General features: G+C 38.2%; 1 protein-coding gene across 9 annotated transcripts; it reads left to right on the forward strand.

The window, feature by feature from the left end:
* The first annotated feature begins 10,934 nt into the window (after window positions 1-10,934).
* On the forward strand, window positions 10,935-102,846 carry COBLL1 (cordon-bleu WH2 repeat protein like 1). Of its 9 annotated transcripts, none has more exons than XM_074873339.1 (13): window positions 10,935-11,126; window positions 60,425-60,604; window positions 66,300-66,501; window positions 67,436-67,664; window positions 70,214-70,308; window positions 70,433-70,672; window positions 79,377-79,521; window positions 84,678-84,750; window positions 90,211-90,474; window positions 93,003-93,088; window positions 94,459-96,083; window positions 96,716-96,898; window positions 101,323-102,846. In XM_074873339.1, exons 2-13 carry the CDS (start codon window positions 60,513-60,515, stop codon window positions 101,407-101,409), a joined length of 3,321 nt encoding a protein of 1,106 aa, XP_074729440.1. In that variant the 5' UTR covers window positions 10,935-11,126; window positions 60,425-60,512; the 3' UTR covers window positions 101,410-102,846. The 9 variants fall into 9 exon arrangements, with proteins under 9 accessions (XP_074729440.1, XP_074729441.1, XP_074729438.1 ...); XM_074873340.1 differs by lacking the exon at window positions 10,935-11,126 and adding an exon at window positions 11,430-11,562; XM_074873337.1 differs by lacking the exon at window positions 10,935-11,126 and adding an exon at window positions 11,633-12,074.
* The last annotated feature ends 19,419 nt before the right edge of the window (window positions 102,847-122,265 follow it).

Consider the following 122,265-nt stretch of genomic DNA (forward strand, 5'->3'; position numbering starts at 1 on the left):
TTCATGTACTGCAGATTAAACACGAGTACTATTCAAGCAGGATCTGCTGGTGAAGTAGATCCTGAAGCAGATAAGGAGTGAGATTTCTATCAGAAGTGGGAAAAGGCATTAATACCCCATTCCTTTACCACCAGTTCCATGGTGGCAATCATAAAAAATTTAACAGATTAGATTATAACTCCACTATTCCCAATGTTTTCACATGCCTACCAAGTAAAGCTGAGGCCTGACTTCAGAGATGTTGGGTTGACTTTTACAATTCAGTAAAATTGCTGTGTTTTTTCATTGCACAAGGTGAAACCATTAATAATCTCTGGAAAGTATGTTTGGTCTTGATGAGACTTCTCACATAAAAATGATAAACTATATGCAAAAGCTAAAACATATACTACAATCAGATCCTGAGGTTTTCCTGTCATTTTCGGCATGCTTTTTTTCATACCTTGCTTTTACCATCTACTAATTTTCTCCTTCAATAAATTAAATCCTTTCTGTTAATCTGTAACTGAAGTAGACTGTTTGCAAACGAAATGCTACAGCTCTAATCAGATTGCTCTCTACTATGGCATTTTGCAATGTGTGATACTCACTGGTATCTGGTGCAACCAGGAGAGATCTCTGGAAAGGCAGCTTTGCTGGATAAACACAAGGAGTAAACTGTGTTGCATGGAAGGATTTAAGAAATGGTATTTCACTTTCTTCTTCACAGCATCAGGTTAAAGTTGTCAAGGCTTAAGCACATTACAGATTCCTGGTGTTCTCTGTCATATCATACTGAACTTGGATACCTTTTCTGTGCTGTACTCTTGTTTTTTACCTGGATGATATTTGACTGGCACAGTCATCAGAGAAAGCTTCCAGATTTTAGTCTTTTCTTAAGGAACTGTATACAGCTTAGATTCCTGTTTGTAAGAGTTAGCTGCACATAATTGCTGCAGCTCTTAAGAGAAGATTCTCTTCACAGTGACTGCGATAATGAATTCTGAACACTGCCCTCACTATCTCCCCAATGTTCAATTTTGCTGAAGATTGCGAAGTGTTTCTTTTCTTATCATAGGCCCCAGACGTCTAGGATTCTTTCACAGAAGTAACTTTCAGAATATATCTCATGATTTATTTTGGAGTTAAGAGAGAAACTCAGTTAAAACTAGAAAAATGGACATCTGTAAGGATAGAACTTCAATATATTACAAAAATGTTGCTTGGAAATCTGCCTCCTAGCTTTTTTTCTCCTTCAGCACTGTGGTTCAAATCTTTCTCTGAACTTAGAGAAAACTGTGTAATGTGTTCAAATATTACATTGAAAGAGCCGTCAGTTAAGGATGATCTTTGCAATGATCAGTAATTGTTATTGGTACCTAGTAAACTAGAGTTTACTTTTTGTCAGCTACACATTTATTCTGTAATTGATAATTTTTATCATAAGAAGGATTAAAAATCTGTTATTTTATTGAAAAACATGGGTGAAAGTAATTTCATTTTATATTCAGTAATTCTAACCAAAGATTGCAGTAGTCTAGATAATTAGAAATTTAGTTGTCCCTGCCATTTCAGTTTGAAAGTCCTAAATTCAGATTGATTCACATTCACTACCTTTCAGGTTTACGTAGGAATGATAGCTGCCTGATGAAGCTGCATCACTTTGCTTCTGTTCTTTTCATACATTAAGACAGTAACAAATCTGATTTCCTGACTCAGGCTTAGGCAGTTGATCATAGTCATCGGAGCGCAGACCTTGAAGAGTACTGGCATTAAAGTCTCTTACTCTTGACTAAGGATGAAATCGTGAGAAAATTCTTACTGCACTTTTCTTTATGCACTCTGAATTTTTGTTCCTCAATGGCATGTGAAGTGGAAAAAAGGTGGTTTGAAAAAGTAAAAAAAACCAAAAAAAGGAATTGTTTATTTGCTAGAAATGATGACAAATAGTTATACAGTCTAGCCTAATAGTCACTCTGATCTAGAGAGGACAGAGTGAGTTGGGGATTAAAGCCTCAGTATGCAAAGTTAACCATCTGTCCAGCACAAGATCATTGTTTTTACTTGTGCCATGAATCTGTTCCTGTACCTTCATGTTCCTTAACCGTGTAGTCTGGCCTTGCCATTTTTACCTCTTAGTTGTCTTCCTCTCCTCTCAGTTTTCTTATTTTATGCTGCAAAATGTCATGTTTCTTTTTAACATTAATAATCACTGTCTATGTTTTAAAACAATTTCCTTCTGCCCTCACAGGAATCTTATCTCCTGAGCCATTGCGCAGATTTACGTCCCTGTTCTTTTTCATTCACTTTAAATGTTTCAAAAATTTTCTGCCCTTGGGCCAAGGATTTTCTAAGGTGCATCTTGAATTACTTAAAACAGGTTATGCAGCAGGGTTCTGTCTGTAAAATCGAAACAAGAGTTAGTTCACTTGAAAAACGGTTGTGTGACTCAACCCAAATTGATATCATGTTGACCAGAGTCTACAGCTGCTTATTTCTCAAATGCAGTTTCATAAGTAGTAAAATAAAAAAGAACACAAACCATTTAGGGTGACTCTTTGTTTCGCCTTATTTTCTCCTCCTTCTGCATCTGGGCAGCTCAACCCTCTTTCAATCTTTTCTCTGTAACAGTTTGGCCTAAATAGACTCTGATGCATTTAATTAGCATATACATGTTTATCTTTGTGAATCTTAGCCTGGAATGAAGCCCAAGAACTTGTATTTGACTATAATGGGCTGACTTTTAAGGTTCAGCCAGGTCAATAAGCATTTCATACACTGCTAGGGAGAGATAAAACATCTCCTTGTCCCAGTGCTGTCACTTTCACACACACTGGCCTCAGAGCTGTTAATAAGGCCATTCAGCATCACCACTTTACATAGAGCCTCTAAAGTCAATACCCAAGAAAGCCATTCAGCAGAGCTGTAATTTACCTTCTAACACCACCAAACTGCCTTTACCAGCTCTTTGAATGCCTAATGATTGAAAGGTGTGGTGCATTACAATGTAAAAAATAAGACTGAAGGCAAAATCCTGAAATAATTACAGTAGGTTCAAAGAAACCACAGACATCTATAGCACTCCTTTAACTTTATTAAAAAATGAGGCCTTTCTCTTTTAAAGTTAGACTTCCAAATATATCTAAAGAACGTCAGAACATGAGAATGGCCTCTATGTCAGACCGAATGTCTTATCTAGCCTGGTATCCTGTCTCAGACAATGTCCAAAAATGAATGTTGAGGGAACACTATAAATGAAGGGAAAGCATATATACTTCCACAAATATTCCTATCGTCAGGCAGTCTGTGGTTCAGGAACTTCCTGAGCCATAGATGGTTCTTTGTATTTAATAACTCTTGATGGATTTCTTTCCCACTGACTTGCCCAGTCTTCTCCAGGAAGAGATAGGGGAGATAAAACTGATGCTCTTTTAATTTTCTAACCTTTATTTCTGGGAAAAACATTGGCCCCATTCCACAAAGTCAGAAATAGCTGCATTGCTGTTATAGCAGCTGAGTGGCCTATGGCTCCAGTATAGAATGATGATGGCAATTTCACATCTTCTGGCATAAAGTGTGACACTGGAGCTAGACATTGGTCATGGAGTGGGACTGACTGATGCATTCAAAATCTTTTTGCTGTATTTAGACGGTTTTTTCTCTTCAAAGGAAAAGGTTAAAAATACCTTTAATGAGCTACTTAAAAGTTGAATCTTCAGATCTTTTAATCATGCAGTTGTATTGCTATGCATAAAACATTGCACAGTCTTCTAAATCTGGCCTAATGCCCAAGTCAAATTGGTTGAGCTAGGGGCATTTCTGTTGCTGGTTCCATATGGAGCATTTAAAGCTCTAGCCTACCTAGCTTGTTTGTTGTTTTTCTTTTAACTTTATTTTAAATGAAAATATCTTCACAATTTCATGCAACATTAGTCTCCGATTAGTACACAGTACTTAACTAGAGTGAATTAATAGACGTTAACGTACAGTAAAAAGCAACGTAAACTGCTGCATGTATACATAGTAATTAGCATGTGAGAATTCTAAGCATCACTATATTTGGTTTTATGCCATAGTAAACAGAACAAAACCAAACTAGGTTGTTAAGCCTTTTTTTCCCTCCTGACTGTATAAGATGCAAATGAAACTTTCCAAACCGTGCCATACTCAGTGGATACTAAGCAGTGACTTCAGCAGTTTGGAGGGAAGGAAGAATGAAATAACAGCAGCTCTGATGCCAGGAAGAGTGCTTTCCCTGGTGTATAGACACAATCCCTCCATTAAAAAATTGGGAAAACTAGTGATAGAAAATGCTCCATACATTTCTTAAATAAAATTAAACTTAGCTAAAATTTAACTGCTTAAATTAGAAGCATTTCAAAATGCTGAATATATACACTGTAGCTTAGTAAATCAATAGCAAATAGGTATGCATACAAGTCATATTTTTATACAACACACTCAGACAGCTTTCTCAGTCTGTTGCCATGGGCTTATTGTTATGTGTGAGACTGCTGCTTAATTACCATTTTTTGTTTACAGGGCAGATACAGTGATATCTATACTGGTGCATACTTACCAGAGAATATACTTGTACTACCCTTGAGCTATCCTGTCCTGTGTACTGCTGCTAAACATAGCCACAGAGATAAAGAATTTTGCTTCTACATTCTCCAGGAAACCTGGCTCTGAAAATTAGTTGTTAGCCCATGCTGAGCTTCATGCAGCTGCTAGTTTCAAACTGTCTTTGACACGTCTGCACAAGTTGTGTTGACTCTACATAGATGCTTACTAATGAGGTAATTCTGTAAGGAGACACTGGCAATCTGCAGAAAAGAAACAGTCAAAGCTGGGCTTTGAAATTACTTTAAATTATTTATGAAAACTCTTAAACTGAGATCAGTAATAATTTTCAGCTGAAGACCTCAAAGAATTTCTGCAGCTGATGTTTCATCTCCCCCTGATGAGGCAAATACTAGACATAAAGCCACATTCAGCTGTAATACACAGCCTTGAGCTCCCATTTGTGTTCATTCTTGCTTCTTAGAATCATAGCGATAAGTGATATACTTGGAAAATGTGTTTGAAAAGGTTGTGGGAATTATCACAGTTGGTAAACTCTGCCAGGTACTCCGACTGAAACCTTTTTGTAAGTACCTGTTCATTACTTTTATTCAAATGTTTATTGGAAAAAAAGTCCGGCTTTCTAAAAGTTTAGAGCACTAATAATTTCTGGATCTATGAAGCAGCATATGTACCTACAGTGTGGCTTAAATAGAACTTGGTGCATTGTTGTATTCTTGAAACTGCCACCATTCGAAGGTGGGATGAACCTCTTTTGACAAATAGACAATAGACTTCTCCAGGTCCCTAGAATTTACCATATGCAGATGTGACTGGAATTATCTTGGATCTGTCTGTGCTGAACATCTCAGTGCTATCTTGTGTTTAAAATAGACATGATAAATACTCCCCTTTGGAGCTCTGTTGTGGGGTCCATTCCAGCAGTAGGTCCCTAAAGCATACCTGGATAAGTGTGCTGCACACAGAACAGCGTCTATTTCTTGTTAGCATTCCAGAGGAAGAGTGCCTCTTCCCTGTCTCCCCATTTGTTCAGTTATCTAATCAGAGCATGCAGTTCATAACATCCAACTTAAGTATTTAACTCCCTCTCCATGCTTCAAACGTATCTTAAACATATGGCACTAGATTCCACCTAAATGTATGTAGTGCCTCAGAGGATGTACTGAAAGCGTGAGCCCTGTAAAGTTACCCTGGCTAGTTCTGAGTGAGCTAGCTGAAGTATCAAGAGATACAAATTTGTGCAGCATAAAGCTTCTCCTGGGCTTACATGTATTGCTTTCACAACGCAGTACAACCATAGCAATATAGCTTTCAGGACCTAAGAGAACTACTCTACCAATAGCTTAGCTATTGCTACATTTTCTGCATCTCCATTGAAGAAATTCCCAAATCTCTTTTGGATCTAAGTGTTATTTTTCTAATAGAAAAAGGATATGTTTCTTGTAGTGTTATTGTATGATACAGCAAGACATAAGCTAATGCATTACTGATCACTTGAACAAATATTATGAATGTATTTTTTTTCAAAGGTGTTTTTCTTCATAAATATTTTTTACTGTTTAGACTTTACAGACTTCAGTGTTGAGGATGTTTTCAGGGCATATTTTCCTAGTTATGTATGAACTATATGAATTTGTAAATTTAGTGCATGATAGCAATTCAGTGAACTTGCAGTTTCTTCTAAATCCTAGGTAAGCTTAACATTTAAATTCATTCTCATCTATCCTTCATTGCAACTACTGTGGTTAACATGATTTGAAAGCATTATACAAAGCTGTTTTAAAAAATAATTAACATTGCAACAGGATACTTCAGGGCATATGTGATTCTATATCTTAAATCACTCACTACTCCGCATCATCTGAGGCTTTCTAATATTACTGAAGTGCAAAGTTATTCCACATGAGAACCTCACTAATTGTTATTTAATGCATTCCCAAAAATACTGTTCAACAAACAAAATAACTTACAAATCATGACATGTAATGTGGTAAAACATTCACCTTGATGATCCAAAGGCAAAAATAAAACACTAGCAGAGTAAAAACATCACGTAGCAATGGGAATGCATCACAGTATCATGGTAATCTTAAATATGACGCAAAAAAGACAATGTATCTCTAAGAAAGTAAATGCCTGCAATGTACACATGAGGAGCAAAATATAGTTGGGACAGTATTAAAGAAAGAAATTATTTTTTGATCTAATCCTGCATTTACTATTATATGTGGTAGCAACTATTGGGAAAACCCTCATAAAAGGCAAAAATTACTTAGTTCTATACCTGACAGTGTTTAGGGTACCTTTTTGTAGTCTTTGTAGTTCATTTATCAGGCCAAAGCATTAAAGAGACAACTGCATTGCATACAACTTAGAATAACGTGATCCGTCTCCTTCCCAGGGTGAAACCTGTCTTTGTGTAGATGGCCAGCATAGATATGACTTACATATAAATTATTAACATATAGCATTAAACACAAAGACTAAACGGTACTATCTGTGTAACCCTGTTTAGGTTAGCAGTGTCTGTGATGCTTTAGTTACTGTAATAGACTCCATTGCAAAGCAGTACACCAGTACAAACTCACCTGTAGGGTAATTTTAATATTACTTTGGATCACATAGATAGCACAGTTCTAACTTGAACTATTTTCTACTTTTTCCTTGTGTAAGAGGAGAGAAATCATTGTTTTATATATTCCATTGCACTTCAACAATCAACTGGTCCAAGTGGTCAGGCAGTTGGACTAGGTGATCATCATAGGTCCCTCCCAACTGAACTACTCTATTCTAATTAGAAAAAATCAGGAGCCCTACTATACACTGAATATAAATCCATCAACATATTGCATAGGATGTCTTTATGCTCAGATGTTTATCAAATCCATGTATCAGTGCCCTACTTGGTAAATCTCAGATGCAGATTTTGAGCCTACTCATGTTAAAACCGATTTTATAATTTTCTGTGTACTTAAAAATATAGCATCCACCCAGGCAGATGCCTTTTATTATTGTCATCCAATTTGCTTTAAGATCATCTGCTGATGAGAGTAGAGAATGCAACTAGTTGTGATATAAAGTAGTGCTCTCCCAGTTGTGCTGTTAACTAGCTGTGATTTTAGCAAATTGCATAATCTCCGGGCAGCGAGGTTATTTAACGTGAGAAATAGAAATAATAATTTTAATTTCTTTATGGTGGTAACATTTTACTATTTAGAAATGCTCCCTGAGCTCCTTAGAGAAAAGGTGTTAACAAAATGCTTACTGTTCCTCTTGTGTATTTATAGATGAGGTGTGTATAGTGTTTTTCAATTAAATGCGCAGTTTAGATGGGCACAAAAACCTGTCCCTGTGCCTACAGCAATACTTTCAGTGGCTATATGCATGTGTGTGCATGCTTCCCAAAACCTCACCCACATGCTGGAATGCAAACACAGAAAAGGCAACTGTTCAACAGGATGCGATGTAAACTGATTGCCTGCTCTGAAGAAAAAAATTACATACAGATTTAGTTTTCATTTAAACAAAATTTAGAGTCATATAATAATTCCTTGTTTTATCCTATACTACAAGGGTAAAAACCTGATTTTTATCATGTCTGCTCTACTGGCAGAATAGAACAGCTCAGCTTTCTAATATATTTTAATGATGCATCATAAAATTAATTTAACAAGGAAAACACCCTTCAATTCCATATTCTATTTCACACCTACTTTGCACAATATTATTCAAAACAACTACTGTGTGATACAGTATGATTTTCTATGTACAGAACTACATTAAGAGAGCATTCAGGTTACATCCTTAAATCACGAAATGCCACTAATATGCTGTTATATATGAATAAATTTAAAAAGAAAGACTTTGTAAACAGGCAACAGTGAAAAATATCGTAAGACTCCTGTGGTTTGTTTAACACTTCTAATAGCTTTCACCACAGGCAATAATGGGCATACCTGTTTGAAAATCATACGGTCTATTAGGTTTCTACAGCATCTTTCATCCCAAAATATTTGTATTCCACATTTCTGGCAACCTCTTGAACAGAGGAGAGCAACCACCAGCACTATCCTACTGTGTGGGTAGAGGCATGGAGATTTTTCCAAAGCCATCTAGGACAACTCCTGACTGTTATGAAAAATGCCATGGGATGTTACTGCTTTTTCAGAACAGGCAGGATTTTGTTTTTAGTAATTTAACTTGTATGAAAAACCCATGCTTAGTAAGGTGGCTGGCACTTCATGTCTCCACCTAAGGTAGAGGTTCTCCTTCAAATAGCAGTTGGAATTAACAGTTCTCACAACAAGCATAACTTGAAGGTTATGCTAACTGTAAGCAGAACGGGGTATTAATCTGCAAACATTTGTACTGAATATACAATGGTACCAAGTACATTCACTGAGTGCAGCGGGTGGCGGGTTGTCACGTGGATTAATGCCTCCAGCTAATGATTGTTTTACCTCAAACCATAGACAAAGGATGACATTATTGCAACTGTGCAATTAATAACCTGCCACTTTGTTAACTGCTACAATGATATCTTCACAGATAAGCTTGAAGAAACTAGGGAACTTTTCTTTAAATGTTCTTTCTTTGCACTATTCAATAGGAGAGACATCAATAGTGTATTAATACCCCATTTACTCGATATTCCCTCTTGCAGCCTTCTGTTTATTGTGTATGAGAGTTACATTTGCTTTATATGAGCAACATTTTGAGTTCAGGACAAAGATGTGAACTTTTTAAAAATAAAAGCGTAAGAAAAGAGAGTTTGACTCTGTCATCATCTTACGAAACTTGAACACAGAACTGATTTTCTATTTTTAAAAACCAAAGTGCCATAGGAGTCTAGAATTTGTTTTTAAAATCTGAGATCCCTATGACAAATGGTATTTCATAAACCCCACTATTTTAAGTGTAGTCATCATAAAACTCACTGCAGAACATGGCCTGCAGGCACTCAAGTTTAGAGCCTACAGTGTTTCTAGGGATCAGCATTTCAGACATGTTTAGTTAACAACCGAGATTTGAATAAGACTAGAGGAAGTGTAAGAAGATAAGCATAACCTCTCTCCTCTTAAGTGTGATTGGCATTATTCGGTTAACTGCTTTTTTAGATAATTCCCCAATCTCTATTGGAAATTGCCACCAATAACTTTTTTTAGGTCATTTCCCTGATGTCACTTTTCTCCCTGGCACTGCTGAGTTTCTGTGGTTACCCCATGTGAGCTATTCCATAGACTGCAATCTTCATGGCATTAGTACTTGCCAAAAGAATTAGACTATGGCATATAGTGATTTTCAAATGAGATTTTGAAGAGAATGGTACAACAGTACCTTGTCTGTTAGTGATCTAGCAAAGTTTATGAGAAGGGATGACAACATCACACCAAATTATGTAATTATTCTAACTAATATACAATCAACTACGATGGTCTTCAGTTCAGTTGGAACAGCACTGTAGTGTTGAATCATTCACACCTTGGGAGTTTCATTACCATTTAGAAGATGCAGTCACTTCATAGTTTTGACCAAGAAGTACCGGGTTGGAAACATGAAGTTCTTTAGTACTTAAACTGAGGCTGCAGTCTGAATGCAGAAAGTTACCCTGCCCTTACTGTAGGAACAGTCAACATACAAAGAAATTATTTGTCAACCTTCATCCTAACCTAGGAAGTGGCCAAACTGTTTGAGGAGCGTGAGAAAAGAAAGCGGACTGCCAAAAGAGAAAAAGGGTCAGAGACTTACAGAAGGTCTTTAGTGGGGTTGTTCTTGAGATTCTTCTTACTGATCAATTTGTTGAACACCGTCTCTTTGAAAACTGAACCATGGAAAATCCATCTGACTCATCAGTGATTAATTTTTTGGTTTAAGAAATGTACACTGATTAACGGGGCGTGCCTGATAATGGCATGTGGTTATTCAGGGTGTGAACAACCTCTAGGGTCTGACAAAACAGGCAGCTTCAGGGTTATTTAATCTATTGAGGAAGGAGAAAATGAAAGCAGAAAATGTTTATTGAAGAAGCACAGTACAAATGAGAAGGGCATACAGGGAGAAGCAAAATGTTGTTATAGGATCTGTATTATACTATATACAGTATTATGCTAGACAATGTCCATATTAGGAATAATATTAAAATAGCATGGTCAATTATAACAATATCTGGGCAATTATTTTTGCCCAGATATGTAATCTCAGAACTAGTCAGAAAAAGGGCATTTATGCTAGAATGCAGTGTTCTACTTTTTCCGTGTGGGGAAAAAAAAAAAAAAGGTGTAAACGCTTTGTCCGTTGGCTGTTTTCCAACTTCTGTTAAGCACTGGCCAAAATATTACCTGCATAAAGGGTTGGATGTTACTGTGCAGCATCATGTCCCGACCCCCCGGCGCGGCTGGGGAGGTGCTCCGTGCTGACACGGGCGAGTAGCGCGGTCCTGCCAGGTCTGCTCACCGGGTACTGGCCAGGGAGCAGCCGGTCACACAGAAAAGGCTCCAGTGCCGTCATGCTCAAAGCGCAAAGCGAAGACCGTGCCCGAAACCGCTCCTAACACCGGCACTCAGGTACCGGCGGCACGGGTGGGTCCCGCTGCAGCCGGCGCGGGGCCGCGGGGGGCAGCGGCGCGGAACCTGCCCCGCACACGCCCGGCCCTGGGCGGCGGGCGCAGGGCGAGCGGCCTCCGGGCCCCGGGCAGGGCGCTGGGCCGGGGGGCGCTGGGTTCCCACCGCGGGGCCTGGCCGCCGCCCTCGCCCCGGGCGCCCCGCCCGGCTCTCCCCACCTGCGGGGGCTTCGCCCCGCGCCCTGGTGGCTGGAATGGGGAAGGGCTGAGCCCGAGGCGGCCGCCGGGACACTTTGCTCGGGGAGAGGAAAATTCCAGCCGAGAGGAGCGGAGCGGCCCTGCCCTGCCCCCGCTGGCCGCTGACAGCCCGCGGCCGGGGCCGGGGCCGGGGCCGAGCGGAGTCCCCGCAGCGGCCGGGCTGCCACTGGAGGGGGAGACGGGTGCGTGGGGGCGGCCGGCAGCGAGAGGGAGGGAGGGAGGGAGGGAGGAGCTGGGACGGGAACAGGGAGTCTCTGTTTCTCCGCGGGTGCCGGAGCGGGGAACACTCCGCGTTTCAAGTTTCTCGCCGCGAAGTGGGTTGTTTTGCTTTTGTGTTCTTTGGTTTGTTTGTTTTGTTTTGTTTTTTCCACCTCCGCGCAAGGTGTGGTCAGCGAGCGGCCGGCCCGGCGCAGGCAGCCCCGCGCAGCCCTGTCCGTGGCTGCCGCCGCCGCCCCGGGAAGACGCCCCATGGCCGCGCTGTAAACAGCGGGGAATGCCCGGGCTCGGGGGCTCGGCGGCGCCAGAGCGGGGCCATCTTCCTCCGCCTGTCCCGAGCAGGTGAGGTGGGAGCCGAGACGAGGCGAGGCGGGTCCCCGCGGCTGCGCCCGCCCTGCCACCGAGAGCCGCCCTCCGCTCCCTCAGCCGCCGGCATGGACGGCCGCGCTCAGCCGGCGGCCGCCGCACCGCCCTCGGGGTAAGCACTGCTCGCCCCGCCGGTGGGAGGCGCGGGCGCCCCCCGGAGTCCGCGGGGCAGCCGGCGGGGAGCCGCGGTCACGCCGGGCCGGGTGCGGGGCGGGGGAGGCTGGTGCTGTGCGCGCCCGGCTGTGAGGTGCAGCGTCTCGGGGGGAACCGGGGGCGAGAGGCGGCTCCCCAGCGTTGGGGGGCGGGTGCGTGCGCCCCGTCCCGCGGCGGCCGGGGCGAGGCGGAAGCTGCGGCGGCCGCGCCGAGCCGGGAGCGGGGAGGCGGAGGCAGCGGGAGCGGCGCGACCGTTAAACGGCTGCGGCGGGAGCGGGCGGGCCGAGCGCCGCCTCCCGCGCCCCGACGGCAGCGGGGCTGGCTGCCCTGGCTGGAAGCGGGCTCTGCGGCGGGACAAGCGCGCCGGGTCGGCGGTACCCGGCTGAGCAGCGGCGTGTCCCTGGGGGCTGCCGCACCAGCCCTCGCCCCTGCCCGGGGGCATTTCGGCGGGGACGGGCCGTGGGCTGCCGGCGTCGCCGCCGGGCGGCCAGGAGCCGCCTGTGCGGTACCCGTCGGGCTCGGCCCGTCGGGGAAATCGCCGTAACGCGGAGGGGACCGGCCCGCCCTCCCGTCAGGTGTGCGCGGGGCGGCGGGGGGGCCTCTGCCTGGGAGGGGGGGTGGCGGTGTGGGAGAGCTGGGCCCTTCCCGGGGCCTTGGAAACTGCCCGCCTTGGAAGAGGGAGAAAAAATAAACAAGCAGCGTCTGTTGGAAGAAGGGAAAGGGTGGGTGTGTTTGCTTTTACAGGTTAGGCTCCTCCGACAAATTGCTTATAGTCTGTCAGAAAGTGTAACTTTAAAGAATGTGTTTTTAAATTTAAGTAAAACTTCCCCACTTACAGCTCAGGAGCAGGAGGACTTCCCGTTGAGTTAAGCAGTCAGGTGTGTTTGAAGACAATTAATTCAGTCAGTAACTTCAGTAGGAACTTGAGGGTTTCAAAATACTGGCAAGACTGCTGGAGTTATCTGTAAATAGAAGGGACAAAACACATGGTGAGCGTATTTTTTTAACACCAAGACTTTCTTGAAGCTTCTGTATTATATGCAAAAATGGATTAATTGGATTTCTGACCAAGTGAATGCAGGATGAACAGCTGCAGCTGATGGTAACTTACTCTAGTATTTGCAGTAGCAATCAGATCAGTTTCAAGTCATGTCTGTAGTGAATATGGAAGACTCGTAGAGGAGGGGTATTTATTCACTTAGGGCCTTGTGGCAATTCCACGTTTACATATGGCGATTGAGAAATGAAGTTTGTGGTGTTAGTCAATGTAGAAGGTATAATTACAGTATAGATAATTATTGCATTTTTAAGACTTTGGGTGCGTAAGCACAGTTGAAAGGATTGAGCATAGGATAATAGAGCACGTAACCAGGTTAGGAAGTGACTAAAACAGTATGTCTTGAAGGGCCTCAGTTTTACTTGTGGGCAGGAACATGAAAACAAGCAAAAAGGCACAATTAAAATGTTGGTTATTCTGACAGTTTCTCTAGGCCTGTTGCCTGCCATAAAGCAGTTGGTTATACTGAATTTTGGCTGCTGCTTGTCTTATCTAAGTCAGGAAAAGTAGTCTGTTCCCTTAATGTGACTTCAAGCATCTGTCAGCATTCACATCTCAGTTTTGAAAAAGATGTAGCTAACAGCAGTGCTCATTTGCGTTAGCCCTGCGGATATATTTTCAGGCCTTTTATCAGCTGTTCCCATGTAATTTGGTACTTAGGAAATAAATTTACCATTCTTTTCTTGTTACAACAAGAGTTCTTTATTGGCAGTCTTAATTACTTCCTGAAGATGGTCTCATTTGCTCATTCAAACAGTGGATTTGAGGAAAAAAATCTGGATATACCAGCAAAAGTGGCAACTCCCAGTTTACTGAAAATGATCCACAGATACTGCTTACTATTCAAAAATGTACTGCAGTTCTCTCTCTGACACGATAGGAAAAATTGTGCAATCTGGGAAGAATTTCAGTTGAAATAGCAATTTTCTTTAAATGTATTACCAAATGATGTGATACTGCATTCTATCTCTTCTTAACTTGTCTAGCCAGGTGGAGAACATTGTTAATCTGCAGCTGAAAATTGTTTACCAGCAAATGGGTTCTTAAATCACTGTTTGAAGTTATGCAGTGTAATTACTGATAACTCTTCACAGCTTAGAAAGTCTATTTATACTAACTGCCAAGAAGGCTAGAGGCGTTAAAGGTGTTTTGTGAGTTTTCAAGCCTATTTAGCCTTGGAACTTCTCTATAATTTAATCATCAGTGACTCTTCAATATAGAATTTTGTTATCAGTTCTATGGGGATAAGCTTCAGGAAAGGATTCTGTAATTATATCCGGGAAGACATCTTTTTTGCATGCAGGGGTAGGCTTTTCTATTGAAGAATTGTTTATTAAAACCAGTTGTGGATAAAAATGTGTGCTTGAATTTGGGAAAAATAAGCCAATTTATTCTCGTTGTACAATCAAGTTAAATCAGTAAAGATTTTTAAAAAACAGCCTATGCTGGATTTTTTTTTTTTTTTTAATACTATGAATAGAAGGTGTGCCCAGTAACTGGCTGGAAATTTTTGGAATACAGTGAATAGAAGGTGTGCCCAGTAACTGGCTGGACATGACACATAGTTTCTTCTGGTAGCAGAAGAAACTTGGCTGGACCTACTTTTAAGGCATTTTATAGCTCATCTGTCTTGCCCTGAGTCTATCGTGCCTTGAGTCTGAGCAGTGTTCATGACAGGGTGTTCCTGCCAGGCCAGTTGACACAGTCTGCTCCTGTTTATCACAGAGCTGAATTGGTTTTATGTATTGGATGCATTACAGGATGGTAGGAAAATGTGTGTTTTAATACTTAAAAAAAAAAAAAAAAAGCGGCTGTGGTTGGTATCCCATCTCTTGAATGCAGTTTTCCTGCTGTTGCTGGATAGCAAATCCAGTACCCTGGAGTAAATCAAGTTTTACATTACCAAGTAGATTTCGCTAGGTGACATAGGCTTTTACCATGAAGAACTGTATGTACTGTAGTTTAATATGCTGTTAAAATATTGGAGCAAATGGGATTTTGGTAAATGCAAGATTGATTTCCTATGAAATATTAGAATGCACATTGAGGTCCACTTTTAATTCAGTTCTAATCAGGTTCTGAGAATTTTACATTATTCCATTTGTTCCCTTAAATCATATTTAAAGCTATATTCTTACTTTCAAAATAATAGTTCTGACCTGCTTTACCTAAGCAAACCCCCTTTGTTTTGTCATTTTCTTTTTGTGTGTCTAATGAAAACATGCTTAGGAGATACAGCTGCTCTCCAGGGGCTGAAAATAGAGATGGTTGTATCTCAGAGGAGGGGAAGAGCCAAACTGAGTTTTGGTTAACTTACTGCCAGGAACACTCCTCACATGTGTCTTCATGCTCCTGTTCCCTTGCTTGGCCTAGTGAATATATTTGAAAAGTTTAATAAGAAGAACAGGAGAAAAGTCTTTTTCCCATGGTTAGGTCTGTCTCAGGAAGTGAGAGATGTTTTCAGAAAGAACACGAAATTTAGCTTTTCTCTTGTGTGTGTAACCGTTGAGTTGTTATCAAATCATTTCAATCAGATTATGGATCTCTGGAGACATCAGCTGTGGCTCAGTGTTGAAAAGTGTCTGGCATTAAGCTTAGAATGCTGTTTTGAGCTCTCTTCCTCTCTTTCAAGTTGTCAGTTGAGTCAGTTCACAACATAGCCACACGTTTGTTCAAGTATAAATGAAAGTTCTCCCTGTTGTGACATGTGGGATGGGACAGAAAGTGTAGCAATAGCTTCAAAACAAGCATTCTATTGCCAAGCCACAGCAGCAGGTGGGGGAGGTGTGTCTGAGTTTGCTCAGTTTGGTGAAATTTAGGTCAGGGCTGAAACTACGTTTTTATCTTGCAATGGATTAGCTGTTGCTATTGCTCTGTATACTACTTCATTGTATACACATTTTTATGAATAAATGCAAGACTGTTTGTACTTATGCTACTAAATGGTAGCACTGTCTAGGATCAGAAGTTAGGCTGTCACGAGTCTAACAAGTAGTCCAATATTAGATGTGCTTTATCTCTTAGACCAAGAACTTCAAGATAAATAGTTAGCTCATTTTTTTTTCTCACCCCCATGACCCTGATGAAGATCAACTAATTGAGCAATAATGAAATGGAAAGAACTTTGAGAATTTGTGATCATAGAGTTCGTTGGATATTTGAAATGACGAGTTAGCTACTTTGTGGGTGGATGCCCTTCATGAGCCACTTGAATGCTAATCATTCCAGGGGGTAATTTGCCAACTGTGTTCTGAATATACACCTAATAGTTCTTGAGGTGATTATGTTTTCTTTTTAATGTATCTACCTTAACCAAGGCAGTGTGAAAATAGTTGTATGACACAGTGGTGCCATGAACTGAATGTTTGTCAAGTCTGAAGTCATAGCTGGGTGCTTATGGAGGAGTCAGTGGTAATGTTCACTGTTGGAGTATGTTGCTGTGGGAATGAGATCAAGGAAACATTAGGGGGTTGAGGAATGTGGATACTAGAGTGAAAAAATGTGTGGGAGGGTAATACACAAATAGAGAAATCAGCAGAGTTACTTCAGAGCTTTGTCCAAGTGTGGTGGTGTCCTGTGAAACGGAAAAGCGAGAGCTAGTTAGGTATCAAAAGCATGTGAGGGGAAAAAGTGCTTGAGACAGGAAGGTGGGTTTCAGTGTTATTTTAGGATAGGTTCTTTTCTTGCTATTGTTAGTGGATTTTTTGGGTGAACTTTAAGGGAGATTACAGTGTTTATGTAAAAAATGACCTTCAGGTTTATGTTGAGTAGATGCATCTATGTTGGGTGGAAGAAGGAAAGATCCCACTGTAGGCGACCAAAAGCTTAGATTCCAGAGGAAACTGAAGATCTTTACGGGATTCCTGTCATCTGACAGATAAATTAACTCACCAGGAATATTTAAAAGTCACAAACAGTTTCTTCTGTAATCTGGCAACATCTAAATAGGTCTCCTTTCATGAAGTCCAGTACTGCTTCTGACTTTCTTGACTGTAGATTGGAAGAAAGTTTTCAAGCATGCAAGTTTTTCTAGCTTGACTGCTGTTATTTCTAGCTGCCACTGTTGTAGTTTCATATGTGCTGGGGAGCAGCAGATGCCAAATTATCCAGCCAGACATTGGAGTTGTAACAATGTTAGCCTGCTCAACTAAATTATTTTTTTTTCTAGAAATTAACAAGTCAACATGATGACTTGCTCTGCTAATGGAATGCCAGGTGTCTTTTATGGCTGCTTGCAAGTTAAAACAGATCTGATTGTGTGCTTTCTTTTCACCTGGCTCTCACTTGCTTCCCCAACAGCTGACCTGCTACTCTGACTTAAGTTCACATAGCTACCTGCTGTTTGAGGAAGAGTTGCTCTTTACTGTATTTGCTGTCCCTATGTACTACCCTAAAACTCAGAGAGTTGACGTCAGGGCATTAGAGGATGACAGGAAGCCAAAATGTTGGCTCCTAGGTTCCTGTAGAGTTCTGTGGCAATGCCCAGTGTTAACACAATGAAGAGAAAGCTCGGACTGTGCAGCATTCGACAATGGAGAATTCAAGGGGGAAAACCACCGCTGCTGTTTTGAGCTGTAACAAGCAATTGAAAACTTGAGGTTTTACCTGTATTCTCTCTTAAGGTAAGGTCCCACGATTAAAAATGCAACTCTTTGTATGAAAGTAAACTTACGCATTTACTAACTGGGGTTCCAGTAGATGCGTTCTGACTTAATATCTGCATAGTGATGGATTAGTGGATAAAAGTGCGTTTTTTTCATAGTTTAAGAAACATTTTTTTTATGCATCAGAATACCATGGGAATCTTTATAGAATTGAGAGTTCATGGATTTGCTTTTTATTTGCTAGAAGGCTATCCAGTTCAGAAGGGGCATGTACGCTTACGTGTATCTTTTGGTGTTTCTAAGGATGGGTCCCTAATCTATCTATGAAATGCCTCCCTGGGGAGTTTGCATATACGTCAACTGTGCTGCAAGACTAGGGTTGTCAGGATTACTATTTTCAGTTAAAGAAAATAGAGCACATGACTATTTTTAGCTAGGCATAAGCTTTCTTTTGTGAGAAAGCACTGGTTTTGTTGGAAGCTTTAGTTCTACAGAGGTTTCCATTGAAGAAATAGCTTCCAAGCTGTACTTTCTTAGCTGCATTTTAAAAATGCTTTCTGCACATTTCTTTGAATTTTATTTCTGTTCTGGAAATGTAGCTACTTGGTTTGGAAAACATAGATCAATCTTATTTAAAAACAGACAAATAAACAAACTTCCGCTTCTCCCCAAACAGTGCAAACAATTTCTCTATGATAAACAAGAAATGCTGTGAGCTTGAGTTTTTCTCAAATGCCAACAATGGTACAGTTTTTGTTCTTTGCCCTGCATTTCTCATACAAAGTGATACTGTCTTAATTAAAAAAACTCCACTACTCTCTTAAAATAACAGCATTAGAAACATGGGTATTTTTCTTTAAAATCAAATCTCTTTCAATTTAATATTCCTGAATATCGATTTATTATTTTGAAAACCTTGTTCTTTTCATGGGCCTTGGTTTCCTGTTGGGAATTAATTTTTCCTTTTGGTATTGTACCTGGCTTTCATGTCAGACCTTCAGATGCATTTTCTTCCAAAGACTAAGGCTCTGTACATACATTTTTAGCAGGTAACTTTTAGATGTTTTGCTATAGGAAAGGCATAAGTATCTTTCAGTTGTCCCTATAATACGAATGTATTCTTGACAAAGTTGCCCGGAGGGAGTGCTTTTTCTATTCGCAAAATGAATTGGTTTTTTACTGTATGTTGCATCCAATTTGACTTCAGGGTTTGTTTGTTTGTTTGTTTTTAGTTTGATGTCCTGGGTGCTTTGCTGAATAAAATGAGGTAAATAGGAATGTTCAAGGATATGGGACCATCAGTAGGGTAACAGTGGAAACTTTGTGTTACTAATGCCCAGATACTTTTTATGGGTAGGTATCAAGGTAATTAGAAGAGCAATAGGGAAGAATGCAGTGCATCAAGTTTGGTTTTTGTCATTTACTATTTTGCCATGTGTTTAAGTATCATTGTATTGCTTTTGACTTTTGTAAAACCTAGTACAGTCCTTCTGTACTGTCAAACTAGACCAGCGAAACAACTGGATATAATACTGGAGGTAGAAGATAATCTACTGAGGTATCTATTGTTTAACTGTTCTTGTGACAGGGATGTTGAAAGCATTTTTTACTTGGGAGGAACAGTGTTTTGTCTCTGGATCCAGGAAAAAAACACAGAGGAGCCAAAATGTCTGTCAGTAACAAAGTTGAGAAAGCAAATGTTTACAACTCGTCATGCTAGGTTGTAACCCCCTTCAGGGAAAAATTAAGTATGTCTTCACAAGTAGCTGTGGACTTAAACCTTTTGTTTTTTTTTTTCATTAAAAATGCATGTTGTGCAGAATTAAATATGAAACCATTATGGCTTTGAGAGCATAGAAACTATTTGCATGGATGTATGTTGGTTTTAGTTCTTTAGTTTGCAAGACAAGTAAGGCGTTAGTTAGTTGATGACAATTGTGTAGTATGTGGAAATTCCAGAAGTGGAATTTCTGATGTAAAATCAGAAATTCAAGCCGTGACAGAAATCTGGGCTTTGACAATTTTTTTCTTTTTTAAGTTCAGAAACTTCAATTCCTCAAAAATCAGGTACCACTATGTTGAAAGTTGTCCCTAGGTTCCCAGACTTCCATTTCTTAAGAGTTACTGCTTTCTCCATTTACTCTATGCAGTCTCCAGACATAAACTCCTCTGTATCCTCTGCTGGTCTCTGATTCATGGTCTCTCACTTCCCCTTGCCTGCAATTTTGATCCTCTCCTTCCACCCACACTACAAAGCAGCCTCACTAATTCCATCCTTGGCACCCTCCTTGAGCTATTTTTACCTCATTTGGTTTTTAAAGTACTCACTACTTGGAGAAAGTCCTGTTTTGCTGAATCTTAAACTTCAATGTGCTACTGCTTTATTTCTACAAGCCTTTCTCATAAATCATGCTTAGGAACTTTGAAGAATTGTAACAATTCCTAAGACACCTTAACTGTTGTGATTTTAACATTTGGAAGGTAAAGTGGACTTTCCCCATCTGCTTTTATTGGTGGCAGATGCTCTTGAAGTCAACACTTGGGTTTTGGGGGATTTCCGTTTTTTTCTTCCTCTGTGTGAGGAGGAGATTCCTTCCTCCTATTACCTTAAACTGTTTTGCAGTGTATGACCCTGTCGTTAAAGCAGAAGAAGAGTATGAAAGAGTTTTAGCTTTCTGGATTCTGTTTTTCTGCATTCTTTTAAATTGTGATTTAAAAAGAACCTGGCCCTTCAGCTTGATCCTTCCATCTATTTTTTTTTCCCTGTGTCCCTTTCTGCCTGTATCTGATTTCTCTTCCCGTGATTTCACTGTGAAACTATAGATTCTTCTTTTTATTAAATGTGGCTTTGTGTTAAAATATTGTGTATCATATTTTACCTAGGTTAATGCATCTTATTCCCTTGTATTCCCATGGGCATAATGGAAGAAGGGCTTCCCAGGCCCTTTCATATGGCACTTTAAAGGGCGGTCATTGGCTGTGTTTGCAGTTGCTGTTCTCATCCGCTCGCTTATCTGCGGTTGAGTAATGCATTAGACATTGCAGGACTTGGAGCTGACATCTTAAGGCAACAGTGATAGCTAGAGAAATGAAATAGTTGAAAGGAGAAAAAAATAATTCCTAAATCAGAGTTTACTTATTACTTTGTTGGGCCAGTAGCAGTACTTTTCTTAATGCTTAATTTTCTTATGCTGTCCTTCCTCAAAATTAGATATATTTAGTTGATGTCTACATGACAAGTTATCAGGACATATGTTGTAGACATTAACTGATGTAACTGGTTCAGAATGTGTCTTTATTACTTCAGTTTCTGAATGCTTCTCTTTTGTTTGTTGTTGGTTGGTTGGAGTTTTTGGGGGGTGGGGAGAGGGGCCTGTTTTTCTAAGTGATATGTACAGGGATTAGAGGATTTTGAAATCTAGGTAACTTTTGGGTTTTGTTTTGATTGTTTTTCTGCAGTGTGGGGCACATATTCCCCTCTCCCCCGTACATATTGTTGAGACAGTCTCAACATGCCAGGCAATGCTTGCTCATTTTTATAGAAAAGCAAGGTGAAAATCTAGAAGGTATGGAGAACCAAAGCATTTTATAAGCACTTCTTCAGAGTTGACTGTCAGTAGTGAGGGGGATAGGAGAGAATCTGAAGCAGCTTATTTGGAAAAGTAATAAGCATCTGACATCACTGTCTGAACTGTTGGAATCTTTGTCTTATTTCTAAGCATCTTTCTTTGACTATTCTCATATTTCCGCTGCCCAAATATTCTTACAAACTTTCCAGTCTTCCTCCCAAAATATACTGCTGTAATGCCTCTTTATCCGTAAATCTCAGATGAATAAAGGAGAAGGAGGGAAATGCAATGAATTGTAAATGTTAAATGAAACCTTAAAAATATAAAATGATTTTATAAAAAGGAGCTATGATAGTTTTAGAAATATTCAAACAAATCAATCAGTTCTTATTTCTTCTTTCTGATGGTGTTGTTTAAGAGACTGCTTATAGGCTTCTGTCTTTTTTTTTTTTTTTTTTTCTTTCCCCCTACGTTTACTTACCAAAAAAATTTCCTGGATTCTCTGACTTCAATATGTAAAGCCTGCCAGTTAACCAGTTTACAGGATTTCTTTAATATTTTTTTTTTTTAAAGACTGCTCGCCAGCACTTAATGCAGAATGAGTTTTTATGGTAGAATTGAGAATGTTTGGAAATAATGACACATAACGCAAATGCTGGAATTTTATCCTAGACAATGGCAAGCAGTATTTTATATGCGTTGACTGTAGATGGAGATTTTAAAAATACTTGGTACTCTGACTGAGTGGTCTTGTGGAAAGATCTATATGGTGTCAGTCAAAGCTCTGTCCCTCTGCAGAAGAGGCAAATGTCCCGCATAGTCTCTCCACTAAACAACAACTGGATTTTCCTTCATATTTCCTGAATGAAATCTGTCTACATTCTGACAAGCTCGTGCTGCCTCTTCCTATTCATGTAGTAGGAAATTAAATGCCCAGTGAATTGTTTATTTTGTAAACAAATGTTTGTCAGAGCCGCTTGGAGAAACTTTAGCAATCTAAAATAGAAATACTCTTGAAAAATCCTACCCTGATTGAGAAGTGTGCAGTTCATTTGACAACAACATATTTTCAGAAAGGAAAGATGGTTGAGTATGTAGAGTTCTTTTGGTACATGTAAACAAAAGCTCTCAGATTAGGCATAATCATTTTATGAGGTTTTAACTTTCATTTAAAAATAGAATAAAAAATGAGATCTGGAAAACTCTATCTGCAGTTATTGGCCTTTCCCACATCCTGTCACATCACGTTTTAGATCTGTGTCATACACAGAATAAGTGTTTCCTTGAGTCCGTTTGTGCTATCATGTGAATAAATGCTCAATGTGATAGAACGATCTCCAGTCTGTTTGTAAAAGAGCATGTGATACTTTATAAAAGATAGGAAGGGATAGCTAAACATGGCATAGTATTTGTGGAAATTATAAAAATTCAGCTATTAAGCTCAACCCATTAAAAAACTTTTGGCTTCTGACAGTAAAATGAGATCCATCAGAAAATGTGAATCACATCCTCAAACTGATGTAGTTGGACCAGTATTATATATATACTATTGTGTTTATCTGGGGCTTTGGTTAGCAGATATTTTCAGTTAAATATTTAAGTGGCAATGAGAAAGAAGTGGTTTGGTGACTCTTTATGAGAAAGACCGATTCATTCAGAGATCTGGATATGGATTTACTTTTCTCCCCCCTACCCCTCCCACGATTTGTTGTTTTTTTTTTTTTTTGGTTTGGTTTTGTGATACTAGTCGAATAATTAACAGAGGTTGCATACCTATCTCCCTCCCTCATGGACAGTCTAGGTGGAAGGAAGTTTAAGTGTCTCATTCTGAACTGAGCAGGTTTGCTGCTGCTGTTGAGTAAGTTTGCAGCTTCTTTATGTCCTTCTGTTAGTTGTTGGTGATAAGCTGTTTGTAATCACAAAAATCTGAGGTAATTCCTTTTTCTCTGTTTAAGGTTAGGCAAGGTTTTTGTTGATTTAGGCCCCCTTCCCTTGCCTCTATTCATCTTAGGATATTCTTTTAGTTGGGGGATGTTTTTGAAGTGTCAGCTTTGAATTTCTGGATCCAAAAGACAGCCTTTCTGCTTTAAGCTAGGAGCACTATGCACTAGCAGACTCTATATCCATGTAATAAAAATTCAGAAAATTCTGGTCATTGTTGTTTTGTGTGTGTCAGAAGGACAGCCGGATGGCCATTAGCCACAACTTGAATCTCTTCTCCAACATGAAGCCGGAGTTCTTTCCATGAATTTCCTCCTTTGGGCAGTGTTTGAAACCCAACCCTTGCTTACTGGGAGAGAGAAAATGTGGCACTTAGAGAGATTGATGGGGTTTTGGTTACTGGCAGTGAGAGTTTTACTCGGTAGAGTGAGGGTGAACTTTTCAATTTCACAGTTTGCAGCTGAATTTTAGCGCTCTCTAGTTTGTGTCTTGTTCTGCTTCTATCATCTGTGTAGACAGCTGCCCATGAACTTTTTTCCAGATTGACTGCTCCATTTTTCACCATGTTATCTTTAGTTTCATAACAACATTCTGTGAAGCCCTGATGTACTGCAGCTAAGTTTGGGGAAATCGGGACAAATTTTGGAGAGGTTTTAGTAAATGAACTATCTGTGGCTTGTCCCTGACCTAGCTCTTACCACTAAGGACATGAGTAGAAGCTCTGGTCTAGGTGATGTTCTGATCTACACACCTTGTCAGTGAAACTTCTATTGTTGTAGCTGCGTTGGTAGTAATTTTGCCTGTCCTTCATCCCCACCCCACCCCAGCACTTTTTTTGGCCAGCGTAGACAAATTCAAGGTTTTCTAGAGTTCTTGAATCAGGGTCATTAGTTTCTGATGAAGAAGTTTGCTCTATATTGATATTAGTAATTGCCTTTTTGTTTCCACTGACATGCTGCTTACCACTTGCTTGAAGATAAAGCAGTAAAAAATGTGGATGTCTTGTAGATACAACTAGCAAAACATTCCTCATTTTATAAGTTTTTAGTGATTTAATGTATTCAACAAGCAACAATTTCTTCTAAAAGTGTTTTGAACAAGTACAGTGGTTAACAGTTAAGCACTCTCAGTCTTTCTATTTCTAAAGCGTGACAACATGTGAATGGCATGTTCATGAGTTACTGCATGGTTACAGAGTATGAGCATGTAAATCATTCAAAATGCTGTTTGTCTGGTTACTTTCATGGGTAGGAATGTGGAAAACACTGGATTTTTGACAGGATTCTGACTGTTGTGATAATACAGGATACAGAATTATTAAATAATAATCTGAGAGGTGTCTAATCCAAAATTTCTATACATATATTCTTTTAGGCATATAACAGAGAATCTGTTATATTTAGGGAAAACTTCTAAATCTAGAGAGAACTTACAGAGGTAGCTTCAGATCTCAGGAATTTGTGTGTGTGTATTTTAAGGGCTTTATGAGATCTTATAGCTTAGATCATTTGAGCAGTATTTCTGTTCTTTCCTCTGAAAGCCATAAGGTAGGAAAATCCTTTTTCTTTGACTTTTCTTGGGTGTTTTTATATTACTTGCTGTGTGGGAAAAGTGTGTTACTTTTTATAGTTAATATTTATAAACTTAAGTCACGTTGTTTCAAAGCACTTGGTATACATCTATATACTGTGTAGACTGGGTAGATGCCATACTAGAATTTTCAGAAGGAAAGAGCCAGGAAGATAAAATGCTAAACTGGAGGGTGCTGTTTCTCATAATGGGAAGGCACTCAGTTATAGGAACTCTGATAAATAAAGCCCATAGACAAACTGCCCAGCTGTACTTTTAAGATGAAAACAGGATGTTGGTTGTACTGCTGGAGAACTACTGTATAAATCAAAGGATATGCTATTATTGCTGTGTAAGGAAGCTGTACTCCCTTAGAGTAGTTCTGTATATAAAAGAATGGTAATTGCCATGCTTATCAAGGACTGGCAGTTCTCTTTTCCAATTGTGACCTGGTGAATCCACCTCTAGTTCATGACTTAAAACAAAATGTTGCCAGTTATTTTAATTCCCTATTCAATAGGACAAACAGAATGTGGTTATTTTTATCTCTTTATGATTCCTTAGATTGTACAAATAGAAAACCACTTTATATTCAAGCCAAAGGTGATTTACTGAGGGGGATGTAGATTGTTTGCCCAGTGCCTGTTAAACCCTGCTTGTTCAAGTTGTGTCCATTTAGTCATGTCATCTGAAAATGGCCAGCTGGCTTTCTCCTCTTGCCAGTGTTTGACCTTTCCTTCTCCTAACTGTTTTTTTTTTTTAAAGAGTTTACTTATAGTCCCTTTAAATTTTTGTTTGATAGGTTAAACCATTTTTTCTTTGTTCTCATAAGGTCTTTTAAAGCACTTCTCTGCTCCTATTCCACTCAGTGTACTGTCCTGCTGTTCCTCAATGACAACTAGAAAGGTGGTACCTTTAATTTTGTTTTTAAAATTAATAGTTCTTATGTTTCTAAGCGCTATATCCAAGTACACTTGCTCTCTTGAGGAAGGAAGTATGTCAAATTACTTTTCTGCTTTTGGTTTCCACCAGTTTATTTTTCTTTTCAGGGAAATCATAGAATTATAGAATTGTTCGGGTTGGAAAGGGACCTTTGAAGATCATCTAGTTGAACTCCTGTGGTAGATTTGTAGTACACTGTAGGATAGCCTAGATTGTTGTTTAAGAAATATATGTAAGTTTCTTTTAGGCAGAAGTAGCTGAATCTGGAACAAGTATATGGATAAAGGTTAAACTGACGTTCCTATAACGTGTGTGTGTGTTACAGAAAATTTTTTGGGATAAGTCCTCAAAACCAGAACTATTTTGGTAGAATCATTTTAGCCTAGCAGTTTACACTGGTTAGTAGAAAGTTGTCAGCCTTTCAGTATTTGTACTCAAGTGCAGAGTTTGCCTCCCTCCCTGCAGTAAGACTCCTGACCATGAATCAGATTTGAAACCAGTCCATGCTGCTGATGCCTACATGGTAGAGGAACAAAGAGTCTGATAAGAAAGTGAGAAGGCAGTAGTGAGTCAGTTATGCAGAACTGTAAGGGAAAGCAGATAGGCTTCACTCTTGAAAGAATCTTCACTCTTAAAGGCGCTACAGCATAAACAATATTGTTTCAATATTGATTATACTTTATACTGAATTATAAATTCATCTTTCAAATTTATAGTTTTCATGAAGTTTGATACTCAGAATGACTTTTCTGTTATTGACCATCACTTATCTACATTTCCCTGAAATTCAGTGAGAGAAGGATGTTGCAGGAACTGTTTAGGCTTATTTAACAAGTCGTCATAATACCTAAGGAAAAATGGGTCTATAATGTAATGTTCCAAAAGACATTTCAGCCTTGTCGTTCAGACAGTAGCACGTTTGAAATAGCAACTTCTTTAAAGGGCTAAATAGTGCTGTTATTTATATATATATATTTATGTATTGTATATATATTTATATGTATTTGGATGTACTTGGGGGGATACCATATTACATGTAGAGATATGTAATTTCTTTGGAGTGTGAATCTTTTCTGGGGCCAGAAACTAATTTAATTGAAAATGTTTGTCAGTTATCAGACATCTTAGTGTCTGTAGCAGCAGTTCATTGGATAAGGGTAGGTATTGATTTAGGGTAGACCAGTGATTTTGGAAAACGCATATAAGTTTTAAGTAGTCATGCCCTATGGTCATTAAAGATAAATTTCAAATTCTAGCCGTTCATATAAACTCACGATGTTCTTTAACAGGCCAGAAGCGTGGTTATCAGGAGGCATGCCATGGAATTACCCTGATGTGACCTTGCAAGTGGTGGATTTGAAAAGTATTAAGCATTATTTGAACTGGTCCACTACTCTGAAGGCGTCTTAATTATATTGTCAGTATTATTTTTCTTAAAACTTCTAATGAAGGGGGATGTATTCTGGAGTTCTTGTCTCAGTTATGCACTCACACAGACAGTTCTCGCTGTGCAGGTTGTATTGTATCTTAAAATGATTATGATTTGTTTGGTTTTTAAATTTTTGAGCAAGTATCACAACTTTTCATCCCCAAAGCAAATAGCTGTTGCTTTTGATTAGTAACTTAAACCTTGGCAAGTATGTAAATTCCTCAGCAGGGCACTGGTTTTGAAGAGCTACTTATGTTCCAGTGAGAAATCTTTTGAACAGATTGTTTTAGAACATGTGATTTTAATTTTTTTTAAAACTTTTTTCCTGCTTCTGTACTACATTATCTGCACTGATTTGCTTCTTTCCTTCAGGAAACACATTTGCATTAAAGATCCGGTCTTCTGTTTATTTAGTTCCTGCTGCTTATTGCTTCCATGAGGTCCTCTTTGACTTTACAATTAACAGAAGAATAACTGATATCCTGGGAATTAAGAAGAAATTAAGTACAAGGAGCTGATAAATTCTGACGAATTCTTTAACTAATCAAGCTTCTGTTTTGACTTGCAAAGATCCTCAGTAATAAAAAAAAATAAAAAGATTAAAAAACCCCATGAGGAGCATGTTTTTCAGAGTGCCTCTGGTGCTTCATGGAAGGCTTTAAACTACAAGTGTCAGGGATACCACTGATTCCTATGGTTAAATGTTGGCTTTGTCATCTGAAAAAGTTCAAGTGTATTTGCTGGAAGGTACTCTAACCTGGCCTGAGCCAGTTTTTATTTATCTGATCTGTTTTGGCTAATTGACTTTTAGGTAGAAGATTTGCATTGTACCATAGCATTTTATAATTCCAGCTGTTACACCCTGACTTCTATTTAAAATTGGTTTGCTCGTGTAAGGATTCTTGCTGCAATTAATACAATAATGAATAGTAGTGAGTATAAGACATCACTCAGCTTGCTTTTAAGCTTAATCACATGCAGCAAATCCGGTGAAATACCAGTGATAGTTCTGAGATCCTCTTTTTTTGTTTTTTTTATATTATATTATTATAATTCTGTTGGAAATAAAGATGGCTCATGAGAGAGAAAAGTGGCATATCAAAAAAAATGAAAGGGTTGATTGCAATGTTGTCTGCTTAATGTCACTTTAAATGTTTAGGCTTGGTAATTTGGTCTGATTTGAACATAACAGCGTCATGTTCGAAGGCAGAGGATGCCAAGAAAGGAAGGAGGTGATTTACATCCCTTGAGCTTCCGTAAGTGGGAGTTTCAGATTGGAATTTGGCTATGAAATACTCAGATTTTTCAGAAAGAGCTACATGATAAAACAGGATGGGATACCAAGGCCTGTAACTGGATCCTTTGGCAACTAAGCTTGTATGTGTCTTTTCCAGAATGTACAAAAGGGTCTGCTCTGTCTTGGCAAACAGCCAGCTTGTTTCAGTTTCTACTGTCTTGAGTTTTACAATGTACTTACATGTTTAATAAACCCAAAAAACTTCAGGCTAGTATCATGAACAAGTTCTACTGTACATCTTGAGACTCAGACTAATCTTAAATTCTGGTTAGAAGAACAACATAGTAATACCAAACCTTAGTATATATGGAATTGTGTTTCATTGTGCCGATGAAATTAAGCTATCCGTATTTGTTTGTGGCATATAAGCAAGAGTATGTTTTGTACATGAAAGGATAATTCTAAATACTACTAGAATCACTGTTTACTCATTTGACTTGTTCTGTTGGTTTACATATGCTTACACATACTTATATGTGTATACTCACTGACGGTGTTTGAGTTCAAGCATTTTCCTTTGGTTTTTAGAGCTTATTCTTAAAAGTTCTGCATATTTTCAGATGACAATGCTGTATATATTGTCACTGTTGGTAGTTGCCAACAGTAGAAATGATCTGTCAAATGTTAAATTAATTCTCATTACACACTTCCCTTAACACAGCTTATAAAGAAAGCTAAGTGTCTTGAATTCCAAGTATATAAACCAGTAGGGTCAATGTACATATTCTTCTTTGGGAATCTGTGGTGACAGCTTTCACTGACCACGGCATGGTGCTTCACATAAGCTCAAGATGAGCAGAAAGATTGTTCTTTCTAGTTTCAGTTTCTGTTCTTGTTCCCTTCCAGCCCCTTGCGTAAGAAGTGTGGAAGGCTGGAACGTCTACCCAGTGTGACCCAGAGGCATGTTGTGGGTTTGCCCATCATGAGCAAGTGGGGACGATTTCCTTTCTTCTCTTTCTTATTTTAAAAAAATTGAAAGAATATGAACAGGAGGGGATAATGTGAAGAGGCGGCTTCACCCCCTCCAATGAAGAAGGTGAGGACTTGGCAGCATTAGGTTTACAGTTGGACTCAATGATCTTAAGGGTCTTTTCCAATGTAAATGATTCTATGATTCTATCTTTCCCTTCACCAGTCACTCAGCTGCATCACTTGGTGTCAGTTGTGATAAAAGTTATGCAGCCATGTAATTTGGGCTAAAAAAGACCAGTAAAAAGAGAGAGAAATGATAGCTTGGCCTAGCTGTAAAATTTGTCTTGCAATTTTCTCAGAAACTTACGTAATTTTATGATTTTTTGGTTTTGACAGCCACCTGGTATCCTTATTAGGCACGCATAACCCCAGAAGGCTAATGGTAGAGTATTTTTAAAGGCTGCTGGATCATACTTAAACATACGGTCTAAAAAAATGTTTCATACAGTGTTACTGTGACAGTTGTATCCCCCATTCAACCCTGTCATTTCACATCAGCAAATATGCAGAAAACAGAATTATGAGACTAAAAAGGATGGTGAGCTTGAGAAACCATGTGACTGCACATGCAGAAATAGTGCAGTGGTGCGAGGTGTTTTATGAACAACCATTGTTTAGCCATGTTAATTTTCTTTTTTGTTTAGAAAACAGATTCAGTCAGGCTGTTGGTGAGTAGTTAGGTGTGGTCTAGTAATTCATACTGTGATTTGCAGTGGGATTCAGTGAGGTTGTGTAGCCAATGGCTGGTCCTTATATACAGAAGATGGTGAAAGGTTGGTGGACCTTATGAAGAGGAGGAATCACACAGTCTGTTTCCTCTGTCTTTAATCCCTAATTTGACAGGTGAATTCTGGTATCTCCTAGCAGTAAGACACAGCTTGTTGGTCCTCTGTACATATCCAAAGTGACAAATAAGGCCATAGCCTATTTTTCTGATCCCTATCTGTATGTCCGAGTCAATGCTAGACCACCTTTGTCTAACAAACTTAATTTGTGGCTGTCCCAGCGCTTTAAACACAAAACCACTTACATATTTTGGTAGCTGCAGTTACATGGAAAGAAGTCTTCATGTATGCAGGCTACATTTTAAATCTCAGTAGGAATCCAGGAGTGAAAATATCTTTTTGATCCATTAGATAATCTTGATAGTTGTTATTAATTTCTATTTTAAGTAATGAGAAAATAATAGAAAGATGCAGAAAGCTAGTGTAAGTTTTAGTCATATGTCAGCAACAAACTGGAGACAAGATTGTCACAGTGTAATGGGGCTTCTGCAACATAGATTTTGGACTCCTGGGAGTGATCTTATGATAATAGTCACCTGTCTCAAATTTTTAATTTGGCAGAATTTGTGCTCATAAGATACTCTTGTACTGTTTAGTGAAATAGGAGCTTTGCATATGTTTTTAGCCTACGCTGTCAAGCATACCATACTAGCAATACAGATATTTTTGTCTTTTCTGGATATTTTTTTTTGGATCATGCAGTAATTGGTTGTTCATTTAGAGGAAGACATTTGTGTTCTAAAAACAAATGACACACAGCTGTGTAGCCGAGTGACCCAGAGAAAACGAGTTCCCATGATCTATGTGTATGTGCAAGTGAGGGGGATCAGAACTTGTTCTTTGTCCAATAGTTCAGTTGTGCATGGCCTCAAGGGAACATGTGGCTCCTTGTACTGTTAACTTTCCATGGGAATGTAAGAATGTGTCTCACAGTGCTGGCTAGTAGTTGTCTGGAGAGTTTTGTTTTGCTTTTTAAAACTTGTTTTCTTGCATCTAAATTCCTGTGGTTTGTATAGAAATGGGGGCTGCATATTGATTGCACTTTTGAGGAAGAGTGTAAAATTGTGTGATACTGCAGTTAAGAATTGGACATAAATGTTTTGCATTGCAGTGATAAAAGCTATGCAGCTCTTTAATTTCTGTTCTTTATGTTCTTGAACAAATACTTCTGTTCAAGGGTATTTGAAAAAATGAAGGGAACTATTTGGTCATCTGCATGCATAAATAGACATGAAATTCTCAGATACCAAAGATGTGAAAACAGATTTATTTTTTTCTTTTTAAATTTTTTAATTTGTTCTACAGTGGGTGAGACAGGACTAGGATTGTCGGAATCCTTTCTTTGTTATTTGACTTTTGCAAGTTAAAATTTTAGTATTTGAATTTTTTTATTATTTTTCATTGGGAAGTGTGTGTGTAACCTCCTCATCTAGAACTGCAAAGTTCTGTAATGGCATATAATAGACCAAGTGCTGTTCAAATTACTAATGACCGACTATGGAAGCTTAATGCATTGGCTAGTTTTGAAATTATGATTAGCAATTCGATTATTAGCAATATGATTAGCAAAATTAGCTATTTAGTTGCATAGGGTTCCTTGTGCCATCCTGATGCGTTATTCCAAACCTGTGCAAAATACGTACAAATTAACAGTGAACACTTCTCTGCCTTAAGTGAGGAAATTAAACAGCAGAAGAAAACAGAACTCAACAGAAGTCATGGTAGTTACTTCCTCCACATATCTTATTATACACAGCTTTCTCAGAGGCCATACTTTTAAGGCTATGGCCTTGATGAGCAAAGTACCTGCTTCCCAAATTTGTCCAGTTGTGTTTAGTTTTCTATTAATAATGGTATAGGTGGCAATAGAGGTGGACAGAAAATGTATTTGAGGCACTATTAGATTGCATCCAGTGTTGTCTATTTTTAGCTTAAATAGTTTATTTTATTTAGAACTAATGGAGCTCACTGTCATCAGTTGCATCAGCACATGACCTTGCTGTGTTATGTGTAAACAGTATGATGAACTGGGAAGTTATTGTATGAAGTGTTATGAGTATAGTTACTCAGTGTCTACAGGCAAACACTTCAGCAGAAGCCCTTGCTCTCCAAACCCAAGCAGAGGAAATAATAATAGCTAAATCTTTTCAGTAATAAGTATTTTCCTTTGTGTTTTGCAGTTTCTTGGGGTTTTTTTCTATTAAATATATATTTTAAAGAATATGTATTAAATATATGATTTTTAGGAAATACTGACTCAGGCACTGAAGTTTTGGTGCCCAAATCAATTTATTTTATCAGGTCACTAACCTGTTAATTTAGTATTTGTTTCTAATAGTTTAATGTTTTTAATAAACAGTATCTGAAACTGTTTATTAGACTGTAGAGTGCTTTAGTATAAGAGTCAGCAAAATAGGTAGATAATATGCTCAAATAGAATTTGTGTAGCTTTGGAAATTAATACCATTATATAATCATCTGCCTTATCCAGTGTTAAAGTCACCGCTATATTGTCGTATTTCTTTGTCAGTATATTAATGTCATGCCGTCTAATAGCAAAATAATCTCCCTATATAAACAGTTTAAAAAAATACAAGGAGCAATCTTGTGGCAAAAAGAATGGTTTATTGTTACTTGACTGTTGAAACAGTTACCAATCCATTCTTGAACTTCTGTCTGAGGGAATAAAACTTCACATTTTTTAGAATTCTTGCACTCTGGGGTCAGAAAAATGACAGCAGATGAATTGGTGTTCTAATTTATAATGTGATGCAACTGAATGAAAATACAACTTTTTGCTTATTTTCATTTATTACTAGAAGCATTGACAAGGAAGACTGTTACTGATCATACTTTCAAACTGAACATTTAAAATGATCTAGGATTCCAGGTGACTAAAATGGTTGTGTATAGTCATACATTATCTGTTAGTTTAGAATCTACTGAAATATCAGGTTTATACCTTGAAAGGAAGCTTTTGTTTTATAAAGTGGAAAGTAACTGTTGCAATCCTGGATGACCTCCAAATCTCCTTTGAAAACAGTTTCTTCACTAAACAGGAATAGCTTTTCTTGCAAATGTTTTGGCTTTCAGTTTGAATGCCAGGGACTTGAAATTTGGGGGAGAAGAAGCCAGTAAAGCAGATTAAATAGACTCCTAAGTCTTGCTTTGAAATATTGCTGTATTAAGTCTTCTATTTTTGGTGAAATGATGCATGAATCTTTTATACATGAGAAGGAAAATGTTTTAAAAGAATATGATAGGGTTGAATGCAGTATTAAGATTTTTTCACAGACTTGCATTCACTTTCTCATGTTAATACTGTCCTTCCTTTCAGAGGAAGAGAGAACTGTTTAGATTCTGGCATCTCAACATTGATAAAAAGTCATGATAGGAAGAAAATTCTGTAGCTTTTGTATGAAAATGCACATGCTTTTTGAAGATTTTTTTCTTAAATTATTTCAAAATGAACTAACAAACCCAAAATATGTATCAATTCTCAGAGTACCTTTACAATAGCATTCGTGTGTTATGCTTTTAATACCATTTAATGAATTTGTAAGATACCCTGATATGTCTGCAGTAGAGTACCTCTTTTAAGATGTGATTTATATTCTAGGGATATTTGTTGCTGAACAATACAATGCTTGAAGAAAAACTAATGAACCAGTCTCCTGTTTTATACAGATGGGATTAGATATGCTCTGATTTGCCTGGAAAAGAAGAAGAAGCCAAGAAGTTTCAAAATACAGCCTACCTGCAGTGCCACCCTGTGGCTTTTTTTTTCATGGCTCCTCTTAAACCAGTTTCTGGTCCCTCATCCCCAGTGGGAAGATCACTTGTGAATTTCTAAAATGTCTGTATTCCTGGCTGCAGACCTGGTCTAACCAGGATAGTACAGCACATTTCTTTGCCTAACTTGTGTGAGACAGCATTATTTGTCCCTGCTTAGATGGAGAACCAGAAAGAGGTCTAGGAAGATGGTTTAATTTTAAAATTAGATTGACTAAGTGGACACAGCATTTCTTATGAAGATCGTTGATACTATTTTGCATTCAAGGCATCTGCATTTTTGTTGACTTTAATCAAAGGATGTCGGAGAGACTTTGTTCTTAAAAGCAGCATTATGCTTTGAGGGATATGTTGTGCTTTGCCTTGCACCATTTTGAAGAGTCACTCAAATCTTGGGGGGGGTGGGTAAGTAAGTGCCTGCAGGTTTAAGTCTCTGGTTTTCATTTATAGGAAGTAATACAATGTTGAGGATATTTCACACCAAGCAAGTGTATAGGAAGGAACTTTGCAGCACTTCACCTGCCTGGCCTGTCTCAGAGAGCAGAATGTGTTTTTTTTTCACTCAGCTTAGTTTTACTAACATCTCTGGGTGAAAAGCAGGGCTTTACCCATCTGTATTTTCTTCCTGCCATTCTGGCAGGGAGCAGAACTGACTCTCTTGCCCCTGTTGCCTAGGTGCCAGCACTAATGCTGTCGCTCAGTGCAGGTGTGTGTGGGCAGCAGTTCCCTGGGCTCACTGCCACCGCCCACCACCTGGCCCTGAGGTACCAAAAGCTGACCTGCCACTCTCTTGTCCAAGGACAGTGTTTGGCTACATTTTTTTTTGAGTGTTTTAAATTGGCGCTTTTAGTGTTGTAAGAGGTTTTTATTGTAATGCTTTTAACATGCTTTCAGCATTTTCTTGCTGCAAAAGTAACTTATTTTAATGTAATGAACTTACCAGGCTTGTGTTGCTCTACTCTTGGCCTGCTCACTTTCCTCACATCACAGAGCGCTCACTGCCTGCCCCAGAGCTGCTCGCGCTATGCAGAGACAGGACGAGTGACTAAGGGGACAAATCGAGTCTGGGCTAGCAAAGCCTCGGCATGTGTTACTCAGACACCTCTGGGCTTCAGTATCTTCGCTGAGGGCTTTTTATTTTTCTGTAATAGAAACAAAATGTGAGAGCACGTAAGTATCGAGCTGTGTATTTAATGTTTGTAGGCTTTCTCTGATAAGCAGGTGCTTACATTCACATTTGTGTCCTAATTACAGAAGTTGTACTTGGCCTTTTCTAAAAAGTGAATGTCTCTTTTTCCAAATTCACATATCTTGCTTGTAAACTGTAAATAGTCATGTGAATGTGGGGTCTGAGTTCTTGCAGAATCTTAAATCCAGCAGTAGAAATATCTGATACTACAGTCCATACCTGTAGGTTGTACTGTTTGTTATGTCTAGTTGGAAAGTCTTAAACAGTGAGAATTAAAAATGCAGTTTTCTTCTTCTAGTGTTGTCAGAAGGATTTCTTAGACAAGTGTTGCAATTTTTAAATTATGTTTAATATAAATACAGTGTGCATCTAAGCAAAATGATGAACAAAAGGCTTAAAAAGAAACATTTAAAAGACTGTACTTTATTTTTGTGAAACATTTTTGAGTGGTTTAATACTTGCAGTTAGGTAGCCTGGATTTCCAGATAGTAAAAACCAAAGGTAGAAGTGGATGTGAGGGGAAAGTCACGGAGAAGTTTTTTATGACTTATCTTTCTTTAGGAAGCGTGTTTGTTCTGTCTGTCACATATCAGGCTTCTGCAGTATTGGGGATGTGTAAACTAAAGTGTCTGTGATTTAAAGTTACTGCAGAATCTATTCAGGATGCTGTAACAATTTATATTGCAGTCAATGGAAGGAGCAAGTTTATTGTACTTTAGATGTTTTTTGTTCAGTGGATGTTTTTCAAATGACTCAAATGTAAGTCATGGACAATTCTGATTACCCTTTCTTAAAACAAAACAGAATACTGAAATGCACACATGCATGTACATTCTTGTGTATCGCAGGTCCTGGCTTGAGTCTTTTCCATATTAGAACTTTGGCTAGCAAAGTGTCTCACTTCATACCCTAGATCACAAAAAGACTGTGATTTTATTTTAAGAAAATACATTTAAAAACTTGGTATACCATGTGATTCAAGTTCTGGTAAGACTTCAGCGTTGCCCATTAGTGTCTGTAATGGCACTTTATTTCGTTGTGAAGGAAAATCTGTGCTCGTGGTTGTGAAATTCATGACTGTTGCTGTATGCCCTTCCATTTCTTATTAATAGGTACTTCTGTTTATATTTTTAAAATTTAAAAAACTGTCACGTGAGCTCATCTATAAAACTTCCTATCTTTAAGAAACTTTATGAAAAGATGCTCTTTGGTTTTTACAAACAGTACACAAGGCGAGAGGGAAACCAAAACAACCCCAACAAAAAGCCCTGGTGTTGCCACATGCTGTTCCTTCAGTTCTGTGATATGCTGTGTCCAACTTGGATTGTTTAATAGAAGAAAAATATTGCCAGAAATAGCCACCTACCATAACTGTTTGCCTTTCTGTTGAAGGCCTTCAAAGTTTACAAGGCTAAAGTAAAACACTGAATCATAAAAACTTGGTGTATTGTAGGCTCAAGTTTAAAAGTAGGTAATAATCAGGTAAGCAGACCAAATGTTCTGTGTGGCTGGTATATAACGCTACAATAATGTAATGATTTTTTAGTAGTTTAAATGACAATACACCTAGAAACATTTGTGAACTTACTGTGGCATAAGAGGCCTCTTACTGCATGAGTAAATATTTCTCTCTCTCCTTCCCCCCCCCCCAGCAGAACTTGGCTTCACTGAACTGTGCTATTGGCATTTCTTCATTTCTCCTGCTTTCATTCATTTTGTTCTTTGTAAGCTTTTTCATTTGATAGGATTTCAGTATTGGTATTCCCCACAAATAGAAGTGTTTGAATACTTGAATCACCTCTTTTATTAATCTTTTCTGAGTAGGTAGAAAATCAAGCTTGACAGTCCTGCTCTGTGAAGAGCTTATAAGAACTTGGGATATTTTAGCGTACAAAATTTTGTTAGGCATCTGTTTTGTACTATTGCAGAGAGGAGACAGTCTGCGCAAGTGGTATAGCACTCTGATGAGCTGTACGCCCATTAGGGTGTTGTACCTAGTTTCTAGAATATCTGGTTTCTCTAGTAGCAAGTTCAAGGAGCCTATGAGCTCCTGTTGAGGTAGTGCAAGTAAGGTTTCTACATTCAAGTGGGTGTTCCAGCAAAATATTTGAATGGTGGAAGATGAAACATGATCTCTGTCATTTTTTGCCAATGTAAAATACATTTCCCACCCCCAAAAGCCCATGGCAGGAGTGTTTTTTCTAGTATTATACCGTAGATTTTCTAAAATTAAAATAAAAAAAGTAAATTCCCCAATACTGTAACCTGTGTAACAGAGATTGAATATGACTGGAGCACTTGCACTTCTTCTGAATATTACTTTAGAATTATGGTTTGAATCAGACAAACTCCAACTTGAGCTTTTTTTAAAAAAATTTAAATCGTAGTGGTGCAAATAGTACTTTCAGGGTGTTACGTTTGATCTTCTTGGAGATATTTTAAACTGTTTTGTTAATGGTACCATATCGTCTCTGCTATATCTATAATGAAGTCAGTATTTTGGAAGGCATATTCTCTTTTTTTTTCAACTTTGTTGATTTGTGCTTTCTTCTTTTAAATACTAGAGAGAATCCCCAAATGTGACTAGCTGCCCCTTCCAGAAGTTGGTGTGGTATACTCCCAGTTTAGTTGTCTGTGATACTGATTCCAAAGATATGTGCTTATCTGAATTAAGGAGCTTGTGTGTGTGCATATTAAGTAAGAAAGAACACTCTGTTTTTCTTCCTCATTCCTCTCTTATGGGTGGCAGAGAACCTGAGGCACATTCCTTCCCAGGTGCCATCTTTGCAACTGTGGGCTTTTGCTCCCCAGGTGGCTTCTTGCTGCTTTGGAACGAAGGCCGTGCTGTAAATCAGTTTCAGCTCCTGTAAACAAACTCTGATCTGAATTATTTAATGTCATCATGAAAAAGGGGAGGGCTTTTCATTACAAATTTTAGTATTGATCCCAGTGTGATTGATTGTATAATTTTTCCATTGTCTCATGTTTACTTTACTTTGAGGAAGTACCTGAAACTTGCATGACAAAATTTATAACTGCAGTATGATGTTCACTTTTATTATTTTTCCTTTCTCTTTATTTTCTTCCTTCCTTTCTAATTTATCATCTGATAAGTGCAGGAACTTAAAAGATGAAGAGGACACCACCCGATACACAGTTCTGAGGAATGGAATGGAGGAGTGCTGGATGAAGCAAACATAAGGTGTCCTTGCTTCACAAACTGTTTAGCATTGAAACATTGCAATTATTTTTAACTTTTTGTTTTGGGAGGAGAAGAGTGAGTGTTACTAAACTTGACCAGAGCTACAGGTTTTTAAAAACAGCATTATACTACATGTAAACATTCAGAACAAGAAACTTGTTCAACTTTTTAATAAAGCTACATCTAAATTCCGTACAGCAACAGTGCCATAAAAAGATCGATCCATCGAAGTACAGACTATTCTGTCAAGGAATGGATATTATTATGAAAGCTTGTATGTGAAACTGGATCTGAAGTTTCTGAATTAAAACATGGGATTTTTCAGAAGATCATCACTGTGGGAGCTTTATTTTGTCTGTCATTTTTTTTTTATTGACTTTCTAGGCCTCTGAGAGTGATTTAAGGACATTCAGTAGTTCTGTTTGGAGCTGTAATTCTCAGATATCCAAAAACACTGGCGTTTTTTTTCAGTTGTTTGTTTTTGGGTACATTTGATTGTTGAATCCCATAGTGACATTTAGTGTTCCCGAAAGTCTTTGTGTTGTGTGGCTCCTGCTTCCGCTGGTTAAGGAAGATAATACTGTTTCAGTTCTCCTTAATGTTGTCTAAATAAATTGTGAAGAAATGGGAGGGCTCCAGAATCTTACAGAATAGTCATAATAATAGTGTTTGTTACAGAATAAGGTGTTTGTTAGAAAATACAAGTTCTCTTTCCCTGTGGTCCTCTGTCATAAGTGAGTTTGGAGGCTTAAAAGATATTTTTAGCATTACAGCTTTTAAATCGTTGCATACTGTCTCTTTTTAACTGTGTAAGTTTGGTCACAAGTCAAGTTTTCCACATTGTGTTCCTTGCATGATGTCTTGGCAGTAGCGATCCTCTTTTGAACCTCTAGTGCTTCATAGAGTGGTACGGTTGTTTCAGTTGGTGTTTGCGTGGTAACTCAGTATGTTACTGCTTGTACAGGAGGGCTGCATTTTCTAAGTGTAGGTTTTTGGTGATGGCAGTTAAAAAAAAAATTCAACAACATCATTCAATCATATTTTGGGACCTGGTTCTGCCACGATACCAGTTTTCTTGTGCTGTAGCACCAGCATAGGTATCAATTGTCTGGGGATATGCCTGTACCACCCAGTGAAGGCATGACTGGAGCGTGTGTGGGTATGGCTCTTTGCTGCAGCTTTAATCTTGTAGGGTAAGTAACACAGTAATGAAGGCACAGTGTCATCAGTTAGTAACTGGAGTGTGGATTACTAAACCCCAGAGAGCTTTTAGCTGTGAATACCACATCCTTCACTACTATTTTAATCATGTTGTTTAATTTACAGCTAGTGTTATGCATGTTTATGTTACAGCAGCAGCTTCATTTATCGAAATAACCTGAATACAAGATTTGTGGTGATTCTTTTTTTTTCTCTTTCTAGATCCCAGATCTAGTGATATCTTGGTGTGCTCCTAACCATATGTTGTATTTCAAGCTTTTATGGAGGGTTATAAACTGGGATTAAAAAAAAGGAATTATTTAAGCATTAATCAATGATCTTACGGAAACATTATAGCAATAGACCAAGAGTTCTCTATCCTAGCTTTTCTGTAGAGTGTTTGGTGTAATGTGTATTTGAAGAATTCTGTAAGTGTATGTTAGTGTATCTAAAATAAAAACAAGCTGAAACTTCCCAGAGGCAGCTGAATTAGTCCTGTTCATGGCCTTCCTGCCTACACACTCTGCTAAATAAAATAATACAGTTGTTTCACAAACAGAGGGAGGGTTATAAAGGTAGCTTTACTGTGACATTAAATCTGTCTTGAGAGCTTTCCCAGAAATATGAATATAGTAATTATATGATTAAACAATAAGGAAACTTTTTGGGTTGTGCACTTCCTCAGGCTATTAACCTAACCACTAATTAACCAACAGGAAATTCCAGACCTGAAAGTTTCATTATTGCTATACTAAACTGTGAAAATATAAGTGTGTTAACAAGGATTTCATTATAGCCATCTGTAGCTTGTTTTTAAATTGTGTCAAAGCAGGAAAAACATAATATACCATCTGTTACCTAGCCATATCAAGTTGACATGGAAAATACTAGGAAAAAAATCCCCCAATTTACAACCCCAGTTGTCTCTTATATTTTATTTGTGGCAACCATTACTGCTGTGGCAGTGCCACCACCGTAGTAATGTGTCATTTACCCCTTAAATGATGTATTTGGTTTAGTTTACAATTTCTGTATTGTAACTTCAGTATTTGGGGACGAAGAGGTGCTGACTCTCCAAAATGGTAATACCTGGGCAATTAATGACCCCTCAATTTCAGTGTCATATTCTCTCAAATATGTCTGAATCATCAAAACTCAGAAGGTGAGGACTGTCTTGCAATTTAGAGTTCTTTTTGGTTGTAAGTAAGTAAAAACTTCTGGGTAACATCTATTAGTAGTTTCTCTTTCTCTGAATAGTGAGCATGAATTGAAGCATGTTGCTCTCATCAGATGCTGGGGTTTTTGCTGCTCCTTTTACCTTAACCCTGTGTTCCTCTAAAGAGCTTAATCCGTACAAACTTTCCCAAGTCCATTGATTTGTGGTTGTCTTTGACCTTAAAAAGGCGGGAACTTGTAATGTATTACCATGAAATATTATGGATTCTCCATTGTCGGATGTTTGTAGGTGTAATGCAGGTAGAGCCTTGGGTGAGAAGGTGGTGGTCCGATGAAAAAAGTTACAAACATTCCTCTTGGGAAGAGAACTGGCACAGAAGAAAATTCTAAAATAACTGTGGGATAGTGAGGCAGATCCTTAGCAGCTGAGATGAAATGTGACTCAGTAAGGTCATAAAATGTGCTAGTGTTTGCATATTACCTTTGGGATGAGTAGAGAGAGGAGTGATCTATGATGTGAAAATGAGGATAAAAGGTTGTACTTGAGATAGAGAAGTGGAAGAGTCATGCAGCAGTTAAAGAGAAGTCACACTGACGACAGGCAGCCCAAGATATTGTCCCCAAAAGTTTTCTGGGTAGGCACTCTCTTTTTATCCTGAATTTGCACAGCAGCTAGGACAGCTTTGGTGAGGGCTCTTAAGTACTGCCTTAGTATTCAAGACAAACTATAAATTTGGTGAGTGAACTTACGAACAAAAATCTGTTTCTCTGCCGACTGTGATGCAACAAGCACAGTTAGAATAAAATGAGGAACTCTTCGATATAGCAGTATATCTACAGTGTAAATGTCTTAATGCTGTAAAAATATAAAAAGAATCTAAGTGCTGAGCTGACCAAATGGATGAGGAAAAGCCAGCTGGTGCAGTCTTTCTGGTCTTTCAAAAGGCTTCTGCTTGTGTCAAACCTAAAGCCTTTTAGGAAAACTAAACAAGCATGGCATGAGACTGTAGATCTTGCATGGGTAAATAACTTGCCCAAAACTAAGAGCAAAGGTATGTGAAATGGTCTGCTATGGAGGTGAGGGGAGGCAACCTTGGAGTTCCACAGGGATCTGTGCTGGAACTCTTAGTTCAACATGTTAATAACCTAGAAAAGCAGCTGAATAGTCAGGTGGCAGGTTTGGTGACAGTAAAAAGTTATTATTCATAGTAATGAGAGGAGACGTGACTCTGAAGACTTGCAGAAGGATTTTACAAAAATAAATGGATAATAGAATGAGATTAAATTCACCTTAGATCCATTTAATACAAATCAGTTTGCCATGTGTAAAAGGAATAGAGAAGAAGAGAGAAAACATGATTATGTCACTGTATAATCTATAATGACAATACAGTGCACAGTTATGGTCTCTGTCATCTCCAAAAGCATATAGTAAAACTGGAGAAGGTTCAGAGAGGATCAACAGGGATGGTCAAAGGTGTGATATGGCTTTCATATAAGGGACAAAATGATGTGGTCTCTCAGCTTTCATGTTCTTACATTTACCATTTGTACATGTACCAATTTGTTGTGTTCTAACTGTTCCAAGTAAGTGAAAAGAGAACATGCAACAGAATTGTCTAATGGTGCTGCATAAAATCCTTAAACCAAATGTTAAATAATGGAAACGTGATTAAGTCCCCCTTAACACTGAGTGATTATGCAAGTCACATCAACAAGGAAAGTTGATTATAGACTGTATATGAAAAACAAGTTCTTGGTCTGCTTCCAAGCCATTTGGAAGCCTCTTGTCTATGCTTTCTTCTTCAGGTTTTTTTTGATAGAACAAAACTATTTGCCTTTCCCTGGAGACCTGACTGGGTTGATCCATCACAGGTGAGATGTCATCTCAGTAGGTACAAAGCAACTGAAGTAATAGACTAATAAAGCAAGAATTTAATTTGGAAGAATGCCTATTCTTAGCCTAGAAATCCAGGTTTCCTGCCATTCTTGCTGCTTTCAGACTTTAGCTTCTCATGGATATTATTTTAAAAAATAATCATTACTATTTCAGGGTTAGATGAAATATCAGATAGTTTTAAAAAACAATGTTTTGTTTATAACAATAGAGACAATAGGTTCAAAGAGCTCCCAACTTCACAGATTTGTCCCTGTTGGGGAATTTTTAAAAAACATAATAAATCTAACCAGCTTTTCCATATGCAGATAATTGATACACATCCGTTGAGTTCTAACAGCCTATTGGGCTTCTGGGGGTTTTTGTTTGGTGTGTTTGGTTTTGTTCCCCCCCCCCTCCCAGTGCAGAAATACTCAATGCTCTGGGTAATCACTGGCAATTGAATCTGAAGGTATTAAAGATTAAAAATGAATATTGGGAAGCTTTTGTTTTACTGCTCTCACTAGTATATGCAAGTCTTTATATCCTTTTGGTCTTGGAAACAATTCTGTGATTTAAAGAGTATGAAACATACGTACTAAAAATGTGACCTATACAGGGGCCTCTCTAGAAAGCATTTTGTATTTAGCACTATTGTGTCACTGTAGTTAGCAAAATTAGATTGTTTACTTCTTTTTAAAGCATGCACACAAGAAATAAAATACATTCCATGTTTATGATCCATTCACAAGCATTCATTCCCTTTTGCTGCTGATACTTGTCAATTGATGTTTCCTTTTTAGGGACTGTTTGCTAATACAGCAGTGCCAAGATGAGTAATTTAAGTAGATGCTTTATGGAAAAATGAGAAACATTTTAAAATTCTAATCCTAAAGAAATTCTAATGAAACATTTTAATTCCATTCCCTTAGATGTTTGTTTTTTTTCCTAATACCCTAAGTAATCCCTCCACCCTGTCTTTAAAATTCTCAACGTTTTACCTTTCACAATTGTTCTAGGAACTTACAAAAAAAAACCCCAACAAAAAAAAAAAACCACTAAAAACTAGTAGCCTATGCAGAATGATGTCATTGGGCAAAAAAGTAAAACTAATCTCTGTGAGATGCAGGGGAAGTAACCAGGTACATAATTGCAGAAATGGAAAACCTTTCCTTTACTCCCTTTCAAGTTATCTGATATCTTGGGCACTTGTTTATTGTGGTTGATAGTATTAAATTCCATTGGTGACTCCCTGAATGAAAACCACGTGATTTTCAACAACGATAAATTTACTGCTTAATATGTGAAAGCCATAAGAAGGGAATTGCTAAGTAGATAAACAGCATGTAAAATTGAGTACCTCAAGATACCACTAGGACTAAAAAAAACCCAAATATTTTATTATTGTGAATATTAACAGAATATTTCTAGCTACAGCCCTTAGACCCAAGTAGTAATTAACACCTCCAAGTGGAATTCCCAAATGTTTTGTCCTGTGTAGGACATATTAGCCATAGGGAATGTGTTAGTATTTTAGACAACATTGATACTGTCTGCACTGAAATTCTTACTGCTGGCAGTCTAGTCCTGCAAGTCGTACTGCATCTGCATTATCTCTGTTCCCAGATTTTCAAGCAATTGAAATTGCTTGAAGGATTTCTATTCTTTGTATTGTTAACTCTTGAAGTTTGGTTGCAGACTGCATTTGACTTGTAACACACTGATTGATCTTTCATTTAACCTTACACACGTTAGGTAAAACTGACATTTCTGTTTTGTCTGACATAATGGGGGATGGATGCTAGTGATGGGAATTCTTGAGTAAGAGAGTCTGGACAAGGAGTTGTCAGGAATGTTCACTCAGCACACGTGCACTCACACAGATGTTATCCTCTCACTGAAGTGGTACACAAGCCACTTCGAAACACTGTGTGGCCTGATACAGGTCTAGAAGCAACATTTACCAATGATAGGAACCTGCAGGATGTTGCCACTGATGATAGTGCTTGCCCAAAGAGTTTGACTGCATTCCTTCCCATTCCTGGGCAGACTTAATTGTAAGCAGTCCTTACATGGCTGTATGTGTTAGGTTTGACTTTGAGAATTACTTTTAAGCAGCTTCTGTTTTTAATTGACAATAAGGTCAAGCTTTTGTAAATTAACCTACTTCAAACACTGCAAAGTTGGTTTTTGTTTTTCTGATAGCATAAATATTGTACTTTTGTTTGTGAAATTGATTCATCAACATCTTAAGCTTCAATAATTTTGTAGGTAGTACTGATGATGAAATTAACTACATTAAATGGGTATTTGTCTCTACTGCCTATTCCACTGATCATTAAAATTTGCTCACCTGAACTGTTTAGTTTGGTATCTTACAGACAGAGACACAGGAAAAGCTAAAAAACATGGAAGAAAGAGTCCTAATTCTAAAACTTACCATTAAACTTGTCTTGCAAAATTAAAAGGGACGCAGAAAACAGGATTGGATTATTTTTACGGTATAAAGCCACAGAAGACATAACAAAGCTACTTAATACTCTCTTTTGAATTGGCTGAAGTAGAGATGTCAGGATTAATGGCTATACAAATCTCTAGATGTACTCCGTAGGCTGTGTGGTCAGGTGGTGGGATTATAAATAGGTAGGCTTACTGATGTCACCAGTAGCGGAAGGGGACAACCGTGAGCTTGCCATGCACACACACACTCCGTCCCTTCTACCTGCATATGCTGTTGAAAGAAATTCACTTGATTTTAATGGAGAAGAAAAACCTCTGTTATCTTGCAGGTAAGCAGGAAAGTAGTGCAGTCAGTTCTAACTGTTCTTCCTCCCTTGTTCAGATGATCAGCAGAATGGCTTCAAAGTAATACTTGTATTATCTTACTGGTGAGTGTCATACTAGCAATACTTTTGTTTGCTATACATGGATAAAACTTTGGTGTAAATGGGAATTCTGGAAATGTTAATTGATGTAAAGTGACACATATTTTGCAAGACTAAGGATGCAAATGTTGGTATTTACACAGCGTTTCCCTGCTTGTTTGGTTGAACTTGTCCTAACACCTGCTGTGAGGAAGAATATTTACCAATAATTATATATCTGCAGCAGCATTTAAGTCATTGCACTTTTGAGGGAAGGGAGAATTTGGGTGTAGGACAGTAGGTAAATTGCCAGAACTCAAATGTAGGCCTGTAAAAAGAAAGAAGAATTTATGTCTGTTGTCCTGTTTTCAGAGAAAGTATGTAATTCTTCTAGTCCAAGGTACAAAAGCTTTTTTTAATCCCATTTCTGGCTCAAGATGAGGGTATAAAAAGACCTATAATTCATGTGGATAGACTGCTGAAATTTTGGTGATACATTTCTGGGTATAGAAGCTGTTCCATATTTTAAGCTGATTGGGGCCTAGAAGCTTGAATGAGGTTATTGAGATTATTTTAAATGGGAGAATGTTGTTACTTCATACAGACTGTAAGGCTTTTCTGGCCTTAATTGTCTTACATCTGATTTTGATCTACAATTCTGTTTGGAAGAAAACCCACTTGTTTGTAATAACTTGTAAAAGTCAACGCCTTAGTAGAGTCATTGCTGTGTATTGTGTGTATTCGTTGAATATTATGTATCACTTTCATTTATCATGGAAAGCATTAAAATAATTTTGTAGTACCTAAATAGACTCAATGCCTAAATAACTTCACAATGCCTCGCTGCACTTTGCTTACAGCAACAAAGAAAGAATTTAAGAAATCTTGTTCAGTTATGCTTCTGGCACTGGATCATATGTTAATATGATTAAAACTCAGCAGTGAAAAATACTGGGTGTAAACTTGTGATAGTGAAAGTTGAAAAGGATGAGGGGGTGAATACAGGAGAGAAGTATAGTAGTTACAGCAAATTATTCATCAGCATAGTTGTATGGGAAAGTTTCTCTACATTCCCCAGAGCAGACTGCTGCTGCTGATTATAATCCGTATAAAAGGTTAGTAAGAAGTAAGCTTCTGCCCTTCCTAAAGAATTTTTTCCTACTTTATAGTTAATGCTGAAGTCCTGTACCCTTTTTCAGAAAGAGCAGAGGCTTTCTAATGGAAGTAATAGGTCATCCAAAATAGCTTTGGTGTTACCACCATCATGCGGGGGAGCCAGCTTTCTTTGAAGAAATATCTTTTTTCTTCCTTGCCTGTTGCAAGAATCCAGCAAGAAATGGATCTAGGGGATTTTGAGTGTGCAGAAGAAATCAGAGAATGGGGCTAATGACAGGTCTTGTATGTAGTTGGGGATGAGTTTGGGGAGGAAATAATAGCATTCATTTGGGGCCTTGAATTGACAACCAATGAGGGAGTTTAAGTTAAAGTAGGACAAAGGGGAGGGAGCTTCTGCTGTCAGCAGCAGTAAAGGTGGCTGTGAAAACTGCTGGTCGGGTTTACGCTATGAAGAGAGCTGGGATAGGACTTCTGGCTGTGCTTTGTACCACCCATCTCCGTTCACACAGTGCATGAGGGATCAGGCTTGGGCTCCAGCAGCAGCACTGACATTTGAGGAGGTAGTAAATGCCACCCTGTTCTTGAAGGTAAGAGGGTTTTCCACTTTGCTTTCTGAGGAAGATGCTGTGAAAGATGAGCAGGAGAATCTGTTGGCAGGTAGGTACTCAAAGCATTTCTTCTTAGTTTTGCAAGGTGTGTTACCCCGAGATGCTCAGTGCTTCTGTTTGGGGAACTAAAGCTATGTTGTTCATACTTTGGGAGAAACCTCTTTATTACATCCTAGTTTTCAGGTTATTAACTGCCAAGATGCTTCTCTTGCAATTTATTAAAGAAAATGCTTGTTTTAGTACTATTTCTTAGCCTGAACTTTTTTTTTCCTTTCTCATTTTATTTCCTGTAATGAACTAGAGTACCTTGTTTGCTGATATGGTTGTCTGTGTAGGAACTCTCTGTCCATTCTTCATGTGTCACATAGCCTCTGTATATATATAATTTGAATTTTTTTTTAAGCTCAGGATAGGAAAATTTCCATGTGTCCCATTTCTTTCCAGTGCTTAATGTGATGTCTGTTCTCCAGTCTGTTAGCCTCTCCTATTTCTTGGTTATGCAAATGTACAGAACATTTTGAAGTGTTACCAAAATATAGGTAGTTAAAGGACATAACTGCTAAGAAAAGACTCCTGGTGGCTGAAGAGCTTTCTACAAGGGAGAAAGCTTGTTCTGTTCCAGACACCTGCATAAAAAACAGAGATTAGCTGCAGTGCTTTCCAAAGTTGCATTGATGTGCTTGACAGAATTATTCTTCCTGTATCTGAGTCTTCAGCTGGGAAATGGGACTGTTGCAGCTGAACCCAACCTTCTGTAGCAGCTAAAAGGAAGAGGGAGTAAAGTTTGTCTTCCCTGCTGTTACTGAAGAGCTTCCTAGCTGCTGTCCTGCATTATGTTATGTTACCCACCCACACCTACACCCACGTACCTGTATTTGAGGCACGTGTGTATGTGAGGAAAAAGGGAAGGGTCCATATCGGCCTCTTTCCTGGCTGCTGTGATACTTGAGTGGGTCTGTTTCCTTTTCCTTACCCTTCCCAACCTCTAAATCCATCCAGTGTCTGCCTCCAGTGTTACTTCTAAAACATGATTTTGAACAGGAGAGAAAAGCAGCAGCAGAAATGCTCAGATAAATTGGCAATTCTTACCTCTATTGATGTTCAGAATGGCAGCTGAAAAAGCCATGAGCACAGCTCTAGGTGTTTCATCTGCTGGCTTTGAAAGACAGTGGTGTTATACCTGCTTTCATGACTAGGAGATAACAGCGAGAAGGGCAGATTCAGGTTTTACTCTATTTGAGAGCCCTTAATTGAACTTTTCTTACTGGTCATAGGAGAAGAACATCTGTGTGAGCATCCTTTTATAGCAGTTGTTGAAAAAAGATTTGGGGGTTTGTTCCTAGTGAAGGTAACATACGTTTGCTTGAGTTTTAAGCATTTGTTAGATTTATTAGTGTATCAAAGGTTAAGCTCCCCCTTTCAGTTCAAGCTGCTCTTTGTTTTCTTTTCCTGTTTATTCAGCCAGTTATATATTACTCAATTACTGTTACAGATTTACTGCTTTCTCTTTCCTGCTCTCTTTCTTTTCTGTCAGGCTGTTTCCATAACTAAATATAATAAAGTCGTATGAAGTTTTAATAGTTTTGAATGTCATTCAAGTTTTTTGTACTTTTGGTAGTAAATCGGGGTTTTTTTTTGTATTTTATACTTTGTGGAAAGGTTGCATAAGTATATGCTTACTGCAGAGGTATCTTGCACATGGACATGCCAAGTTTGTATATTGTGTTAGCCCTATTTACTTCAGAAGTCTTACGTTCTTAACCTCCTTAGAAGTAATGTTGGAACTAATTTTCCACTATACTGCTTCTTTTTCATTTGTATGTATTTATTTATTTTAGGAGAAAAATACTTTTGGCACAAAAGAATGTGCTGTAAAGGAACTTCTGTTTAAGAACACATAATTCCTCAGTAATAATAATAACCTTTAAGCTAACTTATAGCATAAGGTATTTTTTATCCCCTGTTGCCTGCTAGGATTCTGAGCTCTTGGCTGTCTTCCTAACAGCGAGGCAATTCTTATGCCTTGAGAGGAACTAACTATGTTTTGTTACTAAGTCAGTGGCTATCTGTGCTCGGGAGCTGGCTAGTCTTTCATATTACATTACATAACCTTATACTGGAGTTGCTGCCCTTTAATGCTAAGAGGGGCACAGTTAAAAACATGCCCGTACCATCTCCCCCCTTTTCCTTGTAATAAGAAAAAACATTGCATTAATTATGGCTTGAATACAGTCTCTTGTGTTTTCAAGACTGCCACTGCCATGGGGACAGACAATCAGACAGGCAGTGTCTGTTCCAAATGGTCTGGAGGGAACTGGAGGATTCATTTGTTGCTTTCTCGCTTTTAGTGTGAACCAGACATCTGAAGATTCCATTAAGCTTTCACCTTACTGTCATGGTTACCGTCCCAGTCCTGTGACTTATTTCTCTCTAGGATATGACTTTTTTTTTTTTTTTTTAAAAAGTCCTTTTCTTTAGAGATGAGGCTAGTTAGGGGGGGATTCCACATATCCCATTGACCAGGAAAAACTTTTCTCTAGCAAAAGCTTTGAAAACATGTCTTGATTCCAGGGATGCCTTATTTTCTTGATCCAATTTATTTATGGAAAGAGAGTGGAAACATAGGTATTTCACATTTTTTGCTTTCATTGTAGCAGTCATCTGAATATAGACATAGGTAAGAAAACATCTGCAGATGATTTGTTGTTTGCTGGAACCTCACTGAGTAAACCCACAGAGATAATCTTCAAAAATCAGTTTATTAATAGTCTTATCACTTGTAGCATTATTACTGGCATGTCAGTTGGCATATCAGTTGCATGACACATTTTTGTGTTGGGAGAGCTATTTACCCAATGCCTCATTTCTAGTACCAGCTTATTTTTATGTAATATTTTTAAAATACCAGTATTATTTGCAATATTGGTCTTCTTTCAGCCTTGGGAATCTGTATAGAGAAGTGCACTGTGAAATACCCCATTATCAGAGAAGATTTACAATTGTTCATGTTTGTTCCTCTACCTGGAAATGGAACTTAAAATGTGTGTCTGAACTTAGGTTTCTTTGGTACCTGCTGAGCCACCTGCTAGACACAATATCCATACAATATAACCCCAGATTCTTCTACAAATAACGAAGTGAATGAGTTTAGAACCTGAAAGCTCATATTTTTCTATGGAGCAGATACAGTAAATATGTTTCATTATTTTGTCCTACGTGTATTGTAAGCCTGGTTTGAAGGGATAACCTAAGAATGGACAGTGCTTGACTCTCATTGATCCATACCTTGATCTTAACATCCAGCTGGTGCTTTTATTATAGAAATAAAGAGAGAGACAGTGTATCAAATGCTGGTATTGATCTAGAGATGAAAGCCTGGTGCCAAAGCTGATAGGCATGTTATATAGATGCCATGAGACTGGTACAGAAAATACTTGGGCTGCTTAAAATTAAGGATAAATATTAGAATAATACATTTTTATTATCGTCTGATGATACTTTTAAAAACAAAGTTGTAAGTCTTCTAGTATGCAGAACAAATCTTAGTGTTTTGGGATAGCTTTTGTCAGGTACCAGAAGTTGTTCTTAAGGATTGTGATTAAGAAAACTATATATTTTTTTTTAAGAGTTTCATTAAAAGATGAATGTCGGCAATGTATTACAGAATTACAGAAGAAAGCAACGTACTGCTGAGGAGCCTCTTTTCTGTGATCCAAAAGCAACTACGTGAAAACAAAGTAATTGATGTCCAGAGAAAGACAGTGTTATCAGTTTTGTGACTGTTTTTTTAGATTCTTGGCAAGTAGTGCTGGAATTGAAGCAAAAGTTGAATGTGCCATTCAAGACTACCTTCAATGTTTAAATTTAATTTCCTTGCATAAGAAAAATTTAGAGACTTTTATGTAAGAAAGGAGGTACAAAGAAGTTTGATGTATACATACAGCCATAGATCTTAGGCAAAGGTAAAAGATTCATGCTGAGTCTAATGATTGTATGCCTATTTGTGTATTATAAAAAGGTGAGTCAAAGCTGGGAGTGATTTTGATGCTTTTGATTTTTTAATGGATAGATATGGATTTGATGGATGGACCACTTGATGGGTAAGGAATTGCCTGGATGGTTGCACTCAAGGAGTTGTGGTCAACAGCTCGATGTCCAAGTGGAGAGCAGTGACGAGTGACGTTCCTCAGGAGTCAGTGTTGGGGCCAGCGCTGTCTAACATCCTTATTGGTGACATTGACAGTGAGATTGAATGCACCCTCAGCAAGTTTACCAATGACACCAAGCTGTTTAGTGTGGCCAACATGCTGGAGGGAAGGGATGCTATCCAGAGGGACCTGGACAAAGTTGACAGCTGGGCCCATGCAAACCTCCTGAAGTTCAACAAGGCCAAGTGTAAGGTCCTGCACATGGGTTGAGGCAATCCCATGCACAAATACAGGCTAGGTGATGAGTTGACTGAGAGCAGCCCTGCAGAGAAGGACTTGGGGGTAGTAGTGGATGGAAAACTGGCTGTCAGCCAGCAATGTGCGCTCACAGCCCAGAAAGCCAACCGTGTCCTGGGCTGCATCAAGAGAGAAGTGTGGCCAGCAGGTCGAGGGAGGGGATTCTCACCCTCTACTCCGCTCTCATGAGACCCCACCTGGAGCACTGTGTCCAGCTCTGGGGTCCCCAACATAAGAAGGACATGGACCTGCTTGAGCGGGTCCAGAGGAGGCCATGAAGATGATCAAGGGGCTGGAGCACCTCCCCTGTGAGGACAGGCTGAGAGAGTTGGGGTTGTTCAGCCTGGAGAAGAGAAGGCTCCAGGGAGACCTTATAGCGGCCTTCCAGTACTTAAAGAGGGCTACAGGAAAGGTGGGAGGGACTCTTTATCAGGGGGTGTAGGGATAGGATGAGGGGTAACGAGTTTTAAACTGAAAGAGGGAAGATTTAGATGAGATATAAGGAAGAAATTCCTTACTGTGAGGGTGGTGAGACACTGGAACAGGTTGCCCAGAGAAGCTGTGGCTGCCCTCTCCCTGGCAGTGTTCCAGGCCAGGTTGGACGGGGATTTGAGCAACCTGGTCTAGTGGAAGGTGTCCCTGCCCATGGCAGGGGGTTGGAACTAGATGATCTTTAAGGTCCCTTCCAACCCAACCTATTCTATGATTCTATGATTTTTGTGTCTGCCATTCTGTGATACTTGTTTGAGGTGAGTTGTCTGGACTCTTCAGTTCGATCGTCTTTATAACAGATACACAATGACCAGGAAAAAGCAGTTTCTGTTTTCTTTTTTTACATTTTCAGCATTCTGGGGTTTTTGTTTGTTTGGTTTGCTTAGTTTCTCTAGTCTATAGCTTATTTCAAGCTTGATTCTTGATCTCCTTGCAGGTGGTTGTGGTTTGCTTTCCCAGTTTATCTGAGCCTTTTTCCCTCTTCAGATGTTCATTTGTCTTAGTCTTTCAGTGCAAGACCCAAATACATGATGGGCTCTCACGGTAGACAGTAAGTTTACCTGAAGAAAGGACACATATTCTCAAATGGCAGCCGCTTAACTTGTTCCATTGCATGGGCTTCTGCTGTAAACCCTAGACTCCACTAAGAGTAGTATTCAGGAGTTGTCTCACTTTTGTATCTTCATGCCCACCTCAAGGTGGGAGCTCTGTTCGTGAGGAGAAAAGTTTACTTGTTGACTGTTAGTTCTGGGAGTTTGCCTTCATAGCCTTACATGTTTAGCAAGTCATAAAGATACAAGGAAATGTCTTGGTCAGTTCATATACCTCTACCGAGTAGTGCCCTTTTCCCATGATGGAATGTTCATGGTATGAATTCTGTTTTGTAGAAGCTTTAGGGCAAACCAGCACTGAACATCCAGAACTGACAGAGTGACTCTGAAGAACAGAGAAGAGGAGTTCAGATACTATATTACTCTCTGAATGGTTTATTTGACATTCTTTATCTCAGAGGTTTTCTTTCATCTGGAGGTGCTCCTAAAAGCATACTCTGTTGTGCAACCATTGTTCTCCATTAGATCTAACTGATGTCTTGCAGTCTTATTTGGAGGAGTATTAGAGGTAAAATTGGGACAACGCAACTGTAAAGGTAGCAGAAGGTAAGTAAATTTAGGGAATGCCCTTTCCCAGCTCTGATCAGAGAATCTAAACAGTGAACTGTAATTTGTCAACGAGTACGCTATAACGTAAAATCTATTGTATAGAAGCAACTGTACTTTCTCTAGCAGGAGGATTTTGTGAGTCCTTGTTCTAACTGTAGCATAACTTTTGACTTCTTGATCTAAAACTTTAAGTGACTGAAAAAATTCTAGAATTTGTTTCAAGCAAATTGTTAGAAATGTGTGTGTATGGAGGAGGTAGGACGCAGCAAACAGCAGTGAAAGGTGGTTAAGATGTAGTGTAGGTAGTTACAGGTGATGCTCTCACTTCCATTTTCTGAGTGTAACAGTCTTTAAGGGGGAGAATCTCTAGAAGCTTATAAACAAAGCAGCCTTTTCAATTTTTGGAAAAAGCTAAAAGTATGGGTTTTTGTGAGAACAGGTCCAATTCATTGGGTGCTGTAAAACAAAGGACTTTCAATCAGTTCTTTTTCTGTCAGCTTCAGACTTGGGCTGGAAGAAGCCAGAATGGGAATGGGTGAATCCAAGATGTGAAAGAGAAGTCTCTCTGAAAATGGGAAAAATAACTTTGTGTCGTGGTATGAAATAAATATAATTTTAAAGATGTGCTAGCAAGTGGGACTTACCATCAAGTACTGCAAAATGTTAAGATGTGTACTTGCAATAAGCACGTACATATGCTGTTGTAGCTATATGTACTGTGACACCATTGACTTTAACTGATATCATGCAATGTTTCCACATAATGATGAACAGATAATTTAGGGACTTGGGAATTTTGTGCTCTTTGCTAATAGCACACAGAAGAGTAGAAACTTATCTAATGTAGAATGTTAGCTGAAGATTTTGTTTTTTAAATACAGATTTTTAATGAAATATCTATTGAAAAATATACCTTATTACACATTACTTATTGTTAAATTCTGTGCTTTCCCTGATCTCAGGAAGAAGGGGTTTTGTTTTAAGAGACTATAGATTCCGAGTGTCAGATCATAGACAGGAAAAAAGTTTAATGTGCGTAGAAGATAAATCCTCATATAGAGGCTATTTTGCTGCACTGATAGGGGTGGGAAGAGTAATGATCTGCCTTGAGTATTTTCATTTCAGTCTATCACAAGGTTATGCAGAGTGGCTTTACAACATCTCTGTATCTATTATAACAAGAAAAGCCTGGGTATTCCAATTCTCAAACTAAAAGAAAAATACTCCATGTGGAATAGATATGTCAGTGCAATTGTTAGTATTCAGATTAAGAACAATGAAAATGAAAATGAAGCTGCATTTCACTAAAGGAAAGAAAACAAAAATATAATCTGTAATTATACTGCGGATGAAACTAGCCTTTCAGACTGGCCTGTGGACAATAGACACTATTGTAAAATACTCCATTTTTCATGTGTTTGATTATGTAATTATCAAGTCCCAATTTGGGAGCTCCAACTTGCAAACTAATTTAAAATGTGGATTAGTAAACATTTATTATTTATTATTTATTTATTATGAAATAATACTTCCACTCTTTTCCCCCCCCCCAAAAAAAAAGGTTATCTAAACATATGCCTGGAAACATTTAGTAGTGATTTTTTGAGTGACTTGCATTGATAACTTCAGTCATTTGCTGGACTATGATGAGCAGAATCAGATAGGAATGTTGCAGTTGTCTCCAAGCTTTTTCTTAGCAAGTAGTGTTTGATCTTGAAGATGTGCGGTCGTGATGCTATGAAACTATAATCTTCAAAGAGGGAACTGAATAAACAGGAGGAAAGTTGGTACTTTCATGATCTTTGCTTAGTGTAGAAGACAAATTTGGTTTGTAAGCATTAAAGATGAGTATTGGGCTGCGAATGCTTATAAGTGAAATTAGGAGCTTAAATATTTTATGTATCTGTTGGCCAAAACTGATGTATCATTGTAAACAAAACAAATTAATGTACTTAATGTAGGCCTGAACTCTTGTTGAACTGTTCCTTGGTCGAGCAGATGATGTGCAAGGTTTCGGCTGTCTGCTACTATGGCGTAGCAGTGGAGCAGCATTATTGTACTAATCGAGAAGGCATAATAATTGCTTGGGGTGAGAGGTCAAAGGCAAGAAAAGCTCTAGAAGAAGCTTTATTGCAGTGGCTCTTTTCCTCTCATGACATGATCTTAATAGAGCTAGATCCTTTTCTGCCTTTGAGTGAAAATAAAATGAAGTGCTGCTTGTACTTTTGGCATATATAATTTTGTAAAGTATGATATAAAAAATGTTTAGTTGCTCTTTGTATAAACCAGTGTTTTTCATGGTGCCATAAGTCAAATTTACAAATTTAAGTCTTATCTGTTGTGCAGTACAAGGTTTTTATTCTACAGTGTTTAATGAACTTTTCAGTACCTGAGAGATGACTGAATTGCAGGTGAGGTCCCTTATGACCTTTCCTGTCCTAGGTGATTGCTACTGAAAGTTTGAGAGATGGTTCTGATGTTGGAGGTTAGATCCAAAATAATTTCAGTGAGAGGACTATCAAGCTGTCTTTGTATAGTGTCTCATGTAATTGTGTTCAAAACAGTAAGTGGTGTAAACATTAATATTCTTTGATACCAAGATTTGAAGAGGTGGATATTTTTTTTTTTAATGCTGTAGACTTTGTGCACAAATCTAGCAGATTTCCTCTTTTTTTCTCCATTTTTTTTGGGAAAGTGATTCTTATCAAAAGGAAGTGCTGGTGATAACTGGAATATCCAGGTCACTGTCAGTTCAAGTATTTCTCATTATTTTAAAGTGCCTTTCTCTAGTTACTGATAGTTAAAAATATACTGCTTGTAACTTTCTAACAGGGATTTTTTGAAAATCAAATAAATAGATGCTTTATTTATTTATGATGCCAGATCTTTATTTTAAAAAGGGTTTCCACTATTATTGTTCTGGCAAGCAGGAAATATGTTGCAATACAGCAATGACACTTTATTCTGTAGAAGTGGGATCTGAAGCACATAAAATGTTGACTTTCTGGTCTTGCATTTGATTTTAAAAGATGTATTGTTTTTCTTAGCAAAATGATGAAGTCTTCTATCTGCATTTGGCTGAAAGAATTCTTTAATGTCTTTACAGGAACTGTATTCTGTCACAGACTGGTGGGAATTGCAGGTGGGACTTCATAAATTTGCATTTCTAAGAGATAGGAATAAGTTCTCTTGGGAACAATATGATCTCACAAGATGAGGGCTAGCTGGAAGACTTGGCATAAGCAGTGGGTTCCGGGTGCACTAGTAACAAGGGAAATATGAACTCTTCCCAGGCTGCACCACCTTGTGTTTGTGGGACCCTGTGAGAGCATTGTAGATGTCTCTCTGGCTGCCTTTTTCCAGAGTGAGGAAGAATCAGAGAAGAAAGATTATATTGATTGATTTTTTTTTTTTCTTTCTTTCTTTCCTGCTTTGTCTTAAGCAATTGATTAAACAGAAGATGACATTCAAGCTGTTGCAGTGTTATAGGTAGCTGGAATTGTTTATATGGTGATAAACAGTGGGGAGCATATCCCTTCAGGTGAATTGAGATTGGCAGTTTTAATGTCTGGTGTAGGGAAGGTCAGTCAGCTGATGGGGTTGGGACCTGTGGAGACAAGGAAGGAGTAAGGACCTGCATTGTGTAGGATACTGCAACATAATTTCCAGAGGAGTTCTTATGAGTTGTGGCCTTATTTGGTTAAAATTTCTCTTTTAACTTCCTCTGTGTCATAGCTAAATGAGCTGTACTTTGATTTTTCCTGCAGCTTTCCCTTAGTTCTATAGTAGCCATGAAAATAAAGAGTACGTTTTTGGTTGTTCTAACTCATCCTAATGTTTGCTTTGATAACTAGAATAGGTCTGCTTAGCCCCTAGCATATCTGGAAGCTATCTGAGCATGAAAGGTGCTGTGAGTGAGCCTATTTACCGAAACAACCTTTTTTTCTGACCTCTAAAGTGTTATTTTTATATGATTGTTAATTTCTCCCCTTTGTTATGGTTGTATTTTTGTCTTACTAAAAATCAAAGGTTTTCTTCTTTTCAGGAGAAGAGACTACCTTAACCACTCTCTCTCTTTAGCAAATTCATTAAAAACCAGCAGCTGTCCTGCTTTGCTGAGTACCTGGTAGAGGTGAAGAGGCAAGAGAAGTGGGCTTTTGTTTGTTCTTTATGACAGATAAGTGTTTGAAATGATGGTGTAGACTTGGAGTTACTTGAATAATGCTGGCTTTCCTTTTTGATGTTTGACTAAAATGGTGTGTGGAAGGATGCCTTTGTGAGAGAAATCACCTGTGTCAACTTCTTGGAGGCCCCATAGTGCAAAAGAGGAGGGGAGGGTTTATAGGTTAAAACTACCTCTGCAAGTGTATTCCTGTCTCTTGCTGCTTTTGATTTTCACCTGTAGATGTAATCATGGTAACTGGAGTCATTCTTGCTGCCCAATACCAGCTCTGGGGTGCTGGGAGTGCAGGGCTTCTGTTTACCTGTCAGATAGCCTCTCCTGTGACCAGGCAGACATGAACACCAGAAACGAAAAAGCTGTAAGACCAAATGTAAATACTTTGGACTAGGAGTGAGAGATGAGAGAGTTGGTGAAAAGTGACAAAAAAAAAAGAGATGCGGCACCTGGAAACAGAAAATGAAAGTATTGGGATCCCTGTTGTTTAATAAGAGGTTGCCAAAAGCTCGGCATAACTTCTGCGAAAGTGTACTTGGAGATTTTTCCTCCTTTGTGTGGGGCAGGAAACATAAGCATAACTAACCATAAAGAACATGCAGATGAGCTAGAGATGGGTCGGGTACATAGCTCTGTATGCGGAGATTCAGCCGACCTCATTTGACTGCCTGACCCCATGTGTGTATATATGTATTCTTTATTTAACACATGGAACTTCATCTATCTAGCTGTTGCACATAAGGCTTGACAAGGGTATTTTATCAGTTCTCAATCTCTACAGTGTAAGTTAGACACTAAATAAAGCCGTGTTTTACTGATGTGGACCGTGCATTTATTGCTGTGTGTGATTAAGCACTCTAGTGATAGTAGAGTTCCAGCAATGAAATTGCATTCGTCTGCCTAATGGAAAATATAGAGTCCACTAGCATGTGCAAGCAAATCTTTCTGTGGTGTGTAGTCTTCAAAGATTAAATTCTGAGTTCAGTTGCAATAAGTATGTTTTAACAGTCATTTGAAGTCACTTAAAGATGTAAGAATGAGTGAAGAAGGGGAAAAGCAGAACTGCTTTACTTTGGGTTTGAATTTTTTTTGGTATTAATGTTATAGGGTTAGTTTTCATTTTTGTGGGTTTTTTTTAAATAGTTGTATTGATGCTCTGTACTGGATAATATTTTCTTTTTAGCAGTTATGTGAAAGCTAAAAATCATGCAAAAAAACCCCCAAACAAGTCAGGGAGGAGTAAAAAGTTTGATTGATACATTTTGCAATGTTCACATAACCCTGAAACAACCCAGGAAAGCTGCTCTAGAGACCAAAGTTAAATTTGCATCTAATGCCGCATGTTGTGAATTGCATGCGGCGTGCACCAAAACTAATTTAAAACATTAACAGAGAGGAGGTATACATCTTGATGGCGAATCCTTATTTGGTGTGTTTGGAGGTCTCTCAGTACTTCCGATTAGCTCTGAGAGCCTGTGAATAGTTAATTATTCAGCATGGAGTTCTGAAGTTCAAAACTCTAAGCGCTTTCAGGCACAGATCGGTCATGTGAAGTCTGGTTACACAGTCATCTTTTGCAATGCTGCTCTGGACCTTGTTTGCTCTTCATTGTGAGTGACTTTAAACTTTGCTTTTCTGAGAAAGACGTGTGTTTCTAATTGTTGTATGCTAGATCTTTTGTTTTAATTCTGTAGGACAACTGTAGAAGTTATTTTTTTGGTTATGTTTAAACGTTTAAACTTTGTTACAGCTCGAAAGTCTAAATTGCAGGCATATTTTTGGAACCTTTGTGTATTATGTTTGAAATGTATTTTAACTTTCTGTGAATGTGACTCCATTCAAGCTTTTTAAAATATTGTTTATAAGAAATTAAGAAGTTCTCATGAGGTAATGCGTCTCCACAGTGTCTTTGGGTTTTGTTTCTAATGGTGAAATTCCTAATAATAGTATCTTTTCCTTGTGACAGTATCAGTGAATTGTGCAAAGTTATTTGAATAAAAGGGAATGCTAGACTGTATGTTGTAGGACATGAGAGTCCTACCTTCAGAATTACTGTAACATAAATATATTAAGAGGTGTAGAGAGTTTTCCTTTTGATACCATTTTGGATTTTTTTTTCTTTTTGAAGTGAAGCAAGTGAAACAGTGATCACTCTTTGCATTCAAGAGTACACTGGCTTGTTACTAAGATGGGAAAGGATAGCAAGAAAATAGGAAGTCAGCATAGGTGAGGGGAAAATATGAAAGCGTATTGTGACTGAAATGTCAAGAAATATTGCAACACAGTATTGGTTATACTGCTATTTTATTACTGTATAGAATTAAATAGAGTAGAGCTGGTAGGATTTGTTTGAATTATGTTAATAATAATCAAAAGAAAAATTTGGGGAGGAAAAGTGTGATTATTCCCTTGCCTATCTCTCCTATATATGAAATATACTGTCATTGCAATTTGACTTCATACTGCATAGCACAGTGTTTCTGCTTATACTAATCCAGTAAATCTGTTTGCAGAACGCACAAATAGGGTCCTTTGCTTAACCCAAGGGAGGAAAGAAAGTAATTAATTTACTTTTTAAAATATATATTAAAAAACCCTTTTTGTTTTGGGCTTGATGTTTATTGGGCTTTTTTTTTTATATGATACAGTTATCTTAGCCTGTTGTATCTTCTGTCACCACTGATCATATGTTTAAAATACTCTCTCATCCCTTCCTTACACCTATCACTTACACAGTCTGAATGAAAAGAATTAAGCGTGGCTCATTCCTGTTCTGAGACTTGTTAGTTTGCCAGTATGGAATCGTATGTGTAAATACATACTTGACTTTTTATCCTTTTATTTCAGAAGAAAATCTAAAGCGCCGCCTCCTCCACCTGAGCCAAAACCCGTTGCTGTTTCTCCATTTGATGACACAGAATCAGCCAATCTCATCATGGAACAGAAAGAGATTGTAATCGATAAAGATATTGAACTGTCAGTGGTCTTGCCAGGAGATGTGATCAAGTATACTACAGTTAATGGGAGGTAAGTTACACAGAATTACATATTTGTTTAATTTTGTTTTCTTGTTCTAGTTTACTTCAGACTTCATCCAGGTTTTAATCACTCAGTAAAATACATGAGTTGGGTAAGCCTGAACATTGAGTGTGTCCAAAGAAGAGCAACGAAGCTGATGAAGGGTCCATAGAGCACAAGCCTTATGAGGAGCGGCCGAGGGAACTGGGGTTGTTTAACCTGAGAAAAGGAGGCTCTGGGGGAGACTTTATTGCTCTCTTACAGCTACCTGAAAGGAGGTTGCAGTGAGGTGGGTGTCAGTCTCTTTTCCCAAGTAACAAGAAACAGGCTGCCCAGGGAAGTGGCTGAGCCGCCATCCCTGGAGGTATTTAAAGATGTGTAGGCATGGTGCTTGGGGATGTGGTTTAGTGGTGGACTTGGCAGTGTTGGGTTTATGGTTGGATTTGATGATCTTAAAAGTCTTTTCCAACCTAAATGATTCTAATTCTACTATGATTTTTGGGTAGGTGTGGAAACATACTTTATATATTTGCCTACTTCTTGGGAAGACTGTTTTTTGAGATTCAGAAATTTGTATGGCACCTATCAGGACACATAGCCATACCTGTTGTTCTTTCTAGTCACTAGAAAAGTACTGTTTTGTATGAGTCACTGAATTCTTCCCACATGTTTTCCCTGTTAGCCTCAAAGATGAGTTCCGGCATCCTGTTTGGGTACAAAGTCATGTGTTCAGCACTTGCTCAGTGCTACTACCTGTAGACTACTAGCAGTCCTAAAAAAAAGTGTCATTACTTCAGACAAAATCTATAATGCTTCAAAGAAATAGTTTCTAGCTACAGCTTTGGATTTTTCTTTTTTAAACAAATACATTTTGCTTAAGCTAGTTTTAATTTGAAATGCATATTTCAGTCTGCTAATTGGTAGTATAGACTGTATGTATAACTCTCAAGTCACCTTTAGTTCAGAAAGACCTGGACATTGACTGGTGAGTTGAAATCATAAATCCTGGGACTTAAAATGTTATATTAATTATCATAGCAGATCTACTAAGAAGTCTCCTATGCAAGGCCTTCTAGGATACCAGTTTGTTGCTTTCCTAAGCTGAGATAAACTATTTGTATATTGTGTTTGTATTAGTGTATTGCCAGTGTCTTTGCAACTGAAAGCAAGCAGGCTGATATAGTTATTTATTTATTCATTCATTTAAACCAGGTAATATAAATGTGTACTTACACCTACTTCACTTCTTAATGAGAGATAAAGTCTGGCTCAAGTCTGTTTGCACGCTTTGTCATTTGCTAGAGTTCATGAGGTCGTTGCTTAGACATCAAATACCAGCTTGTTCTCCAGAGCTGCAGTGGATGAACTTTTGTGGATTTCCACCCCACCCCCTGCCCTGACTCCATTTTCAGGATAACAAATCTGAGGTTATATTTGTCAGAAGAAATTTTCTGAAATAATTGGTGACTACTGTGATGCTTTATGGTGTTCTTGTTAGGATGTTTACAGCAAGGAATATTGCTGTCTGTAAATACGGTGCCTTCCTCTGTTTTTAAAATTTCTTAAAGGTGAGACTCCATGTGTACACTGTCAGGCACTTCTTTCTTCTTTTCACTCCCTTTGTTCACACTCAGGAGTACCGTGTGCCCTCTATCTTGCTTTGTTCAGAGCAAAGTGCCAGAAAGGAATGTTGCATATATCTTCACTCAGTCAAATTACATTGTGTATAATTAGTCAGTGTTCAAGACAGGCCTCACAAGCTTAGGAAGCACACACATTTGCCAATCAGGTTTATTATCCCACAGTTACTGTGGGTTTTTTTCAGTCAAGATACTGTATGTGATTGATTTCATAAATGGCTCTCTTACAAATAAGAACCTGTATTAGCACTGCTAGACTCATTCAGAACGAAGGAAGATATTGTACAGGACCTGCAGTTCACTGAAACATGCCTCAAACTATCTGTTCTTCTAGTTTTGCTCTGTCTTTATAGTCATATTTTGTGAACAAATAGGCAAAATCCCTCTAGAAATGATATAAACAGATAAATTGCTAATTTATCTCTTTCCTGTTCATAATCAGAGATGATTATGAGCTTCAAAGCTCCCAAGGAGATAATACCTTTTTAAATCTCATACTAGAAAAAGCAAAGCTGTGAGTTTGTACGGCCATGTACTCAAATGTCATAGTCCACTAGAAGAAACTTCTCTACTGTTCTCAGATGAAGTTGGGTCGGTTTGCTCCCTGCTTTGGCATAGTGGATAGCAAGAGCTATATAGAACAAAGGAAGATGTTATATAGATAAATATCCTGATTGAGTAGAAGTAGGCAGAAGAGGATCATAACAAAGTCCAAAAGGGATTTTATAGAAAATGATTACAAGAGAGAATAATTTTTGATCCTTGAGTTAATCTGTGGGCAACTATGGCAAAAAACCTGAGAGACTGAGAAAAGGAAGGAGGACTGAAGTAGAGTCATTCATCATTCTTAAACTTCAACCATGAGAGGATTCTCTATTTAAGCCCAGACTCCAATTTGTATTTTGTAGTAGTTGGGGATAGTGATTCAGAACGTTTGTTCGGAATGTGGCAGTGGCATTCACACTGTTCTATCACCAGGATTCCTGTGGGGGGGTCCAGGCCAACAGTTATTTAAAAACAAACAAACATAAACACCCAAAAAACATGGTAAGAGCAATGAGTGGGTAGGAATTGAAGGTACACTGTTCAGAGGAGGGGAATGAGTGAAGCTTCTTTCTTTCCTTTTTTTTTAAATGTTTGTCAGAGTGAAGTTTCTGAATCTTCTCCATTGGTTCGAATATTCTGCAGCCAAAGAAGAAAAGAACTATTTTATTCAGCAGCCTGATAATTTTAAGTTAGTTTTTATTGTCCCACAAGGAAGAAATGCAGAGTCTGAGAAAGTTTTCTCAAAATTTAATAATTGATTTCAGTTGTATGCATCAGTAAATTAACTTAGAGATTTCAAGGACCAATATGATAGTGACATGCATTTTATTTGAAAATGGTGTATCAAACTAATAGTTTTGCAGGGTAGCATGTTTAAGGCTTCAGTTTCAGATGCCTTTCAGAGAGACCTTAGCTTTGCTCAATTTGTTTTCTTAGAGTCCTTTGTGAGTTTTCATTTGATCCATTCTTGAGTATTTTTGGTCATTAAGGTATTCTTAATAAACTGTTGGTTTACTCCGTATAGCTAGCTAGTGAATAACAGGCTTTGTTGTGTTGCCCTACTTTTCAAAACCTATTGTACTTACATTTGTTAGTAACAAATTCTGAGGGGGGGGGTTGTGGGTTTTTTTGTTGTTCTCCATGAAAACAAATGTCTTTTTCTCTTTAGAGAATAGGATTAGTAAATATTTTTGCAAGGAAGGCCATGAAACCATATGCTTAAGTAATGAGAGATCTGTATAAAGCCAAACTGCGTGTAGGTTTCTTTTCCTTTTTGATTCCATCCCTGTAGGAATACTTCTGGTGGTTACTGACAGAGTTTTGTTTGTTCAGTGGTGCTTACTGTGAGTCTCATGATGGGAAGACCTTGTTCCTAAAGTCTGATCATGTAAGAATTTTAACTTTTTAAGTAGCAAGTTTCTAGCCCTCGTTTTTGCAGAGGTGTGTAGAAATTTGATGCATTTTTTTCATTTAAACACTTGATCCAGTATTTGAAGGATCAAATTAGACATCAAATACCAGCTTGTTCACCAGAGCTGCAGTGGATGAACTTTTGTGGATTTCCAAAAACCTTTCACTTTTGATTGCAAACGTAATGGGAGAATGACATGATTTGTGTTTGCAGCTCTTTTATTATTAGGGTGAGATGGATGTACTTGTTCTATTATGGGTTAGAAATACAATAAATAGAGTCATTCCTTCTTTCTTCTAATCAGAGCAGGTTGTGATATAGGCGAGAGAAGAATTGAAATAAACTCTGGTTTAGCTATGTGAAAAGGGAGGAACAGTTATTTTTCTGCAGTGCCAGTGCATTTCTCATGGTATTCCTCAGGCTGATACATAGCATATAGATGAAGGCCCGGGCGTATATTACGTTCTTCTATACCTCTTCAGACCATCTGATAGCTGCTTTTTGACACCTTGGAGCATCATTTCTTTATGTTTTTTTTTGTTTTATTGTTCCTCCTGCCTTTGTCTCCTGAGGCAAGAATTCTTCTGCAACTTAAGCAGGCAGAAACTTTCCTCTGGGGAAAAAAAGTAGTAACAAGTCTGCAGTAACTGTATCTGTCAGCTTTCAAACTGTTTCTATATCCTGGAACTGCAGCATGTGCACCAGAGAGTCCAGCCCTGCTTCTAGAAACCAGAAGACAGTTTGCTTAAAGAACACTCATTCTTTAAGACCAAGTGAAAACAGGAATGTTATTCTAAGGTTAATTAAAGGGGGGGGGGGGGGAACCCCAGTGTTCACAGTAATTTTTAACATTGAGTCATTCTTTTTAGAGAACCATATCATATGAAAAGTCTGTTTTAACTTCCTACTTAATAAATGTATTGATGATCTTTATATTATCTAGAATTCTGCTTAGCTTGACAGCTCTTTGTAGAAGCCATCTATTTCTATATTTGGCTATGCTACCAGAATACTTGCATCTGTTATGAGGTTACATCTAGAATTTGAGATTTCGGGTAAAGCTATACTAGCCAAACCCTGTATTAATTTTCTCTTAAGACATTTCAGTGTTGTTTTTCAACATAGCATTTGATTGCTTCACAGACTTTTAAATTATTTCCGTAATATCCTTGTGAGACAGAGCAGGTGGTAGATTTCCCTGTTTGTAGATGTAACTGAGAGATGCAGAGGATGTCAAAATGAAATGCTCCTTACAGATGATTACCCAACTCTAAAAATTATTGAGGAATGACTAGTTTCAGTGACCTGATAGTACTATAACCTTCAGTTGGTGTAACAGGCAAAGTTAGAATACTCCTTACCTTTAGTCTATTTAAACTTCTGTGACACTTCTGTTTAAAGTACAGCTTTAATAAATTTATTCCAGTAGCAACTGGGAATGTTCAGCCTATCTTAATACGCTGTTATGCATATTCTTCACTGAGCACTGAGAGAACAAGGACATACAGTTAGTGACTACATATGAAAAATTTCTCAAGAAATTGCATTCAACTGTTGTCATTTAGCGCCTTTCCCTCTGTCTGTATTAAACACCTGGCTTCATTTTGGGATCCCTAATGCAAGACCTCCTCAAGAGGTGAGTTCCTCAAACTTCATTTCTCCTGCTTCCTCCAAATGGCTCATGCTCAGAATTTCTGAAAATAAAGTGCTCTAACTTCAGAATGAATATAAACATTTCAAGTTTTGGAAGGAAATTGTTCTTAATGAATAGCAGGGCATTGATCACCACTGCTACAGTTCCCATTAAATGTCAAATGAGGTGGCTAATCCACATTTCCCTGCTGACCTCAGGAAAAGCATTACTTCACACAAGCAAAATTTTTTCCCTTTGCTCAAGCATTTGGCATACTTTTGTGCAAGCTGGTTTAATTTTCTTTTTAGTTTTTTGCATTTGGCTTTTTTTTTTTATGTTGAAGATATTTAAAGTTGGTGCCTGGTGGTAATTATTTAGTCATGGAAGGGACTTGGGTTAAATGCTTAGCAGCACGATTTGTTTATAGCCTGCTTAATTGTCATCTGTTGTGACAGTTCCATTTGTCTTTTACAGGAAGCCTATGATGGACTTGCTGATCTTTCTCTGTGCACAGTATCATTTAAATCCATCAAGTTATACTATAGAGTTGGTATCGGCAGAAAATAGTCAGATTAAATTCAAACCCAACACACCAGTAGGAATGCTTGAAGTGGAAAAGGTGATTGTAAAGCCAAAACAAATGGATAAGAAGAAACCTGCTCCAGTTATACCAGAGGTGAGAACTAAAATTAAAGTGTATTGAGAAATTAAAATCAGTGTTGTATTCAACAAGTTGAGCTGGTAGCTCAGCCTTTCCTTTCAGTTTTTACTGTTGTCTGTCATCCTGTCACCATGGACCCCTGTGAAATGCTTGGCTCCATGTTCTTGTTAACCTCCTCTTAGGTAAAATATATCTCAATTTGTTGTGGTAAGCATCTTTGCTGCCAAAAGAAGGAAACATTACTGTAGTATTTGAAATCCCATGCCTTACTGTCCATTTGACAAATTCTGCACATGAAGTGTGGCTGAATACAGCCTTCCACAAACTGAAAGTCAACAACTTGTACCATCTGTCACGCTGTGATATATATGCCCTTCTGATTGTATGTTCATTTTCCTTTAATACAGACTGTACTTTTTTATTGTTACTCAGCTTTTTTTATATACCCTTAAGAAGGCAGAAGCTTTTAGAAGTACTAAAGCAACTTCTGGGTGTAGCCTAAATATTCCCTTCAGTCTTTGTCCTTCTGTTGTGTAGAAGAATTCTGGGTTTTAATTTATCTAAAGCACTTACACAGGGCCAAGGGAGCCCTTCTGCTGCCCTTTTACCTTTGTCCTGCATGCGTGCACGCACACATGCACTCATGGCTTGCTGGCTGACTTCTAGGGTTACCTGATACAATTTAGCAGGGCATCTCACTCCAGGCATGTGCCCTGTTGGACAGGCAAATGACAGATACTGAAGGAGGAGCAGAGTGTTTCATGTGTCCTTTTCTTGAGTAGAAGGGAATTGCAAAATTGTTATTAGTTTCTCTTGTAATATTTCTGAATCTATAACACTGGTGAAGTTGTCCATAAGTGGAGTTCCTGTGATTACTGTAAGGCTGTTATACAAATGCCAGTTGTCTCAGAATTTGTGCTGGTATTTATTGGAATTTTCTTCTCCTTAGCAAACAGTAAGGGTAGTGATAAACTACAAGAAGACACAGAAGACAGTAGTAAGAGTTAGTCCACATTCACCCCTTCAAGAACACATACCAATTATCTGTAGTAAATGTGAGTTTGATCCTTCACACACCCTGCTGTTGAAGAATTACCAGTCTCAAGAACCTCTTGATGTGACAAAATCTCTTAATGACCTTGGACTAAGAGAATTATATGCCATGGATATCAGTCGAGGTAAGATAGCTTTTGTAAATTGCAGTTATAGAAAAGATAATTACTTAGTATTTCAATAATGTATACATTTTGTTGGGGTTTTTTACTTACGAAGAAAGTAATTTCTAGTAATTTAGTATGTATTTCATTAGTCTTCCGCAAAACTGTAACTGGGACAAGTTTACCTGTACTTATGTTTGAGAAGTGTTATATGAAACTTTTGTTTTCTAACAAAATGTTAGGTAGTGGCAAAGGTGACTAAGCACAAATCATCAGTTAAAAGCAACTCCTTCCTCTCCTTCCCCTACCCCAAAAAGACCGACACCACTGTATTTCCCTTAGCTCATAGAAAAGACATAGGATCATGATGAGCTGAAAAAAATGGAAACATTAGAGAAATTTAGTTTTGCCTTTGAATTATTTAAAATTTTTTAAGTGTTAGAACATTCTGGTGATATATATTTCTGAGTGCTGTTAGCTAATTTTCCAGATTGTGGAGGAATAATAATTCTTGTTTTAACTGTAGTCCAACAGGGGAACAATGAACTTAGTTCCTTATATTTGTACGGACATTCCTATGCCTGGTTTTAACTTTAGCTGTAACCTCTCTTTTTCAGGAAGGGTTTGTTGTACTGTGATTAAAAATTCTATACATGTTTCAAACATTTGTCACGGGAAATTTTACTTCAATATGGAGTGCAGTAATATTGGCTCACTCCTGTTATATTTGCTTGTTTTCCTTTCTGCTCTAAAACTTGGGGGTTTTTGCTGGGTTTATTGTTTGTGTCTTTTTTTCCCCCTTCTACCTAAATATGGTAACCTTATCGTTTGGTGATTACAGTTTCAAGAGTTCTCTCAATTACTTCCCAAAGGCCAGTTATTTTGAACAACAGGAGAATGACAGATATAAAAAATATATCCTTTTCCCATGGAGAAAGCAAAAATGAAATATCTTTGTTTTCCACACTGGAAACCAATACCTGGACTGCATGTGCCCATAGTGCATTGTCTTGTTTGTTGTCTGGCTTTTGCACAGTATGACGTGTGCTTCATTTGATTCAACAGCCAAAAGTCCTTAGGAGAGAATACAAGGGCGTATATGCTTTCTACATGGCAGTGCGCTGCTAGGAAATTTAGATATACTTCAGTTCTCTTGATACATAGTAGTTCAGCATTTCAATTTTGCTGACAACTTTAAAGCTCTGAATTTTCAGCTTTCTTTATGAAAGTAAATGATGAGGTATACCTTTTACGTAATAGATTTTAAATTAAAGTTTTATTCAGTTTATATTTTAATTTTACGCCCTTTGTTTTCCAAGTTTGGACCACCTGACAATTCAAAACTTACAGAGCAAACTATTCTGTATACTGATTTTCCTTTTTCCTTCAGAAACATGTGGAGCCTCTCTTCTTATTTACAAGATTCCAGTCTGTGTTGCTGTCTTCAGGCTCGAGTTCTTAGATGACTTATAGCGTTAGGTAGTAAAAATACACATCCTTTTGCTTCAGGAAAGTACCTGGTTACTTTTTCCTAATGTTGAAGATTCAGCTTGGATTTCTGTGGTTGTAACTTATAACTGCATCCTCAATTCGGATTCACATTTTCTGTCTTTGTTTTTGTCCTTCTGTAGCCACATCACCAGTTGATTTAAATTTACAGTATTTGCAAGGTACGATTTACTGAAATAGGCAGTGGAACCGTAGCACTTACATGACATTACCATCCGCTCCTATTATAACCGCTGCTTGACTGTGACATGAGAAATTATCTCTGTCCTATTATAAATGCATATTTAACAAGACAATACAGAAGTGGATATACCCAGCTATATATATAAAGTATGTCTGTATAGTTTTACCCTAGATCTATTGATTAAATTTTACAACCATATTTATATTGATACTTGTACCAAGAGCCCATAGTGGCCTTGCTGATTTCTGTCGCTCATTGCATTTGCATTCAGTGGGATTTCTTTAATTTTTACTAGATTTAACTTTCTTAAAAAGAGACAACCTTAAGATTTACAGATCATCTGAATGAATAAGCCAGTGTAAGGAGGATAAATTCTACAAGATACCAGAATAGACTTGACTATCTTTACTATGACTGCCATGTAGTTACATGTGCAGCACCTATCAGGTGTTTCAGTGATCCTTCTTCATAATCATACCATGTGCAGGCTTGTGCCTGACTTGGCCCACTTCACACTTTGCCATGAATTTAAACTGTTAGGAATTGAGAGCTGGAGAGGCTGATGCTCTTTTTCCCCTTTACAGCCTTTGTGTAGGAACCAAAACATATGACAAGTGGAATGGGCTGGATTAAGTGCTAGGGGTATTAATAACAGCTGAAACTCATCTATTCAGTGTTCTAAGAAAGTCAGGAAGAACATAGGTGGTAGGAAACCTGTTCATTCTCCAGTATTTAGAAAACACTGTTAATACAGGGGATTTATGATGTGTTTTGTATATCCTTCCAGGAGTCTTATGACATATAGTGAAACAGTAAGAATGCAGGAGAAATAATCTCTGCAATAAATAACATCTGGAACTATTGTTTTCTGTCTTAGACTCCTACCAATCTGAAAGTTTAGATGTTCTGAAGGAGAAAGAAAACAAAGGATTTTTCAGCTTTTTTCAACGAAGCAAGAAGAAAAGGGAACAAGTAAGGTGTAACTTTGTATAAGCAAAACATCTAGAAACATATTCGTGTTGAGCAATCAGTATTGTCAGTTGTTTTCCAGAAAGTATAAGTAACCTGGATTTTCTCCTTCCTCCTACACCCCAAGGCTGCCAGTGCCCCAGCAACTCCATTGATGGGTAAGCCAAGGCCAACATTTATCGCGAGATCTAACACTGTTAGCAAGCAATACGATTCAAACACTCTGCCATCTGAAATGCCGAAGAAACGGAGAGCTCCTTTGCCACCTATGCCAAATTCTAAGAGTGCTCCTCAGGAACTTGCACAAGCCCAAGTCAGACCGGCATCTGATATGGTGAAATCTAACAGCTTTGATAGGAATGAACAGGTTAGTTACATTTGCTTCACTTCTCTTAAGAAGTTTAGACACAATAATCCCAATAACCCTGTTAGTAGCTGCTGAGGCTTGAAATAAATGGGAAATAAAAGTGTAGTGCTAGCTTTTAAAAATTGCAGTTTGAAAATAACCACAGAAATTAAAAGATGTGTTCCTTTTAAACTTTATATTCTGTGTGCAAAGTAGCTGCTGTATTTTGTAAATGTAAAACCAACTTCCTGTATGAGTTGCTAGTGTGAGCACCTTTTTGTTCTTCTGGATGAATAGTTTATATATTTAAATGTGAGAACATTGTCTCACTTTATCATATCTGGTAATTGATGTTTTGATATTTCCAGTAATTTTTAATGTTTTTAGTTACATGTGATAGCAAGTAGTTTATTCTTTATATTACATTACTAGAGAAAGGTGAAAATCTCGGGGAGTAGCCATAACATTCTTGCGTTCCCAGCAAGTTGAAGGAAGGTTTTTATTTTAATCAAATAGGGATGTATTTAATTGAAGCTGAGGTGTGGATACATATTTAAGTAACCTATATATCCCATGCAATGCAGAAATTCTGCCTACAGAATTTGGGAGAACTGATGTATTAAGTGTTATCCTGGTATTGCACATATTGTCAGTTGTGAATTCCAATTAAAGATCAAGGCTAAAATTGTCATTATAATTTTTTTTTAATTTCATACTTTGCTTTGAATGTAGTATCTAAAGGTGGTCTTTAATAAATGAGGTTATTGGCATGCTAGAAAAATAGTGTAGAACTAAATGAAATACAAGTCTGAGGGATTAATTTTCTGTTAGACTCAGACAAGAGATTTCAAACTGTGACTTCCTTTATCTTTATGCAATGATTTAGTCTTTCATTGATGCACAGAACCACAAGAGAGCACTGTTCAACAGAAGTTCTGAATTTGTGTATTGTGTCCTGCTGAGAAGCTTTATCATTTGAAGAAGACAAAGGTTTCTTTGTGTATTTTAATAAAAGGAACTGGGGGGTGTGTGTGTGCACGCAAAATCAAGGTTTGTTTTTTACCTCATCGTGTTTGTCTTTGAATTTTTTTGAAAATACTTTATTAATGTTAACATGCTTTAAATGATTAATAGCATGTTATATCTAACAGTAATGTATGACTGCTAGGCTAGGATCTGTCACTCAACAAAATTGCTTAAGTTTATTATTTTGTACTGACATTTCTTATTCATCTAAAGTGATTTGACAGAAGTTGAATAACTCACAAAGAAAGGACAGAAGTCCAGATTAAGTTATATTTTTGTGTGTATTTTCTATTTTGTACTACTTTGTGCAGCTTCCTTAGAACTTAGAAGCTTTTGGCATGTGTCTTTTAAGATGACTTCTGTTTCGTTCTGATTTGATTGCATGGTGATTTATCAGATAATACAGAGCTTGGAATTTAAATGTGGGCAAATATTTGCTCTGTGCTTTGAATTTTATTAATTCATGTAAAATATTTTGTCTTTTTAGTATCTACTTTTCAATAAATATCTAATGAATGAATTTGGACTGCATAGTACATATTGCTCAACTTAATCAGGGAACTCTTAGGAGGGATCCTATGAGAGACTTTTGCGGAGGATAAAGCTGCTCCTTGGAAGAGTGTTGAGATATTTTCAGGGACAGCATTCCTTCAGCACAGGAGTGGTCCATTCCCCTAAGTGGGAAAAGGAGTAGGCATAAAAATAAACAGTCTCATTTAAATGTGCTACTGAGAGAGCTCAAGTGCAAAAATAAGCATGTGAGGGATGGAAAGGGAACAGAGCAATTCCCCAAAAGAAATACAGAGGTACTTCTTGGACATGCAGAGATGCAGTTAGGAATGCAAAGGCAAACCTGGAGCTCAAAGCGGCAGGAGATGTCAAGAATAGTAAGAAAGGCTTTTATAAGTTAGTGGCAAGCAGAAGTTCTGGGATGAAGTCATCTACCTTTATTTTAGCAAGGTGTTTGTCACAGTCTGCCACAACATTTTTTGTTGATAAAGTAAGGTATGGACTAGACAGATGAACCACAAGATAGGACAGAAACTGGATGAACAGATCAAATGGTGCAGGTTAATGACTCAAAGTCAGACTGGTTATCAGATGGAGTTCGTGATGAATTGGTAGTATGGCAAATACTGTTGAATATCTTTATAAACAACCTAGATGATGGAATTTAATGCACCCTCAACAAACTTGAAGTTGACACAAAACTGGGTGGAGAGGCAGGTACACCGGAAGAGCTACTGTTTGAGGAGACAATGACAGGCTGAAACTGCATGAAGATTAAAAAAGATGCATGTGAAATTCTCTATCTGGAATGGAGTAATTCCAAGCACTAGTACAGGCTGGGGTCTGGCTATGTGATCCACCTTGAATCCAGTGTACTCAAGACTTTTTAAGCCACACGTGTACTGCTATGTCCAGATTTGGTTCCTGTAGTTCAAGGCAGAGATTAAAAACAGGCAAGAGTCCAGTGGAAGGCCACCATGATGTTTAAAGGTTGGAGAACATAAATGTCCTAGTGAAAATAAGGCTCAGATTGGATCTAATTGGTTTCTTCTGATACCTAGAAGGTGTTGCAGGGAAAGTAGAGGAATATTCTTCACAAGGATGCGTGGTGACAGGATGATGACTAGTAGGCACTAGTTACTTCACAGGAAGTTCAGATTTCATTAGATACAAGAATAAAACTCATCACTGTGAGAACAACTGAACATTGGAATAGGTTGCTCAAGAGAAGTGGTAGAAGCTCCCTCAGCAGAAATATTAAAGACATGCCTTGACAGGCTCATGCAGTAACCTAGTCTAAGACCTTGTATTCAGCAGAAGGTTGGACCAAATGATCTCCAAAGGTCCCTTCCAACCAATACTCTTCTATTTCACATGGATGAATCAGATTCTTGATTTTTTCAAAACTGTATGCACATAATTAGAAGAACAGAAAAAAATATAATAGGGCTCCATCACTAACAGAAAACAACAAATACTTGTTTTTGCTGTGAGATCAAGCACTACTTGAGTAATGCCAGCAGGGGGAAGATTTGGAAGCTTGTTTCTCAGAGCTTCCACTGAAGTCTCTAACATAAACAAAAAGGTATCTCTAGCTATTGAGACTTCCGGTTTCACTTAACTGTAAAATAAGGGACAGTTCCCTTAAAAACATAAGGTGTTACACGAAGGACAACATAAAATAATGTTCTTTAAGTAAAAATGTCATTTACAGGATTTGCAACTTTATAAATTAAATTTGTCACTATTTAAATACATAGTAAGAATCAGTCATTATTCCAAGAATTGACATCCTAAATATGGAATTTGAAATGAAATGTATAAACATTGTAGAATAAAGTCAGTTTTTATGCTTGCACAACATTTTTTCATCTGTATCATGTGCATTAATGTTTTCTCAACTCAAAGTGACCAATTTATACTTGTTTAATCAAAGTCAGCTCTCTGTAATGAGGCAAGTACAATGGTCACACTAGACCACAATTACGTCATTGTAAACAATATAAGAATTTGGTGTCTCATATTCCCCACTGTTGAAAAAAATGCATTCTGCTGGTAGGATTTAAAGTCTCTTTCAGGTTGCTCACCAGGCCGATTGGTGTGTTTGCTGGGCTGTTTAGTATGTCTGGGAATTTCACTGTTATTGCAGTGTCCCATTAAGTTAATTTACAAAACTTAGATATATGTTTTTTTCCTTAAGAGTTACTTTTTATCTGCTTTTGCCTTACAAGAAGCGTTTCCTTGCAAATCATTGCTTTCAAGAATGCCTAAGTTCTGAAGCCTGCCCTTCAATTTATTTGGCAGACTGGATACATACTTTTTCTTCTATGGACCAGGATGACCTTCTGCATGTGCCTTATTTTGGACAAATCTCTTTTGTAACATCCACAAGGAAGACAAAGTGAAATGTCAGTTTTGCCTGGATAAACTGTTTGCCTGGTTTGGATAGAAACATGCCAAAGTAGTAACATCAGACAATAGTGAAATGAGCCAACTTTAAGGGAACAGAGTTCTCACTGTTGTCTTTCTTCAAATTCACAATGTATTGTTGTCCAGTTTCTCACAGTATGAAAAAGAGTTTTAATGTTTACCTCCTACAGCTTCTCCACTTCTTTTTCTCTGAAAGAGAAACTGCTTTCTCTTTATATGAGCAGTTACTTTGTGGCACAAAGCTTGGAATTTTTTCTGCCTCAATTTCAGAGCGATTATAGAATTAGTTTTTGGAGAGATGTACCTGTTTTTCAGGGAGAGATTAGTATGGTGGGTGTAAGGGTGGCTTTTACAAGTTATTACGTAGCCTGAGACTCAGAAGATGACTAGTAAGCTTAAATGGTTAATGTTTGTCCATCAAATATCTGTGTGAAATCAGATTGGAAATGAGCATGTTAGTCTCCAATATTGAAATCCCTCACTTGTTTCTAATTTTGGGCAAGATGGCTCTTGCCAGAAGTATGTTTAGAACTAGCAAGTTTAAATACACTTGCAAGTAGAGAGGATTCTCAAGGGGTTTTGCGCAGTGCTGTTGTTTAATGCAGTATGTGTGTCTTCACAGTTTTCGTAAAAGCAGATGCAATTTTCTAGTAATAACACTTCTTGAAAGGAAAATTTATTTTAAAAGAAAAGCATTTGATGATGTCCAAAATGCTATTGCTAATTTTCTTCCTAATGCTTTATTTATAAAAACTAGACTGTCATATCTTCATTTTATCCCCTGAATGTTTGTCTCCTTACACTGTTTTCAGTTATTGTAAAGGAGCATACGTAAACTATGCTTGAGTAGGAACAATTAAGTGAAGATTTTTAGTCAAAATGTTTACAGTTTTAAATGATGGATAGAACTCAGCTGTAGAAATATAGCTTGCTTGTATTTATACAACCCTAACTCCTAAAGAAGTTGAAATCTGCAGTCTACCCCTTAGAAAAGAAAGGGAAGGAGAAGATGGGAGAATGGGGGAAAGGTGGGAAGCAACTAAACCATAAAGTATTTCTGAAAAGCTTTATGAGCCACTGTCACAGAACAGCTTAGTTTAGATTTCTGGGAGGGATGAGTTGCATGCTTAACAAATTACACCAGAGGCTCAGTTGCTTGAAACTTGGTGGTCAGCCCTTTAAAGGAGAAAGTTGGTCAATGATGCAGCGAGCACTATGAACATCAGGGAGGTCTTGACTAGAGCCGGGGTTACCTGGGAGAAGACAATGCTCAGGACTACCTGTTTGCTCCTACTGAAATTTGCATGAAGGTGATTTGGTATCATTCTGATATGATTCAGAATTGGTGGTGAACATTGCATGCATCCACTTTTCAGTATACCAAATGCATAACCTTGTCCCCTTGCTCTATTTACTTCTGTACTGGCAAGTGTGTAGATAAATCGTAGGAGAGAATAGTAGTATCAGGTGTTTGAACAGAATAACATCAGCTGAGTTTCTCCAAATATATTCTCTATGTCCTTTCTTTCCAGTAGGTCAGAGGTAAGTTACTTCCTGTGTAGTACTTTGGCTAAGTTTTGGGAAGCTTAAGTCATGTAATAGAAATTGAGTGCATTAATTGTTGCAAGAGCAAATATATTTTTTTTCCTGTTACTCCCTGGACATACATTTGCCTGCATACTTGTACAAAGGGAAGAAGGAAATACTAGCAATGTGCTTTGATATCCCAGTTGCCTGTGTATCTTCTGTTAAACCTACGTATCTGTGGAGCAAAAGAAGTAGGTACTGGTGCTATGACAATATGTATATAGTGCCCCTTGGTGTGAGGTATGCTTTCCAGCACACTGAAATGCGCCACTGCCACTACATTCTCCCAGTATTTTTTTTCCTTCTATTCAAGCTGCAAAATTACTGTGGCTTAATTACCTTTCCTTTGTTTTTTGAAATGATAAGAAAGGCCAGGCACAGTGTCTGCCACTGTTTACAGAGGCTGGAACTTGGGAAGCACTGGTCTCTACAAGTGTCTGATTGGGGTGGTGTGGAATTTGGTGCCAAATTTGTCCATACCCATTTGAGGTTAAAAAACTTCATATCCATCCTTGTTTGTTCCAGGAGGAGGAGGGTGTACAGTGTTAACAGTGGAACTCCTGCATATGTTGTGGAAGTTACGACAGAGCTCACTGGTGTTTCTGCACAAGCACAGTTAATCACCTTAGTGATTCTAACATGAATTTTAATTTAAGTGTAACTGATAAAGCACTGGCTGTCATTGGCAGTTGGTATGACACATGAACACCCAGATGTATATTCCAAAACTTTGTCAGATAATGTCTTAATAATATTATTTTAATTTTTTTCCATCTGTTTAAAGTACTATTTTCATATTACAGCCTTGGTTAGGATTTGAAAGCTCTTAATATTCATATGTTGAATAATTCCTGAGAAAATCTGTTCAACACTTGAACCTTAACTGGAACATTTAGTACTTTCTCAAAATCTCTCTTTGCAAATCATTTGTTTCTTTGGATGCAAAGGGCAGTAGAAAGGCTTATAAAAATCTTCTAGTAGCATTTGTGCTCTTATGCTGAGAACATTATTTCCCCCCTACACACATACTCTTTCTGTGCAGGAGGGAACTCTGGTGACATCTGTTTAGCTGAGCGAGTATGCGCAGAACTCTGCCAGCCAAGTCAGCTGAGGGAGCCTGTGCGAAGCAGATGAGGGTGCAGACCTTTGAACAGAGAAACAGTGTCTTTGTGCAGAACAGAATGGCTGCAGCTTGGAGAGCAGCTACTGAAGAGGAGAAAAATAGAACTGCCCAACACCAAGGAGGAAAATGAATTAACGATAAAAAAACCCCTCATTTGGAGAAATAATATTATTTGACATTTGCTCCTGCATAGATTCAGATGCTGAATACTATTCATTTCGGGGGGTTTCGTAGAACTATTTGGAAACTGTGAATGAGGAACTGTAAAAGTGTAAAGGGATTTTTGTTGTCTGATGTTTTAATCTAGAAACTGACTTGTTTAAAAACCATTCAAGCATGCAAGTATTTTTAATTAGGAGTTGAATGCTATGACCGTATCCTCTGCTCTTCTTAAAAGAACACTTCACTTTGTGCTTTGTTTTTTCTCCTTAAAACCCTGAGTGCTGCTTTGCTGTAAAAGGTTTGAGTTCCTTGTTTTGACATTAAAGTGATTAGTAGAAGAATTGTTTGAATGTTTTGGACACTATTGCTCCTTACAGGGCAGTAAAGTATCTAAGGGATCTGTCACACCTGACACTGATGTGCGACAGAAAAGGTGACTGAGTGTGCCCAGCATAGCTGAGAGGATGGTTTTCACCATTGCAGTTCATTCATTCAGGTATTCTATTGAGATCTAACAGGAGCTGCCAGACACTGCTTCACAGACACCTTGCGCCAGTGTATTTTCTATTGTGAGTTATTTTCTTTACAGTTTTGATTGTGTACAACCAAATACTCTAGCTTTTGGTCTTTAATATCCCCCTTACTGTAAGATCTGTATTTGTTCAGTGGTAGCTTTCTAAATGATAAGCATCTTATTACGTGGATATTGACATGGTCAACAATTCTGTTGTCAGGGATGTTTTTGAATGGATTGTCAGTGAAACAAAAGTTTGTAGGTGTATTTATGCCATCTCTGCTCCTTGATACTCTGCTTTGTGAAATGGGCTAGTTAATTGAAGCACAAAGTTCTCTAAAGATGACCCCACACCCAGTTGCTCTGTGGATCCTTCTATCCAGAAATTAATGTCACTGCTGGATTTTATTATATTGTGGACTAGACAAGTGATAGGGATCAGAATTACTACATAGGCATCTGTGTATAGTGCCAAAATACACTCCTTTATTGATGGGATTGTGAACGTTATCATTCTAGTAGATGTGGAAATACCAGGTTTCTTCAGCATAAGACAACCTGCAGTTAAGTATGACAGGCAACTGTATAACCACTGTCTTTTGAGACACAGAATGTATTTTTAAAACAGTTTTAAATGCAATTGGACTGCGATATCATAAAACTATTAAGTCTTCAGCAGGTAGCCTTGTCCATTTTTTTAATGGTTTTGATTAATTATGAATTAAGAAATTTTTTCTTTTGCTACAATAATGAGGACATTATTACACTTTAACATCAGTATTACAATTATTGTTTTACAACTTACTGCCATTTAACTTCAGTAAGTATTATGATTATAAGACATCTGTACTTTCCAAGATAAGTTTTGAAAGTTGGCATTCAAAAAAATTTCTACAAAAGTATTTCAAGAAGGGAAAAAAAATCCTAATAATGTGTGTACAGCCCAATTAGGACTCTTGTTAAAGGAATGGAGAAGGAAACATTGTGTCATGTCATTGTACTAGTTTAGTTGAAGCTTCTTTCCACAGTGATTTTAGGTACTTTTAGAAAAGAATTATTTGGGGTTTGTAGAATAGCCATTGGGCATAAAAGAATTCAAATTCTCTTTTATACTATATGTAACAACTGATTTTCTTTTACTGCTGTGTCTTGTACCTCTGTGAATATATTCAATTATTCTAGAAAATCTTTTTTTTGGAAAACTACTCCTCGGAGGAATTAAGATGAGAAACATAATACGTTTGGTAATAGGTATATATTTGCTCTTTCCCAAATGTATATTATAAATACTTTTGGAGAATAATTAATAGAGCTATTTTGCTGGTATTTTTTGATTGCTAATAATCTGCTTCCTCCCTTGTCTCCCTTCTTAGGCCCCTCCAGGATTAGTACGGAAAGGTTCTCTGCCACTCAGTGACACCGCTTCCGTGAACTCCTCTCTACGGAGGCTGAAGCGCAAAGCACCCTCACCACCCGCTAGAGCACCGGAAGATCAAAATGAAAGCAATAAAGAGACTGGTAATCTTTTTATGCTGTTTAATTGGGAGGCAACAAGAAGTATGGCAATTTGGATAAACATTAGAGAAATACCACCTTATGAGATAAGACCTTCAAGTAAAAATATGAGTGAAAATAATCTTCAGATTGTAAGGAGCGGTGATACTACTTTATGAGATTGACTTATGTAGTGTGTGTGAGCTGGCACAGGCAGGACACAGGAACAACCACAAAACCATGGATGAATCACAAAGAGTAAATTTATTTTCGTTACCTTGCCAACCAGGGGATCCCTGAAGCAGCACCTGGGCAGAGGCACACAGGTAGGGACACAGGCACCACAGAGCTCAGTCCATGCTAGAGGGTCGCCAAACCTGCTGTTTTCACCTGTATATCAGGAATTCACTCAGGCATAGTTTACCACTGTGCTTTGATCTTTCCCATAGCAGGGCAGGAATCTGAAGTATGTTCGATAGGGTGCCTTGAAGTCTCTCATGAGCCTTTGTCAGATGACACAGATGTTCTACTTGTCAAACACACAAGACTAAACAACGATTAGTATGCTATATGTGGTTTTCTACACCTCGGCCACAAGTTGCTTGACTGTGTTTGCAATTCTCCTTGCTGGTTTTCCATTATTTTCCCACATTTCACCCCCTTGCTTAAGGGACCACTTCCATTTGGGCTTGTAGGGCAGGGTAATTTACAGAGGCATGCAATAAACACATATAGAAAAAGGAATAAACATAGCTCTACAATAATGCTTTGAATCAGGTATCCCCACTCATCCTTTCAGGGAATTAAACCATTCAGCCAGCCAGGCACTACCAGTAGATTGTTTCATTTGACACATTAAGTTCTGGAGGTGTTGAATGTCATCCTCTACGCTGGCTGATTCATCCATTATGTTGAAGCAACACATACCTTCAAAATCAGAGCAGCATTTATGGTGTCGAAGAAGGAGATAGTCCACCGCCAATCGATTTTGTAATGTTCCTTGGCTTACAGTGTCACCATAGTCAGAAAAAAATAGCAACGAGGAACATGAATATGAAAAGCAGTATAGTATAATTCTGTAGTACAGCTACTGGGGTTGACGTGACAAGGAAACATGTTGTCAGAAGATCTGCAGCTGTTGATCCTCTCTCAATACAAAAGGCAGATGAGTTAGTTACAGTAGAGACCAACCAAATCCAAGTATTTGCATGTTGGTCTCGTGAGAATGTATCCGGGGCATGTGCTTGTAGAACAAGAATACAAAGCATGATGAGCCAACCTGTGATAAGGGACGAAAACAGGAGTTTCATCTCCTTCCAGTAATACATATACTGTTGCTCGAGCTCCTTCAGCTAATACCACTCTGTGTTTGATAACCTGATGTGAGGTAATTGCCCACAGAGATTGAAGAGCTATGGCTTGTGCTTTTTCAGATTGAACTTCAATTTGATGTCGAATTCACGACACCAATGATACCATTCCAGTGCTATCTCCTCTAGATAAGGCACAAGTATTCCTGAAATACAAGAACTTGAGAATCTGATATTGATAGAGGATGTAAAATAAGAGCAGAAGTTGGGGTACACAACCATATGGCATTCTCAGGGGTTATTATGTGAGTCTTCACATCTAGGCTAATAGGTTGTGGTCCCACCACGCAATCTGTTAGTGTAAACGATTCTGTTTCCCCTGTAGTTAATATTTTGGGGGAGAGATGCCATATGGAAGAACTTCAGTTCTTACCATGTTTTGTATTGGAGGTGGCGTAATATGATCATAGGGTGTTTGATTATGAATATTCCATCTATTTAACAAAAAAGCATGGTTTAGTAAGATGTGAACTCCAATGTTGTACAGTTTTAGTACTGGTTAGCTATTTTAGTTTTCTTCAACATTCCAGTCATTCTTTCAATCAAGCCATTACCTTGGGGATGGTAGGCAACGTGGAATATCCAATCTATCCCTAGCTGTTGGCTCAGTCTTGGACATTATGTCCACTAAAGTGTGTTCCTTGGTCACTTTGTATTTGTTGAGGAGGTCTGTATTGATAAATGAGCTGTTCTAATGCTTCAATTGTGCTATGTTGATTAGCATAGTTGGTGGGTTTAGCAAAAAACTGTCCTGACACTGTATCCACAGCAGTGAATACATATGACCACCCCCTTGACAGTAGCAGCGGGCCCATGTAATCGACCTGCCAGGTATTCAGGGCCCATTGACCCTGTTTTATCTTTCCCCATGGCCTATATAATGCCCTTAAATGTAGCTGTGTACAATTACGTGCATATGCTTTATAAATATGTAATGGTTATCAAAAAGAAAGCATTAGTGAGATCTATCATCACCTGTCAGGGTTGTAAATTTTTGCTGATTTTTTTCTATAAGAGTAACCATGTCTGGTACCATAACTGCAAGTGGGGGTGGGGTGGGGTGTGACTTCATTCAGTTCCCTATAATCTACAGTCATTCTCCAAGTGCTGTCTGTTTTTTGAACAGACCAAATATTAAAAGCAGTCATGGTTTCCTTAATTCCCACTTGTCGAAGTGCCTGAGTGGTTTGAGTAATTGCCTTCTCCCCTCTTCCCCCTGGAATATGATACTGTTTTACAGTTACCACCTTGGCAGGCACAGGCATCACAACAGAATCCCACTTTGGGAATCCACACAAGACAGTTATAGGTCAAATAGCTAATCCCACTTGCGAAGTCCTGAAGCAAAAGTGACCATTTAAAGTTTCAACTCTTTGTCCTGCCAGCACATCAGCACCCAAGATATGTTCTCTAACTGGGGCAGTTAACACTGTCGTGGAAAATGGAGGGGCATTTCCTACTGTTAGGGTAGCCTTAGCTCAGAGGGCAGGGGTCAGATTTGCTCCCAATCCACAGATCTGTGATGTGGCTCCCTTATTATTAATATTACTGTGTAATACAGTAACTTAAGCTCCAGTATCCACCAGAGCCTAATACATGTAAAATCTCCCCAGACCACCAGAATTAAAGGAACATAGGGGTGTTAGTCCCCCTCACAGTAAGAGGCTACAGCAGCGGCAATTTTGGGGGATCTGCCAAACCTTCATTTCTGTTGTTTTGGCGTTTGCAATGTAGTACCTGGCCTTGAGGTGGCAGACGGGGGTGGAGGGTGGACATGGAGTTGGTGGTGGGGCCAGGGGCAATCGGCTTTTTTGCGTATATGCTAATTTTTTCCATCAGCAAAATATTTCTGGTGGTGTAATACTGTTTACTTCTCATCGTGGGACATGAGCATGTACAAAATCATTCCACGTTTGTTTCCTCATCACCCATGATGTAACGCCTTTCGATTTTTGCCTGCTTTCCTATACTCACCACCTGCACAGATGGTCCCAAAGTTACAGCTCCAATTTCCCTCAAGGTATTTGCTAGGGCACCTACATTACCAGTATCATTAGTGACTGCTGGTATAATCAAGGGCTTTAGTGAGGCAGGTGCTCCTCTCAAAAGCTGCCTTTTGATAGTTCTTGTTACTGCTTCTCTGTCCAGATTGATTACATGATTCAACACTAGCCATTGCAGTTACCAAAATGTTCCCAGGCACATCAGAGTAAGATGGTAAGCAGTACAGCAAGCAGTGAAAGCAAAAAGCAGCTGCTAATGAGCACCAGAATTTAACATAGGCAAGCAAGCCCCATGGCAAGCACAGAAGCCTGCTGATTAAATGCCAATAACAACTATAAATTTGATTTAGCACATTCCAATGAAATCTGTCATTATCTTGAACGCTTCATGCCCCATGTTGGGCACCAAAAGGGAGTGTTGTGGTTTAACCCCGGCCAGCAACTAAGCACTACACAGCCACTCACTCACTCCCCGGCCCCGTTGATTAGCAATACGCACTATCAACCATTCTTCAGTATCTTGCGACCCATGGCACTGCTCTGCTTGAGTAGTAATTACTTCTTGCGCGATCACCTTTGCATCTTCTAAAGACTCAACTTCCTTCTCCAATTCTCTCATTTTACTCTGTAAGGCAACAATTTCACGGTCAAGAGCTCTAAGACTGGTAACTAAGAACCATCCCAGTCTCCCCATTAACTTGAGAGAAGAATCTGATGCTGCTTTCTGTGGCAATCTGCACGCAGCTGTTTCAGTTGTCTGGGGGGTAACTGCTGCCCATGATCTACTTCAGGCCATGCTTCCAGTGTAGCCAGGAAAGTGGCCACAGGGGTCCAGTGCTCAGTACTGGGCCATCCTGGAATATGAGGAATCACCATCGTGGCCTCCCCAATCCCTGACTCTTGCCAGCCATGGCATCCTTGTTCCTGGATCCTGACAACTACACCAAATGTGTGAGCCAGCACAGGCAGGATGCAACAACAACTGCAAAACCACAGGTGAAACTCAAAGAGTAAATTTATTTTCATTGCCTGGCAAACCAGGAGATCCTCAAAGCAGCACCTGGGCAGAGGCACACAGACACAGGCACCACAGAGCTCAGTCCATGCTAGAGGGTCACCAAACCTGCTGTTTTCACCTGTGTATCAGGGATTCGTGCAGGCATAGTTTACCACTGTGCTTTGATCTTTCCCACGGCAGGGCGGGAATCTGAAGTATGTTTGATAGGGTGCCTCGAAGTCTTATCATGAGCCTGTGTCAGATGACACAGATGTTCTACTTGTCAAACACACAAGACTAAACAACAATTAGTATGCTGTATGTGGTTTTCTACACCTCGGCTGCAAGTCACTTGAGTGTGTTTACAGTCTTCCTCGCCAATCTTCCGTTATTTTCCCACAAGTGTGAGAAAGTAGGCAGGTCTTAGGGCATGCAGATCAGAAAAAAGTGGAAAATACCAAATTAATTATAGTTAGGTTAACTATAGCAATTGTGTTAATCAGATGGACAGCTTGGGGTGGGGAGAAAAGATTAGCTTCTTTGGATCAGAGAGGGCTTAATAGGAAATGAAATGAAAAGATAGAATTTTAGAGAAAGTTTTGTATTGTTCTCTTGTAAGTCTAATGTTTGATCAAAAATACCTAAGAGTTGACATTAAAATATATGGGAAATGTGTCAGTGAGCACTGGTTGCTTAAGAGAAGGTGCATTTCTTGAAGAACTCACTGGTCTGTAAGATCACAATTTAACATTTTATCTAGAACTTTTGTTGGTGCTGAGGCAAAAAACCTTGTTCCTTGACTTTTTGCAGTAACAGAGTCAACAGAATCAGCCCTTACTAAAGTGGAAGAAAGACCCACCGAAATGCAGTCTGAAACAGGTTGGTTCTTTTTACAAATGCATTGATAAAATCTACTTCATAGGAATCTATGATAATTCATAGTAATAAATTACTATACTACAGATGTGTCATAAGTCTAGAACTAATTTTAACACTTCAGATCAATTAACATTAGCTTTGAAGTACCAATATGGCTTTCTAAAATAAAGACATTTTACCTTTACTATCTACAAAAACACATGCAATATATTTTGATTTGGTGTCTGTGCTTTACATTTAGTAAACTAAACGTTATCCCTGTTTTCCCTCCTCCCCCACAAGTTGTAGACTAGAACAAGCCAGAAATTCTGTGATTTCTGTATACCTCTTAACAAGACCTTCAAAAGCTGAAGTCCAGTCTTGTTTTCAGAACCCCGCCTTGTGCTGCCCTTGAGCTGCATAACCTAGGGGTAGGAGTAAATATGTGCCTGCCTTTTGGTTTGCATCTGAAAAGCCTTTGAAAACATAAGTTGTAAATATAAACTGCATGCATAAATAGTTGTTTATACATTAAATTAAATCATTTGTTGGGTGCTATGGAAAAATGTGGTATATAAAAGTATGGCTGTTTAAAATACAATTCTTTAGCTGCTGAACATAATTCTTTTTTAATTTATGCAGTTTGTACTGCTAAGTACTGTTGTTTGTAAGCATCAGACTGTAGGGTTGAGAGACAAGATAGAGCATCTAGGAGTCTTCTAAAATTTGTAAAAGCTTTTAGAATAATCAGTGCCAGTGCCGTCTGGAAAAATCACTCTTCAATGTGTTTCACTAAGAATGAAATATATAAACCCTAAGCATGTGGAGTGCCACTGGCATTATATGAGGCTGAACACTCAGTTTCTGTGCTAATTGATGGGAACCCTTTAAGTAGTCTTCCAGCTGATTTTTTTCAGGATGCCAGTTGAATTGATTGGAGTGGTAAAACACACATGTACCACCACAAGAGTTGAAAGTCACCTGCTGTCCTCGGTCTCTGGCAAAGGGGAAAAAAAAAGATCAATAATGAGTAAATTTGAGCTTGGTTTGTGTTTAGGGCAATTTATGTAAATTGTCAGAAAAGATCTTTAATAGAAATAATATGTACCTTAATAAATGGGAAGTGTGAACCTATACTGTGCAGTCTGAGGCTGGAGACATAATGAAGCTTTGACCTTTCCTTTTCCTAGTTGTTGCAGCAGATGAAGGAGAGTAGTCACTTTAAGTGAGGGTTTCTTAATGATGTTTATTAGTACTTAATTTTCTGTGTTGAAAATGATGTTTATCTACGTGTGATGGGTCTAAGATGAGCAAAGTTATCATACTGATTTAAAAAATCAGATTTTTGGGTTTTCTTGAGCTTGTTTCTATCTTAAGATTGTAGGTCCATGCTAGAATTTATGCATTTCCCATCACTGTAATGTCCAAAGTGCTGCGTAGATAAACAGCTCTGAACTTCATAGAAGGGGCTTGCTTGCTTTTCCGTAGATTTAGGAACCTCTGCTTGAAGCATTTAAGTTTTGTAATTAAATATTTTAATTTAAGTTGCAATGGAAAGAAATAGAAAAATGTAATTATCTTCACCAGGCTTAGAACAGTCTGGGATTTACCTCTGCAGTTAGTGACAGTCTTAATTCTCTGGTTCTGCTGCTGATGTCTTCGTGCAGTCTCCTTCACTGAAGACTTAATGCAAAGTGGTTTTTCTAAATGTAGAGACAAGTCACATAGCACAGCTTTCTTGCCTTTTTTTTTTTTTTTCCTTTTTCTCATGGGATACTGCTGCTCTCTGGTGGCATCTCTGAAACTGTCCTGAGGCCTGTGTATAAAGGGTCCTTTTAGCAAAGCTCATCATGCATCACCAACATTCCCCTGCAGCAAAATCAGTTGCAGTACACTTGTCCTATTCCTAGTCTGGAAATTATGCATATTTGGGTATTGTTTTAAATGGATGAGATAGTTCAGTATCTCTTTAATTGCTAAATTGCGCGTAATTTTAACTTTACATAAACTCGGTAGTTCATTCCATTTAGATTAAAACTGCCTTGATTGTCAGGCTTCTGGAAGCATTGTGAGTTTTTGCTCAGCTGTGACTGGCATTCCCAAAGTAGTTCAGTTATGCATTACTACTTTAGTAAATAGGCAAAAAAAAGTTAAGCAGCAAATACAGTGTTACCTTCTGCCCTACAGTGAGCCATTACAAATGTTCAATTTGGTGTCTAAGTAGTGTATAGCTAATAAACACATATACATTAAGTGAAACTAGGCTATAGAATTTGGGCAGTATTTCTGTTGTGAAATGACAGTTTTCCCATGGTGTAAAAACCAACCAGCCTGTACCTTGACAAAAGTAGTTTGAAGGCATACATCTACTAGAATAACCATTGACAGAGAATTAATTTGAACATTTGGGATTATAACCAAGAATTTTTTTCTCAATTTTGATTTTTGTTCCCCTTCCCAAAGTTTAATTAATGCTCAGTCGCTTTTCTAGGGAAGAGGGTGAAATGGTGTTTAAAAAAAATAATTTAAGAAGTACAGATTTTAAAATAATTTTCCATCAAGCAAATCCATTGATGTAATCTTCTTGGTTACAGTATCTCTTAAGAACCTTGTTAAGTTCAAAACCACTGGCAGATTTGTATAATGTAGTCAGGCTTGCTGGCTTTGGTGCTTACAAGCATAATGGCTCACAGAGCAGTGTCAGCCTATTCTCTATTGTGCAGAGAGTATTCTTACTGACTCAAAGGAGACTTGCAGCCAGTATGTCAGTCATCTTAGCAGGTATGTCTTCACAATGTCATCCTGCAGGCTTTAACGATGTACTTTTAGGGCTAATTAAAACTCAATGACTAATGTTCATAGACAATAAATTCTACACAGACAAAAATGCAATTTATATTATATATGGATTTACGTATAAAGTATATAAGCAATAAGACAACTGTATGTAGCCAGTATTGCCATAACTACTTCCTAGAGATATGTTGCATATAAAAACTAAACTGAGGGTTTAGAAACAAGTCATAAAACCTGAACTACAAATGCGTTCAGACTTCATTCTGCCACAGCAGTGGTGGCCCAGGTCTGGAATGAGATCCAGTAACAGATGAAAAACCACTAGTTGAAATTAGCTCCAAGCAAGGCTGATGATATGCTGACAAATGAAGTAGAGTACTTTGGAAAAAGCGTGAGGATTGTTTTTGTTTGGTATTATACATTTGTAGGTCAGGTTAGTCCACTCCAAAGCTTGGAAGTGTTCCTAGCTCAGCAACGGCAGACATTCACATAGCAGGAATGTCAGGAATGTCTCCTACCAACCCAAGTTAAGTTTCCATCCCATCAGTATAGATACAACTCAGCCTTTGTTATACTTCTCTCCAGAGGTAAAGTGATAGAGATGACAGCAGTGCCTGAGCAAAAAGCCATAGCAGCTCCAGAATGCTTCCATTTGTCTTGTCAGAAGTCCTGGCTGTGCTTTGTTGTGTAATTCAAGTTTCCACAGAGTATTTAGACTGAAGGTCTTATTCTTTGTTCCTGTGGCTAGTGGTGACTCAGGCCCATGGCATAATAGTTCTCACTGGTGAAGGAGACAGTCTTCTTGAGAGCTGGTTATGGGCTGTGGAATATTTTCAGCAGGTTTTATGTTTGCCCACATTCTGTTTTGTTTGTGCCTTGTCATTGAGATAGATATATCTATCTATCTATCTATCTATATTTGCACACACAAGATCGTACTACTATTGCTAAAATCATCTCCCAAAGTATGAGGCTGCTGGCATGACTTTTCCCCTAGGTGGAAATGAAAGGGGTTGGGGGAGGTGGGGGGGAAGGAAGAGAAGGCCCTTACTAACAGTAAATTTTTAAAGAGTCCCTTTAATACCAGTGTGGCATATTTGTATGTATCTGTGCTTAAATCACATGGAAGGAGCTCATCTGCACCACTTTGCAGTCTTTCCCCTTTTTCCCTGGGGATCTAAATCACCTCTGCATTCAGCTCTGTGACACATTGATCACATTGCTTAATGTGTAACTATAAAGCATTATTACAAGAAGGCAATACAAGAAAACTAGAATTAAGTAGTAAAATGTTTGGCTTTTGTAGTTGCTCTGTAACTGTGAATGAGTAACTTCAGTATTACTGAACTCTTAACTAATGACCTTATTGGAAAAATCAAAGTTTCTGTTCTATACTGAGACTTTCTCCAGTATATACAGTCCTCTATTGTTTTTATAACAGTGTACTTCTCTAGAAGTACTGGAAGAATTGTAGGACACTAGTCCGTACAAAAAAAGTCAATCTTAAGATTTTTATTTTTTTTTTTGTATTCTGGGATCTGCTACTTTACAGTATTGCTTGCTTTAAGCCAGTATTTTGTTTTCTTAGCCTTGGTTTGCACTTGAAAATTTACTGATACAACTTGGAAAAGTCTGAAACCAAATTGCCCAAGTGCAAAGCCTGTACCTAATGGGTATTGGTGCACGCAGAGCTGACAGGAATACCCCAATCAGGTCAGGCAGAGCGCACTGCTTGTATGGCTCAGTTGTTGCCAGTAGCATTCCATGGCACCATATTGCACTTTATAGACGGAATTAACTATCTTCTTTGTGTTATACAATACAAGTTGCCCAAGAGGTTAATTGTGTGGTCTACTTAGTAACATTTGAAAAATGTGAGTCATCATCTTGTAGGAAGATTGCTGGCAGGGAAATAAAACTAGGGATCGTTAATCCCTCTGGAAATCAAAATAGGTAGATTTATTAGTTTAACTTCAGGCACATTGATTTATGTGTGTCCTAATCCAGTAACTAAACCTTTTAGTTTAACTATGGTCTATCTGAAAACTTCATTATTTTTATGGATTAACACTTTTCTGCGTACTTTATTTTTGTGCATTTCTACTGTAAGACAGGAGACTACACAAGACCATTCTAACTATGTTTTAATACACTTAAGATAATTTTGATAGTGGTGATCAAATTTGTTCAAACCATGGGCAAAAATGAAATTTGGTTTGCTCTGTTTAGTTCCTTAACATACCTACTCTGGTATAAAGGAACTGTGTATTTTAAACCTCATTGGAGAGCTAATGGAATTATTAAGAAATCTGGGTAAAATAAACTGTCTGCCTCCATGAAATTTGGGTTTATGATATTGTTAAATATGTTTAGATCTGTCCTAATCCAGTACTTGGGTTAAACAAGAAAAATGTTACACAGTAGTTACAGATGCAGAAACAGATGGATAGTAGCGTGGTGATGAGCATATTCCCACATGTAAAAAGACAGAACTGGAAAGAACCAGAAAATTCTGTGAAGTTAAAACTCTGAATGAGTCTTTTTCTTTTTAACCTGAATTATGAGAAGACTTAGTTTTCCTTCTTCAAACTACTTAGGCTGACTTCACCAGTCCCTTTGTATCTATACCCTGCATTGAGAACTGTAGGTTGTTTTTTTGTTGTTGTTGTTTTTTTTTTCTTCCTGTGAGTGTAGGTGTAAGGAGCTTAGAATACAACCTGGAAGAAATTGATGAAAGGGAAGAGATGAGTATGCAACAGAGAGAGGACAGTGAAAGTACAAATACCTCTCTTGGGATAGGAGAGGTTACTGCAGCCTTCAGCTCTGCTGAGGTACCACTGGAAACTGAAAAAAATGATCCTGCTTCATCAGCTCCAGTTCCTGGCAGTGTTTCTGTAGACAACTCACAAAGCTTCAAGGAAGAAAAACAAGAAAATATGAGCACAGATGGCAAGTAAGTACGTTTTGTGACAAAGAAAGGAGCATTGGGGAGGGAATGGGGGAGGCAAATAAAACGTAGAGTGCTGTTTCATTGTGGAGCACAGAATAGAGAATTGAGAGAGGAATGAGCTTAATATGCTTAGCTTTCATTGTAGCACTCTCCTGTGCCCAGTAATTCCTGAGGCTTTTCAAAAAAAATGACAAAAGAAGTGTTCTGCAGGCTATTCTGTTTAAGCCTCCCTTTCCTTACTACTCAAACGGCTAGATCCCAGAAAAGCTGAACCTGTCACTAAAATACCCAGCATATTTACTAAGCAACATGCTGCAAAAAAAATTTCTATTGATTAGTTAAATGAAAATTTACAAATTCATTCTTACAGTTGGGGAAAAACAGGTAGATCAGCTATTTCCATTCTGGGCACAGTTATCCATTGCTTGCATATTTGTTTTGGTTTTAATTTTTCTTTTCTTTTACTTATATGTTAGCCAGTTGTCTTGTCCTGTCTTGATCCATCTACTCTCAGGAAAACAAGTTAATTCTGCCTTTTTAAAGAATAAACACATTCATTTCCTTAACTGCTCTTGTTCACTTCTGGTGATGCTGTACCTTTGCCCTTCAGCATGTTTGTTAAACTACCTGACTCAGCAGGTTTCCAACATGAGTTAGTGCCTGCTTGAAATAAATGTTGATTGTCCAGAGATGTCCCATTGTGTTAATGTAATTCACTATTTTTCTGTTCCCTGGGGCAACTAATATGGCTACTGTTGCCAATTTAAATTGGATGAACTATTTCAGTTATTGTACTGAAGCCAAAATGTGTGACTGCCCTAGTAGCCAAGAGCTTTCAAGATAGTATGGAGAGCTTTGACTTGTATTTCAAGGGTCTTTTTGTCAGTCCAAGGCCAAATGGGGCTTTGCAGAAATCTTTGGTGCTCTGTCCTGACGAATATTGTGCCAGTTTCTTGGATGTGTCTGTTCTATGGGGATCTACAAGGAGTAGGAACAGTCAAATGTTATTTTTAAGTTGTCTTGAACTTGCAGATTATCAGACCTGTGTTATTGGGCCCATTTGGCCAATTGTCCAGGGCATGTTTCTTTTTCCCCCCACTAACTTGTAATAGCCTTTCATGGCCTATAATCCTGGTGAATATCATCTAACATGCACTGCACTCTAACTTTAGAGTTTGGCAATCTTTCTTTCCGGAAATATCACAGGGATTCCAGAATGACGACTAGGTTTTCTCTGACATTATATTTCTGGAAAGCTTTTGATAATTCAGATCTTTTCTTCAGAGTAACTAGATCTTATATAAGTGCTTTTTAATCAAACCAGGGATATGTGTAATATTCCAGTCAAAACCGCTGATTTCTATGATGATACTCTGTGGTGTTCTGTGGCTTTTGGATTTGATTATTTTTTTTGAACAGTTCAGCCTGTTGTGAATACTTGTAGTTCAGTCCCTCAGCTGTGTAAAAGGGAATGGAAATAAGCAAGAGTATGGAGTGCAGGACTGAGCTTTAACTTGCTTCCAACAATAATTTTGAGAGCGTATGCTCCTGTTCAGTGGTTTATTGGACACTTACAGTATATTTTGGACTGTACAAGCAACATGAGGATGGATGGTTATTGAGGAATTTATCATTTTAAATGATTCAAAGCACATGTTTCAGCTCAAGGCACTGGTTGCTGACAATTAATACATTTGATGTGGCAAATGAATTGGAATCTTCATAATGTCAGTGTCTGTAACTACAGCAAATAAAAGTATCTTAAACAGAGATGTAAGCTTGAAGTTCTAATAACTTTTTAAAGAGAAATTTTAAGTATTTTGGCCTTTTTCATTTACCTTTTTAAGCCAAGGACTCAGTATTCCCCCTCCTCCGCCAAGATGAGGGCTTTACTCAATATTCATGCAGTTCTTTTGTACCCCATGATCTGAGGACAGAAATTGTATGCATTTGCAAAATATTTAGTATGCAAGTAACATGTTTGATGCGTGTTTCTTTGTTGTTCTCAAGGTATTTATTGGAAGGGACAGAAAATTTTTCATTACTATTTTGAAAAGTCTGTACTGCACAGTTCATATGTTCGTATGCAGTCAGTGTCTCATGCAGCTCCCTGTATATTGTGTCAGGGACAAAATCAAGGACACTTGATTGGGTGTTGGAACACTTCACACTAAGAATGCTGTTACATGACTGATAAACCATTGCGGCTTCACTGGAAGTTGTTTCTGGAGAGGGGCTTGTTCAAACTCCATGAGTAAACAAGGGGGAGGGGAGAAAAGAAAGGAAAAACTGATCATCTGCTCACACAGAAGAGAGTGAAGCTGCATGTCATTTTGGTAAAATATCATAGCAGCATTTCCTCTTGTTTTTTTTTTTTTAAAAAAATCTATTCTGTTGAGTACTCCAGTGTTTGGCAGAGTGATTCTATTTTGTCCATCTGTGTTTGGAGAATATTGCCAGTTCTCTTGCATCGTTTCTTGTGTTTATTGAAATGAATGATAGCATATTTAATGTACTGTTGTGCTTTGCAGAGGACTACAGACTAAGATAAGCAGTGAGCAAGCTGCATTTGAAAAAGACAGGAAGCTTAGAATTTTGGATCAAAATAAAACCGATGGTGAGTAGTTCCCACTCATTTTTAATACTTCAAAGCAAGGTTGAAGAGAACTTTTCTATTCCTTTGGAAAAAATGACAATACAGTCAACTCTTGAATTGCGATCTTCAGATTATTTTCTTTATACTCTCTCTAGCTCTGGTGTATCCTCTTTGAGATGAGGTGATAATTCACTGCAGGTTTTTGGGTTTTATTTTTAATATTTTGTTATTATATCAGTAGTCAAAGCTGCATCGTGCTGTTGTAGGGCAGTATGGGTGGAGCAGTGCTGAGGAGAGGGAATGCTGGACACAGAGGTTATCCTCCCACGTGGTGTGACATGGGCACCGCACTGCAGTGTGGAAGGAGAGGCTGTCAGTTGTTCTTCGTTTATGAAATTAGCCTGAGTTTTCTGCATGAAAATGCAGAAAATGCAGTGATTTTTAAACACAAACAGAACAAAGTGACACAATGTTTTGAAAAGAAGCGACAACATCTTGTGCATCTAATGGATCATAAATTTTTCTGTGGATTTAATGACCTGACTGATTTATTTTACCCTTTTGTGACACTGATTTTCAGATTTATATATTAGGCCTTCCATAGTCTTTTATATTCAGCACACCTCTGTTTGTAAATCATAACATACTGCATGAGTCCTGTTTATATGTGACATAATTTTAACCGCCATTTTATAACATACATGAAATGAGGAAAGACTTTTTTTTTTGCAAAATAGCACCCCAAATGATTGCTCCTAAAGAATTTAATTTTTCTCGATATTATATTTAAAACAACTTGACCCAAACATTCCTGTTTTCGAGAGGTCTACATGTTTAGTCCAAGGATAGAAAATTGAATTATCAGACCTGCTATGAAGTTGGAAAAATAGAGTTGGAAAATTGCTTTTGTACGTATATTTTCCAATTGTTCTCTTGTACAGATACGTAAGGTGTAGTTGATGAATAACATTTGTAATGTTAAAACTAAAGAACAGAAGCCACAGAAATGTGGAACGAAATAAAAATTGGCTCTAATCTAATATTGAATAGTCCTTGAGCTCTTGAGTCACTGATGCCTATATAATCAACTGAAATTCATTAGCACTTTTTAAATGATTCTAGAATAGATTTTTCTATTAAGCTGATGCATGGCACCAGTAGCCTGTTAATTAAGGAAGAATACCTGAGTTAGAATACTATTATTTGGCAATATTAGTCAAAGATAAGTATATCTTTAGCCTTTGAAAGTAAGTGTTAAGGAAAATTTTAAGATCAGTGAGGAGCCAGTCCTTGTAGTTAAATACATTGGATGTGGGGCTTTGTGGTGCAAAGGGAAAGGTTGAATCTTTTTGGCATTTGTATTAATTTTGGAATCTCTCTTTAACTTAAAGATCACAGTGATGCAGAACTCCTTCCAACAACAGAAGAAGGGAAAGCACTTCAGACAGCTGAAGTTAAAACAGTAGATTTTAGAGAAAATAACAAGCTTGAAGTTGACAGACTATCAAACTGCCAGGCGTGTAAAAATGACATTTCTGTAAGTCATAGGAATTATCCTCAACTGATTCCAGAAAAACAAGATCAGAAAACAAATCAAACCAGCTTGGACACAGTAAAAACTCAGGATGTTGCGATCCAGACAGGTCCATCAGATAGCAATTTGGAAAGGACTACACCGAAAGAAATTATTGTTCCTCAGGGTTGTGAATCATCCACATTCAGAGGACTGGTCCTTCAACACAACACAGATACAAACAACCCTCTTCTTCAAGTGATCCATGGAATACAAGAGGATGAAGGTACTTCAACAGAACAAAATCTTGAGAGACAAGAAGTTACCCATGAAAAAGTAATTCCCATAGAAGATCAGAGTCACATTTGTGTAAATGGCAGTGACTTTGCTTCACCAGAAACAACTGCAAAAACTCCAGATGGCTCTCCTGTAAAAGGTCACCCCCTTTATAGACAGGACACCAAACCTAAACCCAAGCCTGCTAATGAAATTACGAGGGATTACATACCAAAAATTGGAATGACTACTTATAAAATAGTGCCTCCGAAGTCCTTAGAAATAATGAAGAGTTGGGAATCAGAAATTCCATCAGATAATAAGCATCAAGAGGTATCTACTTTGGAAAACTCTCGGAAGCATGAAGACCCTAAAGAATTCATAATGCAAGCTGAAATTCCTCATCTTCCAAAAAGTGTGGGTCATTTACAGGTTGGTTCGCAAAAGGAACCTGCAGCAGCAAATGATCTGCTGCACAGAGTGAACAGCATTTCTGAACACGTTGTGACGTCTGGAGCTGAGATTACTACTGAGAGCAATCAGATGGAAACAGAGTCTTCCAAACAGCATGTCCCACTGATGCTAAGCTTGGATAATACAAATGCTTCTTCTGAGACTCAGGACAAGTCAAATGCATTAAGTCCTACAACGAAGCCTAGTTCTTTTTATCTGCAGATGCAACGAAGAGCTTCAGGTCATTATGTGACATCTGCAATTGCCAGAAGTGCCACTTGTGCTCCTAATTCCATTCAAAATGAAGCTAAGAATACAGAGACAGGAAAAAAAATCTCATCACTTGATCCAACTTCTTTGTCTTTACATAAAACAAGTCCTTCCTCTCCTCCAGGAGATGAAGAAAAAGTTGATGATGGAAAAAAAATTGAATCCTCCACTTCCCCTGTTAAAAGCAATAAACCTTCAAGTTTTCCCTCCTGTCCGCCAGCACCATTGAACCTAAGAACTCTAACAACTTTTGCAGTTCCAAAGCCATACTCCAGTTCACGACCATCCCCTTTTGCTCTTGCTGTCTCATCTGCAGTCAAAAGGTCACAATCATTCAATAAGACGCGCACAATCACTAGCCAGGTACCAAGAGAGGAATTCCCTGTTGAACTCTCCTCTGCCACTTCGGCAGCTGGATTCTCCTCAGCTACCTCCATGCCTCAAGTCAAAAACCCTTCCTTACAGACCATAACAGGGGGACCACAAAATAGTCTAACAGATAAGGTAAACTTTATTTCTAATATTGGTTGGCTGTTGATCCACTGTCATCTAGTGTGACTAGTCCAGAGGCTGGTCTCTGAACTGCTCCCTGGTGAGAAAGTGCTGTATTCATACAGTGTAAACACCTTGTGGTGTCTAGCAGTAGCACAGCATCATAATGAAATGCAGGAATGCAGGGAATGTAACAGTGAAAACAGCCTCATTCAGATTACTGGCAATAATTATTTCTTGCCATAATTAGCATCCCCTACTTCACAGAACAGTAAACTAAATAGAATTGTTTATACTTTTTATGTCTTTTTGTGTTCAGAGTGCTTATGATTTGTTCTTTGTGGTTCTCTGTGTTGATTTCTTAAATTTAATTCTGAATAGCATGATCAGTTTGGCTTCGAGTGATCGTGGCACAAACACACTTGAACGGGGATATAAAATTTTGCTGGCAGAATTACCTGAGGGAGAAACTTATGTGCTATAGTGGAAATGTGGCTGATCTCTGAAATCATGAACGAAGCAAACACTAGAATGGTGGCAGTTTGATATGCAACCTTGTGCCAGATTGACTTAGTTTTCCATCAATGACTAATTCAGATTAAAGGTTTCTGTTTTGTTTTTCCTTCCACTTCCAATCTTTATAGAAAGGCAGCAGTGTGAATAGTGAGCAGAAGAGTCAGGTGCAGTCAGGTGCTTCCTCTGACCACCCACTGCCTGTCACTAAGAGACAAACCGTGATGACATTCCAGCGCTCTGACCCAGAACAGATCCACCAGAGCTTGCTGGCTGCAATCCGCTCTGGAGAAGCTGCTGCCAAATTGAAAAGGGTGAGTTTTCATCATTGCATCCGTAACAATGAACTCATGGTACTTCCTTCAAAATTACCATATTGATGCCTGACACTGAAAGCAGTTAGCTTTGACACAAAGTGCTGCCAGGAAGTCTCTTAACGATGAGAAGGGAGTTGGGGAAGAGAGTTCGGTTTTGCAGAATAAACTAGTGAATGCACATGCAGAGATTCATACATTTTCAAGCAGTACAAATCCAATCAGAAATCTTCCTAAAATTAATTAGAAATCTCAAAGTTATCAGTTAAGTATGTCTTTCATAAAATCAGGAACATATTCAATTATTTGTTTGTATTTATATGGTTTGAAGTGGTATGGTTTTAGACACATGCTAAGCAGCTTCACCCTATACCTAAAGTAGCTGCAATCTTTTGCAGACAGATAACACACAGAAGTTCTGAAGATTGTCTTTATTTATTAGACTCTATCAGGTTCTTAATTCTTCTTAAATGTACTTCAAGCCTTCTGCTGGTGTTTGGTATCATTAGTGAGATATTTCTCAATGTTTTGTCAACAGCCCTGTTAGGACCATCTTCCCCCACCCCCTCAAGTTAAAACTGTGGCTTAATTTTTCTCTTCTCTCTCCTAAAATTCACCTGTACTTCTCTCATTGGGTAAAATGTGGCACACTTAAAATCTGTACTGTTTTAAATATGTAACCAGACAATTTAATGGTAGTCTCACACAAAGCTTTCTTGATCCAGCATTAGTATTTTGCATTCTGTATTGAGGAATAATTTCTCATTGCAGAAGGTTAAAGAAATTAAGTAGTTTTTGTTTCTCTTCCCTTTCCTGTCTGAAAGAAAGGAATGATGTGTGGTGGGTGGATGTAAGGGGTTGGGTTTTTTTGGTTTTATGGAAGTCTGTGATTCCCTAGGGTTAAAATCTCTCAGTGGATGGTCAGATATTAGAACAATCCATTTCATAATTAAGGTTTTGTTTCAGTGTAGCACTGCAACAGCCTCTCTGAGACTTGTAGACCTCCCATCATTTCTACACTGAATAGAAAGATTCCGTTTCCTGGAAAGGTTACAAGCATGCTCAGGTAGTTTGTGACCTCTACTCAGTAAAAGTGGTACATAATACACTGTAGTATTACTTCTAACTACATGTCACTGACCACAGCCACTTTAAAACCAGGATAAGATTAAGAAAATGCTGTATTGTTCAGAGTCACTTAGAGGTCAAATCTGTCTATTCTGCCAGAAATATTGTTTGGATTTTGGTTGCAAATATTTTTGAAAACAGTTACAAGCCATGCCTATATTTCCCATAGAATCATAAAACAAAGTTCACACACTATGCAAAATAAAGTTGAGTATTATTCAGAATGTAATTATGCATTGGAGGAAAAAAAGTTCATAATGTGCTTTTCAAAAATCAAGAAGTCTATTTCTACTAGAAAGAAAACAAAGAAGAACTTCATTATGTGGTTATTAATTCTTTTCTAATAGAAACATTCTTAGGGTACATTTGACCCATATAGTCTTTTATCAGTCTAGGTACAAGAATGGCATGGGGAAGAAGAGAGTTGATGACTGAAGTCCTTTTTCCTCTCCCTTTCTCTTCTGTGGGCAGGAGATGTTCTGTCTCAGTAGAGTATCTGTTGAGGCTCGGGGTGAGGAGAGGCCTATACTTTTTAAGGAGACATTATAATAGTGAAGATGCTGAAAACAATAATAATAAAAAAAAAAGTATTCTGTAACAAAAACCTGAAACAGGCTTCAAAATAACCCTGAAACACACACACACAAAAAATGCAGTGAAGAACCCACTGAAATTTTGCCAAACATAAAATTCTACACGCTGTTCTTTTCACTCTTACCCAGTGCACATGTCCTGTGGCACAGGTATGTCTGGCAGCAGGAGGAGAGGGTTTTTGGCTTATGGCAAATTCAGTAAAAATGTGGTCTCATTTTATGTTTAACATGGAGAACTGACAGTAGTAGAACAGAGAAATGAGGCATTTTGTATCAGTAACTTAGAGTACCAGGTTGAAAGGGACCTCAAGGATCATCTGGTCCAACCTTTCTTGGCAAAAGCATGGTCCAGCTGAATCTTAGAAGTGTCCAGTGTTGGGGAATCCAATGCTTCCCTGAGGAGATTATTCCAGTGGCTGATTGTTCTCATTGTGAAAACTTTCCCTTTTGTGTCCAGCTGAAAATCCCCCCAGGAGTAACTTGTACCCATTATACGTCATCTTTTCCATGTGCCTCCTTGTAAAAAGGGAGTCTCCATCTTCTTTGTAGCCACCCTTTAAATACTGGAACATGCTGATAAGGTCTCCCCTAAGCCTTCTTTTCTCAAGGCTGAACAAACCCAATTCTCTCAGCCTTTCCTTGGATGTCAGGCTTCCCAGCCCTTTGATCATATTTGTGGCCCTTGTCTGGACCCTCTCCAGCCTGTCCACATCTTTTTTTATAGCAGGGACCAAAACTGAACACAGTATTCCAGGTGTGGCCTGACAAGAGCTGAGTAGAGTGGGATAATGATTTCTCCATCTCTGCTGGTGATGCCCTTGCTGATGCGACCCAGCATCCTGTTGGCTTTCTTTGCCACTGCAGCACACTGTTCACTCCTATTGAGCTTGTTGTCCACCAGCACCCCCAGGTCCCTTTCCACAGAGCTCCTCTCCAGACAGGTAGATCCCAGCCTGTGCTGCACTCCTGGGTTATGTCTTCCCAGGTGCAAGACCTTACACTTGGTTCTTGCTGAACTGCATAAGGTTCTTGTCAGCCCACTCTTCCAGCCTATCCAGGTCTTCCTGCAGGGTGACTCTCCCTTCCAGAGTGTCCACTTCCCCACTCACTTTGGTATATCAGCAAACTTCATCAGGGTACACTTGATCCCATCACCCAGATCACTTATTAAGAGATTAAACAGTGTTGGGCCCAATATCGATCCCTGGGGGACCCCACTTGTGACAGGTTGCCAGTTTGAAAAAGAGCTATTCACCACCACCCTCTGGGTGCGGGCTGGCAGCCAGTTCCCCACCCACCACACAGACCACTTGTCTAGACCACAACGCATCAGTTTCTCTAGGAGGAGGCTGTGGGGAACTGTATCAAAAGCTTTGAGAAATGCAGGTAGACAATGTCCACCTCTCACCCCACATCAACTGAGCAGGTTACTTTGTTGTAGAAGGTGATCACGTTTGTCAAGCACAATTTGCCCTCGGTGAGCCTGTGCTGGCTTTTCCCAGTCATGTGCTTTATTTGACTTGTGATAGCCCCTGAGGGGGATTTGTTCTGTAACTTTCCCAGGGACTGAAGTAAAACTGATGGACCTATAATTTCTTGGATTCTCCTTTAAGCCCTTCTTGTAGATGGGGTGACATTAGCCGTCTTCTGGGAAGTCCCCCTTTCTCCACAAATTCTCAAAGATTATGGAGAGTGGCCTTACAATTTACTGGCACCTAAAAGTGATTTCAAGTATTGAAAGGACTTTTTAAATGCATTCAATTCATAGCTTCCACTATTGTGCTGCACTCGGTAAAAGGAATAATAATCTGATCCATTTGAATTGTGAAAGAGTTCTGTCAGGTGCTTACTTCTCTTTTTACATCTTACCATACTCTCCCTTCTTTCAGCTCACTTTCTTTTTTCAGCTCAGAGAAAATTATTAAAAAAATAAAATTCTGGCACCACTAGCCAAATTATTTATTTTTTCCCGGTTTATTTAATACGTTGTGTGTATGCAGTGCTGAGATCTGTGGCCTTTTGTGTTGCTGGTCTTTTGTGTTCAATAGGGTCTTCAGTAATTACTAATCTAAAATGGGTCAAGTGAGGTTTCTTTTTAACCATTTTTCTCCTCAGAATGTTTTCATTTTGTTTAGTAAACTGTGTGCTCTGGTGTGTGGTTCACATGACTGTGGAGCATCCACAGCTCCCATTAATTCCAGTTGGAGTTGTTGGTTTGTGCAGCTCCACTGCAAATCAGCTCTTTGCTGTCTATCCTAAAAGTTATAGTTTGCTCCTGACAAAAGAAATATTACCATTGTATAAAGGAATATTAGAAGATTTTGTAAGAAATCGGCTCTATTCAATATTTAATAAAAAGTGCGTGTTTTAATGATGTTTTTTCAAGTATTTCTTTGCAACCAGGTCTGGAGAAGGACTAAAAATTATGCATGTCTTGAATAGTTATAAACTGAATTTTTAGCTAGGATAAAATATGTCTTTTAACTTTTAAATTTCCACTTCTGTAGCATATGTGCTTTGTTCCGAAATCATGTAGAAGGTCTTTCATTGCAATGAGAAAAATGCTAACTGAAGTAACAGTATTCCTTGAAGTAATGCTGTGTAACATACTACAGAGAGAAGAATCTGAAAAGTTAGGTTAATATTTCTTTTATCTTTTTGTTTTCTCTCCCCCTCCCCCACGCCCCCCTCCCCCGCCTCCAGGTTGGTCCTCCATCAAACACCATAGCTGTCAATGGAAGAGCCAGGCTTACTCATTTGTATTCCACAGAAGCAAAAACTAATCACTAGATATTATACCAAATGTTTTGCACTTTACTACTGCTTCATAGGCCAACTTATTACTAACTACAAATTTTTGAAAGTGTAAATGCAAGTATATGTTAATATATTTTTGTCAATTGTTATAGGAATTTCAAGCTGGGTCCTTTGTTGCCTTGGAAAGATTATTAGAATATGTAAATTATGGTAATACTTTGCCTTTTTCTCTTTATAAAGCTGACTATGCTGCTAAAAAGGTTTAAGAGAAGGTGCAGATGAGCTTTGCTTATGTTAGAATGAGAATCAAAAATTCTTGATTTTAGCCTTCAAGACTGAACAATATGTAGCACTGTGCTGAAACTACAGATTTAAAGCAATCTAAGAATTTTTGATCATTAATTTTCAATTGTGTATTACTTTAACAGATTGTATGAATTTAAATCTACCACATGCTGCCTCCGTAGTACTTTGTTAAATTAATTTGTAATTAGTAGAAAATCTTCATTATATTCGGTAGTTTGTTTCTGTTTAAAAAAATAGATGGTTTTGTTCCTGTAGCTGAGTAGTTGGGATAAGTATTTTGATTTTTTTAATCTCCTTTAATTTTTTTCCTGGTAGCACACACAACAAAATCAGGACATAAATTATTGGAAATTTTTGTACTACTTAAAAACTTTTCTTAACGGTAGCACTAAATGACATTTTTCATCTACTCTTTGAGTACCTGTATATAATATTTACCTAGCACTCAGATAAGCAATACTTTTTGTGAACTAGATATATTTTAATCATCAGCATATAGTCACTTACTGATAAAATGCAAATTCCAGTTTTGATAATGAAATAGAAGAATCTTTTTTTCACTGGAAGCATGACTAAAGAATGAACTGCTTTGGATTTATTCGTGTAAAATATTTTAATCTTAAAACAGCACAATAACACACTTACAAAGCATTCTTGTGTTTGAGAGTGTCTATTTATAGATTAAGCATTAAATATCGAAATGGGAATATATATTAAAAGAAAATGCTTCATGTTATATTTTATCTATTTTCCATTTCTTGTCGAGGTTATACATTTTGGGAAGAGGGTTGGAACTATGATCACACTCATGATGAAATTTCTAGATTATGGATGCATGCAGCAAGTGTTGGGGTATTTGCCATATTAAACTATTTTCTTGCTGGACTTGATTTAAATAAAAGTAACGGTATTTAGTTTCTGTTCTTCAACAATATATTTATTTTGCATTTTAGAGACATTCTGTAACTCGGTTTCAGAAACTGATCTATATGTGCATTTCAAAGGGTTAATTAACGGTTTGCTGCCAGGTTTTTGTGCAATAATCTCAAAGAGGTCTGATTACTTTTCTAGTACAGAGTCAATTATTGGTTACAAATAACAGTGTTAACTTAATGCTGAAACCCTTCAAGGAATGTTTTAGTAAATAAAAATTCATAGAGCTGATGAACATTTGTTCACTGCTGTTCTCTCGTGTTTTCTCTCCTATATCTAAGTCAAGGTGTATTACCACTCCCTTCTCCTCCTTGTTCTTGCCTCCAATCAAGGGCGAATTCCAAGGGCGGGGGGAACCCACATGGCGGTTCAAAAGATCTGTTTCAGGGTCTGGTTGCAAAAGAACGCTTCATCCTTCACTTGAAAATGGTGAGATAGAAGAGGTAGGGTTTTTTCTAGTTTCTAACTGGGGCTTACATTCTAGATTTCACTGTGTCTTGAGGGACAGACTTGTAAATGGTAACTCACCCCCAGGATTCTAGTGCCTGTGTTCATTGTGATATTTGAAGTCTGTGTTTCGAGCACTGCTATACACCATGCTGATCTGTACCTGCCACAGAGGTTGCACTGTGAAAGGAATCTCCTTGTGTGTACTTTGGGTGGGAGGGGGTTACATGTTTTTTTTTTTCAAACCTTGGTCTTCTCTGTCAAGGTGACTAAAGTTATTTCATAAAACTAATTTAATCTCCATCTGTGATAATACAAGTCTATATGACATTTCACTACTTCGACCAACTTGGTGGAGTCCTATTATTCCGGTTTAGGAAAAAGTTCAAATAACTGTGCTTGGTTTTCTTTGGTTTTGACTACAAAACTATACTACTGTATGTGCCTTAGTCCCATATGTTAAAAGTACGTTGTCCTTTTATGTGAAGTCCTGAAGGCAAATATCATCCTATGTAGCATAGATTAAAACCAAAAACACCTCACTTGAATTTAGGGTTTCTTGTCTGTGTAACTGAACTTGCTTGATAGTTAACTGAAATGTTTATACACACTATATTACTGTGAAATTCTTCAGCAAGATTTTCTGTTACTAGCTGGCAGTATTGTTTAGCAAAACTTCCCCCTTCTTCCAACATATATGAGTAAGACATCTTTAAATCTTGCTATTGTATACCTAGAGACTCATTTTTTCTTATACTCTTTTATTAAATTCTACCAGAAAAACTCCTGTTGATGAACTTGACATTTTTACTCATTGTTCGAACAAGAAAACATTTCTGCTCGAGTAACAAGTAAGTGTTTCTAGCAACTGCAAGCCCAAGCTAGACAGCAGTAAATTTTTGTTGTGGATGCCTTACAGGCAGGGAAAACAGGCTTTTTTTTGGGCCCAAGAATACTTACAGTTTGGGCAACCTGTATTACAGACGTCTTCCAACAGAAGGCAACTAGTTCTGCCATACCACTTACCTTTGCTGCTTTTGAATGGCAGTCAAAACATTTAGGGAAGGAAAGTCAGGATATTGCAGTAAATGAAATGACAGTGTAATTGTGCAGACAAAATAGCAGACCCCAATAAAGGTGCACTATGATTTACTGTCATGAGTTCTTTGAAGAAGCAGCAAATATCCATCTAGCACAGTGGGATCTTGATCTAGCTCAGACTGTAGGACTTTTTCTAGCCCTCCTTTACTTACAAAAACAATATACTAAAAATGATCTTGTTGGTTATTATAGATAATATTGTTTTTATCATTTTAAAGAAGAATAAAATTAAGACTACAGATGTGTCTGGAGAAGGGAGCAGTTTTGCTGGGATAGCATAATGAAATAGTCTTGTTACTAGAGGTTTTAAGGCCAAGGCAAGAGCTCTTTTGCAGCTGAAAGATGTTAAACCACTGGATGTCTCCATTTTGGGGACGTATTTAGTAATCAGTGCCCTAGTTTTTCCTGGCTACTTGAAATTTGTGCCCTAGCATATTGTAGATTAAGATCTCTAAGGAAGACATGAAAATGATATGGATATGGACCAAGAGGCATGGATCACACATACTGGGTAAAGGATGAGAATATAACATGAGAGCAGCTCATGCTTTTAATTTCAAGTTTGTACAGGCACCTGTTACCAGCCAAAGCAAACATTTTCAGTTGGAACCGCTTAGAATCCTATTTTAATACACAGTTGCTGAGAAGGTTGAAATAATTTCCTTAAATAGATACAAAGAAAAGATGATGTTCAGCAGTAGGGTCTACATCCTTGAGTGCTTGGCCAGAGTGCATCTATCAGGTGTCGGACAACTACAACTAGATTGAAGAGTAACTAACTGTAAACTAATAAATTGATGGATTGGTAGCCAAGCAAATAGAGCTCTTTGCAGAAGGGCAAATGTCTTTTAATTTAATTGTCTATGTCCATGTTAACAGAATGGGAGGTTGAAGTCAAAACAGCATGTTTAGACCAGAGCTGCCATCTTCACAGGCACAACAGCCTGGGTTCCTGGGTGCTGTGAACGGTCTGAGGTTCTGAAGCTGTGATGTTCTGTTAGCGCTTGGCTGTTGACTGGATAGCTGAATCTGAAACATCACTTGTTATAGACGGATTTCTTACAAAGTCTGTTTTGATGATAAAGCAAAGCTTTACCAATATCAATGGAAATGCTTCACAGCCTTTAACTGAAAAGGATGCTTTCTATGTGGATTACTTTATACAATCCAATTGAAAAATCACAGGTAAGGTGGATTTTTTTTTTTTTCCCTTTAAAATTTCCAATTTAGGTAGCTTTGTGAGAGGAGGTGTCCTTCTTAAAATTACATGAAATTTGCAAATAACAGGAATCTATACTTCAGAAAAAGACTTAATTTTGGTTTGTGTTCCTTGCAAGAGCTATGTGACATGGTAACTAGCACAGAAACTGTGTATTTATCGCAACGTATTGTATGTAAAGTGGCATTATTTTTGTTAGCTGTTGCTGCTGGTTAACACAAGTTAACTCCTTAATGGTTTTTGTGTGTATATGTCTTCAAGGAGCAGATTTGGAAGAGAAGTAGCTGTATTAAACCTTACATCCACATAACAGTACAACAGCTAGGGTTTTAAGTAAAAGAGTAGATGAACTCTTCCTTCCCTCCTCGTTCCATAACCCTGGAAAGACTACTAAAACTGTTAATGGACTTAGTGATTCCTAAATTATTCAAGACACTGAAGAGAAGAAAATTAATGGGAGGGGGAAGGAGAGGGGATTAGCTAGAGAAAAAGAAGAGGAGTTGTGTTTTTCTTGATGTGGAGAATCACCACTTCTGTGAGAACATGCAGAAGGATATTTCTGCTCCTCCCCTGTTTAATGCACAAAGGAGTAATCTTCTACAGGCAAATTACCGGTTGAGGAATGACTTCACTTGCTTCCCAGTGGAAGATGTTGAATGAATTTGGTATTCCTCATCAGTGTCTTAAAATAGGAAGTGCCACTTCTCCCCCGACCTTTCATATTTCATGTTTTCTGGTTTGGCTTCAGGGTTCTACAAATATTGTACCATTTCAGAATGTGTGGGTACAAGCCAGAAACTAAAAGCTTAACTCTGAAAGCCTGATAACTTGTGATCCCTGTTCATGTAATCAGTACAATGATGAAAATGCAATCCTGCGCAGGACAGGCATTGTTCCGCATTTGCTAATATAGCAGTGAAAGAAAATCTCTTAACATTAGGAAAGGGAGAAACAATTGTATCTAAAAAGGACACTAAAACTATTAGGAAATTTAAACTACATCTATTGGTAATTGTTATTTCAGAGCGATTGTGCATATATAACTTAGGGCCTGGAAATAACAAGGGCTGTATCTTCTCCAACAGAAATAGATGTAACTCCAGTACCAAAAAGAATCCAGAAAAGTTGGATTTGTATGTATGTTGCTAATTCCTCTGAAATTCTCAAACTTTGAGAATGGTCTTGTGCCAATAACATACTACAGCCAGTCCGATTATACAAAAATGCCAGTGACATTTACTAATTACCAGTTTGTGATTGTATAAGAAGTGTATTTTCAGTAGCTGTTTTGTTGATTATCAGCTGCTGCATGTGAAGAACAACTGTCTTCTGTTTCAACAAATGATCTTGGCAATTTCTAAAGCAGTGCACGGGCGTTCCCAAACAATGCTTAAAAGAGGATTTTAGGGGTAGGGTGGGAAGCTAATTCTTAGGTTTCTCAGTCATTTGAATACTCCTCAGAGCAATTGCTAAAATAAAGAACCTGAAGAAAACTTACTCAGAGTGGAAGACTAGGCATTTCTGAAGAATACATTCTAGTCTTGTCTTATATGAAATGTAGGGCAACATTGTTTTGTTATTCGTATTAATAGTGACCCAACTCTCTCCGTAGAAAGCGGGCATCAATAGTTGGGGGAGGTTGGGGTGACGGAGGGGAAGCTTCGAGATCAGTGTAGTTGAACTTCTCCAGAAAAAAGTCATAAGCTGCTGAGGGACCATTCCCTTGTTCGTTCCGTTTGAGAGAATAAACTGAAATACGTAAAATTCAAGCCTTAAACTTTGATCTCATTGGATTGGCACAATTCTTCACAGTATACCTAACTATGTGCCATGTATGAATTAAGTATCATATTCCCTTAGTTATTTAGTGGCAAAAAATGGAGATAGATCACCATGTGGAATAATCAAAAGTATTTACATAGCTATCAAACACTCACAGATTTAATCTTATGATTTGTCTGCATTTTTATGCAGCTGTGGTATCTGGTTGCGTCAGATTATATGAACTGTAAATCTGTAAAAGTCTCCTATATCTAAGTTTACTGTGAAGATAAGAATTTGCAGTGTGCCAAGAAATGCTTATTAAATATTCCATCAGTCTTCAAAGTTTCGAGTTAAACTTTTAAAAGAGAGCAATTGTCAGTACAGGGGGTTCTGCTGCTTCTGTTGCCATGTTCAAAGAATGTCAGAGCAATGGGGCATCACCTTTTTATAGTTTTAAGTCTCTATTTGGATTTTTTTTTTTAAATCTGAGTTTCATATTGAACTTAAATGTTGAACAAATGTGCAATGGTTAAAATGTTTTAACATCTTTAAGTGTGAAGGATCCCCAGATGTTTAGTAGGCTGTAATTAGGTGAACCTAATCACTTCATTAATGAAATACTGTCACTTAAAGTGTACAGTGCCTTTGATTAGAAGCATTCCCTTATTAAATGGACTAGAACAGCACCTGAGGATGTCTATACTGTGTCAGTGATTCTTGAAATATTAAGCTGTTCCTGTTTTAGTAGTCATGGCTCCTTCACAACTCTCTTCGGTCCTTTTTAAGATGTAAATTCAAGCCTGCTCTGATCTATGAATAAGAACATTGTGTGCTGCTGACACTAATGTGAGAGTAAGTGCTGCTCTGTAACTTGCATAAGGAAGTCAGCATTACTAATATGAAAGAAATTAATTAACCATTAAAGCAACTTCCCACAGAAACTTAGATTTAGTCATTATTTACATTCTGTATGTAAATCGAGATTTAACTTGATCACAAATTACAGGCATCATGCAGAGATTACTGCATGAGTTTATTACCACTGCACAGGGTTAGATGGTCACAGTGGTACCTTATTTTCATGTGGGTATCAGATACCTGAATACCTACAGGTAGTAATGGGAAAAAAACAGTGTACTCCATCAATATACATATCAGAAAATCTTGTTAGTTTTGGAGTAAGCTGATACAGAAGCAGGGAGGGCAAAACATAGAACCCAGTGATGTATTATAAATAGTGAGGATTAACTAAAAAGACAAAACATCAGGTTATGTGAAGTCTACCAGTTGACAGATTTTGTTCAAATAAGGATTGGAATGATTTGAAATACTGAAATTGAAGTCTGTGGATAATTGGGTTTTATTTATCAGTCAGGTGTAGACTGTAGCATTAAAGTGTTGTAGAACAGTATGGCTGGAGAGCTGATATTTCCACCTCTACAGAACTGGCTTTGTCATGTCTAGTGACTGAACACAGCTCTTAGTCCCCCTTTTGTGTCCTGTTTTTTATAAATAAGCTAATTTTGATGCAGCTGGATTTTCTAGTACTGTTTACCGATCTGTAACATAGTAAATCAAAAAGCAGAATACTGTCTACACATAATGCAGCAACCTCTCCTGTACCACACAGAGGGTAATGATACTTGTTTAAAGTCTTCCATCTGAGTACTAAGCAGGGCTGACCTTGCTTAGCCTGTGATATTTGATATCATCATAGCCAAAGCAACAAGAACACTAAAATACAGTAAATACAAGGAAATTTTCACAAGTGACAGAATAGTTAAAAGAATGGGAATGTTAAAGAATGCGCTTGAATATTTCATAGTGAACATCCAGGGGAGTAAAGGTATTGAAGCATACAGTCAGCTCAGGGCAGTGGGAGAACTAAGTCCACAGAACCTGCAGTTGCAACAGCTGTTAAAGAATAAATTTGGCCAACAGTGGCTATTTGCAAGTACTAGTGTACTTAGTGTACTAGTGCTGGTGTACCTTAACCACTAGCGTACTTACTAATGGTTAATATATTTCTAGTTGAAAAAATAATTAATAAACTATAGTTGGACTCAGAATTTCATAATTTCCCCCCCAGCTATATGTGTGTGTCTGCCTGTTTGTTTACTCTCTTCCCCGCCCCCCCATGTGTTCCTGATAAAGAACTCAGACATGATGGCTACAGTCACACTTAATCTGAAGCAGTAAAGCAAGGACAAATGAATTTATTTCACAGTTGCGTAAGGCTTTATATAGCTCTGATATATCAAAAATACAGTGAAAATCATCTTTAAAATAGTTAAGCTGATTGCAGATTTCTAAATGAAACACTCGAACTAAACAGGGAGATGGGGGAAGGAATGTGGAGAGAGCTACAATTGGTCACTTCGGTTAAACAGCATGACTGATTCCATCAGCAGAGGCTATTCCATTTCTTCAGATGCTAAGAGCTAATTAAACACTTGTGTTCTGCAAACTGAAGTGTATTTGGCCACTCAAACGTGGATTGGCGGACACCTGCAGCTATGAAGTGTGTGTACCAAGCAAGTCGGTCCCTACGGTATGTATGCCATGCTGCTGCAGTTCTAAACTCCAGCACCTAAATGATGCAAAGAGGTGAAGCAAAGGCTGAAGAAGTAGATTGCAGAAGACTTCTTTTTCAAATTATAGAGGACTGGGAGAAAGATGGGCACCCAGGCAGCTGCATAGTTAGGTGCCTCACTTTTAAGGATTAGCATACTGTTAATCCTTATTAAAAGCGGCTGTACTGCTAGGGTTAATTCTTGAATGGCCAGAAGGTCTGTTGGGAGTCAGCCAACAGGCAGTCAAGCTGCTATTGGGCCCAGCCCTTAGAGCTGGCATGTTTTAATGATCTCCAGAGAGTGCTGAGAACTCTGAGACACTGTTTACCTGACTCTCCCTTTACCAAGACAACTGAAGGGTAGGAAGAGGAGAGCATTACAGTTTCTGTAGCTGCTGGTAACTGTATGGTAACTCTTACACATAGCTGTGTAAGAGAGCTCTACCAGAGCTCTACTGTGAGCGGTGTAAGAAAGCTTTATCAGAAGCTACCGTGAGACAGGCATGAGCTCTGTGCATGGAGTTCACCTGGGGCTGGCCTGTCAGGACAAGGGACCCTGAGAGAGGGAGGTTTGGGGGAAGTGGGCTTAAGGGCTCTACCTGGAAGTGGTGGGCTTAATTTTTTTTTTCATTCAAAATGTGCTATTAATGATTTTTTTAAAAATGAGAATTTTATTTTTCCTGTAGGCCCCCTGTAAGTGCTGGAAGGCCACTCTAAGGTCTCCCTGGAGCCTTCTTTTCTCCAGGCTGAACAACCCCAACTCTCTCAGCTTGTCCTCACATGGGAGGTGCTCCAGCCCCCTGATCATCTTTGTGGCCTCTTCTGGACCCACTCGAGCAAGTCCATATCCTTCTTATGTTGGGGACCCCAGAGCTGGACACAGTGCTCCAGGTGGCGTCTCACAAGAGTGGAGTAGAGGGGGAGAATCCCCTTCTTCGACCTGCTGGCCACACTTCTCTTGATGCAGCCCAGGACATGGTTGGCTTTCTGGGTTGTGAACACACGTTGCTGGCTCACAGTTTTCCATCCACTACTACCCCCAAGTCCTTCTCTGCAGGGCTGCTCTCAGTCAACTCATTGCCTAGCCTGTATTTGTGCATGGGATTGCCCTGACCTGTGTGCAGGACCTTACACTTGGCCTTGTTGAATTCAGGAGGTTTGCATGGGCCCACGTCTCCAGCCCGTCAAGGTCCCTCTGGACGGCATCTCCCTTCCCTCCAGCATGTCAGTCACATGACACAGCTTGGTGTCATCAGCAAACTTTTTGAGGGTGCACTCAATCTCACTGTCAATGTTGCCAACAAAGATGTTAAACAGCGCTGGCCTCAACACCGATCCCTGAGGAACACCACTCATCACTGCTCTCCACTTGGACGTTGAGCTGTTGACTGCAACTCTTTGAGTGCAACCATCCAACCAATGAACTATTCTAGGCTGTCAGGTGTGCTTGGAAGTTCAGTTGATGTAAAAGGCATATTTTTTGGTGCCCATGAAAGATAAAAGGCTAAAAAGAGAGGTAAGGAAGGGTCTGCTAGACCACACTGTTAGGAAAAGGAAGGAGGTGAGTCTTGTGTAACCATGACATTAATTTTAAAATATATTTTGGTAGTGATGTGAGTTGCCAGATCATCAGTGGGGAAAACAACAGAAATCAAACTGGAATGATTTTATCTCAAAGTGGGGGGGGGGGCAGTTAAAAGCAGCAGATATTTCAGATTAATCCTGACTCTTTAGATTGATAATCTAAAGGTGGAAGGCAATTTGGGTGAGAGAGAATAAAACAAGAGTTACAAGACCTTTAGAAAACATGTCAAGAAAGATTAAAGGAATGGGGTTGTTTTAGTGTAAAAAAAAAAAATAAAAATGGAAGACTGATCAGGATGACATAACCATGTTTGAACACAAAAAAGTTGCTACACCAAGGCAAGTGATTAATCATTGTATCTTCAAGCAATAGTCTGTTCCAGCTTTAGAGCATAATGGAAGAATGGCTGTACTGGGTCAGACTGAAGGTTTGTTCAGCTTGTTACGTGGCTTTTGACAATGATCAAAAATTCATCCCTAGGGAAAAACATAAGATTATAAAACACACAAAGTAATACTTACCCAAGGTATGCTCAACCTTCAACAATTTTTAGCTCTGAGAATGCCTAAGTGAAAATGATTTCTATGTATTTAATAGTCTTAATAGTCATCTTGTTCAAGAACTTGGCTACTCATTCTTTCAACTTTTGTAAAATTTGAGCGGTGACAGTACTGTGTGACAAAGTCTGCTTTTACTTAATGACATACTGTCTGAAGAACCATCTTTTTTTTGTTTGTTGTGAACTTCTACTTGCTAGCTTAATTTTATCCTCTCCAATTCTATTTCTTAAAGAGACATTAACTCATCAATCCCCATTCATGCTCTTTATGCCACTCATGTCTTTACATAGTGTAAGGGGTTGTACCATAGGCATTTGAGACTTGTACACTCTTGCCATTTTATCTGTTAGATGTCATTGAGATTTGTCAAAAGAAAAATATAGGTATGACCATGCCTTATGATTCATTTCTTTCAGTATCTTGGGAAGAGGACATTTTCTCCTAGCCGCATTTATTTTTCAAATCTGTCTTCTTGCAGCTCTTTGCCATAGTGAGTCACCTGCAGGCTACACCTATCTTCCATACAAGATCAAGAGTTTGAAAGAAGTTTGTATGTCACACTTCTAAAGTATTAAATATCCAGCTGAATAGAACCTTGCTAAGTCCTATTTTTTCACAGATGTGATCATCTGATTCACAGATGATCTTTTCAGTTCTCTGGACAGTGAACAAAATTGTTTAAAAACTTGAAGATCTGATATATAGGTTGTTCAGTTTACTGTGATAGTTGTTTGTTAGTTTCAACTTAAAATAATGAGATTCCTTTGGCAGCTAAGATGTGCCACCTTTACATGTGAAATTTCAATCAGTTTTTCTGACAGGAATTTATATTGAAGTCCATTACCAACATACTATGTTTGATTAGAATAGCTCATCTAATCTTTCTCATTCATCCATTAGCAATTTTCCCAGGAAGTTAGCAAGGCATAAACCTATAAGATTTCCAACAGTGAGGTGAGAAATGAAGCAGCTTAACAACAACAACAAAGCCCCTTGTCAAGCAAACATTCACGCTACCTCCCACCTAAGCACCGAGTGCTGTTGCTTCCAAAGGGATGGCAACTCAGAACCCAGTGTGGTAACACAGGGACCTTGCTGGGGAGGGCCCTGTCCCACCATCCCTGAGTGAGGGAGAAGGGTAGGCCTGGATACAGCAGCCAGGGTCAGCCAAGAGTCCAGATGACCAGACAAATCCATAGTGAGGAAGAAAAGTCTGTGGCTCTGGGTGCAGATCAGCATGTCCATGGCCAGACACAGGCATGGATGCAGCAGGAACTGTAGCTCAAGTGGGGACAAGGCACTAGAGCCTCAGATCAAGAGCAGTTCCCCAGGAAGGGGACAGCCCTGACTACAGCCTCCCCACCAAGCTGTCTGAAGAGCTCTTCCCAAGGTCACCGCTGCAGTTCAGGCAGCCAAACCTCCAAGACAAGGGAGGATATGCTTGTGGTCTTGATAGCTGGCTCTGATGGAAAGTATGCCCCTGAGTGAAAGGAGCTACGGCAATGTAGTACTTGAGATAGGCTAGAGTTCACCCCTGGAAAAACATTTTGCTAGCAGATGCACACCAGGCCTAGCAGGAAAAGCAAGCACTTGTGGGCAAGTTACTAACTGCTGTGGTTTTCTCATCCCCCTTCAATCCCCATCCACCAAACTGAATGCAGTTGGCAATTTGGCCACAATTCGTACTCCCTCTCCCTTTTTAAAAAAAATCATATTTGCACTATAGTCAATCACTGTGCTGAAGGTTACTGTAAAGTATCTATCAGTTGACTGAAGACCTTGTACTTGCACGATGAGCACTTTTGCCTACAAATACAGGTAGCTGTCCAGAAATCTAGAACAGGGAGAATGTATTGCCTTAAGTTCAAATATTCTTTCTAGTCTGGCTTGCAAACACAGTGTTTTCTCCTGAACTATTTCTGCTGATTCATTATTAACTTACTTTGTATTGCAATGTTAAAGTGAAACATGTTTCTTTAACTCTCTTTAAATGAACTACCTTTGTGGCAGTATTTTTAGATGGGTTTTTTGATGCCTTTTTAATGGTACATTAAAACTTAATGAATGCTGAGTAACAGTAGAATCCCTATGGAACCACATATGGTATCTACATTAATACTGAATGAATGCATAATGATCAGTAAAATTTCTGTGGTTTCCACATGAATCAACAGTGATGAGCCACTTAGTGTTACACTCAATTACATCATGTTTAATTTATGTAGCATTGTTTGGACATTATGTTTAAATGTCTTTAGTAAATCATTGAGACTCTAATTGAGCCTCCATTTCAGTGACAAATTGCACTGTAAACATTAAATTCAGTTTTTTACACAACAATTAATTTATGTTGAAGCCTGCTTGCAAAGGGTCAACAATTTGATATATTCTCACTATTACTCCCTGAAAAATGGAATCCTAATATGAAAATAAATTGCAGTACCTGTTAAATTATTTCTGTTCCCTTAGTTATGCAGCATCCAGACGCTGGAAATGTATTTATTCCCTCAACTCTGGAAACAATGGCAGTACCTCAACTGCTCTATATGACTGCTGCCAAGCAGTTCAGAAGAACTTTTCAGGTCAGAGTACCTCGTGCACATCTATGCATCAGACTCAAAAGAGTTTTCCACAATGCCTGCCTCTCCGCAGTGTCACACCACCTCTTGTGTATTTGGGAGGCCTTTCTAGCGCATCCATGACTCGCTTGCAGTGCAGATGTACTACAGCAAGGTGGACCAAGACATTTTGAAGACTGACTATGCCACCGGTCTGCCAGAGGTAGCCAAAGAGGTGGTGAGGGAACCTACACCAAATGCAGACACGCTTTCAGCTGTTGTCCAGTCCTGTGCAGGACCAGGAAGCCACCACTTTTTCCCATGGTGTTGATTACCTGACAGCCTGTGCAGAGGAATATAATCTTGCCTCACTTCCAAAGCATTACAAAAGTGTGAGGGACCCACTGCCTCACTTCATCTCTCCTGCTCTACCTTGTAACACACGAACATGGGCAGTTGGTTGCATAGGCCCTGGGGTGAAGGCTCTGTGAAAGGCTGCCAGTGGCAAGAGGATTGTCTGTAGCTGTAGCCCTCCACTGAAGACTTTCACAGTAACTGCTGCAGCAACAGCATTTGGAGTGAAACGGGGTAGAAACTTATCAAAGGATGCTATGCTAGACTCCATCTTCCCAGACTGGCTCCACAGGGAGATTAGAGATATGCACATATCTGATCACAGTGAAAAATAATACAAGTAAATACACTTTGTAAGGGAAAACTGGAAATAAAATACTCCTACTCCAACTTTCCCTAGGAACTTCTCCTTGGCTTTTACATTTTCCTATCAGGTACTTCTAGCAGATAAGCTCCTGACATGCTGTTTCAGTGGGTGTCTGCTTGAGCTGGTTTTGGAGATGTTCCAAGGCAGGTTTGCAAATATTCATTCATAGAATGAGGCTGGGGTTGCCTGTTTTATTCAATCAGCTCAGTTACCTAAAGAGCCATCCGAACTTGTCTGACTTCTGGCAGAGAAGGTACCCTCTTCCACTATAGAAGGGATCTTGTACTCTCTGTTCTCTCAAGTTGGTCCTCCTCACTGGTAGTTCAGGCCAGCAAGGTCTTATCAAGAGTCTTTTTTACTTGAATATTCTTCCTCAAGTAGCTGTTCAAAATACAGTAAGTTTGACAGGTCTTGTCTTGGGAGTTTTTAGTTCTGAGAGGTTGTCTAGTCCAGCTGTCTTAACAAGAAAGACTGGGGGGAAAGAGAACTGGATTTGGAGAGCTATTTACAAATAAATCCATCAATATATTTTTAGCTTCTGCAAATTTCCTGCATTAGCTTCTAGCACTAAGCACTGCATCCAGTTACTTTAGTTTATAGAGAATTTACCATCTGTGAGTATACCAAGCTATCATTTTCATTTGCTGTTCTTTTTGATCTACTGTGAGATTATCTGATAACTGGCAAGGCATCTAATAAACAGCTGGCCAACAACTTTGTTAGAAGATCTATAGAAAAAGAACTTTATAATGATAATAATCATAACAATAGCTGCTCTCGTTTCCCTGGATTGCTGAAAAATGCAAATTCAGACCTTTAATAATTGCAGCTCAGGCTTTCATTTCTGACAGCAAAGTGAGAGAGAAAAAAATCTTTCCATCCTAAGAAGCTGTAAAAGAGGCTATCAGCTTCTTTTTTTAATTATAATTCATTCTTGTTAGAAGAATTTAATAAACGAAGTATAAGAGTGAAAAGATACTTATGGAGAGCCTTTTCATTTTGCTTTAAAAAGTCCTTTTTTGGTTTATGTTGATCTTTTTAATGATTCTGATCTCATGATTTAGGAATTCTATGTTGTGTTAATTTAATTCAGCTTTAATTTGAATTGAATAAAATATTGGCTAGCTTGCTGGCTATGATGATAAATGCATGTACTGCTTAAACAGAAAGTGTTTGAAATATATAAAATAATCTGAAATACACTTCAATGTTTGTCTAATAGATTTTAGTGATGTAATTATTTCTAATTTGTTATGTGGCTGTATATTTTTAGAGCCTGCCGTGTAAGAGTATTTTTTAAAATGAGATGTAATGAGGTTATAATACCACTATAGCCTTTGGAATAACACCAATATAAGAAACAGTACAAGAAAATAATCGAATGTATGCCTTGAGCTACATGGTGGCTGTACAAACAGACTTCATGGCAAATTAGATTTCCTTGACTAGTGTTGTGGTTACAGTGATATAATTCATGTTTCATAACTCTGAAGATATAATGAAGACATTGTAACCAGAAATGTGTCAATTTGAATAAATTTATTATGATTTGCTTTGGTTCTAAAAGCTCCCAATATGTTATAATAGAAGCCTACGTTCTTGCTTGAGAGCCAGCCAAACTCTGTAGAAAATGGAATGGGGTTTTAATGTCTTAACAAATCACTTAATGGTAGATTTTCCCTTCAAATAAACAAAAGGAGAATTGTTCTGAAGGGACTGTGCTAATAAAAGAGATTGGAATATACCTTTCTTTTAAAGCCACTTTGAAAGTAGAATGTTTGGAAGCCTTGTATTTAGATGGTGGCCTCTTATTCCCCATGGAAACTCAAAACATTGTTAAAACTGTACATCCACTTTTGCCTGAATCCCAGTTGCAATGAAGCAAAACTTAGCCCATGCAACAATTAACTCTCTTCACCCATTGCTGAACTGCAATTACATTTGGACTGAATGCAATATTCAACAGACTACCCCCAGCTACAGTGCAAAGTAATTTCTCCAACTAAAGCCATGGAGGCTGGTGGAATGTAAATTGGAATTTAGTTAAGGCACCATCTAACATTTGCACAAAGTACAATTTATCAGGAACTTCCATGTATCACCTTCAGTGACACATTCTAGCTTTAATACAGTTTCTTGGACAGAGGCTTGGTATTGGTTCTGAGGCCATGGCTTGACAACATGCTAACATGGGCTTGAGGCCTTGAAGAGTTGCCACAGGAAGAAGAATCCTCAAACTCACTTTGTTAGTTCAAGTTTGTTAAGACATTTTCAATGGGTTGAATTTTTACCAGTAGGCTTTTTGCCAGATCAGATATTGTCTGTCCTCCCACAGCCTGCATAATGTCAGCCCAGAAACATAAAGCTGCTACAGATTCTTTATCATGTACTGTGGCTAATTTGACAGAAATGTGACTGTGTGCTTATTCCTTCTGTGGAATGGGTATGTATGTCATCTTGAGTGCTCCGGTAGTACAGATATCCAGTCATGTGAAAGAATACCAACTTTTGTGTCTAGAGTGGATTTATAAAAACCTGGACTTTATGAAAAGGAAATGTATTAGTCCAATAGTTCTTCTTGGATGATAGGATGCAAGTTGCATTTTATAAGTCTGAAAACCGCATTGCTGTTGTTTTATAAAATAAGTTCAACGAATGTAAAAAAAAACCCATGTATTGCTTTCTCTTATTTGAATTCTCAGACAAGTACAATGGATTGAGATAAATTTATGGAACTGACAGAGAACACTGAAGGATGAATTTAAAAGGATTGAGTGGCTATAACACCTTTCCTAATTTCAGATGTGATCTCAGTTTGTAGTCCTGCTTCCCAAATGCTTCAGATCCATCAGATGTTAAATTTCTTTGAAGTCAGGTGCAAATTATTTATGAACTTGTTCAGTAGCCAGCATTTTTCTCATTTCCCCTCCCACCCCAAGGGAAATTTTGTAAGACTTTTTGACTTTTAAGTAGAATTTACAGGGCCACTATGTGTAACACAATTGTCTGGAATTATCTTGTATGTTCTTATTCAAGTAATGTGTAATATGTCCTTCATAAATACAGAGAAGTGAACTAAAAGGTTGCTTACGTTCAGTGTTATGAAATTGTTCTATTTGTCATGGTAGAATTAGGACTATTAGAAGAAAATCACTTATTAAATGAAGTAGAGGAGCTACTAAACAACTCCAGAGCACAGCTACAGTAAACATGAAATCAAAGGAAAAGGTACTTTTTTCTTCAGCTCAAAGGAAAATCACCTTTTGGACCAGATTTAAAGCTGACTTATTGTCAGGAGTACTGAAGTATTAATACATTTTACCTCTTTTATTTTTAGAAACAAGAAACCTTCATTATAGTTACAAAGAAGGACGGCCTGATTGTTAGAGTACTAATTTTGGACTCAGAGTTTGCATTCCTTACTCAGCCACAAATTCCATTAGATCTTGAGAAAATCACTTAGCAAATTAATTACATTGTCTAATTTTCAACAGCTTACTGAGATACTTTAGTCAGAAGACCGTTCTCCCTAGGTTTCCCATGTAGTCAGAGGAAACAAAAAGTTATTCTGGGATGGTTGTTAGCGCTAAAACCCCTATGTGTTTTTTAGTTGACCTCTGGAGTCACCTGTTCCTGTCCATGGAAGTTCTATGCCTCTATGTTAAATGGCCAGCCTAACTTGATATAGTATCTAAAGTCAGGTACTCTGAATACCCACTTAGGGTTAATTTTAAAACACGTTCAGGCACATTAAGATGCAAACATTTACTCATCCGTATGAAGGGAATAAATACATTAAAATGTTAGGTGCACTGATGTTGTGATAATTAGGTTCATAAGTGCTGAGATTGTTGTTAGATAGGGTTCCTGAATTACAGACATTTGCATTAATAACCTTTTAATATAATAACTTCCAAGTAGTCAGCACAATGCTTTTAAAACATGAACGGTAGGTTGGTTTTTCAAAGGTTTATTGAATACCTTATTCCCTGAATATAGATTTCTTGGAAAAACTCTTGAGACGGAGCAAGTGCCCCTTTCTCTATGTAAACCCTCTGGGATTAATTCATTCCAAAAAGTACTAAATGTCCTACCAGGTGATATATTAAAATGGTGGCAGATATGTTATACAGTGGCACTACCTTAGGAATTCCAGCTGGCTAGATAAGCATTTGTTTGTTTTACCTTCTGTCATTTGGGAGGAACATAATGACTCCGTCATTAAGGTTCAGCAGAGCTTTCCATTTCATAGCCCCTTTTCAAGGCGTTCTAAATTGCACATGCACAGGTAGATTGATTTGGAAATTGCTTTGCTCAGTGAGGGCTGGTGCAAATTTGAAGCTGCAGATCTGGACTAAGTTATTCTAGTGATTTTGGAAGAGAAAAATTCTTCCTCCCCTCACATGTATGCAGATATGCATACAGTCACATTTTAAATTTCTTACTATTCCCAGAATTAGAGAAAAATCTCCTTCGATCTAATGAAAGCTTCCAAAACTCAATTTCACAATGCAAGATTTCTGAAGTTACTAGACTTTCATTTTGTTTCCTAAAGTTATGGATAGTGTATTGTGAGCTGCATGTTACAGAAGCAGAAAAGAAACAATATGAGTGAAATTCAGGCACCTGAATACCCGTGTCCAGTGCTATATTTAATGTCGAAGGATATCAGAAACATCCACATGGGGTGGTCACATGTGACATAGGATTAACAGGAAATCCATGTCTTCTTAGGGTATGGCAGAATAGGTATCTAAATTGGTATTAGATGCCTGCATTTAGGCAAACAAATATCTATATATCAATTTTTCAAAATACAGAAGTAATTTTGTCTTTAAATTTCATGTATCAGCCTCGTACTCTGATAACAAAAGTGGAATGCTACCTGCCTTGAGTCTGACCGGGTATGTTGTTTCTTTTTGCCCAAAATAAGTCTACATATCTCTTCCTCTTTGCATATATCTGGAGACTCTTTCTGTGCTTTGTCTGATACTATTGCTTCAGTGTTCTTGGCAGCAGCTCAGAAATGGCTGAGACTTATGAGTGGTGTGGCTATTTGTGAAAAGGTATTTTAGCTCTACATTTCTTGTTAGGTTTTTTGTTTGTTTTATTTTGGGTTTGGGTTTTGGTTTTGTTTTGGTTTTTTTTTAGTGCTTGTATTTTGTTTCCCGTTCTACAAAACGACTAGTGTTAAAGGGTCTCGAATCTGATTTCCCATTACGGAAACCGAACTTCTACGTTCTGGATAAACACAAGGAGTACCAGATAGCATAGTCACCTGCACCCTTCCCTCCATAATAATTACATGTTTGTGTGCAGTATTCTGAAGGTATATAAAGTCAGAAACTATGTCCTATGTTTAAGGTGAAGCTCCAGAAAAAGGGCTGTAAAAAGTATCAGCAGTACTCTGTTGTTGTGAAACATTGCCTGTTTAATTTATCTAAATACTCTATCACTTATGTGATGTTTAACGTCATCCACTCTTCATAATAGTTATTTCAAAGGAACTAACAAAGTATTAATTATCGCAAATATTTACAAGGAATTAATAAGAACAGAGAAAGGTATTAAAAGAAAAATGTTTCTTCCGTTACAATACTATCATTATAAACGGTTGGCGCTGCGAAGTCAGTTCCCTGAGACTCGTCAGTTCACTTCCACAAAAAAACTGCAGCAGTGTATTATGTGGTTCATTCATCCATAGCTACCCAGAATATTACATCTAGTCCAGTAGATTTAGACCCATTAGATGAAGACATAGCCACTGTAATCCATACATACATAATATTCACCCTGGACTATTACAGTTCTCTCTAGGAAGGAACTTTATGCCTTATAGAAGTTCAAGGTTGGCCAGTGCAGATCACATCACATAATGCACAGTTTATTATAGACGCTGCTGAATGATTGATTTCATGCAGCCTTAGTGCGAGGGAGCAGAAACCAGTATGTCATGTTGTCTGACCTGCATCTCACAAGCACTACATGCCACCCAGTCAACCCTATGCTGAACCTAATTATTTGGTTTTAGCTACACCAACCTTTCAGAAATCATAAGCTCTTGATTTGATTTGATTGATTTGAAGGGTATCATTCTTATTCTCAAAACCCTGCACAGAATTTAATTCTATTCTTGTGTTACAGATCAAGGCAAAATTCCAGCAGGGGGATGTTCTGGGCTGAGGACAAAGCTGTCACAGGGAATCACAGAACTTGCTATTGAAATAGTAAACACTGTTGTCAAAGCTAGCAATAAAATCCATTCCTCTACTCAAGTTTCTTACAAAAATATGCTAAAGTATTCATGCTTTTCAACAGGTAAAAATCCCAAGCCCAAACCAAATAACAACAGAAAAAAACACAGTGCAAATCTGCTTCTTAATAGTAAGTGCAGAAAAGGAAAATTAAGTCAGGGGAAACACCAGAGTATTACCATGCTCTGTTTTGTGTAAGTGCACACAGAGGGAGTTCCAGATTAGGTTGAAAAGCAGCTTCTGGTAACGACCAAGACTGGCAGTACTGATTTAGTCCCTTGGAACCTTTTCCTTATCTGCAATAAAAGATACACATTTTAACAGTAATTCTAAACTTAACATTCAATGTGAGCTATAATAATAGGCAAGACTCCTCACAAACCATTCAACCACAGATAATTTTCAAAGAGTTATGCACTACTGCCAAGAAGTTAGCTAGTGATATTTCTACTTGTGCTCATTGGATAAGTTTGGCTCTCATGAAGTACTCTGCCCAAACAGATGGGCCAGTTTTCAAAGTTAAAAATGGGCTTTTGAAATGCTCAAGGAGCAAGGATGCACAGCTTGTTGTATCAGGACCGTAAGATGTGTTCAACATATTCTAAGTACACCGAGATAACAAATACACATAAATTACAAATTCAGGCTTATATCTTGGGGCATGCCTTTTTTGTTGGACAAATATTTTTTTCTTAAGGTGATCCTCTATATCATTACATTTGATGCAATTTATTTTGGGGTGCTTGTAGAGAAAACATTGTATTGGGAGACAAGACTTATGCCTGGTTATAGCCTTGCAGTGGAAAAACTAGGTACTTCTGTGGCTTCAGTCTAGTACTTCAGTAGAGGTAATTCTTTTTTGTGCCACT

The sequence above is a fragment of the Strix uralensis genome, chromosome 6 (assembly GCF_047716275.1).
Source record: "Strix uralensis isolate ZFMK-TIS-50842 chromosome 6, bStrUra1, whole genome shotgun sequence".
NCBI lineage: Eukaryota > Metazoa > Chordata > Aves > Strigiformes > Strigidae > Strix > Strix uralensis.

Bases quoted from the DNA above. Each gene is read 5' to 3' on its own strand.
- COBLL1 (XM_074873337.1), top strand. From the start codon at position 12,031: ATGGACGGCCGCGCTCAGCCGGCGGCCGCCGCACCGCCCTCGGG. The intron at 70,673-79,376 runs GTTAGTTACATT...CTCCCTTCTTAG, and splicing joins GCTTTGATAGGAATGAACAG to GCCCCTCCAGGATTAGTACG. The intron at 84,751-90,210 runs GTTCTTTTTACA...TCTTCCTGTGAG, and splicing joins ATGCAGTCTGAAACAGGTTG to TGTAGGTGTAAGGAGCTTAG.